The sequence below is a fragment of the Coccinella septempunctata genome, chromosome X (genome assembly GCF_907165205.1).
Source record: "Coccinella septempunctata chromosome X, icCocSept1.1, whole genome shotgun sequence".
Taxonomy (NCBI): domain Eukaryota; kingdom Metazoa; phylum Arthropoda; class Insecta; order Coleoptera; family Coccinellidae; genus Coccinella; species Coccinella septempunctata.
Window position 1 is genome coordinate 9462238 of NC_058198.1, and position 130876 is coordinate 9593113.

At 35.0% G+C, this 130876-nt stretch overlaps 4 protein-coding genes across 10 annotated transcripts; 2 read left to right on the top strand and 2 right to left on the bottom strand.

The window, feature by feature from the left end:
• The first annotated feature begins 1739 nt into the window (after nt 1–1739).
• Nucleotides 1740–60767, top strand: LOC123321602 (3-hydroxy-3-methylglutaryl-coenzyme A reductase-like). Of its 4 annotated transcripts, none has more exons than XM_044909287.1 (12): nt 1740–1984; nt 40975–41150; nt 50661–50775; nt 54611–54698; nt 54752–54942; nt 55662–55768; nt 55821–55975; nt 57436–57552; nt 58357–58601; nt 58689–59026; nt 59457–59983; nt 60053–60767. In XM_044909287.1, exons 2-12 carry the CDS (start codon nt 40983–40985, stop codon nt 60642–60644), a joined length of 2643 nt encoding a protein of 880 aa, XP_044765222.1. In that variant the 5' UTR covers nt 1740–1984; nt 40975–40982; the 3' UTR covers nt 60645–60767. The 4 variants fall into 4 exon arrangements, with proteins under 4 accessions (XP_044765222.1, XP_044765224.1, XP_044765221.1 ...); XM_044909289.1 differs by lacking the exon at nt 1740–1984 and adding an exon at nt 27611–27635; XM_044909286.1 differs by lacking the exon at nt 1740–1984 and adding an exon at nt 28348–28494.
• Nucleotides 18468–19718, top strand: LOC123321604. Its single transcript, XM_044909290.1, has one exon. The coding sequence runs from the start codon at nt 18475–18477 to the stop codon at nt 19531–19533; it is 1059 nt and encodes a 352-aa protein (XP_044765225.1). The 5' UTR covers nt 18468–18474; the 3' UTR covers nt 19534–19718.
• A 3556-nt stretch (nt 60768–64323) lies between the features above and the next one.
• Nucleotides 64324–82793, bottom strand: LOC123322135. 4 transcript variants are annotated; one of them, XM_044909981.1, is made up of 10 exons: nt 82503–82793; nt 81386–81578; nt 81132–81308; nt 80793–81031; nt 80407–80718; nt 75464–79108; nt 73416–74391; nt 69812–70957; nt 69583–69752; nt 64324–67384 (listed from the first exon to the last, which is right to left on the bottom strand). In XM_044909981.1, exons 1-10 carry the CDS (start codon nt 82584–82586, stop codon nt 66392–66394), a joined length of 7935 nt encoding a protein of 2644 aa, XP_044765916.1. In that variant the 5' UTR covers nt 82587–82793; the 3' UTR covers nt 64324–66391. The 4 variants fall into 4 exon arrangements, with proteins under 4 accessions (XP_044765916.1, XP_044765915.1, XP_044765917.1 ...); XM_044909980.1 differs by having other exon boundaries at nt 64324–67387; XM_044909982.1 differs by having other exon boundaries at nt 64324–67387; nt 82156–82793.
• Nucleotides 82794–83424: 631 nt separating this feature from the next.
• LOC123321543 (cell division cycle protein 123 homolog) lies at nt 83425–84873 on the bottom strand. The gene is made up of 7 exons (XM_044909205.1): nt 84775–84873; nt 84574–84720; nt 84428–84520; nt 84174–84375; nt 83995–84117; nt 83816–83937; nt 83425–83753 (listed from the first exon to the last, which is right to left on the bottom strand). The coding sequence occupies exons 1-7, from the start codon at nt 84778–84780 to the stop codon at nt 83652–83654; spliced, it is 795 nt and encodes a 264-aa protein (XP_044765140.1). The 5' UTR covers nt 84781–84873; the 3' UTR covers nt 83425–83651.
• Between the last annotated feature and the right edge of the window lie 46003 nt (nt 84874–130876).

The following is a 130876-nucleotide window of genomic DNA, read 5'->3' on the forward strand; positions in this document are numbered from 1 at the left end:
TAAGTGTCAACTGACAAAGACAAAGATGAGTAAGAAATTTCTAAGAGAATATCAATTTTCGTGAATTATTAAGTGAGTTGAAAAAAAATATTTTTGAATATTTTATTATGAAACCATACCAATATTCAAAATAACAAAATTTTGAAATTAGGTTTTTCTTTACTAAATATGTCATTTGATCTATATTAACCATAGCTGTTCTTGAACTTGAGGGAACAGCATTCAACGAATTGTTTTTAGAAGAGGCAGTTGTTCTGTAAAGTGTTACAAGTATACTGTCAAAACTAATTACCAAGGGGTGAAATGATAACGATAATTCTCACAATCAAATGAACAAAAAATGCATTTTGCTTTTCTCAAATCGATTAATGGTGCATCCAATCTGTTCTTAGCACAACTCGATCCACCGAACTACATACTAATAACCTCCCTTCTGTACAATCCAAGGAGATATTGTGCGAGATAAAAGTCGATGAGTGGGAGTTTTCTTTCATCAATGGGATTCGGTTGGAATTTCTGAGAAACGCAACCCCTCTGTAACCTCACTCAGGTAAACATATTTCCTTGGTAACTGAACTGTTTCGTAGATGAAATTGAATAACTTGCAGGATGGGGATGGAAAGGATATTAAGGGTAGAAAATCTGAAATGGGCACCACATATACTGAGCTCGAAAAAAATTTAATAGAATCTAGGAGAGTAGACAACGTATTTGTAAAATTCTTGGGTTGAAAAACCTACACTAAGCAATCATTTTCAGGATTTAGAGCTGTTAAAAGTCTTGAACTCGATCAGTATTTTAAATTGCGCACTTTTTGTTGTAAGAAAATGTTTCCTGATTTGATATAAGACGTCATCGATAATTTTTTTAAATGGTAGGTAATCCTAATTTTTTAGGATTATTTTTAAAGGGGTAAGAAGTTACACAAGCGTATCAAATATCCAATTCTTTTTCATTGTCATTAAAAAGATATTTAACAAACATCAACTACTTCTAAAATTAATGAATATGATTCAACTCAATGAAGGGCATGTCAAGGGGTCATCATTTTTGCCAAAGAAAAAAAATATCTAGGTGCAAGTCACAAATCACACTTATTTCTTTGAATTTTCGGAATTTTCGTAATAGGGGCTGGTGAAGTTTATGAAGTCCCTTTATTTTCCGATCATATATCAGTTCTGTTGGAATTTTCTGTCATTGGCTATTGAGTTTTATTCAGTATCTTCAGAAAAGAGTCAATCGAAACTGGATCAATTGTTCAGTGCACCTATCGATTCAGATCTATTCATATTTGTTGGTAAATACAGAAAACTCCGACCTAGTTTCATAGATACACTCACCTTATAACCAGTTGCAAGTATTTATGAATAAATATTTCTGAAATTCCGAGCTTGTATGGAATTTTCAGCTTTTGTCAGATGCACTCATATATCAGTTCAAATTGAGCCTTTGCGAGCTTAAACTTTGTTACATTTCAATACAGAAAATTGTAACAAAGGTAACAAAGACTAATAGGGTCTTAAACCACCCCCTAATATTGGCATACGTAATTTGTTTATTGTTCTGGGAATCGTGTGAGTGCTCCACCTAAGAATCGCCAGGTCGTCTGACAAATAAGTGTAAACAGTCAATGGTGAGACTAATTCTCCTGAAGATGATGGATGGGAGGTGGGTAGCTTGCTGGGGAGAAATCTTGGGGCACTCTGCCAGCGGCCTCGTACTCTCATGTCAGTTGTAGTTGCATTCGATACCTAGTCTGTATAAGCTAGGTGGGACCTTTCACGAGGTGATATTTAGCGCGTGTTTAGTGGATAGTGTTACGTAGCTAGGTACTCTTAACAGTTGTCAAATATTTATTACCCGATTAAACGCTCTTCGAAACGAAGTTAAATTAAAACCAATGTGCACGTATAAAAAAGAAGACTGAGAGACGTCCTATCATTTAGTGTTTTGATTTCTGTGACATATTAGAAGTTGAAACCAGGTAAATAAATTTTTTTCTACCCAATCTAAGATTGTTATTATCGAATAACGTAATGATGATTCGATCTAACTGATATTATGTAAAAAAAATTAAGATTATTCAGATCATGATTAATAACACTTTCGATTTCTTGCGCGCCAAATCGAGAAAGTCTATTCATATTCAACATTCCATCCTTCATTCACTATCCCAATTGGATTTTCAATAATTCGAACTGGTGATGGAAGGTCCAAGGGGTGAAATTCGATTTGAAGATGGCTCTACTGGAAATTGCCTTTTTTTACAGTTCTTCCACTTTCCACTTAATCATTATTTCTGTCCAAACTTTTGTGATGGCTCATTTGCGTGAACGCAGGTAATTGTTATCGATCTTGAACTTGAAAATAATCTGTCAGCGATCTATTTCGTCGTTAGAGAGTAAAATTGTTCAGAAGCCGCAAATTATTTCTCGTTTTTTGACTTGATTATTTGGAAAGTATAATTTGGGAACTTCTTTGGTGCTTTTTTCTATAAGAAATTGGATTGAGTGTAAGTAGAAGACGAAGAATATCCCTCAAGTTAATCAATTTCGAATAGGTTCCACTGGTGAAATTGTCAAATTTTGATATCATCATCAAAAACAATTAGTTTCATAATATATTCTGTAGAAATCGGAAAATGTTTTTATTGCGTCTCATGAAAAATTTTCTGTCATTTTTTACTCTGAAGATTAGGTGAAAAGTATGTATTTCAGCAGTAGATTTTTTCCTTCACAATTTTTTTCGATTCGGCATAGATAAAAAGATATATAGCCGTTTTAAGTTTTCATAATGAGCTCTGCCACCCCTAAAAAAACAAAATTACCTTCAGAATAACAAGCTAAATCAGTGAAACTACGCATCCATGGATCTTTTAAAAAGATTTTCAATATCAAATTACTCGAAAACAGTCCATTATACGAGAAAATATGAAGAATACTTTTATTTTCCAAAATGTTCAAATATTCACTAGTTAGAGCATTCGACTTACTTTTAAGACTTCGGCTCTTTGAATTTTTGGTATTTTTATGGTATGTAATGGTCATAATGAAGAAACTGGAAGATGTGTGTGGAAATTTGTGTTTGCAGAAGATTAATCAAATAAATGAAAAACTTTATTCTGAAAATCATGCTACAGGATAGAATAGTTTGTGAGATATAACTCAAAGTTACATTTTTATGGATTTTCAACAGCCTGTATCTCAACTGACTCGAAAAAAAAACTGTGAAGAAAAACAGTGTTTCTTTTGATCTCAGCAATCTTCGCTTGAAATATGTATGTGATTCAGTCAAAGACTGACTCTGTGTAAAAAAAATAAATGATCAATGATATTTTGGGTAGAGATTAAACTTCGAATTCGATATTGACTAACAATTTTCCTATTTCCAATCATATTCACGAAAATAATCGTCAGGAATATAAATGTTAGACGTTTAGAAATGTGAGAGAAAATTCTCAAACACAGTATTCACAATTTATTTCAAGATAAACATATTCTGAATTCTACATCTTTTTATGGAATCTTTTCCCCGAATTTTTCTCTCGTTTCCGATTCAAAATCTTACTTGTGAGATTTCGGAAATTCACAACTGGAAATAAGGACATCGAGTGCCATTATTTAAAGCATATGGAATGGTGTTTTTCTGGAAATTTCTGTAAAAATCCGATGAGTTTTCTCATCGCTAATCGGAATTATGGAAATTACGCAAAATAATCCGGAAGCGATATCTAATACGCCTCCGGGAACTTTCCTCAGGTGAATTGTGGAACCGGAACTACAATAATAATCGGACTAAAGATCCTCACGGACTAGGCGATTTCTGTATGTTTTAAATGTGAAGCGAAGTCGATTTCTGAGGTTGATTCCTTGAACTCTAGAACTAGCATGAATAGACTAGTTTGTAGATCAGCATTGAAATGCGATTTAAGGCATTACATTACAACCAATTGCTTGAAATCGAGAAAATTACACGAAATGAAAATTTTCAGATATAATACTTGGTTATGAGTTAGTTTTGATGTCATCTGAAGAATTGATTGAATGTTTCTTCACTCAAAAAAAAATTTTATCAAATATTCAAATACTTTATTCGGAGAATACAGCCAAAACATGTTTCAAATGCACCTTCATCAAGTGGGACGTTAAACCCGTTAAAATTTCGTAAGAAAAAAAATTGAGGTGATGATTAATCGTTTTTACCAGAGTTTCAAAGATAACGAGATGCTATATAAACACTAATTACACGAATATCAATGTATTCACAAATACAGCATTCTCTATTGTCGACCCAAATTTCGGTAGATAATATAGTTCAATAATAATTATCTTTTCAAAATATTGATTGCTGTCATTCAAAGCTCCATTTCGAAACTGAAACATTCTGATGCTAAGGTTCACAAACAGGGTGAAATTTTTTTCTGAAAACTCAAAGTTTCCGAAACACAAAATAAACATGGCTTTTTTCTTCATATTTCTCCACAAATAAACGAAAAATTGAGATCAAATGAAGCATAATTAACACACAAGGGTGTGAATGAATGGTTGCGATAAAATTTTAACACTTATTTCTTGTCAAAAAATAGTGTGGATCTTTCATATGATTTTTTGTTGAGCAGCCCCTGCTTAGAGATACAGTTAAGACAATGGTGTTCCCCTATAATTGCAAGGTCTAGAAATGGCCATCCCTAAAATTTGTTCCTCAAGTAACTTTTATCCTTATTCAGATTATACTGTTGAAAAATTGATTTTTGATAGGTTTATAATTGTAGTTTTTTGCAGAAAGTTTTCGAAAAAAATGTATCAATAGTTTTATAATAATAATACAATAAGCTGGAATTATCTTCGAATTTAATTTTTTTTATTGCCTTCTCGAAATAAGGTGCTGTATCTAAGCAGAGTTGGCTCAAAAAAAGATATGATAGACCCATGCAATTTTTTGAAAAGGGGTAACCCCTTGAATTATTTCGCAACTATTCATTTACACATTGTAATTATAATATTTCCATTTAGATCAGGGGTCATGAAAGGATATATTTTCACTATTCAAAAAAGTTTTTTTGAATCACACCTAGAATCAGCTCTCAGTAATTTGTTGCTCATATAGCCGTTTTAGATAAATAAAAAATAAATGGAATATTTATTTGACATCCACAGGAACCAGTTAAAGTCTTCTTATGAATTTCATTCCTGTCAAAATAATTTTACGAAAACACTAGGTTGCTTAATTCATTCAATAAAGGCAATTGGAATATAAATAAAATGAACATGCATTCCCTTATTGTTCCTGTTCTATTTTTTACAACGTAAAAACCTCGGTAAAAGCTCTGCAATGAACCCTTCAAATTATTTTGCACCTAATTCCTGCATATTGTGATTGTAAATTGTAAACCTAGTTGCAGTGTCCATTGGTGTTTCAAATTGATGAATAACTTTAATCATATTTCAAATAATAAAAAAATTTATTGCTTTTCAATTACCTACACTCATATATTGAGTGAAATATAATTAACGATTTGTCCTTCATAAATGACATGCGAATCTTCCCATTCCATTTTTCATTCAATAACAGAGATGCAATCAGGAGAGCATGGCTACGCTAACAATAAATTGGAAGAATAATAAATCTATGACTTCAACTTCAACATTACTTATTTCCTTTACAATCTTGTCTTCAAATCCCCCATTCAACACAAATAACAATAGGATAGGAATTCAAAGAACCTACATTCTTAAACGAATAATTCTTTCATTATTTCAAATGACAAAAGGACCCTAATAGATTGAATTGTATAATAAAAATTCATTTTAATAACGACACATCTCACGATTCAAGTGAAAATTGGGTAATGACGTGTTAATCCCTTTCTGTGACCTGACTTTATCTTCACAACTACAATTCTATTTGTGCTACAGTTGATAGGTATTTGATCATCTGAAAGAACTTTTCATGGGCTTGTTGGACAAAAATGTGCAAAGAAAATGTCAAGGTTCAATTAGTAGGTGAGAAGTTTGTCAGAGTGCCAGAAAAATTTCGTGGAATTATTGCAAAAGCATGCAAGTGATACCAGTATTTCGATATCTGATGAGGATTTTTATTGGTAACGAATACAGAGCCTTCACACTTAGTTTTATTATTTGTGATGAAATAAGGTGGTTATATGTCAAAGAAGAGTACATTGACTTTTAATCGTATGACGTCGATGGTCAGTGTTTTTTTCGTACATTTTTGACATTACGTAGTTGATCAGTTTTTCTTTCAATCCAGTTCACATTTGTATGGTCTGAGACTCCTCTTGACTAAGAGCTCTGAGTGATGAGTTTGGTATGTAAGGATATTGTTAGCTAAACGGTCTAATTAATTATTTTCAAGTTATACAACTCAAAACTGATTAGTCATATGCTTCTTAGCAATAATTGAATCGATGCAATAAAGGTATCTGTATTCAGAAGTAGGTAAAGCACGCACTTCCATAACCTTATACTTATCGTTCAGTGAATATTAATAGAATGTATACGTTTCGAAATTAGAGAAGCGGTATACTAATAGCTTCTTCTGGCGAAAATATTCAAGATATCCCAGCACTGAAAAAACGGTGTAACGTCAAAGAAACGGTGGCATGTCACGTATATAATACAGAATTAAAATAAGTCGTATTTTGTCTCACCGAAACGAATGAATAAAGTCAAAACCGAAGTTCAAGCGATGGTTCTCGATAGTAAAAAGGAAAAGAGCACAGCACACCTAATTCATATTCAAATATATAATGTGGTAATGAGCTGGTTGCAAAAAGATCCTCAGGGTTAGCAACTCAAAGTTTCAAAACAAAGATTACGTAATTGGAAGAAAGTTTTCATTATGAACCATTATTGATTTGAGCCGCCGATGAATGAAAACTATTGGACGTTCCCAAATGAAAATATGGAATTGACGATTATTCACGACAATATAAATTCATAAAACAATAAAACACTACCCATATCTGATTTTCATCATAAAATGAAAGCTCGATGAATTGATACAAAATATTTAAAAATATGGCAAGCTCGTACTTGAAGTCTGAAGCTTTTTATCGCTTTATTTATAATCACCTATCAGTTAATGAAAATCAGCTGAAAATAAAATTCGGAAAAAGTATTTTTCATATCGTTTTCTTGAATAAATTTATTTGTTTCATTCCTGAGCTTTTGGATCCATATCAAGGGCTGAACCTTTCATCGGAGTTCTTCATCAAATTGTAAGGCACTTAACTTACCGTATAACTCATGTAAAGCACGTCCAAAAATCATATCCAGCATCATATTTATATGAAGAACTCGCGATTATTTTTATTCATTTAATCGAATGTTGGCAATCCCCAAATATACAGTAAAAGCTTTATCACATAAACATTCTCATTGGGGGCTGTGGAATGCTTTCGAATATATCTCGATTAAATTGATCGTTTTATTGAACCCTCTTCGAATTTCTCATGTTTTTTCATTGGATTTTCATAATTCAGTACCGAATTATACAGGGCGAGGACTCCTACGAATATTTCAACAGTAGATTCTTGAGGTCAAAAGAAAAACTTTTTCCTTTTGCCATTTTTTCCGAATCAGGTCGGTTTAAAAGACAGGCTGTTGAAAAATCATAAAAAAAATGTGATTTTTAGTTCTATCTTCATCTAGTTTTATCGAATGAAATGAATTTCGTAATGTAGTTTTCTCATTAAAACCATTACGTACCATAAAAATACCAAAAACTCAAAGAACCCAACTCTTGAAACTAAGTTTTCTAATGAAGATTTGAACGTTTTGTAAAATAAAAGTATCCTTCATGTTTTCTCGTTTAGAGTAGATAAATAGATCTAGCTTTTTTCAAGCTGTCTATAGCCTCATGGCAAAATTGTTCATCACAAATGATTTGGATGTGAACATCCAAACAAATTTTTCATCAGTTTTCGTGTCATTGATATGTACTGACACTATTTTTATAGTTCTTGAATCTCCACTCAAAGGTATTTTGGGCTACTTTCGAAGCACTTTTTTTTAATGTGGATTCATTATTATTACAATCATAAGATAGCGAAACTTCGGACTAGAAGTGCTGGAAAAAAGGTTACAAATAGAGAATAACTAGAGGGTTTTCCAATCACATGTACTTACCGTCCAAATCTATCTCCTCAATTTTTTTTCAGTGGAGAATTAGAGGATTAGAGCTGAATGACGCATTATTTCAAGGGGTGTTTCAAATCTGGGCATGTAATGTACATGACTTTTACTCTCCAGTTGAAAAAATCAAATCATCAGAAAACTTACTGCATTTTTGATAATTATCTCCGAAAAGGAATGAATTTTTTCTTATAGAGCATGAAAATTTAATTATTACTATCGAGTATATCAAGTTGAGCTACGAATTTAAGTAAACACACCCTTATATTTTCAAGAAAAAACGATAGATTTCTCAATCCTTGCACTGCCTACTTTTTTGAGAGAGAAATTCTTCTACCTAGTTATATTTTTTTTCATTTCTAGCTATATCTTTTAATTTTCACATATATCCCGGAAACAGAGTCAGGAAAAAATCAACACTCTGTATATCAGAGATGATGCATATTGAGATATAAGTTTATAAGAATTTTTCAACTCAAAAGAAAGAAAGGGATATAAAAACTCATTTTGTCTGTCTTATTCAAATCCGTCCTGTATATTTAAGCTTTCATACAAAAATTTGATTCGGTAAATTGAAAGTGAAACCTGTTTCTCACCATATCGGACAAGATTGGAGAATCTGAGGAATATATTATAACGGAACAGTAAACGAAGATTGGCAAAAAATCAATTATATAATCGTTAAATAAAAATATTAGCATATTACTACGTTGTTGTAATCTTGCAAAAGTAGAATGGATATAATGTATACAGTGAGGTTCCCCACTATTATCTATTGAAAGAATGAGTATTTCAGCTTCTGGTTTCCGGAAGCTGAATGATTTCGATCAGTGGTTCTCAAACTTTTATTTTTTTTCCCTATTTCCTATTATCGAATCCTTCGATCAGAAGACTGTAAAACAGTGCTTGAAACGTAAAAATATGACATTGAATTCGTCTCATTTGTGTATTTTCTATACTTTTGTTCTGTTTTTGATCCTAAAAGAGGCCCAATAAGAGATTCGAAACGTCGCTGAAAGAATCGATGGTATATATTTCTATGGCTCATCATTTTATCTCTAGTAGTTTATAGAAAAAGTCTAGATCACCTTTTTTCTTCTTCTATTATGAATATTGTTGTAATTCATGGACCTAAATGTCTAATCATCTTCTAATAGTGTGATCGGTACTCTAAAATACCTCTCTGTTGTCAAAGGCGACATTTTTTACCTTTTTTGAGTTGCAGGAATGTATGAAATGAGTTAAATTCTCAATGACAAATTTCGACCATTTATTCGATATTTGTCATCGTGTGTTCTGTCGTTTAATAATACTTATTTTTATGAGAGCAACATTCAATATTCATTTCAATGGCTGTATCGAATTTTAACAAGGAATAGACTGAAATCCGATATTCATTGTCACATTAAAGTCAGTAGTTTTAATGTACTTTCCTCAGTTTGACAGATATATTACATTTTTATTCCTGTATTCTCATCATTACCATCATGTCGACCCTCAATCACTATTAAAAAAATTAAGGGAAAAGTTTTATTTTCAATTAATTTGAAAATTGATATTGAGTAAAAAGTATCGCAAAAAATTCATATTTTCGATACTACTATTTTGTTGAAAAATGTTCGAACAGATCGATTTTATTTTAAATTGAGTTTTCATGTAATAGTCATGAGTTTGCCATGCACCCTCTAAGAGGGTAGTTGATTTTTTCGGCAACCCTAACTTTTTGTGCCAAAAATGGCCGAGAATGATTCGGTCATTGATGGAGTTTTATCAACTTTTTTTATTATAGGGGTACAATTGTAAAACTTATTGAATTCTAACTTTTATTTCTTTCTATGTATTTTAAGATCAATTACAAACTTCAGGAGAGATTGGTGTTTTTGAAGTGTTATCGAAAACTTGCTTCTTCAGTAGGGTAGTAATTATTTATCTGAAATAAAAATCTTAATTAAAAATTGTAATTGATACTTTTTTCATTTTTCAACTTACCACTCTGCGAAAAAGGCATGTGAAGAAATTGAGGCTTCGAACTCACAAGGTTCTACCATTTCTTCCCTATAATGAAAAAAGAGTTAATAAAGAAACCAAATACATCAATCAATGAAAAATCACCCACAGCAAAGAAAGGTCTATCCATCTCTGGTACAAAAAGTTAGGGTTGTCATTTAAAAATCTAAACTACCACCTTCTAGATCCTAGAACTCCCCAAGTTCTTCATTTACACATAAAAAATTGCGTAATTCAAAATAAAATTGACAGCATACATCTATAAAATAGTAAATGCGCTTCACTTTTTACTCACTCTGTATAGATATCGTACTGAAAAACTAATTGTGCTGAGAACATATAGTAACGTTTATTGTATCAGAGATTTGAGTAATAACATATTAACTAATTAATACTCAATGATAGTTTATAATTCCAGTTTGAATAATTTCCGCAGTATGATGTTCAATATTTCATTCCTGGATTTTTTATTCGATTAAAGCAACTAGCTGGAAGCAGTAGCGTTATCAATTATTCAATTAATCAGTTTCTGGAAGCACTAATTTATGGAATTCATGCTTGATTCATCGAGTAGTCGTAGAAATTTTTCTTTTACTATTGAAAATTTTCAAGGTGACTTAATTATTAATTTCCTTTTGTAAGAGCAAACTCACAATAGAAAATGTACTGAAATTTTATAACATCCTAAAGTGTAAATTATTCAATATTTCAGATCACAATAATTTTTCTGATATGTTGTCATAATCGGCAACATATCTAGCCAAGTCTCAACGAAATTAGGTCTCCTGACTGCCGTGTGGTGTCTGGAGTATTTCAAAATTGACCAAGAAATACTTCAAGACTCGCACTCGCATTTCCTTCCACTTTAGCTGAAAATATGTGAACATTCCCGACTTTCTAAAAATAGCGGATAATCTCTCCTTGTCTCGATTCTGTTTTGGATGGACCAATATTTTAAAACACTCCAGACGAAATCAAGGGTGGAATCATTCACTGATACTATCCTGCGAATGCCACCAACATTAACCATTACGTTAATTTGGAGAGATGTGAGGAATTCGATTTTTTTTAGGAATTGTTGGAAGCACCACTTTTTCTGAGTAGAGTAAATAATATGGAACTGAATTCTGGTTTCATTTCATTAAAAGTAATTATGTATACATATACTTTTTTGTATGGTTTTTCCTAACGATGAGTTTTATTTGTTCACAATCGAATAGATCATTATATAATTACAATTTTAATGGAGGAAATCCAAAATGACGAATTGAATGAAATAGAAACAAAAACATTCAACACAGAATAAACTATTAATTTCAATCGAAAGAGGAATACTTTTTTATTCCTCGGAGAATAAAAAATTGGCTTTCTAGTAAACCTTGAAGTAATTGATTGAAATGATTTTTCTCACAGACGATATGAATGTTCTGGTCAATATATCCAGGGTGTAAATGAATAGTTGCCTAAAAAGGGGTAATTCCTCGTCACAAAATAGTCTGAATAGTTTAAATAATAAGCCTCAAAAAGAAATTAGAATATCAGAGTATAATAGTTGTTATCTGAATAATAATAGTTTGGATTTCACATATTATGCTAAACACCTAATAGCCGAAAAGCAAGATAGTAATGGGAAACTGAGGAATATACGTGAATAAAACAAATCTATAAATTCAAACCTAATTGGTCTGGAAATGAACCAGCTTAAGAATTCCGGAAATTCACTATTATTATTCAATTCACCTTCAAATAGTTCATTGAGCTAGGAATATCCAAAGGAAATGTGATCTTCACTCCATTAATTTCTTTCTCTTTCTCATGTATAGTGTCACGTGTTTTTGGATGGAAAATATAATTATTGAAATCACTCAAACGAATCTATTGATGCAAGTTACAGTTACACTGATTTACTTTATGGGAAAGTCTTTGACTCAAACAAATATTTTAACAGTAGATTTTTGAGATCAAAAGAAACGCTTTTTCCCTATACCATTTTTTGCGATTCGGATCTGATGAAAATATATAGCTCCTGGAAAAACAAAATTAACTTCAGAATAACTAGCTAAGTCTGTGACATTACACATCCGTGGATCTTTCAAACATAGTTGTATTCAGCCAAATTACCCAATTTTCCGAATATCACAGTTATTTTGAAATTTTGAAGATCAAATTACTATAGAAAACGATGCATTGTACAAGAAAATATGAAGAACAGTTTTATTTCACAAAACGTTCAAATATTCATTAGATAGCGTCCAACTTAGTTCAAGGGTTGGGTTCTTAGAATTTATGGTATTTTTATGGTATGTAATGGTCATAATGAGAAAACTGAAAGACGTGGGTGATATCTTGTGTTCGAAAAAGATCACAATAAATGAAAAAACTATATTCGGAAATTCATTTCATTCGATAAAAGATATTGCCATTTTAAGTTTTCATAATGAGCTATGACATGCCTGGGGAAACAAAATTACCTTCAGAATTACTAGCTAAATCTATGATACTACACATCTGTGGATCTTTTAAAAAGAGTCGCATTCGGTGAAAGTACTCAATTTTTTTAATTTCAGAGATATTTTTCATTTTTGAACATAAAATTACTCAAGAACTGCGCATTATACGAGAAAATATGAGGAATACTTTCAGTATTTGCCCAACTTAGTTTCAAGAGTTGAGTTCTTTGAATTTTTGGTATTTTTATGGTACGTAATGGTCATAATGAGAAAACTGGAAGACGTGGGTGATATCTTTTGTTCGAAAAAGATTATCAAATAAATGAAAAACTATTTTCCTAAATTTATTTCATTCGATAAAATTGTTTGTAAAGTAGAACTGAAAAAATATTTTTTTTATAGTTTTTCAACAGTCTGTATCTTTTAAACCGAGCCGATTCGGAAAAATTGGTAGAGAAAAAAAGTGTTTCTTTTGACCTCAAGAATCTACTGTTGGAATATTTGTACCCTGTACTTTACTAAATTAATATTTAGATTTGATCAGTATACAAATTTGTTTTAAGCAAATATTATAGGATTTTAGTTTTCGAAAGGCATCTGATCGGTTTTTTTCTGATATTCTCCTCCTGTATGTCCCTTATTTAAATTGATACACGCGTTTAGTATTTAGTTTATTAGTAAAAATCAAATATCATTTTATTGATGTATTTATAGATGCTGAAAACAAACTTTGCGTATTCTTTTCTTCATATTCCTGGCAGAAGTTCAAACTCAGTGGGTTATTAGTACGAAGAAATTGATGAAACGCTGCCTCACTCACTGGGAATCTCAGTTTTTTCAAGCAACGCCTCATGCTTCAGAATTATGCGAAGGCATCTGAACATCCGGCCGGTTGAAATGGAGTTCAATAGATGCGTGTGTGTGTCGAAATCGATCGTGAAAGTTTGAAAAATGTGGCCATATTCCATCCTCCTAACTGTAGTTTGAAGGAACCCTGGGTCATCCGTCAGAGCTGTTGTCCAGTGAAGAATTTATCGTTGTTGGAAACACGATAGTATTGTACCCAATATGATTGTGCTCTTCCGCGATATTAAATTTATGAGAATACCTAAGTTTATGACTAACATATTGTCACATTCCCTCCAAGATGAAACGCTGCTTGTTCCACGTCCAGAGACCATTACGAATCGTTGAAAATCCGCATAGCCTAGCGTGAAACAGAATGGTTGTTGTACACCCAGTGACGTTAGCAGTGGTACACCCAGAAGAAATTGATTTTTTCAATTAATGGTAGCTCAAAATGAAAAAATAACATTTGTAAGAACTCTTCCTAATGCATAATCCAAAATTAATTCAAAATCTGGCGATCCTGTAGCGTAACACACTCCTGTTCCTATCATATAACATCCACCAATTTTTATTTTGGTGTAGCAGGGGGAAAATCTGCAAGTCAGACGAACCACCCTCTTCTGAGGGGGAACAAGTGTGGGAATTCTCACTCTCCTGAGCTCGAGACCCAATAAAAACCCTTAACTGATTCTTGAATATTGGGGCATTTGCCTATAAACCGTTCATCTCTTAGTCGGTTTTCTTCTCGCACACTATCGTGCTGGGATTTATGTGTTTATCCTCTATTGGATAACACTTTATTGGATTGTTCAATAAGTTTCTGTTCTTATTTTAATCTCTATTCAATTGATCTCTTGGTCTCCTTCGGTAAATTCGCATTCTCCTTTTGTCTTCCTCTGGGTCGTAGTCCACTAGTCTCCTGAGTTCTTGATTCGGATGGTTTTTCGCTGTTTCGAATAATTTCTCTGCTCTTCTGTTCATGTTCATTATGGTTTCCCATTTTAGGTCCCTATAAATCTGTCTATTCCTGACAAACCAACGTGCATCTATTGCACATCGAAGCAGCTTGTTTTCAGTGGCCTGAATTTTTTTGAAACCCCAGGCAACTGATCTATAAGTCAGTTGAGGCCTAGCAACGGCTTCGATTATCTTCAATTTTGTCTCTTTCGACATGTGGCTTCTTCTTCCTATCAGAGGGTAGAGTCTATTCATCGCTGCTTTCGTTCTGTCGATTGCTTGTTTGATATGACTTTTCCAAGTAAGTCCTTTGTCAAGCGTTATTCCTAAATATTTGGCTTCATTTTACCAGTCGATTTCTTCGCCGTCAACTTCTAGATTCGTTGTGGGTCGCAGTCTTCTCTTCTGTAGTAATATTGCTTGGCTCTTTTGTCCATTGAGTTTGATTTTCCACTTTATGCACCAGTCATTTGTTTCGTCAATGGTTTCTTGTAGAAATCGTTCTATTACTTCTTTATATTTTGTCCATTGAGTTTGATTTTCCACTTTATGCACCAGTCATTTGTTTCGTCAATGGTTTCTTGTAGAAATCGTTCTATTACTTCTTTATATTTTGTACAGAAGTGGCCCAAGTACTGACCCTTGGGGAACTCCAGCCTCTATATCTCTTGTTGTGGAGCATTCTCCTTCCACTTTCACGTGAAATCTTCTATTTTTGAGATAATTCCGGATCAACTTGCATATTTTGATCGAATCTCCAGCACATCTCATCTTATATATTAATCCTTCATGCCCTACTCTGTCGAATGCTCTGGCGACGTCTAGTAAAACAAGACCTGTGGCTTGTTTATTTTGGAATCCCTCTGTAATGTATTCTGTGAGCCTTAATAATTGTTGCTCTGTTGAATGTTCTCTTCCGAATCCGAACCATCCACCAATATAAGGGTCCTGTAACGTTCCTCGAACAACTGAAGAACAGAAGAATCATCACTTTGAAGACTGGACCTAGTCGAAAGACCCTCCCAGTCAAAAGCAAGATTTGGCTATTATTAATTTGAGTACTGAAGGCATTTATAACGACGAGGGTGATCCTCCACCAAGATCAGCAGAAGATTTTTGATGCAGAGATGATATTCCTCCCAATGCAATTGAAAAACAAGTTATGTACCTATGATTATTTATTTTTTTCTTCAGTCATCATCAAGTCTTGGAATAAGTTTGAATGAAGGCTTTCTGATACTTCTTACATCTCACAATATTGAAATTGCGAAAAAACTATTCGGAATGATCCAACCCAGGAAAATTCCACCAGAGGATTTCTCTTTCTGTTTTTCCCTCCTTCTAAAACTTATTTCTACATTTGCCTATACCACAGAAAGGTTCTGTGCCGTTGAAAGGAGTTTGTGTCCTTTCCTGGCAAGTGTAGTTGTAGTGGTCTCTTCATCTCCTTCATGAATAATTAGTAAAACTATCCTGTATTCGTCTGTTAGATGCTGAAGGAACTCAGTTTTACCTTGATCAAGCTGAATATGATTTTGTTATAGCAAAGTACTCGCAATTTAAGGAATTTTGGATATGGATTTTTCGTACCTTACTAAGCTATTTAGAAGATGAAGAAATTTTTTCAGAATCGAGGGGTATTGAAAGTAACCTTGTGGGCTTCGTTTCGACTAAAGTGTTTCTTATGAAAGTGAGTTTGGGGTAGGGAGAAACCTGAAACCTTTATGGAAAATTTCCTCAAATATAATATGTAATAACAATGTACCACAGTGTAATATGTATGTCGTCATAGTTACCTCAGATCAGGATAGTAGACATTTGATCAAGGGATCAAGCAATATAATTGGCTATTTCGATAACACTCAGATAATTAACAGTTACCTGTTATGAAACTGAGATTTTCGCAAATTCGCTACTTTATATTAGCTCATTGCTGAGGATGTCTTTTTTCACTCGCATATAGATTCAGCTCAAATGAATTCAGTTTTGATGAAATACAGGAACTAGATTGCACTCCACTGAACATCTAGGCAATCAAACGACATTTTTATTCATTGATTGGCCTCCGTAAACCTGAAATATTTTTTATTACTCGCGAATGTTTTCGTTTCAAAATATTTTCCTAACAATGGAAGAGTCTAGTAATTGGTGTCATTGTTTTTCTAATTACCCATAAAAATTCGACTCGTATAGACCTACCTTTGATCCAATCTGAATGTCTAGTTATGATTCATCACTAATTATAAAGATCTAAAAACAGAAGTATATGGTTTTTACTAACTGGAGTTGTTAAATCACGACACATGTTTCGCTATCTCAAGAGCACAATTGTAATAGCGTATCGTGGTTTGAAAATTTTGTGAAAATCTTATTATGTTGATTTTAGTTCAATTATGGATTTCTATCAAGTATCAGCCACATCAATTAGTTCTATTATTCTATTTGTTTTCTGAATTTACTAATGTCTCAAAACTTAAATATTTCAAGGGGCCCTATTCGAAAAATTCATGATCCAAATAATTAACCATAATGAAAATTGGAGTACATGAACATATCTGTGAGAAGATTGAAGCACAGCTACATTTAAATTTAAAATTGCGTAAGCTCTATGAAGAATTCGAACTAACTTGTTCTACGATTAATGATGCATCAAAAACTCCATTAGATTACTGTTATATGAAATGTTGTTAGGTTGTTGATGATCCAACATTTCATAATATCCGTCAATCGACCAATTACAGAATTGGAGGATGAAAATGATCCAAAATTTATATGAGAACCGTTTGTGGTTTTCGAATTGATTTGACATATAAAGAAATACATTGAGAACAAAGGAATCTGAGGGGATGTACAATGTGGATTGTGGCCTTTTCGCAAAAAGGTATTTTTGTTTGTATTCCCTCCTAGATCCAGATTTTTCCGTTCTAAATGTGTTTTTTCGTATCTTATTAAACACAGGGAGTGAAAATGAAGATCTCGTGTTTCTAGAAATGGCGTTATAAATCTATATATATATATAAATATCTAGAAATGGCGATATAAATGAAGCATTCATGGAGGGAAAAGTCGTAACGGCTCTGTTTTTAGATATTGTTGGGGCTTATGACAACGTTTGTTTGGACGTATTGGAGACTGAAATGTTGAATATTGGACTGCCTGCGAGATTCACTTCATTCATCATAAATTTGTATTCTAACAGGAAAATTTTCATCAGAATAAATGGAGAACTCATAGGACCAAGAACAACCAGTGCAGGATTAACTCAGGGAGGAATACTATCTCCCTTGCTTTACATTATTCATAACCACCGAGTAGGAAAGGAAATCTCGTCTCCAACAATTAAAGTTTTAGAATTTGCAGACGATTTTTGTATTTATACCATTGATGTTGACAAGGAGAAGAATATGAATAATTTAAAAATCCCTCTGGAAAAATTTCAGAAATTTTTATATATTTCAGGACTCGAACTCTCACCAACGAAGTCTACCGTCTGTACATTCACCAAAAAAAAGATGAAAATTCCAAATTCAGTGCAAATAGGAGGTGTAACTTTTCCTTACAGGAGTTCAATTCGTTTTCTGGGAATTACTCTCGATAGCGGACTCAAATGGGTCGAACATGTAAATTATCTTTGCAACAAATCAGCGAAGATAATTCAACTTTTGCGTTACATTTGTCACAATAAATGGGGAGCAGACCAATCAACGAGTTTGACTTTTTATAGATCCTTCTTACGATCGGTGATTGACTATGGTTCTATTTTTTATGGAGACGCAAGCAAAAGTGTTCTTGAAAAACTGAACGTCCTACAACGCAAGGCCCTTAAAATATGTATGGGTTACCTACCCAGTACACCTAACATAGTGGTTTTATCAGAAACAGCAGAGTTCCCACTCCATATTCGCCGTGAATACCTTGCGGAGACCTTCATGTTGAAAAAGATCTCCTTGGGTTCATCATTGGTGGACAAAGTCCATAGTCTCTTTATTCGTACTCTAACCCACAAATATTGGATTTTTAAAAAGAACCCATTATTGGTCGACAGTTATTACAATCTGATGGACGTAAAAGATAATATTGTATCCTCTGAATCTCTCGTACAATTTTCTCTGGAATATGGTTTATTGCGTCGATTGGAAGAGATCCACATCCCTACATACGCAGAATATGCCCAAGTCGACTTCCTGTACACAATAGAGACTTATTATGAAGGGTTCCATCAGATCTTCACTGACGCCTCAAAGTCTCGGGATGGAGTGGGATGTGCATTTCATGATCCATCCACGAACATAAATAGAAAATTCAGGTTGAACAACCATCATTCAGTATTTACAGCAGAGCTTTTTTCAATATTCAAGAGTCTGGAGTATGTGGAAGAAAAATACCAAGAATTTGCTTCTGATAAAATCCTAATATTATCTGATAGCCGCAGTTGCTTATCCTCCCTCTCAATTCTTAGGCTTGATTATACCTTCACAATCATTCATAAATACATTTTGGAAACCCTAGCCAAACTGAAATCCTGGGGCCTACAAGTACATTTTCTATGGGTAAAATCACACGTGGGAATAGAGGGAAACGAGGTAGTGGATGAATTAGCTAAACAGGCTTCAAGGATGGATATAGTGGAGTGCAGGATCTATTCACCTCGAGATCTTATACCCCACATAAAGAGTACTATGTTTGCAAAATGGGAGGGAATCTACAACACTCAGACAAAGGCCAAACATTATAAATCAATCCAGCCTATACCGGTGAAACACCCTTGGTTTAATAACAAACAATTTACTCGCTCAATCAATGAAGAGGTAGAATCCAGAGATTTTGTCCGAGTGATATCAAGATTGAGAAGTGGTCATACTATATGCCCCAAATATCTGCACCAAATCAGGAAAAAGACTGACAATCTATGTGATTGTGGAGAGATTGGAGATTTGGAGCATATCATTCTCAGGTGTTCCAAAAACCGACGCAATCTTGAGACTACAATAATAAATATTTGTTCGATTCTTAAAACCAAATACCCTTTTAATCTCAGCAGCATAATGGCTACCAACAACCCAAGGGTATATTATGAAGTCTATAAATTTGTTAAGAATAGTGATCTGATTATATAGCCAGAATTTATTCAGTCCCTATATTCCCTTCCTCTGGTCCGTTGCTCAGTCTTGTAAGTGTATGAAGAAAAAATCGCTTTGATGAGCACCTCTGCGTATTGTATCCTCGTGAATCCCAAAATGTTTAAATCCTATGTATGTATAACCCTAATATTGTTAATGTCTAATCAGATGGCTGATATCGAAAGATGAGCCAAAAACACAAATTAAAAAAAAAGAAATGGCGTTATAAGTCTTACACTTTATCTCATAAGCAATTTTTTGAAACGTTACCTCATAAGTAATATAAAAACAGCATGGATAATTAGACAATGAAGTGTAGATGCAGATTTTGCACTACAACCTGAAGATCTATTATGCCCCCTATAAAAACTTTTCTTGTACAGGATGAATTGAAAATCTCCGAAAAGGTTTTCTCGACAAAGGCTCCAAAATATGACATTCAATCATTCAAATGACACCGATATTCTTTGTTAGACAATATTATTTTGAAAAAATGCTTCTAGTAGTTAGTAAATAACTTTTTACATCTATAAACGAAAATTTTTTATTCTTATTCCTTGAGTTACAGATGTTGAAATAGGAATCGTATAGAAAGTTTCAAAAGAAATTGATACAGCTCACAAAAAAACCTCAGTATTCAAAATTATGATCATATGGTCTATCGTGTAGCACCAGAAAATCATCGATAAATTGGAATAATAAAACTACATCAAACATACAACATGAAACATTCTGATTTGATGCATTAAAGCAACAATTTTCCTCTCGATAGAATGAATTTGTTCATTCCCTTGCCCATTCCTATGTAAATTTTCCGGATTCATGTTGTGTAATTTCAACAGACCCATTAATTCAACTTTCTCTTTTATCGAAAAATTCTATAATGGTCCAATAACTATTAGGTCTCGTTTTCACCTTAACCTTGGTCAGGTTCTTTGATCCTGGTGATCATCATTCCTTTGAATAACTTTTGGTAATTAATGAGATGAAAATATAAGAAAAACTTTGCCTACTATCGAAAAGAATCTGGAGATTTTGTGTATAGTATTTCAGCATACAGGGTGAGTCAACTGTGATCGATCTATAACTCTTAGAAATTTTGGGCTAGGAATAAGATTCAAACTTTGGCAGAATCGACTAAAATTATTGTTGACCATATAGTGTGGGATGAAAGTGGTTAAGCACGATGCTTTTTTAATTGGGAATACCCCATTTTATATCATATTCTGAAACTACATGAAATCCTGATTTAGAAATATTCCAATTTGTATAACTTATCTTTGTGCTTTTTTCACGTAGGCTAAATTTCATGGTTATGATAGTTTTAACTAAAGATCATATCTTGAAAACCGTTCAGGATAAATGTATTATTTTTTTTTAAATTATATAACCTTTAAAAATGTCTATAAGTCCATTATTCCAAATGGCATTCCCTGAACTTTTTGTCTGTGGGATACCATTATGAAAACATTTTAGGCTCTAAAATGTAAAACGTGCTTTGAAATTGTGTTTTCTTTCTTTTTCTACCCCTAACGTCCTTCCTAACACGCAATTAAATCTTTTCAAATGGCAAACAACATAGCAGATTGCAGACCCAAGTGCAAGTAGTCAAGTAAAGGAAATATTCATCCACAGAAATATCAACGTTAGAAGTTACATGTGTATAAGCTCGTGGAGTCCTATATTATTCCATTTAATTATAGTATAATTGAAAGACCCACTTTTCTATTAGAATAATGCTTTAGACCATTATGTTTTATGGGCCAATTTGCAGAGCATGATGTTAATTCTTGCCATGGCCAAATCCCAATCTCTCAACATTTCCTCATCGTTTATTTTCCTTCAGCTCACCGTTTCCGAAGTTTGTAAAAAAATATCCGACCCATTATGCATGCCAATGTGCATCCATAAAAAAACTACATAACCCATTTCGTTCGAAGGTCTTAATTAATATAATTGTTCATCTCCCATTTCTATGGAAATTTCCCGGATTCATGTTGCTTCAGAAGACCCATCAATACAACTTTCTCTTTTATTCAAAAATTCTGTAATGATCCGATAGCTATTACGTATCGTTATCATCTTAACCTTGGTCAGAGTCTTTGATCCTGGTGTTCATCCAGCTGTTGGAATAACATTCGAGATTTAATTCGGATGAATAAAATATGAGCTGGATGAGATTTATGAGATTCATCCGGGAACAAATCTTGATCGGCCATTTCTTTTTTAAATTTCAATATATTTTCGGGGAAATGATAAAAGTTAGTTATAATCTAGATCTGGTGAGTCATTGACTCGTACAAATATTTCAACAGTAGATTTTTTAGGTCAAGAGAAACACTTTTTTCCTATACTATTTTTTCCTATTCGGCCCTGATAAAAAGATAGAATCATTTTGAGTTTTCATAATGAGCTGTGCCACCCATGGAAAAACAAAATTACCTGCGAAATAATTAGGTAAATCTGCGACACTACATATCTGTGGATCTTTAAAAAAAAATTGCATTGGGTTAAAGTACCCAATTTTGTGAATTTCACAGATATTTTTCATTTTTTAACAAATTAAAAATTAAAACAAATTAATCAAATTACTCGAAAACAGCGCAGAAGAATACTTCAATTTTACAAAACGTTCAAATATATAGATAGCGTCCAACTTAGTTTCAGGAGTTGGGTTCTTTCTTGGGAATTTTTGGTATTTTTATGGTACGTAATGGTCATAATGAGAAAACTGGAAGGCGTGGGTGATATCTTGTGTTCGAAAAAGATTCATCAAATAAATGAAAAACTATATTCCGAAATTCATTTCATTCGATAAAACCGTTTGTAAGATAGAACGAAAAATAACATTTTTTATGATTTTTAAACATCTTTTGAAACGAGCTGATTAGGAAAAAATGGTGAAGGAAAAAAGTGCTTCTTTTGACCTCAAGAATCTACTGTTGAAATATATGTACGAGTCAAAGACACCCTGTATAATACCAATAAAAAAAATTTCTTTGAATGTGATTAAATATTTTCAACCTTAGAAAATAAAATTCATGTCATTTCCTACTACATACCAATTTCAAGAATAAATACACAATGCGATTCTCTATAAAGAGGAAAAAATCAAATGATTCTTTCTTGTTGTTAAAAAGACATCGAACAAACATCAGCTAATTTGAAAATGAAAGAATCTGATTCAAGATACGAATCAATCAAATAATTCAGGCATTTTAAACTGAGGCATCAAGGTTCAACAAGTATTTATTCATCATTTTGTCCGATTTTACTTTGTCTATTACAAAACGAAAACTAATAAATATCCTCGGTAATCTTTGCTGGAAACAATACTTCTCTCCTTTTGTTTGACAAAAACTGATAAAAAGTACTGCCTAAATTATTTCATCGAGTTGAATCAGATTACTTCATAAAGTTTTTAGGGTTTTCACTCCCAATCTCTGAAACAAAATCAATTAAAAATGAAATCAACGATTTGCTCCTGCGTAAATTCTTGCACTAATTTGTCAGGAGCAAATTAACTAGAAAAAATTGTTGCCTGACAATGAACTCAAAATAAATAACGTTGAAATAATTATAAGTTGTAACGTTTCGGAGTCTATATCAGACTCCTTCATCAGACGAAAAATCTCTTTTTGAAAATCTTCTGAATTGTGGCTTTTGTTTGACATAAATTGTCAACACACAGAAACAGAGACTGCACAGAAACGTTGATTCATTTAATTTTGAAATTACCGGATGACAGCTCCTTCTTTAGTAAATTGATCCAAATATGATCTATTCCTACCGAACAATTTGCCAAATTATTATCTTGATCTAATAGAATACACGTAGACTCTTTAATTTTTCGTTTAAAATGGTCTGGTTCCGTCATTAAAATTTTAGTGTTGTCCCAATCCATCATGTGGTCTCCCGTATTAGAACAAATGTGATCTGCGATTTGTGATCGATTAATTTCTCTATTTTTAATATTATTTTTATGTTCGCGTTTTCTTATTTCTAGAGGTCTGGACGTTTCACCTGTATAAGTTTTACCACAAATACAGGGTATGTTGTAAATACAGAGATTGGGAGTGAAAACCCTAAAAAGTTTATGAAGAGATGCAGAATCCTCCCAGAATAAATTTCAATCGATATTTGAATCAGATTACTTCATTTTCGAATTATAGATGTTTGTAAATATATTTTTCACGACCAGTTATTAGAATGAATGAATGACAAATTTAAAAAACAATTCATTTTAGGCCTGAAATATTTCTATTTTATTCTATATAAATGAAGGCCACCAATTAGGGCATCCAACAGACAGAAAACTAGAAAAAGTTCAAGGTATGCCATTAGAAAAAATTAAGGATCATTTTCGAAAAATGGCCGGACCAACTGTCGAAAAACTGAAAGAGACTTGAAGCTTCTCCTTAATTCAATGAAAAAATCATACATATATCTCGAACGGTTTTCAAGATACGCTCTCTAGATAAAAGTGATAAAACCATCGGAACCACGAAATTTTTCAGAAAAAGTAGCCTACGTCAAAAAGGCACTCAGATAAATTAAAACCAATGGGTATTTCGTGATCAGAATTTTACGTAGATTCCAGATATGATAAAAATTGAACATTCTCACTTTCTGCAGTTCGTTTTTCAATGATGCAAATATATACTTTAACCATTTCATACAGTTTCAAAAATGCTCAGTTGATATTATGAGTAGAATATAAGCGCTACTTGAATTCATAAATTAGATCGCGTTCTCGCATATTAAATTCATCTAGGACCATGGAAGTGCTATTTACGTAGACCAGTCAACAGCAAAAAATCTTCTTCAAGTACACTGGACTAGATTGAAACGATCGGGTACAGATTTATAACAATTTTGATGCAGATTTCCCAACAGATGTTTCTTCGCTAGAGGTTATACACCTGTCAACCTTAGAAGCAGTCTTGTTGAAACCTAGGCTTTGATTTTTCTTGTAATATACTTAATTTCTGGATTCGGAACCTGGGAAGTTAGATTTGATGTTTTCGGTTATTTTCAAAGATTGTCACACCGTTGCTTGAAGCATCAGTGCAACAAAATTCTGTTGAATCGACTCGAAAACCTTCAGGAGACGATAATTACTGAACTGGCCCCAATAGTTTACAGAAATTTTGCAACATTTGTCAATTTATTGAATGAAATTCACAGCGTATGATTAGAGGTAAATAATAGTGATATATTTCACAAGATTCAATGTCTCACCTATTCTTAAAAGTGAGGATATTAAGGGATACGTGTAATAAAAACGTATTAAGATACTTTGCTGGTTGTTCTGTAGCGTAATGATGCCGGAATGTCTGTCAAGGTTGATCACTTTCTCTGTGCGGACGATGACTTCTAATCGATTTTTTTTTTCGTTGCATTTCGTGTCTGATCCGGTCCGGCGTCTGAAATTTCACTTTCAGCCCGTTCATCGCCTCGAATTACCAAGGGCGTCTTAATGATACCTATATAAGTTCTATTTTAGAGAAGAGAGTTGTTTTTGAAACGGAACAAACAAAGTTTTGAAGTGAAACAGCTTGAAACATCATCTTCTGAAACTCTTCAGGGTTTCAACTCCCAATCTCTGAAACAAAATCAATTAAAAAATTGAAATAATCGATTTGCTCCTGCGTTAATTCTTGCGATAATTTGTCAGGGGCAAATCACCCTTAAAATTTCAATGCTATTCTTGTACAGCCGTTCGAATGTTATCCAAATACCTTTGCACAGAAACCTCAAAATTAGAACAGGGAATTATTATATCTTTGATCACAACGAGAAAAATTTTGAAATATTTTTATTAATTGCTAAATGGGCGCATTTCAAAGCAGTGCTACAAAATGCCAAAACACCTTTGACTTATTATTCCTGTGAAATAAAGAGGTCTCGCATTGTTTCCTTTATTTCCAATTCTTAAAATTATACTTTACCAGGAATGAAATCAGAGCTATCAATTAATGACCTAGTTTTTAGGAAAATGTAAGAGTTCGACTCTGAGTGACCCAATTTGTCAAACCATAACAATTGCAAAGATCTAGGTCGCAATCTTCTCGAAGAAATAGTCCATTGCAAAAATTCCTAAATACATTTTTTTTGGCCTTCATGCAGAGAAGATAGTTTGCTTTTGGATGTTTGACGATCAATATTTTAAATTTCCATATGACAGATTTGTATATGAATTTAAGGCACAGATCTGTTTCGCGTTGCAACTACAATAGTTGTTTCAATTGAATTTTAACATTTATACAGGGCGAGTCTTTGACTCATACAAATATTTTAACAGTAGATTATTGAGGTTAAAGTCAAAAGAAACACTTTTTTCCTTTACCATTTTTTTCCGAATCGTCTCGGTTTAAAGGGTACAGGTTGATGAAAAACCATAAAAAAATGTTATTTTCAGTTCTATCTCACAAACGGTTTTATCGAATGAAATGAATTTCGGAATATAGTTTTATAGATCTTTTTCGAACACAAGTTATCACCCACGTCTTCCAGTTTTCTCATTATGACCATTACGTACCATAAAAATACCAAAAATTTAAAGAACCAAACTCTTGAAAGTAAGTTGGTGAGTATCTAATGAATATTTGAACGTTATGTAAAAAAAGTGTTCCCCATATTTTCTCGTATGATGCTCCGTTTTCAAGTAATTTGATGTTCAAAAATTAAAAAGTATCTGTGAAATGTAAAAAATTGGGTACATTGGCTGATACAACTGTTTTTAAAAGATCCACAGATGTGTAGTGTCACAGATTAAGCTAGTTATTCTGAAGGAAATTTTGTTTATCCAAAAGTGGCACAGCTCATTATGAAAACTTAAAATGGATATATCTTTTTATCAGGGCCGAATTGGAAAAAATGGTATAGGAAAGAAGTGTTTTTTTGACCTCAAGAATCTACTGTTACAATATTTGTACGAGTCAAAGACTCACCCTGTAGAGGATATTGTATTTTTTGCTCGAGGACAGGATAGGATTAAACTTTTGCGAAGATATCGTCAAAGAGTTTTCAGTGCTGAATACGGTACAAAAAAATCTATTTAAATTCTTTTTCATTTATCATCACTAATATAACCATTTATTTTTTTTATTAGTATTGAAGTAATGTTTCACCAAATGGTGATAAGTAAGGAATCAATTTCGAAATAGGTTAATTTGGAACGGTTAACCTCTGCATATGGAAGGATGAAATGGAGGAAATTACAGCATCTACAATGCCTCTTCTATTATTATTATTCCTTCATTTTTAAAGTTTCACTAAAATTCAATTTTTCGTTCACCTCTGTATGTAAAAACAGAAAGTTCTCAAAATTCGTTCTTGTTTTTCCTATTTAACTTCGAGTACTCAAGAGTATCTTATGGTAAAAACTGAGGACTTCTTTCTAGAAAGAAAATTTCACTATAAATGGTGTGAGTGGATAGTAAGATTCTTACTTGGCAATTTATTTATTGCCTTTGCAATATAAAAACTAGGACTCCGAATAAATTTACTTTTGTTGCTAGATTCCACAGTGAAATGAATAATTTCATTCAGGAACTATAAAAAAATCTCAATTCATTAGGCTCATCAAATTATCAAGTATTCAGGGATGTGCAGCAATTAAGAGCAAATTTTTTGAACAATTGAACATTTTATTCGTGAATTGATGCATACACTGGCTTCATATTATATTGAATTCATTCGCAACTTAATCATTTTCTCCCTGCATAGTAAACTGCATAAAAATCTCGAATCATTTTCCAAAATCAGTACAAGTGCAAGCTTCCACTTGTGAATGGTCGAATTTCCAATTCGAAGAGTGACATTAATCCTTGTGACCTACACACCAATGCCAACTTAATGGTCACTAATGAGAACAATTCTTAGTTTTTGTTGTTTCTTCATGTCAATTACACGAGTTCAAGATGCATGTCAACATTGACACGGTTATCATTATAAAATTCATACATGAAAGCATAATTGATAAATGTGTGTGTTTTGTGCCGAGAGTAGTTCACTGTCAGGTTCGTGTCTTGCGAATTGAGAAATCTACCGGATATATTTAAAGTGAATAGGAATGGGGAGATGAAATTAGGAAGGTCAGTACTGTTCTTCAGCTATTCCGAGGATCCCAAAATTAAAAAAAAAAGATTGCGTCGGCAATATGAACAGCAGCGCTGAGGTTAGTGAAGTATTTTTGGTTGGATTGATAATTAAGCCAAGCTCGAGTAAATCAGTAAAATATTGACAAATGCCCAATGATGTGCCAGTCACACTATAGTAATATTATTTCTTGTGGATATACACAACTAGGACTATCTTCAATAGTTAAGAATCACCAGAAGTATACTTTTAATGTATTAGGTATTTATTATTTTCGACAGTAGTTTATCTTAACTCAAAACTTACTTTAGCAGTTTATTGCAGATATGTTTGAATTAATGAATTTCTGGAAAATAGTTGATTTTTTTTTCGAATTTTTCAAGTGATATGATTCCTTCAAAACATTTAAGGATAATTTATATTCATGGCTTGGCTTAATGCTGGGCTATTCTAATTGAAGTTAAGACTTGGAACTTTTCTAGATATGCACATATTTTCCAGAAATTGGCAGGGTATACTATATATGCTATAGAATTGTGCAATGTATAATAAAAATTATTATTGATTGAAACTATCTGTTTTCTTCTGAAATCTGAAGCACAACGTAAGCACGACACTGTTTGCTGTGTATCATTCTTGGGAAAACTCATCATGTCATGACTGTATTTAAATATTCGAAATTTGTGATTATTATTTCAGTCGCGACTTTGTGCAATAAACGAAATCAACGTTTGTTTAAGTTTTATTAATTGACTTCGGATATCGATTTAATACAAATTGAGTAGTATGTGATATCGGAAATCGTGCTCATAGTGACATTGAGGATAACAAAACGTATGAATTATTCTTTTCTCGGTGAGTACTTTGTATTCTGTATGAAGACAGCTCAAAATAACCCTATCGAATCAGCATAACATAATTTCCGACTACAAAGGGTATAGATGAATAGTTATCACTAAATTTAAGAGACGATTCCTTGTCAAAAATATTGTGGATCTTTCATATACCTATATATTACGAGGATTTATTGTGAAATTCTTAGCCTACCATACAACCAAACAAAATTTCATTGACAAAATATTTTATTACTCAACATATTCTCCTCTTAATTGGATACATTTATTACAGCGAAACTGCAACGTCTCTAGACCTTTCAAAAAAAAGTTTCTTCTTGCTCTGCAAACTAGACCTCCACAGCTTTTATCACCTCCTCGTTGGAAGAAAATTTACGAACTTTTATTTTTTTTTTCAGTTGAGGAAAGAGATGATAGTCGGATAGATCCAAATCTGGTGAATAAGAGGGGTGTTCTAGTAATTCAAACCCTACATCACGAATTTTTTGCATGGCAACATGAGATTTGTGTGCAGGGGCGTTGTCCTTCAAAAACAAAACACCTTTGAATAGCTTTCCGCGTCTTTTCTCTTCAATTTTTTTCCGTAGAGTGAACAGTCATGTCGAATATTAATCTCAGGTTATTGTTCTACCCTTATCCAAAAAAAATCAATCATGATTACTCCATGGCAATCCCAAAAAACTGAAGCAAGAACTTTTCCAGCAGATTTTTGGGCACGAAACTTCTTAGGTCTTGGAGAACCAGAGTGTCGCCATTCCATCTATTTTTACTTTGTTTCTGGATAGTAGAAATGTACCCATTCGGTTTAAGAAGTCTACATCGTTTTCAAATCGAGCACAGATCGAACGCGATGCTTCTTCCCTTGCACGCTTTTGGTCAACATTCAAACATTTGGAGATCCATTTTGCAGCAATTTTTTTCTTGTACATGATATCAGTGCCTACATCCTCGTATTTTTGGACAGCCTGTGCTTTCTCTGAAAATTTTCATTTTTTTTCGTGAAAACTAGAATTCTGACTAAAATGAAATTTATCTAGCATTCTAAGAGAGGAAGGAGGTAATCAAAACAAGGCAATCTACAAGGGGTAGAAAAAGCCACCTCTAAAATTTGTTCCGCTAGGAGCTTTTCAATCATTCATATTATACCATTGAAGAATTAATTATGATGGCTGCATTCATTTCGAACACATAAGGTATTTTGTAATGTCTTACTAAAAGTAACAATTTTTGAGAAAAGAAGTATTCATCAGTAGGTAAGTGAGTTTTCAAAAATTAACTTGTTCTTCTTGGGGTGCTGATGCCATCACACTTCGTAGGGCAGCTTTGGCCTTAGCTTCTCTGCTGCTGAGTATTGTTGCTCTGTTTGGTTCAACAGTGCTCACGTCAAAAAAATCGATATCCTACTCAACGATTCTATGAGGATTATTACTGGAACCATCAAATCTACACCTTTGCATTGGTTGTCTGTTGTTTCAAACATAGTACCTCTTCATATTTACCGACAGGTGGCAGTCTCGAAGTCTTGGTATATATTCCATTCTTTCCCAAATTAATTCCAATTTCGTTGTATACCCCAGATTATAGAAGTTCCAGATTGAAATCTCGTAAGCCTTTATGGACTAATTTCTTTATTCAAATAAGTCACAAAGAATTCTGGCAAACGTGGCACACAGAATGGAATTCGTGTAATCTCTTCAATAAAGGTTTGATTATTGATCCTTCAAAAAAGTCCCTGGATTTGATCTTCCTAGAAAAATTTGGAGTACGCTAAATCGACTAAAGACTGGCCATGGTCAGTGTAATAGCTTGCTCTTTGGATGAGAGTGTGGCGTAGAAAAACTATAGACCACGTGTTTCTGGTTTCAGATTGTATTTCAACAATCCTCCCCAATAGAGTGAACCAAATTCGGCTAGACATATTGCCCAACAGAATTCATAATCAGTTCGGTGCACTCACCTAACCAATATTCTTGCAATTTGGGTGAGGTGGGCATTCATGGGTGATGAACTCACCTGACTGAATGTTTTCTATTGTGCGTTCCACATCAAATGATCATCAACAATCGTGTTTGTTTATCTGCTGCGTTAAAATTTAAAAGGTCACATCAATACATGTGTTCGGTGATGTTATATCAATTATTAGAGTTAACGCATGCATCTCCATTCTTCGGAATATGCAGAATTATCTACGGATGATTACGGTATATTGTTGCCTAATATAGGTATGGAGGCATTTGAGTAAAACCTTGCAACCTAACTTCAGGTATTTGTGATTCAATATTCTATATCAGTCTTCCAGAGTTTCAACGCAAGCTTTGGACATTCAGAATTATTTCTTGGGCAGAATTCATGCTGTGGATGCTGTAAATAATCTCTGAATAACCCCTTCCCATGATGAAATTTAAACACAGCTGTTACAGCATCAAGAAAATATTACAATATCAACTTTGGTTATGGTAAGTAACTTAAAGTGATGGCATATTTAGTCCAAATTCCAAAGAAGTATCACATACTCTAGGGTATGTGATACTAAACACATCTAGATGTGTTTCTTTTTTGTATTACTGATTTTTAGTTGACATACACTGAAATTGTAAATTTCTCTTAAGTTATCTGAAACACCTGTTGTACATGTGTTCTTTCAGGAAGAACTTAGATGTTTCTTGTTTTTTTATCATATTCTTTTTCTACTTTATCAAGTTCTTGCCTCTGTATTAGGCTGCACATGGTGGCATAAAAACCCATGTGTTATTTGTTGCTAAACCTGTTTTTTCTCGTTCCAACTCCACTTCAATTTGAATTGACAATAATTGTCATACTGTGGCTTGTGATGAAAATAAACATTTTGAAGCGAATATTCCTGAAATAAATTGATATAATTTGTTGAGCAGTGTATATCAGTTTGTTCAAAATTTTCCAAGGATGGTCTAAGATCTTAGACAATCTTTGCGTGGGAGAATATCAATTTTTTCCAACATTTTGTAAGCATTCATAAGTGTACGATTAGGAAAATTGGCTGTTTCTTGTAATTGTCGTTATCTACCCTGTCAACCCTTGCCTGAACAATGTTAGATCATGGTGCACGTCAATAGTACAGTAAAAATGAAAGAGAATAAATACTTTGAAGAAGGCAATTCGAAACCAATTAACCAATAGGTGCAATTTGCAGCGCAAGAGAAATTCTATTTCACCTTTTTAAGTCGATAGAACAATGACTGACGACTTGGCTCCTATATTGTGGAATTTGTTATTTGGTAAAGTGCAGCATATTCAGCATTATTCATAATTGAAATACTTCTGTGTGTTCAGGAAAATTATGTAAGTAAGCGTTGAAAATAACATGATACCTATTCACTTTAAGGTCAGTGAACGTAACTAGAAATAGAGTACTTTTATATTGATACAAATTAATTTATCGCAATTTTATTCGTTATTATGGTAGTGGGAAATGCGAATACGAAATTGTGTGTCATTTCAACACCACATTGTTCGGATTACCTACTGATCAGTCTTAACAACATCGAAAATAGTTTCCTGTAATATCAATTAATTAACCACGTAATTAAAATTGAGGTTTTCACCTCAAGAATTTGTTCAACTGAGAGATAGAGGGCTGTAATCAGTAGTTTAAAAAAGAAGCCAGACATTCTTTTGTATTTTTATATTTTTTCGCCAAATAAAACATGAGAATATTTCAACAGGAGGGGAAATTTTTTCCTGCCCCAATCCGAAGAATCTTTATGTTATGGAGATAATGAAAAGGTTTCCAATCCTCAATTTTTTTCGCTTTTCACAGGATCATCACGAACGTACTATATACCACCACTTGTGGGCAACAACAAATATCTTTGTCTTATATTAGTTCTCAGGTCATACTATTCATTCATAAGCCATGAATAATTTTGTTTACTATGTTTCATTCATAAAACGAATGAAGTGGTGCGAAGTCCTTGAAATATACTCACATCACGCTGCATTAGTAGAAGTATTTTGGCAATTTTTCAAGTGGGGGGATTCAGCTACATTATGGCGGAAATATGTATAGAGCATTCATCAAGATTTGTCGTGAGCAATTGGATTCAAACAATTGATATTATGGGTTAGAAAGGAAAACAATTGATTATTATCTAAAATTTAATACTCAATAAAGTATCAAAGGCTGTACTCAGCTCAGCATTTTGTGGTTGAATTTTATATTCACTAAAGAAATTAGTAGTGACTTATAGAAATTGTTGTCTCAGATAAAAACATCTACTCAGGATGAACACTTTTTTCTTTACCATTTTTTCCGATTGGTCTAGATGAAAAAATGTGGCCATTTCAAGTTTTCATAATGAGCTATGCCACCTGTGGAGAAAAAATTCCCTCGAAATAACAATTCTATGACACTACACATCTGTGGACTTCAGAATTCAGCCAAGGTAGCCAATTTTTCGAATTATTCATAAAAATGGCTAGGCGAGTGGATATCTTTTAAAAATTGAGCGTGGAAAAAAAGTGGAAAAAATATTGTTTCGAATATGAAAAAAACCAGGAGGAATTGAGAGATTGGCTAAAAATATCTGATCAAATACAGATATAGTATATTCATAATAGCTGTTCCAACATATTTCCACCATTATCAAGTTCTTTGCTGAATGTTTCATAAAAAAAAAACTGTCGAATTGTGCAATCATGCTTCAAACATACTGATACAATCCCCAATTCTCACAAACATTCCACAGAATATTTGTAGCCACCTTCAATCTCTGTCTATATAGTGTCTCAAATTGCCAATTCAATTGTATCGAACTCTCAACAATGATTGACATTGTTTGCAAATTGAAAACGAATCATTTTCCTCGAAGTATTTTATGAGTAGATTGTATAAAGATTAAACACACAATCTTATTTTGATATTCGTCATTTAAAACAATTTTTTCTGGCGATAGCACAAGAAAGAGTATAGAGAAAACGGGGATGGGGAGGTGGATCGTATATTTCAAAGGGGTTGCATTGCTCTTCGACGTTAAAATCTATTGTGCAGTTTCAGTGGATGAACTCTCAGTATCTGGGATGGCTTCAAGGAGATTTCCTCCTTGATTTTGCAAGTTTCTCAGAATCTGCACTCGTCAGTTCCAGCTAGACCCTAGAATCTTTCTCATAAGGTGCTTTCTGAGGCCACAATGCTCTATAAATAATCCAGTGAGCGGATGTATCATATTCTTGCTGATATTCAGATACGTCTTAGATGTTGCAGTCAAAAGTTCCCAAGGAACTTTTGGTGAGTTCCAGTCCCGGAAGATTCTTCCAGAGTAAATCTCCTTCGGGTTTTTCCTTCTCCTGAAACTCTTTCTCGTAGTTACATCAGTTACAGATGATAGGGAGGTCATTGATGGAAATAACAAAGACTAAAGAGTAGTAGTCCCAAGATACTACTCTGTGGCAAGCCCAACTCGATAAGTCTCTCCAAAGACAGTTAATCATGGTTTTCATCAGAATAGGGATGGTCTTGATATCTTTCAACTTCCATTGTCTTCTACTGTGTTCCTCTAGGTCTCTGTATTTCTAATACTTTTCGATGTGCCTATCTAGTATGTCGTCCAGTTGTTATTTGAATCACCACGTCGATGAATAGTGCTCTATTTTCATCTTTATTCAGTAATATGAGGTCAGGTCTATTGTGCGTAATTTTCCAGTCTGTGAGAAACTTTAGATCCCAGTAGAGTTTGTAATGATCATTTTCCAATACATAATCTGGATGGCAATTGTAGCCAGGAACCTTTTTGGACCTTAGAAGTTGGTATTTTATAGCCAATTCTTGGTGTAAAATCTTGGCAACATCATCATGTCTATTCTTGTACTTTGTTGTACTTTGTGCCTGCCAACTTCTGGCATCCCTCGGTGATGTGCTGGTTGGTTTCATGTGTCGCACAGCCATAACGACAGCTATCGTCCTTCACTGCGGCATCCTTGGCGATATATTTCATATAGTTCCTTGTCGGAATCACATGTTCCTGGATGGCGAGGATGAAGGCCTCTGTCTCAGGAAACAACCTTCCGGAAGTCAACCAGTAGTTCGACGAAGATATGTCGACGTAATCATGATTGACCTCGTTCTGGTGCCTTCCATGCAAAGGTTTGCCAATCAGTTTCTGCCTTTTGCTTCCTGCAGAGTGTTCGACAGTTTGCAGGTTGTCCTGTTGTAGCTTCAACGGAGTAGAACTATTAGCAACACAAACTACTCGATGGAGTTCTGACGAAGCAGCCTTGTTTAGGAAACATTTTCGAAGTGCTTCAATTTCCTGGGACATGCAGTTGGACAAGTCAACAATTCCGTTCTATTGAGCTTTTGGGGTGATGTTTATTATGTTTTGTCAGCATCGTTCTTATTTTTCTCTGTAGGGCTGTTAAATCCGTGGTGGTCCAAGTGATGATACCGAATGAGTAGCTCAGTGCTGATCAAACGTAGGTATTAATCGCTTTTATCAGGTTCTTGCTGTTAAGACCAGTTCTCATTATCCTTCTCAATCTTCGGATGAACTACTCATTTAATTCTTTCTTCATCTGGGTCTGATTGATTTTTCTTGCCTGTTTTATGCCTAGATACTTGTGTGTCTCCTTCCTTTAATGCTTCAATTTCTGCACCTTCCTTGAGTTTGAACGTGCCATCTTCTATTTTCCCTCTCGTTATGTTCAGCAGTCCACATTTCAAGATGGTTCTGCAAAGTAGTTAACTAGTGACACATAAATAATCGGTAAAATGTATTTGAGCTTGAGGTAGGTGGTAAGGACGTCCTTCCTCGGAACAAACACTTCTGGGGTCGGAATATCCTTCGGAATTATCTCGATTGAAGGAGTTCGATGTTTATTCAACAGGAGATGAGGAGTTGAAAAATCCCCGTATGTGTACATTGAAGCTCGCCGAGTCTTATGAGTACATAGCTGTTTACCCGACTGCCAATTTTCACTCTTCCATCAAATATTTGTCTTCGGTATTTCTTCAACCTTGAAGGATCATAATCGGCGACAGGATCGTTACAACATTTTTAAGATGAAATTGACAATGAAAAAAAATCGATCGGGGGACGAATGTGGGTTAAGGGAACGAGTATGCGCAACATTTATTTCATAAGTGCCACTCGTATGTGGAATGAATCTGGCCGGCTGAATGCGATATTCGAGTTTCAGAAATGTCGAATCGATTTGTGGAATTCGTTTGAACAGGTGTAGCCATATTGGTCCAGAGGTGTGCGTATTACGAAACTGCACAGACAAGACGGAAACATCTTCGAATTCGTGTACTACATCGACGACTATACGATTATTATAATGATATACGGCTGTGTCATCGACCGAAATTTTGTAATTTCTTTATGCTAAATCCCAAACTGAAAGTACCATAAACAATCATATCTCAACTGTCTATTGGTTCATGATTTTCAATAATATACCTGTGCAATATGTCAAGATGAGAACATTAAGAACCTCCTGGAATGTTCACAATTCGTATTTTGAATATGAAGATTCTGGGACTACAAAAAGCACCTTTCTTCCCTCCTGAAGAAGCTATTGTGATACCGAAACACTTAGAATGGTTAAAACGTATTGTTAGTGAAAATTATGTATAGTTCAACTATGGATATTTAACAAATATCGTGTATAAACAGTAGATTCTTGAGGTTAACAGAAACACTTTTTTTCTATGCCATTTTTTCCGATTCGACCCTGATAAAAAGATATAGCCATTTCAAATTTTCATACTGAGCTGTGCCACTCTTGGAAAAACAAAATTACCTTCAGAATAACTAGCTGAATCTGTGACACTACACATCTGTGGATCTTTTAAACAGAATTGTGTTCAGTCACAGTACCCAATTCTTCAAACTTCTCAGATATTTTTTTATTTTTGAACATCAAATTACTCGCAAACATCGTATTATACGAAAAAATATGAAGAATACTTTCATTTTCAAAACGTAAACGGTTTCAAGAGGGTTCTCCGAATTTTTGGTATTTTTATGGTACTTAATGGTCATAATGAGAAAACTGGATGACGTGGGTGATATCTTGCGTTCGTAAAAGATTAATCAAATAAATGAAAAACTATATTCCGAAGTGTTTCTTTTGACCTCAAAAATCTACTGTTGAAATATATGTACGAGTCAAAGACTCACTCTATATAATAATTTTGTGTGAAATTCCAGTGCTCTGTAGCAACGATTATATTTATTTCTCGAAGATTCCATCAACTGTTTTGTTTTAAATCGTCATTTAACACGAAACCAAAACAGTTAGTTTTCATTTTTATCAAGTTTTTATGAAGTTTGTCATGTCATGCACCCTCTATGAGGAGTGCAGAGTAAATGAATTTTTCAAATGGCAACCCTTACTTACAGTCACAGAGCTGCCATTTAATCCCGTCGAATTCAACCTACCCAATCAGAATCTTGAATTCATTATAAACAAAGAGTTTTTACTTTTTGTAACTTATAATTTTGATTTTATAGAATTAGACTGTTTCTTTGTGATTACTCTGTAAAATAGTCGGTGATTAGGTATCTACCTGTTTTATTTCTTTAGCTGATTTGCTATTTTCCTTCTGTTCATGAATTTTCCTTTTGCCCTTAGTCTTCTTCCAACTCTTGATGGTTTTTTGGCATTTTGTCTATGATTGCTTCTATGATTTATCTGGTTCATAACTGACAGTGACGCAGAGTTCGAAAAGCGTGAAATATGTGATAAATAAACCAACAAATGTGATATCAAAAGTTTAGACAACAATATTCAGAATCAGAGAAAGTTTCTATACCAATAACACCATTCATATCGGTACTTCTATTTAGCAAAAGTGAAAACTATTAGTAAATGCTTTTTATCCGTTATTTTATCTCATATCCGTTTGAGTATCAAGGACCCAAAGCCATTTTTGTGTGGTTTTTAGCTTTGGGGTAGAAATTTGTACAAGACAAGGATTAACTGAAACCCTTAAGGCCTAACAAAGCTCCAGAGTATTGAAGTTCGAGCAATATTGGAAATGGGGGTGAGCATTTTTTTGTCAGTTTCTCAGGTAAAGAGGTATTTCAACGTTCTATAGAGTGGCACGTTCCGTAAAAAAAACCGGAAGTTGCTATTAGGTTTTTGCCCTGTGGAATAGATCCCTAACACATTTTTATTGCTCCAACATATCGTGAATGAGCACGAATCATCTAACACCTCAAAGTTATTGACGGCAATTCAATTATTGCGTTTTTCGTCTCAACCCTTCTGTGCGTTGTAAAAATTCTTCGAGAACCCTCACCATTTTTCTACAATTCAGTGACCTTCATCCTCGTTGATGATTTGCATGAATAGAATCCAACTCATCTTGGTAAACTCGATGAATCATTGCATTCACCGTATTTGGAGTAAACATTTACTTCCTAGAAGACAGGCTTATAGTGAAGTGTATTGTTATGGATTAGTCCATTTATATGAAAACAGGAGTCTCTTTTCAAATATTCTAATTTACAAATTCAGACGGTCTCATGCTAGGCTGGAAAACATCAATTTCCAGGAATTATTGAATGAAATATTAGTCCAAATATAGTACAAAGGATGCGTCAAAAATGCAGGTGATTCCATATCCAAAAACATCAATATTTCGTGAAGAATTTTGTGTTAATATATGCCCTAATTATATATCAGAACTTTCTCACTTTTTCTTTTAATACATTGAAAGGGCAGTAGATATTTCGATATATTAAAAGTTTCTAAACTAATAATAGAGACAGCATCCACCTACACTTTTTCAGTGGTTCAAGGGTTACCATCCCTTAAATCCACACCCAAGATTCAAAATAGCAACTGAAACCCTCATTCTTTGGAACCTTGAGGTGTTTCTTAAAGAAAAAGTACTCTTGATCTAATGTTTTGAACCCAAACATGATATCGATAAATCAACTCATTCCACAGAAAAATAATGGTGTGATAATTGGATATGTACACTTCTTCTTTTTCCTGAAGACCTTATGGATTTCCTGGGAAGCAGACTGCCAATTGTCTCTCCATCGAACACATTAAAAAACTGATTCAACACAAGTCAGTAGTTCTTTGAGTTGGATGTCTGCATTCCTCAAAGAACAGATGGATATAGACGTTCATGAAAAACCCATCGCTGAGCTAAAATTCGTTCCTACGCATACAATATTTCTCAAATTTACCGGTGAGAATTCCCAAAAGCGTCATACTGGGAATAAACCTATTATGTAGGATGTAGGAGTGCTCGTGTTTGAACTTCTTCGAAGGAAGTGACCACTTCAGGAGGAAATCGAGACAGCTACAGTCAAGTGGACGGAAATTTGACGCTTATCAGGGGCGTAGATACGGCCGTATGATGTCAAATTCAAGCTTTACCACTGATTCTCATCTAGTTTGGAATCTATTACAAAAATATTGGAAGGTATAATGACCTCATCAATTCCTTTATTAGTGAACAGATTCGTTTTGCATGTTTTCTTAGTCAGAACATTGTAGAATATCTAATAATAATGGAATGGGTCTCTGATGGTGGAAGAAAAGTGAGGTAAACTCAAATTGCGTTCTCAATCCAAAAAAGACCAATGGCACTTTATATTGAGAGTGCAGAATTGTACATTAAAATTATCAGACAAATCCAGATAGAATCCACTTCAACTAAACGACGAAAAGACTTATTTTCTTCTTTATTCTTATAATTTAGTTTTTGTTCTGGAGGTACCAAATTATTTTTGCATTTTCCTTGAGGAAAAGCTGCTTTGCTTGTTTATGTCTTGGGATATGATTACATGTAGATGTTTTCTGCTTTCTCTTTCATGTATCAACTTCTTCTCTCAACTTGAGACGATGAAAATTTTGTTCCAATTTACTTTTTCGTGAAGTTGTCTGGTTTATCATTTTCCTAAATGACTTGTTGAGCTTGTATCCACACCGAACTAAGTTTGTGGCTCTATGCTGAGGATTTTATACAGTCATTGAACTCTACAGAGTATACAGTTTGAGATTATCTTTGTCTCAAAAGCATCAGTTACCAAAGTGTCCAATACCTGGCTTTCTGTAGGCTTCTACTGTTCGATAAATTAGTTCTAGGTTTCTAGGTTGAAATATTTTCGGTTTAACCTGGTACATTCAAATTGATCCCGGGTGTTTATTCAAGCAACGGGAATCCCGCATGAATCTTAGCTCGTCAAGAATATTTGAAGCTGAAATAACATTGAACACTCATTATATATGTATACAGCATACAATTCATAAACATCCAAAATAATTTTCTTTGAATGTAATGAACCATCGACGGTTTTCTCAGAAAATTAATGGAAACAACGGTTTCCCCAAATCAACTTGCAGAAATATTAAAGACCATACACTCGGTGCGAATTTAACATTCGTTGTCTGATCATCTTGTGCGTGAAATTGCTATGCATATGCAAAATTTCTAAAATTGTCATTTGGTGAGTTCAAATACTTTTTTGTTACGAAGACATTCGTGTTACACCAATGCTTTCATGAATTTATTCTACTTTCTCTTCATGAAAAACTTGAACTATTTCATTTAATGTTAATGATACGTCAGGATATTTTGCAGAGAAAAAATTTTTAAATGATTTAAACAATAATAAATCGATATTTTTGACGGTAAAAATCCATAGAAATGAAAATATCTTGTGTTCATCCTAAGGAATCTGTGTTGTAAATTAAAATACGAAAATCATCATAAATTTACTTCTTCACTGTTTACTACCCTAAAAAGGGTAAGAAATATCCGAGTAAAAATATAGAATTTAAACCATAAATTAATATTCATTATTATTCAATATTTCCTTTGAAAATCAAACCATATAAAGTAAAAAATTCTAAAGACACTTTTTTCAATTCAAATTTCATGGATGGTACCTAGTCAAAGGGGTGAAAAATTTTATGATGGTCCCAATTTCATTAAACTTCCCTTAATTTTTAAGTTTTTTTTCTGGTGTCTATTATTTTATGCATTATTTTTCCTACTGGATCTAGAGTACAGAATTGGGTATGAATAATTCACTGGATAGTCACTCAAATCAAATAATAATAATTGTTTGCTCAGGTGTCATCAAATGAGATCATAATAATTAATAGTAGCATATTTGGGCGGTATTATTAAATAGAGGATTCCGCTGTTTCATTATCGATTCAGGAAACGTACAATGATAATAAATGAAGATCAAATGACCGATTCCACAGCGAATCAGTTTTTATGTCGTTGGTGAATTTTTGAATAATATTCATTTCTGCTTATCGTTCTTAAAAACTCACTTTTGTTTAGGAAAGTCTATAAAACTAATGTTTCGGTTTAAAAATTGCTTTTTAGCTTTTTTCTGATCGGCTTTCACTCTCAAGGTTCACGTTCAAGATATAAGAAAATTCAACTTGAAGTACTATATGCGTATATAAACAATATCACTTAGCATCTTATTGGAATTATTATCACTGAAGATCCTTTTATTTTCAGAAAATAAAATGTCTAGTCGACTTTTTCGAATGCATGGGAACTTCTGCACCTCCCATCCTTGGGAGGTGATAGTAGCAACCCTTACCATGACAGCATGCATGATGACTGTGGATTACCAGTACCAGACACCTCCACCTAAACCAACAGTGAGATCCTGTGGGGACTGTATAGAAGAGGTAAGATACAAATAATTGTTTTGAAGTGCCTTCAATAATAATTACCCTTCATTTTTCACTGAGTTTTGAGCTGGGGAGAGTTCTCATATTTGCGGCAAAAAAGTCTTCATTTGCCTCCTACTTTTGATTAATTTTTAACCAAAAATACAGGTTCAGCATTTCTCATTTCTACACAGGTAGAACTGCTTCAAATTATCTTATTGTGTATAAATACAGGGTGACAATTTGAAAACTTGCTAGGCCAATTATGTCGCGACAAGGGTGTTTTCAGAGAAAATGCCGAAACAGGTCAATTTTTATTCGGAGGGGGACATATTTTGAGCAGAATTGTAAGCCGAAATCTCCTCAACCCTAGGTGTAGGGAATAACACCTCTAAATTCTTAATAGAGAATAGGGGGTGAGATTTACCTCAATTGAAAGATCACTTGTCCCTCTACATGAATACTATGGTTTGCAAATTTTTATTGATTCCAAGGAATCAACTAACTAACTACTTCAAGAAGTAGTTACAGGAGGTGACAATTTGAAAACTTGCCAGGCCAATTATGTCTCGACAAGGATGTTTTCAAGGAAAAAGTCGAAACAGGTCAATTTTTAGAGGGAGGGGGACATATTTTGAGCAGAATTGTAAGCGGAAATCTCCTCAAAACCAAGGTGTAGGGGATATCACGTCTTAATTCTTCATAGGGAATAGAGGGTGAGCTAAACCTCAATTGGAAGACAATATGTCCCTCTACATAATACTATTGTCTTCCAATAGAGGTATAGCACACCCTCTATTCCCTATTTAGAATTTAGGAGTGACAACCAATACACCTGAGATTAAGGAGATTTTGGCTTACAATTCTGCTTGAAACATGTCCCCCTCTGAATAAAAATAATAAAATTCTTCATAGGGAATAGAGGGTGAGCTAAACCTCAATTGGAAGACCATATGTTCCTCTACTATTGTCTTCCAATTGAGATATAGCTCACTTTCTATTTCCTATCAAGGATTTAGGGTTGATAACCCCTACACCTAAAATTGAGGAGATTTTGGCTCACAACTCTGCTAGGAACATGTCCCCCTCCAAATGAGAATTGACCTGTTCCGGCATTTTCTCTGAAAACATCCTTGTCGAGACAAAATTGACCTGGCAAGTTTTCAAATTGTCAGCCCCTGTAACTACTTCAAGGACTCAATAAAAATTTGCAAACCGTAGTACTCATGTAGAGGGTCAAGTGATCTTTTAATTGAGGTATAGCTCACCCCCTATTCCTTATTGAGAATTTAGGAGTGATAGCTCCTACACCTAGGGTTGAGGAGATTTCGGCTTACAATTCTGCTCAAAATACCTCCCCCTTCGAATAGAAATTGACGTGTTCCGGCATTTTCTCTGAAATCATCCTTGTCGTGACATAATTGGACTGGCAAGTTTTCAATTTGTCACACTGAATACTGCTCAGAAACTTCAGAAAGTTTCAAACGTTGCCGATTCTTGTCCACCAATGAGAAATCAGATGTTTACTCCCATATTTGAATGGTTTTTTGAGCCCTGTTCTATAATTTCTCCAGTTTCAGGCAAGTTTTTGTCGTTCGTGTTTTTAAGAATTTTGGTTCAGTTATCGTTTTATGTTCTAACAATAAACTTTGATTTTATATCTGAAAATTTGTTTAGCAATAATGCCTAGACGTAAACTGAGTGCAACTGAAGCCAATGATACGTAAATGTAGCATTGTTCGAATTTTATGCTTGTTAATACTCAGTTTTTATGCATCAATATTGCCATCGACTTACGATTTCGTTATTGTATATGTTCATGTTAAAATTGTTGGGGACACCTCCTAGAAACATTAGTGGAAGGAATGACCTGAATTTCAAGGACTGTCCTTTTCCTTTCAATTTGTCCATAGTTTTTTAACGAAAAGGACCTCGTGTTTTCTAAATAGGTCGAAAAATCCACAATCACAGATCGGTAGTCGGTACAACTTTTCAGTGGAACTTTTTTCTGATAAGTTCTTGCAGCATATGCTGCATGACATATATAATAGGTGGATAAACCCGTTCTCAATAATTATAATTTCGGACAAGACCCATTCTCTCTCATCAGCCATTAAACGACCTTCATAAGAATGAAGAGATGCAGGCTGCATATTATGTCATCATCGTGAGAAGATGAATCTGAAGACACAAGTGGATCTTCCAGTGATAAGTTATGACGATAATTCGAACTTGAGATAGGATAATTCTCGTCAATCTTATCTTGTGGTACTTATGATTGGCAGTTCGAGGCAGTCTTATATTTCGTTATTAGATTATGTTGCATCATCTCGAAGATTGACAGGTCCATTGGTCGATAGCTACACTGGATACACTTTGACCGGATATTTTCGGCATTCTTCGAATTTATGGATAAATCTTGTCGGTCACGTTTTCATGATACTGATCACGTATAAATTTTCTCTTAACTTTTTGGGATGTAGCTAATTGCATATATTATTTTATCAGTTTTGATATCGATATTTTCAGAAACATTTACAACCTGAGGGGACAAGCAATTGAAAGTCTTTCCGACTAGAATTAGAGAATAATGAGCACTGTTAAATTAGACAGGAAAAAATACTAAAGAGAAGAAACTGTCACCAAAATCCATAGGGGGTTGATTCCCAGCACATGAGTAGTCAAGGGAAGAGTTATGATTGGTGGTCTTGATAGAAGGCAGCCTAAATTTTGGGTCGCTGGTATCTGGAGGTAAATTCATTGAGGTATTTTCTTTTTTCTTCAAACCCCGATGGGATATCACATCTCCATGGAACATACTGGCTCAAAGAATGTAGGTTATATCTGAAACCGCCCCACCCATGATTCACGTAATTTTGTAGTTTCATCATTCGACTTTGATTTCCATATGAATCGTTGTTTTAGCTAGTGTCTTCATTTCTGCCACGACCATGTGATTCCCCACACAACTTTTTAATTGGTCGGTAATAGAAAGTTGGAAATTGTCTCTGTGTTTAGTAGGAATTCCACGCTTCTTCAACACTATTTGTTGATTCTGCAATATAAACAAACGCGGTATCGAATTCTTCTAGGTTATTGAATAGCCTGTTAATTGATTCCATCCAGTTGGCTTCGGATCATATCTCACCATTCCGATAATTCCGAAGTCGTTTTATAATTTCCCAATTTTCCGTATTGAGAATTGATAGCAATTGTGAATTATTTATATAATTTCTCTCAATGAGTGTTTCAAATACAATTGGTGTTTTTTCAAAAGCCAAATTAATCTGAAGCATCAAAATTTGATATAAATTTACCAGTTGTCCTAGAATAGAAAGCAGAAAGAAGTTTTTTGTTGAATGTCCTTCTTCTTATCCATAATATATTCAAAAGTTTTTTCAAGAATGAAGATAATAACATTCTTAAAACTTTACCCACCGAAAAACACGAGCGAAAACTACTGAAAATTTTATATCCACGCGTGCAGTACCATAGTTATAAGTAGTAAGGTCATAAACACAATAATATTCTTGGTATTTCAAAATTTTTAGAAATTACTGGGAATAACATACTCTTATAAGACTAGCTTAGTAGGACTAGCTGAATATTGACTATAAAAATGTAATTCCTGGCTATCCCCAAGAAGCTACAGGGAGATTTTCGAAATTCATGAAAATACTGACACCATCATCAAAGACAAACTTATTGACCGAATTCATTGAAACTTGGGAGGTTATTGACACATGCTGAGATCGAGTCAGAGAGGTATAGATTATTTTCATTATTCCAGGGCCGGACTCATTAATCCTCATTTGAAGTGTTAAGGGTAAAAATATCACCTCGTATATCGAATTTCAAATTCAAATAATTGTTCCGCTTTTTAGAAAGAACCTCAATTAAGATTCAATACGAGGTATCACACAAAGTTTTCACATCTGCAATTATTTTTTTATGAGTTTTTGAAATAGGACAAAGTTCGAAAAATTGAATTTATTCACATAAACAGGACTGAGATCTTGTGGAAGTCATCAATTAATATTGAACGTAAGAATCTTCTTGAAAAACTCCGTGGAGGTGTAGAATATTATGTTAATTAGCTCAAATATGACGTCAGAGAATATAATTATACCAAAAAAGCGTTTTGTGGTATATTTGAGTTATTTGATTGATCCTACCACGCTTATGGAGAATTACATCCACAAAACTAAATGCGTTTATTAATGCTCCCGACTATCTAAATGATTTTTCACGAATACTTTCACTTTTCATTTTCAATTATAAGATATCTCAATCCTGTTTATGTCAATAAATTAAATTTTTTGAACTTTGTTGGATTTCAAAAATTCATAAAGGAAGAATTCCAGATGTTGTACCACTTTGAGTGGTATCAGGTTTTGAAGCTTAATTTGAATTCTTTCTAGAAAGCGAAACAATTATTTGAAATTCAAAATGCAAAGTTATGTTTTTAGCCTGAACACTTCCATCAAGGATTAATGAGTCCGCCTCTGGAATATAGGAATTATTGATATCTATCTGAATCGATATCAGGATGTGTCAATAATCTACCAAATTTAAATGAATACTGTCGATAACTTTGGGTTTGATGATGTTCTTAGTATCTCCAGGAATTTCGAAAATCTCTCTGTAGCTTTGTGGGGAGAAGCAGGAATTAATTTTTTTATAGTCAGTCCGTACTCATCTAGTCTTACTCTATCTCTGATATATACAGGGTGAGTCTTTGACTGGTACAAAAATTAGATTCTCGAGGTTAAAAGAAACACTTTTTTGTATACCATTTTTTCCAATTCGGCCCTGATAAAAAGATATAGCCATTTTAAGTTTTCATAATGTGCTGTGCCATCCCTGGAAAAATATAATGATACGAGAAAATAGAGGGAATACTTTTATTTTATAGAACGTTCAAATATTCATTAGATAACGTCCAACTTAGTTTCAAGAGTTGGGTTCTTTGAATTTTTGGTATTTTCATGGTATGTAATGGTCATAATGAGAAAACTGGACATGGTTGATTTATTGTGTTCGAAAAAGATTCATCAAATGAATGAAAAACTATATAACAAAATTCGTTTCATTCGATAAAACCGTTAGGGAGCCTGTATCTTTTTTTAAAATTTAAAAAAGTATAATGGATTTTTCATAAACTATATGAAATCGAAACTTTTCTTCATTTCAGGGCAACTTTTGTTTCAAATGGCACACCATTCAAATGTCCACTCTTGAGTTTCATTTTAACGCATTATGCTGAATTAGGTAAAAGCCTCTTCAATTCTAGGTTTGTTGGCAACGACCAACAACTTCAATAGGACCGCAAAAAAACAATTTTTACATTTTTTATCACATGCATCAAATTCTTCTTTGAATAGCTCCAAAATGGAGTTGGCAAAATGCCTTGTTGGGAAAATATATCTTTCCGAATATCGATTTCCTCGAGTTTGAACAAAATAGTTTATTTTGTTATTTTAGTATAGTCAATTTTCAAGTGAATTTTGCTGAAATTTTTGATTTGAGCTCTCATGAATATCATTCAATTTTTGCTATAAATAATCGTTTTCACAAGAAAAGCAGAGCGTTGGTTCTATTCGTTTTTTTTTGCGGAGGAATTCGAATAAGTATCATCCTGTATGCTAGAGTAAACATTGATCGGATTAAATAATGATGATGTTATATGAAAGTGAGTGAAATGAATAACAACACGAGAGATTAAACAACAGGACTGAACAATTTCTCGGCATTGACAGTGAAAGCATCGCTGTTGCACTAGAAAGGTCAGTCGCCGTACAGGGCCGGACTGCCAGTCTGAATTTGTATTCAGTCTTATAATATAACTCATTTTTCAACAAGGAGCTCGATTGTAGAACGATCAAATTTTCGATAATTCAGGATTTTCTTATTTTAAATTGATGAACGGATTGTGCTCATTTATTTGTTTATAAGAAATGCTTGTATTATTATGACAGTCCCACGAAAGAGTAAATAACAGTAGGTATGAGCAGTCAAATACCTAAATCGGAATCGAAATGAAAATTATTCTTGCCTGAGCAAACCTCAAACCTGCAAAAATAATCCTTGTTACATAACGAACTTAAATTTGGTCCTCTTCCAATGCAATAGTTTCTTCATTTGAGTATCTGCTAAAATTATTTCAAAGATTCCATGATAACTCTTTTAGATACCATTTTATTATGATGTTTACAATAGTAAAATTGAGACAGAAAAAAATTGCATTAACATTGTAATGAAGATTTCGAGTTTTATGTGTGCAGGTTTCAATCCTTCACCTTTGGATAGCTTTCCGCTTCTTTTCTCTTTAATTTCCTCCCGTAGAGTGGTCAGTATTGTCGAATAGTAATCTCCGGTTATTGTTCCACCCTTATTCGAAAAATCAATCATGATTACTCCATGACAATCCCAAAAAACTGAAGTAAGAACTTTTCCAGCATTTTTGGACACAAAACTTCTTAGGTCTTGGAGAACCAGAGTGTCGCCATTCCATCGATTGTTGCTTTGTTTCTGGATAGTAGAAATGTACCCAAGTCTCATCCATAGTAACAATTCGGTTTAAGAAGCCTACATCGTTTTTAAATCGAGCACAGATCGAAGGCGATTCTTCTACCCTTGCACGCTTTTGGTCAACATTCAAACATTCGGGGATCCATTTTGTAACAATTTTCCTCATGTCCAAATTGAAGTGGACTATATGATGAACGCTTTCGTATGAAATATTCAGTGGTTCAGATATCCGTTTTAGCCCAATTCAACGGTCTGATAAAGTCATGTCATGAACTGCATCGATATTTTCGGGAACTGACACAGAAACTGGCCTTCCCAATCGGCATCATCTTCAATGGAAAATTTCCCTCTTTTGAAGCTTGCAGTCCAATTTTTCACGGTCGTATACGAAGGACATTGATCACCAAGGGTATTGAGCATATCTTCGTAAATATGCTTACCTCTTAACCCTTTTAAATGTAGGTACTTGATGATGGCTCGATACTCCAATTTTTCGATTTTCACAATTTCAGTGGACATCTTCTTTCTTTTAATTTATTGCGTATCTCTGGTTTACTTTTTTGACCTCAAACTTCAAACTGATACTTCTAATGAGTTATTGTTCGTTGCTATGGTAACGCAATATTTTTTTCATGCATGGAACTGGTCTAGGCTAACTAGATATCAATAAATCCTCGTACATGTCTGTAAACATAATTTCAAATTTTTCTGCTCTCGTTCATTATTTGAGATAATGAATTAAATGAACTCACAATGATTTCGGAGATTCTCGAATAAAATTTTTTTGTCTTGGTCGAAATAGCCTCCAGACTACACTTCTATAACTAGACAGCTGCAAGACTCTCACTCTTCTTGTTATGTAAGACCAAGAAACGTCTCGTCTTCTCTTACTTCGCCAATGCAGTATGAAATCTAGTCTAGAGTCTGGTCTCGAGATGTAGACCACTCCGGACAAGTTTCTCTGGTACATACATCTACAGGGTATCCCAAAATGAATCGATAAGCCTGAAACATCTCACAGTTAAGAGCAAATATTGAATTAAAGTGGGCGATACTATCATTATACCTTCACCAACCTGAAGTTGCTATTGTAATAGCGAAACACGTACCGTGGTTTGAAAACTCATTATTGTGAAAACCATGTGATCTGTTCTTAGTTCAAAAATATTTTCCTTGAAAAAATTAAGGTTTTTTTCATCAAAATAACGATTTCTGCCAACGTTGGTATGTACACTACTAGAAATTTCAATCAAGTGCAAAAAGAAAGTTTTCTTTCGGATATACACTTCAATTTTTGAGAAATGTATATTGATATATTCCATGAAAAATATATTTCATGACGGAAAAACCGTGGTAGAGAAAAACGCCATGTAGAGTGGCAGAAATGGTTATTTAAAAAAAATTATATTTCCACCGGAAAAAACTTTTTGACATGTTTCATCTTCTCAAATTGACTACTTGTTCTAACAATGATTGATAATTAAAACCTTCCAGTAATGCGCTTAATTGTTTCAGTAAGTCTTTTTGACAGTAGTTGAATAAAATTATCATAATTTCCCGATAAATTATATTCATATTTTTACGACTGAGTCATTGATTGGAAGGATCTTGTTGTAGTAAACGGAACCTCGAGGTCATAATCACTACAAAAATATCCAGCCTACGTTATGTAAATGAAAATTGCGAAGTTTTTCGAAAGTTATTATCCACTTCCAATTATGTACGCATGAAAAAAACTGTCTTTGAAAGTTAACACTACTTCTTATTAATCAATCAGCAAGTATGTTGACTCACACTCAAAATAGGACTTATTGTGTCTTCGAAGAAAGGAAATAACCAATATGAAAACTATGAACTATTGTTCTACCACCAATGAATTCTCGAAAGATGAGAAAAACCTTGAAAATCAATATGAATGAGGAGAGAGAAGAGAGCTCGATTGTAATTGAAATGAAACCGGTGTAGTGTCTAATTAAAATGTGTATTGATATGTTTATGAGGTACTCTACTTGAAAATAATCACAATAGGATTAATTTTTCACGTTTGTTTGAATTAGTTAAAGCGCAAATTACAGTTAGATTTACGTGATTGATTCATCATAATTAAGCCATGGGATAATATCTTTCTCCTTGCAATTTTGTATTAATTCATTCTAAGACCGAATGGAAAAATACTGTTTTGTAATACAGCCTTGAAATTGAAAGGTAAATGGCTGTGAAATGATGGTAGAATTTCGCAATAATATGGGGTAAATGCTGAATTCTTGACGTTAGGAAATTCATAGAGAATTTAGCAAATGAAAGAAATTAACATGGGTATCAGGTAGCTGCAGGTAATTTCTTCATTAAATCGATGATTATCTGGTTTATACTATCGCTCATTGATCATTCATTGATCCCGAGATAATGGCATTGATCTGAATGAGAAGTTACATCGAATATTAATTTCTCGTTTAGTATTATTCCTCATTATCCCTTCTCCGAAAATAATTAATAGATATTTCTAAAAAAATTTCGGCGTAGTCCAAAGGATGAGATGCTGGATTACATGAATAGACCATGATAAAAATATTTCGATTCGTTCTGAGACTTTTTCTTTTATCTACCGTTGATAAACTGATGATCTTGTTATGTAAATGGATTGCTACAATTTGAATATTGAGCTAGATGTAAGCAGTAACTCATTTTCAATGTTGAAATTTGGGAATAACATACCAACAATAATAAATACAATGAGGATCATGACTGCAAAATTTTAGGGAACTGTGAAATCTGAAAATTTAACCCTTGACTTTACCTCAAGATTTTTAGTATTGATATTTCAAATTTATGCCTGTGGTAAATGGATAGAATGTGAATCTTATGAGATTACGGATTCTGAATGAAATTTGCCATGAAACCAAGTGGCCTAGGTTCAGTAGGAACCAGAGAGGATGATTTCACGAAAATATGATCGAATATGTTGTTCCATTTTTCTATTTCAGTTTTTTTTTACAGGCTGAATACCATGCAGCTGATATGATAACAATGACACTCATACGAAGTCTAGCTATACTTTTCGGCTACTACCAATTCAATCGATTGAGGAAATTGGATAACAAATATATTTTAGGTGAGTAACATTGGTTAATACTTTGGATCACAACAGTGCCGTTTGGCACTGATATTTACTATGGACATGTTCATTTGAGAGGTGATTGTTTTTGGGATATTTTTAATTCAAATTACAGAACAGGCAGTCACATTCAGTACAAAAATTAACGAAGTACATAATCTTAGTCATGTACTTCAACCAGATCATCCACAATTGATGGAAATATAAACATGACATGATTGTCTATGTCTAGTATGACATAAACTCCACATTTCTTTTGTTTTTTTTCAATTTATGCTGCAACGCTGAATAACCTGGTTTCAATTCAGTTAAAAAAATATCATTTCCTTAATCATGCACACAAAGTTATTATATCACCCATCCTCAATTGACTGTATCAGAAAAGAAATTTACAACCCTCTTTATGCAAACATAGAGTATATACAGGGTAAATCTTTGACTCGTGCAAATATTGTAACAGTAGATTCTTGAGGTCAAAATAACACTTCTTTCCTATACCTTTTTTTCCAATTCGGCCCTGATAAAAAGATATATCCATTTTAAGTGTTCATAATGAGCTGTGCCACTGGAGAAACAAAATTTCCTTCAGAAGAACTAGCTTGATCTGTGACACTACACATCTGTGGATCTTTTAAACAGACTTGTATTCAGCCAAAATACCCAATTTCTCAAATTTCAGAGATACTTTTTAATTTTTGAACATCAAATTACTCGAAGTAATGTGAATCGGACAATCAGCAAAAACACTGAACCTTATTTTGAAGGGAGTCCAATTATTGTAAGAAGGGTTGTAATTTCATCACATACATCAACCTCAGCGAGGATGAAAATCTTTGATAAGGAGATTTATTGAGTAATTATTGTTCGAGTATCTATTCTGACCTGAAACTCCAAGAAAAATCAGGCGGAAACTATGACCATCTTCAGGCAATGAAATAATTGAGAATTGCAATTCAATAAGTGTCTTCTTTCATCTTGTAAAGAAGAATGACCAAATGAAAGAATAATGCTTATTCAGTCCTTCTTTTTTTCACAAACTTGTACTCTTCAAGAAGAACTGAGTTCGTTTTATTTTTTGTCAAAATCTTCACCGGATTTTTTTGAACATTTGAGGTGAGTGCTCCCGAATATGGAAGGTTTTGATGTTATCACTTTTCGTGATTTCTTCGGAGCAAAATCAAAACAATTTTCCATTAGCCAATTCGTTCCGGATGGGCATATTTTTATGTCAGTCGATATATTGTGTGCGCTCTATCAAGGAGAGTACTTTTACGCGAATGAAACTAGTATCAATCTGGGACTTTTAATGAGTGAAAGTGACTTTGGCTCATATAAGCATCTCTTATAGCTCCGCAAGCGTAACTGTGGATAATACGTTATGTATTTCTGCAAGCTGAAAGTAAAAGGAATTTTAAACATCTTCATTCGACAAACTGGTGATCTTGATCTCCCTGTGTGTGCACGATACGCATGATGATACGGAATTGTTACTGGACATATACAGGGTGAGCCTTTGAGTCGTACAAATATTTTTACAGTAGATTCTTGAGATCAAAAGAAACACTTTTTTTCCTTACCATTTTTTCCGAATAGGCTCGGTTTAAAAGATACAGGCTGTTAAAAATCCATGAAAAATGTTATTTTCAGTCTTTCATAATCGATTTTATCAAATGAAATTGATTGCGGAATATAGTTTCTCATTTATTTGACTAATCTTTTTCGAACACAAGATATCACCCACGTCTTCCAGTTTTCTCATTGTTACCATTAGGTACCTATCATAAAAATACCAAAAATTCAAAGAACCCAACTCTTGAAACTAAGTTGGACACTATCTAATGAATATTTGAACGTTTTGTAAAATAGAAGCATTCCTCATATTGTCTCGTATAATGCGCCGTTTTAGAGTAATGAGATGCTCAAAAATTAAAATATCTGTGAAATTCCAAAAACTGGGTACTTTGACCGAATGCAATTCTTTTTAAAAGATCCACAGATATGTTATGTCACAGATTCAGCTAGTTATTCTGAAGGTAATTTTGTTTTTCTAGGGATTGCAAAGCTCATTTTGAAAACTCAAAATGGCTATATCTTTTTATCAGGGCCGGATCAGAAAAAATGGTATAGGAATAAAATGTTTCTTTTGGCCACAAGAATCTACTGTTGAAATATTCCTACGAGTCAAAGACTCACCCTGTATACTGGGGGAACATGAAATTTTCAATTTACTTTTCACATTTGTGGTTTATTGGTTCATGGCTAACGTTTCCCAAATTTATTTTTGTATCATCAGTGCTCTAGAAAAAGATGCTTAACCTAAAATTATTATAAAAACTTTTCTGAATAATTTGCCTCTAGTACTCATACCTTGTAGAATTGAGTATTATACCTTAATACTCAATCGTTATTCAGTATCATCGATGTTGTTACACTGTCACAAGAAGAATAAATAAAATCCTTGTCCAAATACCCAATATCTGATTTTTTTTTCTGAATACTCAATGCCTCTAGTACCTACGTACCTCTACACGAAGTATGTTCAACTCTAGTCTGCAGATTCCCCTTCTTAAAGCTTTTTTTTTAAGATAATTCCAAGAGTTTTTGTGAATGCGTTGTAATATTTATTGATACTGTGGAAAAACTCTTATTTGGCCCACATATCACTCAGCGTTCCTCTCAATGTGAATAAGGATATGCTCCGATATCAAACTAATGGTGAATACCAATATTCGTATAAAGGGGATAAATGATAGCTTTATTCTAATGGAATCATGTAAAACGCACACAATTACAATTAGTAATGTTATGCAAATAATAAAGTCAAGTTCATACGCAATCAATGATCCTTTATCATTCTTGGTTCATTCCGATTTTAATTACTCGTAATCAGCTTGCTCAATAAAACGATGAAAAATCCTCATGCTGCAAAAGTGAACAATTCGAATTGCGTAAAAATTATACCCCAGTCATTCTCCAATAGAAATCATAATTGCGCATTATTTTTCATTGGAAACCCTGCTTGCCACCTGTAGATGTTTGTAATTGCTGCAGTTATAGAATCGAAATGCCGAACGAATAAAATGAAAACCATTAAGCACATCATATGGTATTCATGAAAATACTGTGAGTCATTGATTGATGGTTAATTAATATGGAAGTGAAGCTTCTCCAATTATTTTCGTTTTGGGTTTCTATGAGTTTGGATTCATCTGTTCGAAAGCAACAAACATTTTCTAAACCTCGGAGATATCCTAATCTTTTTTTCCAATTTTTTTGGTCTTCAGCTACATCGTTTTATTATACCTACTCTTCGCCATCAGGTAGGTGCAGTTAAAGACTGACTTTGAAAAGAAACACCCAGTATGTCTTCGTCTTTTGTTAGGAAAGATATTTTCGATATAACTTCAATATACCTGAAACTGATTGATTTATTTAAAGCAGTCTTTGGTATGCTCGATCAATTTCTTACATGACCCTAAGACAAGTGTATACAAAAAATTGTTGGGATAATTTCATTGATACTGGGTATTGTTCTGTTTTCTATGACACGAGGTATATGTGTAAGAAAAACGAAATTTAAGAAATAACTTTGTTCTTATGTGTACATTGTCCTTATTTCAATGGCTTAGCTTAATAAAGGTAAAATTTCAAAGGGTTGTTTATTTTTCGATGAAAATTTTTTTCATCGGATAGAATTGAATATTTCTGGGGTGATTGCCTTTACGATTGATGAAGTGACCCAAAATAGAACATTAAAATTGACTGAAAAGTATAATTTTTTTGGATTTGTCTTCATCATGTGGCAGTCAGATAAAAAAATTTCAATTTTCAGGTATAACAGGACTCTTCACAGTTTTCTCTAGCTTTATATTCACCTCGGCAGCTATCAATCTACTAGGCATTGATGTTAGCGATTTGAAGTAAATATAAATTAAGAATGCAACGTCGAAAATATTGATCCGTGTGTTTTCAGGGATGCAATATTCTTCTTTCTTCTCCTTATCGATTTACCGAAAGCCGTAATGTTGGCTCGTTTAGCTTTAAATGCTTCCAACCAGGAAGAAGTTAAAACCAACATTTCGAGGGGTATGTCAGTAGTTGGTCCCAGCTTAACATTGGATGCGATTGTTGAAACTCTTGTCATTGGAGTTGGAACTCTGTCAGGTAAGTCACTCCACTTATAAGGCAGATTTGGCTAGTTTGTTGACTGATTTTTTTTTTCATCGAAGATAGTTTTTTAATCTCATCGACAAACCTCGAAATCAAGTGGTATTTTCAGCATTTCAAAGGAGTCTCATTATGATTATATTGTAATGCATGTCGTTCGAACAATTTTTTTATTTTTTATTATTCAATATTTTCTCAATACACTGCTAAAAAATTGAGGGGGCTATTCTAGAGAAAATTTACTTTTCGCACATGACTTTTCAGTATTGGTGTACATACCATGTGGAGAGGCGTATGTTTGCATAGTAAACACACACAAAATATGGTCCTCAAGGTACATAATTGATTAGATAATTAGTTAAAAAATTTCTGTAGATGTGCAGACCAACATTCTATTGAGGATGTCTGGTCTGCAATATCACAGCAATTACACCGCTTACCTCACCCACCGCAGACATTACAACAGCTCGCCAATGCGATCATTTCTCTACTATGTCGTCGCTCTAAAGCACACTTAACATTTCAGCCAGGTTATCTACTCAAATTTTGAGCAGTGTATGTGTCCCCAAAATTTTGATTCATAGTATTTTTGGGCAATTTATTCTTTCCTCCATATGATCTAGATTGTCCAGAGACGCTGCTGCATTATGCACTGTCATAAAAATCGAAATAAAACCTGATGCACGATTTGATTTTTGCACTTTACTTTTTTGTAGGTGTTCACCGCTTGGAGAGATTATCCTACTTTGCCTGCATATCAGTTTTAGTGAATTATGTTATTTTCATGACCTTTTACCCAGCTTGCCTGTCGTTAATACTGGAGGTTAGTTGTAAAATTGAAAAATTGTTTTCTCTAATTGACCGTAAATCATTAGTATTTCCAGTTATCACGCAGTACCAATTCGTATGCTAGACGAGGATCTGCGCTGATAGCCAAAATCCTCAAGGAAGAAGACCACAGGTTCAATCCTGTTGTACAGAGGGTCAAGGTTATAATGACTGCAGGTCTGATGATGGTGCATGTACACAGGTGAATATTACGCCGAACTTGATGTCAATAACGACCATGACAATAGTTTTGCAATCGTTCAAAATTAAATTTCTTCATGTGCGTGTACCACAGCTATCAGCAATTAATGATAATAGTCAGCGTGTAGTAAATAATCTAGCTTCACGAGTAAGCTACCATTTTCTATTCTCACATTGTCTTTTCACTCAGACAAAATTTTGCATATGGCACACTCAATATTTCTATATAAGATACAGTTTTAGCAGAGGTTAGTGTAACATGGTACCATACAATATTGCGTATGATACAAGAGCTTAGGGGAAAACTCCAGTGAAAAACCCTGTCTCACCATGAGTGTGGTAGATTGTAAGAGATTAAAACTGTTTACAAAATAAGCTGACATATTTCATATTGAAGGGCATCTCGCACTGCAAAAATTGATCCTTTCCTCGGAGAGAAGGCTAGGCAGTTTTCTCCAAAGTTACCAGAAAATTTTATCAAAAATAAAAAAAAACAAAGGCAGAAAAATGCAAGATAAAAAAATTAAGTTCTATATATCAGAACCTGAAATTCTCAATCCAATTCAAAAAAGTTCGATAACTGCTTTCATAGCCCTAAAACCAAATTGAAATTCATAAATTGGACAATGATTAACCAGATTGATGGTTTCTTCTGGTTCCCCGCATTCACAACCAGGGCTTTCAACTGAATTCCATCGAAAAAATATACTATTGCAACGTCCGTGACCTGTTCTTATACGATTCAGAATACACCATATTTTCCAGAGTCGGTTCAGTCCTAAAAAGAATCAGCCAGTCTAAAATTTTGAAAGGAACACTCAATAAACTAATGGGTTGATAACTACTAGGATCAGAAGAATCCTTTCCACGTTTTGAAATTCCTATAAATCTTGCCTTTCGGAACTCGTCCTGAAATTTCCCAGAATTTAGAATGTTATTATAAAAAGATAACAACCAAAACAAGGATAGTAAAGAATTAAGAATTAGAGAAAACCTCAGTAAAATTGATTCCCTTTATGTCTTCCAAGAATGATACATCTTACCAAATATAGAAAAATATTATTATATTCAGTAAAATTCAGATCCTTTGGTACATAATACAAGCGTCTCTTGTAGGTGCTTTACATTCAACGCGAATCACACTGTATATAAGTCATACTTTTTAAGCACATCATGTATCAATACCGTACTGTTGATTCATGCACTTCTCAGATCAAAACCCATTCCGGGAATTCCGGAAAATTTGAATAACAATTCGAACACCCGACTAATAATACACATTATTCAAACATCCTCAAATATGTTCTAAAAAAAGCATATTCTTGACCTTTCCGGCTTCATTCACTATTTCCCAAGATGTTCTTTAGCAGACTGTTCATTTGAACATCGTTTGCAATAACATGAATATGAGTGGATTTGGTTCATATCCGGACAGAAATTGACGATGGTGATTTTTTTCAGTCGGTGGTCTTTGAGAGATTACGAGAATCAAAACGGCGTAACCCGGACTGTTATTGAAGACCACATAGCCCTGAATGGGACAGAAGAAGCTAGTGCTGCACATGGACAAATTATGAAGTGAGTGATTTTCTATCTTAACTATCTTTGTACTCCAATTTTCAGACAGCAAGCTAGTATGTTAGTTCAACAAGAAAGTTTCTACGAAAAAAGTTATGTGGACAGGAAACAACATTGATTGTTGGTTCAAGAATAAATAGAACATTTCCGGTTCAATTTTCGGTGTGCTGAATTCGAAGAGATTCGAAATTCTTTAATGTTGACTTTTTGGACCATAAAACGCGATTGAGGAAAATTTGTTTTCTCACAAAGTTATATAAATCATTTATTTTATTTTGTTTCGAATGAATTTGTCAGGAAATCAGAATCATGGGTGGAATAATAATTATTATTATTATTTGAGCTTCGTGATCCATTGAAAACAATTAAGGAAGAAATTTTTTATATTTTGGATTTTAGTGTGTAACAATAGATAACATTAAAAAGTACTACGGTATTCTCTATTTTGTAGAAAAATTTTCTTTTAAAGTTCTCTCCTTACTTTGTTTACGTTTTTCATATTATGAAAAGTTTAGATAGGGCATTGGAAATCTGAATATACGTTCACAGTTGGCATTGCTTTGAGGCAAACTTAATTGGCATCTTTTTTTTGAAACCCAACTCGTCCAGGACATCAAATTTAGACCTACTGCGAGGAAACCATTTTTTTCTCGAGCTTGTTCTCACTCAGGAAGATGCAAAACCGTCAACAGGACAATCAATTAAAGTGTCTTTGTTTTTGGTCAATTAAAAAAAAGTGCGCTCTGGAATGCAAACACCAAAATGCTACTAGCTACTAGATACCAAAAAACTATTTATTTTCAGATGGATAGCACTTGGAGCTGATCAAATCGTCATTCTGATTCTCCTGCTGGCACTTGTTATCAAATTCGTATTCTTCGAAAATAAACAAGAACTTACCGAACAATTACTGAGCAGTGAGATGGTAGAGAGAAGGACTGAAATGCCAAAAAAAGAAAGCAGAAGACGAATTCACAGGAGCTTCCCCCTCATATCCAATAATTTCCCTTCAACTGGGCAAATATCTTCAGAAGACGATGACGATACAGGTAAAACTATCATAATTTGTACACCGAGCTTCCAAAAAAGTTTATGTATCTTGGGTACAACCTCCTTAACAACGTTTTTTCCATCAGATTCCAATATGGTGGACAAGGAAATTCAAACCGACTGTTTCCCTGAAATATCAGACGTTGAAAGCTCTTCACCTGAAGATGACAGGATGGGCGAAACGTGCCGCAGCTTGGAGGAATGCTTGAAAATATACAACGACAGCGACCTAGGTGCTGCGGCCTTAAGGGACGAAGAGGTCATTATGTTGGTGGAGAAGAAACAAATACCGGCCTATCAGTTGGAGAAAGCTGTCGAAGATGCAGAGCGAGGTGTGGGAATTAGGAGGAGGATCTTAGGGTCACAGGCTAAGGTCACCAAGGCTCTGATAAACCTTCCTTACAAAAATTACAATTACGAACAGGTGAGATTTCTATAATTCGTTGAGGGGGGTCTCTGGTATCTAGTAAACTTGACAAAGCTTTCATAAACTTAAACGCCTCAGGGGTGATCTGAATAAGCAAGGATTTTACAAGATGTATGGGGAAATATTGACTCTTTCTGATAGATATTATAAAATAGTCAAAAGTTGAGAGTATTGAATTATTTGGTGATTTCTCCTCAGGAAAACCCAATTTCCTTTCTACACGTGGGCAATAAATCATTGAATTAGATAAAAATAGCTTCAAGATGAACCAGAGGGCGAAAACAACATGCATCTTCGGAAAACTTGAATATCCTTAACTTGTGACTAGCGATTTAGTCCCTTTGTTGTTTGAATGATTGCGTTCCTTCCTCATAGATTTCCATATCGTGGTCAAATAACAATAAATGATATATGTTTATTTTTGCAGGTGATGGGAGCTTGTTGCGAAAATGTAATAGGTTACCTACCAATCCCTGTCGGCTATGCTGGACCGCTCCTTCTGGATTCTAAGGAATTCTACGTCCCAATGGCAACAACAGAAGGATGTCTCGTGGCTAGCACCAATAGGGGATGTAGAGCCCTTATGAAATGCGGAGTAACAAGTTGCATAGTGGGAGACGGTATGACGAGAGGTCCAGTTGTTAGATTTCCCTCGATCAAGAAGGCTAGCGAGGCTATGAAATGGATGCAGACACCCGATAACTTCGCCGTGATGAAGAAAAATTTCGATTCCAGCAGCAGATTCGCCAGACTGGATAAGATATTGGTAAAAATAGCCGGAAGATACTTGTTCGTCAGATTCGTAGCCAGGACTGGAGACGCAATGGGCATGAACATGATTTCTAAAGGAACTGAGATATCGCTCAAGGGTGTACAGGAAATTTTCCCCGAGATGGAGATTCTCAGCCTTTCCGGAAATTTCTGCACCGACAAAAAACCAGCAGCAGTAAACTGGTAAGTTTAACTATTCTTTCACTCCTCCCCAATGCTTGACATTTTGACCGAACGATTTTATGTTTTCAGGATCGAGGGACGTGGTAAATCGGTGGTCTGTGAGGCAGTGGTGCCCGCCAAAATTGTCTCAACGATTTTGAAAACAGACGTGCATACATTGGTCGACGTGAACAACTCGAAAAATATGATCGGTTCGGCTATGGCAGGAAGTATTGGTGGCTTCAACGCCCACGCCGCCAACATAGTAACAGCAGTTTTCATAGCTACAGGTCAAGATCCTGCACAGAACGTCAGTAGTAGCAACTGTATGACCCTCATGGAACCCTGGGGACATCATGGAGAAGACTTGTACATATCGTGCACGATGCCCTCAATAGAAATTGGTACAGTTGGTGGAGGAACAGTACTTAAAGCTCAAGGAGCATGTCTCGACATGTTGGGGGTGAAGGGTGCAAATATCGAGAATCCCGGGGAGAATGCCAGCCAACTGGCAAGAATTGTATGTGCTACAGTATTAGCCGGCGAACTTTCTTTAATGTCCGCTCTAGCTGCTGGTCATTTGGTGAAAAGTCATTTGAGGCACAATAGATCAAGAACAGTACTGCCAAACGAATTCAGTCAACAGTTGATAATACCTCCATGTAACGATAATAATGTTTAAAGTGATTCTAGAATAATTAGCTTTAATATTTAATAATTATAAGGAGGTTCAGTGAACTTCATGTTGTTAAGTTTGTTACTAATATTTGTACATATACTTCTCCAATATATATTTTTACGAAAATTTCTTCCCAAATGTCATTAATTTCCGTTATTATTACGATGATGCGAATTTTCTTCACCGGAAAATAGTTCATTGACGAGTTTTTAGCACTGACCATAACTTATCATATAAAATATCATCACCTACTGAAATTTATTTCTGAAGGGTTATTTAACTTCCCATCCTAAGCATTTCTGACAATGTTGTGAGAGTGTGAAGTGAATTCTTTGAAAAATTTTTCATGGAATTCCGTGAAGAAAGAACAAGAGAAATTTCTGAAAAAATGAATTGATTCAGTGCTATTTGATCTCCCTCACGTGTGAAAAAAATATTGGAGTAAAAACCTCCTTCATTTTTCAATAGTAAAACCCCTCATTAATCAATTCTCCTCTTATTCCCCCAATAGTGTGTAGTGCTAGTAATAATTTCACTCAATATATTAAGAAATTCCCAATTAAAGCAACTATTGGCTTAGAATTGCCGTGCGTTCAATTGTGCAACGATCGATGAATCAAGATGATTTTCATATCGAAATAATACTGATTATTTTGGGTTTGAAATGGAGAATCATAAAGAGGAAACTTAGTTAGAGTCCTTCACTGCAGTGCTTGATGGTTTAGAGTAAACAACTTTACGCTATGAGTAGTTCACTCCACTATGTGGAGAATAATTAATTCGGGAAGAGTTTTTTTTTTAATCCTAATTAGCATCAAAGTTGGAAAAATTCTGTAGGAACCTGTGCCAACCTCTTAGGGTTGAATCAATTTGCCAGGATTTCTAGGAAATAAAGAACAAAACCCTGTGAGTAATTCACTCCGGTGGTTGAAGAATAATTAACTCAGCAAAATATTTTTTGGTCATAATCAGTATCAAAATGAGATAAATACAGTAGGAGGGTAGGTGATATTCCATCCAGAAATAATTCTAGTATGAGAGCGATGTGTCGATAGGTGCGCCATCTAGGTTCCGATAGCGGAAACCCTGTGTCCGTCCTGCAGATTCCTCTTTAGTTTGGGTCATCACACTAAATAGTTGAGTAAACACCTGATAGGTGGCGGCACCCATCTCCATAATACTCACTGTCCGACTCCTCCAGCCTTTAAGTATAACACTTTTCAATGAGACCCCTGATTAGGCCCCGTGCGCGGCCATGGACGGATCTAGAAGCGGTGGTAAGTTGTTAGCGGTAAGTCCTCCAAGATGGCTACCTCGTAGCTGTATTGGGGCACGCAGACTTCGTGGTCAAGTACACCTAGTGGCTTCACCTTTGAAGTGGAACAGTCGACTACTGCGCTTACGAATGCGCACGTCTTGCTGACAGAAAAATTTTAAAATAATGAAAATAGTTTTCCGCCATATTTGTTTTGTTTGTGTCACGTGGTCGGTTTGGTTGGATTACTTTCGAACGGCCCCCGTATATTCTGAACGAAAATATTTTTTGCTTGCCCCCGTATAAATTCGGAAAAATACTTTTTGGACGACCCCCGTATGAATTAAGATCGAAATACTTTTTCGCCTGCCCCCGTATATTCCGTCCCGATTTCGACCGGTTCCGAGAGAGCGACGGCAGCGCCACATTTTCAGTTCATTTTGACCACATTTTGCGGCAAAACGCTGAACTATCGGCAAAATCGCCTACTAATTCTGACCCCGCAGGATTTCGCTGGCATTTCATGGGCATATGCATGGGAATTTTATGAAGGAAATTTTTACTCGAATGATTTTTTTTTTGCTTTCACTTCACGTAGGGCATTCCAAATAGGATTGAATCGATTTATTTCCCAGGAATTCTTTGCTTTTATCGAAATTTATGGGAATGGGATTTCCGGGCCTATGAAGGGGTAATTTTACGAGAGAAATTTTTACGAATGATTTTTTTTGCTTTTGCTTCAAGTGGGGATTTTTAGGATTCATTCACGCAGAGGATTTGAAATAGGGCGCTATCAATTACTATTTCCTCATTCTTTGTAAAAAGTAAAAATTTCGTTCATAAAAAAATTCCCATCAGAATATTTCTTTATTTCCTAGAAATCCTGGCAAATTGATTCAACCCTAAGAGTCCCCACTTGAAGTCAAAAGCAAAAAAAAATCATTCGAGTAAAAATTTCCTTCATAAAATTACCCCTTCATAGGCCACTGAATCCCGGAGAAAGAACTAGTATTTCTTGAAAAAATAAGGGTTTCCCTATTTGCAAACCCTCACGTGAAGTGAAAGCAAAAAAAAAAATTATCAGAGTAAAAATTTCCTTCATAAAATTCCCATGCATCTGCCCATGAAATGCCAGCGAAATCCTGCGGGGTCAGAATTAGTAGGCGATTTTGCCGTTAGTTCAGCGTTTTGCCGCAAAATGCGGTCAAAATGAACTGAAAATGTGGCGCTGCCGTCGCTCTCTCGGAACCGGTCGAAATCGGGACGGAATATACGGGGGCAGGCGAAAAAGTATTTCGATCTTAATTTATACGGGGGTCGTCCAAAAAGTATTTTTCCGAATTTATACGGGGGCAAGCAAAAAATATTTTCGTTCAGAATATACGGGGGCCGTTCGAAAGTAATCCAACCAAACCGACCACATGACACAATCAAAACAAATATGGCGGAAAACTAAATAGTTTTTTTAATTTTCATTATTTTAAAATTTTTCTGTCAGCAAGACGTGCGCATTCGTAAGCGCAGTAGTCGACTGTTCCACTTCAAAGGTGAAGCCACTAGGTGTACTTGACCTCGAAGTCTGCGTGCCCCAATACAGCTACGAGGTAGCCATCTTGGAGGACTTACCGCTAGCAACTTACCACCGCTCCGAGATCCGTCCATGGCCGCGCACGGGGCCTAATCAGGAATCTCATTGAAAAGTGTTATACTTAAAGGCTGGAGGAGTCGGACAGTGAGTATTATGGAGATGGGTGCCGCCACCTATCAGGTGTTTACTCAACTATTTAGTGTGATGACCCAAACTAAAGAGGAATCTGCAGGACGGACACAGGGTTTCCGCTATCGGAACCTAGATGGCGCACCTATCGACACATCGCTCTCATACTAGAATTATTTCTGGATGGAATATCACCTACCCTACTGGATTTATCTCATTTTGATACTGATTATGACCAAAAAATATTTTCCTGAGTTAATTATTCTTCAACCACCGGAGTGAATTACTCACAGGGTTTTGTTCTTTATTTCCTAGAAATCCTGGCAAATTGATTCAACCCTAAGAGGTTGGCACAGGTTCCTACAGAATTTTTCCAACTTTGATGCTAATTAGGATTAAAAAAAAAACTCTTCCCGAATTAATTATTCGTACTACTCATAGCGTAAAGTTGTTTACTCTAAACCATCAAGCACTTTTAATTAGGGATTAGCTGGCATTTCACTCCACGTGGAGGATTCCAAATAGGGTTAAATCATTTTAATTGCATCGATACTACCTACTGCCACAATCAAAGCGTTTCTAAAAGAGCGCTCTTTGCGTTCCCCATCAGAACTGTTTTCGCCGCTATGTCGTCTATCTTCCTGCAGGAAAAAGCATGAAATAATTCGCAAAATGAGAAATTAATGGAGAGTTAAAAGGAAACGACTGTAGAATGTTCAGAATTCAACAATATTCTATAAGTTAAATTCTTTATTATAAATATAGTTTAATTTAATACATTTGTCATTAACAAATAGACCTAGGAATGTTCACAAATTCTTTTGGAGTAACAAAACTAAAAATAACATTGAGTAACATAAAATAAAGAATGCACACATATTAACAAAATTCAAGAGAATAATCAGGGGACACAAAGTAATGCTCGAAAATATTATTGCAATTTCATCCAATTTTAAATGAAGGGGCCCTGAAAGACAGGTTTGGCAATTCATACTTACAGTACTTTAATTAAAACCTATTTAAATTACTTATTTACATTGACAAAACTGCACATAGAGTCGTAGCTATGTTCCTCCCTCACTTTAAAATTGATAATTTCCACTGAAAATAAATAAATATCGTTTTCAATCCATATCAAATTATAAACTTCATATTTGGTTTTATGGATCACTTATTTTATCAACACAAAGGAGTAATTTGAATTAGATGATTTCAAAAATATAACAGTCAATAATTTAATTTTTTGAATATAACACTCAAGGCGATATTCTTATTTATAATTTTTTAAACAATCATGTCCAGCTGATTCTAAAGCATGTAAAAAACTCTCAGTTCAGGCCCTAAAAGAAATTTTGAAATGGTCACTTTACCAGAATGTTTTTCGAGCATTCGTTCTGTTGTTGAATTATATATTGTTTTATTTCTACTCATCCTTTTTACTGGACTTGTGTACAATATTCCTAACTTAATTGCCATCAATGAAATCATAATTTAGTTCTTTGAATTATTCGGGAATTGAAATACTAGTTCTTAATTTTGATACAACATAAGAAAACTTCGATATTGAGAAAAATTAGTAATAATTGGAAAGGTTGAAATATGTTCCAGCCTTACTGAATAAACTCTTGAAATCACTTTTGAATCTTTCGGAAGAATGAACAAAAAGGGATGAATAATGAAAAACACTAAGAATCCACATGAAAGCATTTTCATTCCAGAAACAAAAATCTCTCTTCATAGAAACCAACAAGAAAAATTATAAAACGAATACTTCTTGAATAACAAACAATGAATCAATAAAGTTTTAGTACAAATCAGGGATATTTGGAATGTTGAGTAATTGAAATTATAAAACATACTTGTGCTCATTAGTTACTCCTTTTATTATTATACTAATTTATTATGCCGACTTTGTTCTATGAATTTTCCTCAAGTCTCGACTCTTGCATCTATTACGTATGTTGTTAACTAGTACGGTAGGCATAATTGTTGCAACAATCATTTCACTGATCCTAATTTCCTTGAAAATTCTGGCTACTAATTAATGAGGAGGATATCGAAAGAACTCATAATCGATAAAATGAAAGAATTGCTCTGAACAACACTTGGGGGACCATGAAAATCGTAGCAACCCAAAGTAATGATATGAAAATTGTAATATAATTTTATGACAATTTTGGTACTGGGTTGGCCCTATAAGCCTTACTTCAAGTGTTGTGAACTTAAGTACTGAAATCGATTAATCTGTTTAGTGAAATTTCACATATTGCAACATTAAAAATCTTTCCCCCTTAGTTCCCATAAATTTACTACAGCTATGAGAAATTGAGAAAGAAATACTGAAAATATTTTCAATGAATAATACTGAAGGTATTCATAATAGAGCAATTCGAAAGATGATGAACTAGATATTGTTTTAACCGACACGAATATGATTTCAATGAAAGCAATTCAATTACCGGCATAAATCAAATATATGCAACAATAGATAAACATTGAAAAACAAGACTTGCATCGGATCAAAATCCGAATTGCCAAAAGTTGGGGAACAACAGAGCTGACCGAGAACAATTTGAATATTTTACATTTACGAGAAAATTTACAGTAAGAGGTACTAAAAGATTAGAAATGTAGCAATTGCTATACAAGTACTTCCAATTGTCCAATTCTCCTTTTACCAACCTGAATTTGTACTATAGTGCAACCACTCGATAGCCAAGACTATTTAACAAAACAACTAACAACTTGAAACTAAATATCTTGCTATACACGTGTGCACTATCTTTTCTTGTTAAGGAAGGCCTTTTTGTGCAGAGCTGGAGTATGCGACTGGGAGGAAGGTCGTTTTCTGTTACCTTCCTGCGACCCATTGCAACACGAGCACATTTTTTTCACGCTACGTCTTGCACCCCTACCGCTAGGGGAATCCAGGTCATCCTCGTAATGTAACTCTTCGCAACTTTCTTCTTCTCTAGCTAAATCAGTTTTTGATATGGAAACGCGCACAAACTTGAACTCTTCATCTTCGTCACAACTGGAACTTTTGATCACAAACGATTTGGGGCCGTGCGAAATTTTTCCCAATTCACTACACATCGTATCCTCGGAACTGGACACCTCCTCCCCAGCCGTCCAAGTCTCCACCTGTTTGTGTCGCTCCGTTTTCTTCCTATTGCTATATTTGAATTTGTATTTGTTCGTGTGCGTTGGGTTGTCGTTGAATTCCGGTGATATAGGGGAGTTCAATGTGACATCGGACATGGAGGCGCAGTTCTGTAGAAGGGTGGTATCTTCGCAAGATGATCCTGACTCGTTACTTGTGCTGCTCTGGCCGTTCGTTATTTGTCTAGATTGTTCATACTGCAGCTCGCATTCGGTTTGATATTGCACAGAATCGAATAAAAAATCAGTTCTCAGGGAACTTGAATTGTCGTCGTCACTGAATAAGGTTATCGTTTTATCCTTCATGTCTTGATGAAGGACCTTTTTGCCGAGATCTTGAGCGGTCTGGTCGAACGAAGGTGAATGATTGGAGTCGAACAAGAGATCAGCCTCGGGGAAGAGGTCACTGGTACTGGGTTCGTCCACGCCCAAATCTTCACATTCTTCAGACAGAGATTTCTGCAAACGGAGCTCTCGATCTATAGCGGCTTGCTTACGCTGAAGACTCAACTGATGAAGTTCCTTCTCACCCCTTATATTCGTTGAAATTTTTTTTATTTTGTTGGGAAAATAAACGGGCGCTGCTTGGAAGGTTTTTGCTTCTTCCTTCTGCTGGAAAGAACACGAAGTCAGAAAACATTTCATCAAATAAAAATTAAAGCACAAGAATTTGAAAATATTGAATTGATGTGACTGATACATGATGAAAATCCACAATTCAAATAGAAACTGAATTACATGATTTTCACTAGGATGAACCAACCACCACACATGTTTCGCTATCAATATGACCTCTTCAGATGGACGACGTAACTTGGTTCTACAAACGAGGATATGAAAGAAGCAATTAACTTGTAAACTGGTGTATTCTTAAAAATAAATACTTCCAAGTTCCTGTTATTCTTTCATTGAAGCAATTAACTCTACTTTCTACTGATCTAGAGGTGGAAATTAGAGATTCTAGCCACTATAGAAGTAGTGGAAATAGGATGGATAAATATTGAATTATGTTATGATTAGGACTGTTGTAACTCTGTAAACTGAAATCATGTTCCTCTTCAAAAAGTGACTGTTTTTGGCTCTGTTTCTGTTTGTATTCCGCATAATTGAATAAATAAATAAAGGGAAATGAAGGAATGATTTTGTATATGAACTTATGTATAAAGTAAGGTTAATTAATATATTGAATATACTAAAATAAACTGCCCCACAAGAGTTAGGGATATCGCATTCAATCGTTTTTAGAAGTATGGAATCTTCGAGAAAATTGCTGTAAAATCATTTAAAACTCAATAACAACTTGAATCGATCCAATTTAATTCAGTATGAGACATTTCTTCAATCTGGTCGCCTTTTTTCTGAACTTTGGTTCTTTGCATATGCTTCATGAATCTTCTTATTTTGAAATGAGGTCAGTTTATTAACGGCTTCGATTTGAAAAGAGTTTTCTGAAAATGCCAAGACGTAAAATAACAAACGCTGAGGCTAATAGGGCTATAGGAATGCTACAGGGTGGCCCAACTCAGGTTGTTGTAGCGAAAAGGCTCCAAGTCAGCCAAAGTGTGATATCTCGACTTTGGAATAGGTTCAGGGAGAAAGGTTCCGTGTTGGAAAGAACAAGGCTTGGTGGGCGACGAAAAACACCTGCTCAGGATCGATTCATCACAGTTTCGGCGAGAAGAAACCCTACATCTACGTGTAGAATGCTACGGAATACTCTTCAATATGCAGATGTTTCCATCGAAACCATCAGACGACGTTTGAGAGAGGTGAATCTAGGTTCTAGACGTCCATTAAGAGTAGTTCTATTAACACGTGACCATAAGCGTCAAAGACTGGAATGGGCAAGGCAACATATCAATTGGAACGATTAATGGCGTAGTGTCCTTTTCACCGATGAATCCAGATATGGACGATTTTCAGATTCTCGAAGAATAAGGATATGAACAATCCCACGCATACCCCGTAATCGTCGCTATGTCCAAGAAGTCCATCCATTCCAAGGGCGTAGTGTTATGGTATGGGCCGGGATATGTTTCAACGGACGCACAGACCTACACATTTGTCCTGGGAATATGACCGCCTTACACTATAGGGAGCATGTCATTGACAATGTTGTGCCAAATTTTCACGCTGCTATTGGTGAAACTTTTCAATTTCTAGACGATAACGCTAGACCGCACCGTGCAGCCATAGTTGAGAATGCGCGCGAGGAGCTTGGTATTCCACATTTACCAATACCTCCACACTCACCAGATTTGAATTGCATAGAACATGCATGGGATATGCTCCAAAGAAGATTAGATTATCATCGATCCACCACCCCAGAATCCTTAAATGATCTGAGAGAGCTTCTGCCCCGTTTATGGAACCAAATTCCTCAAGAAATGTTCAACAACCTCGTGTGTAGTATGCAAAGAAGATGTCAAGCTGTTATTGATGCCCGTGGAGGCCATAAATTGTATTGATAGTCTTAAAATGCTTGAATTCTCTGGGAATAAAATTTCTTTCGATTTTTCTTAACCACTCTGCATACGCTGCAGACCTATAGGCTTAAATTAATTTGCAACTTGAAATCATATTAATATGAATTTTCATCACAAAGATGTCATTTTAACTATATTTTTTTGCAATTTAAGTCAGTATCCCTAACTCATGTGGAGCAGTTTCACTCCTCCCAGCAAAAATCATGTAATCCAGTTCATAGTTTATACATTCGAAAACAAAAAAACTTCCAATAACAAACGATAACAGCACGAGCTTCAACCGGTTACAAAAAATTTTGAATTCAAGTTTGAGATGCCTACCTTTTCCCCATTGTGCATAAATCCCCCTTTCAAATTCATTTCACTGTTCACTGGGGTGACTTCTGAAGGTTTCCTGTACCTCGGGGGTGTCTGGGACAACATAGGACCATTCGAACTGCATGTCGTTACTAATACAGACTGCACCCGTTTGACTGTCTTGGAAGCATCATCTGGAAAAATCGACAAAGGAAATTAGTGAACAATCCACAGACTTTAAACGTTCATTTACCTTTATTCTTATCTGGAGATATATTAAGGGTTATAATACTAGGTTGCGAATTGGTATGACCACCTTCCGAATCGTTTCTTGCATGGGAAGTCTGGGAAATGACCGGGGTAGCTATTGGTGTTGCGATTGTTGACTTCTGATAGGTGTACACCTTACTATTCGACTGAACGCCGTTATCGTCGAACTTAATACTGTTTGGAGTTTGTACATTGATGCTGCCGTCGCTCTGCTGACTCGTCTCAGTGGCATTAACGCCGTCGTTACGCGGCTGCGCGATCGCCAGTAGCAATTCAGTGTTCACCCTGTTCTCCGAATCGTCCATCTTCTTCAGAGTCAAGGGTTGGCCGAGGGTGACGGCCGTTAAATTATGCGTGTTTTGGGGGAGGATCACCTGGGATTGACCGCTTACTCCAGCTAGGTTTTGGGAAGATATGCCTGATATGGGCTGTAGCGTCGAGTATTTAACAGTTGGCACGCCCGGTTTTCGATTTTGATTCAGGAAACTCTGAAAGAGCAACATGTTGGGACCAGACCTGGCAGGGACGGTAGCCAGGATTTTACTCCCTCCAGATACCACCGCTATCTGTTGGCCGCCCTTCACCATTGACACGGGCATTATGTAATTCCCAGGCACCAGAACGGCCGTGTTTTGAAGCTTCAGCGCTTCCCCGACGCTGGAATCGGCTATGATCAGATTCCTCGTGGGTGGATTAGCGTTGGTATCGCTGGGAAGCAACGGTCTCGCCCCGGAACTGCTGTCGTTCGACTCGGTCGTCTGGTTCTGCGGCGTGTCGTCGTCCTTGACCGACAACTGGACCACGCCGCACGAGCTGTCCTCGCTGCCAATCGTCCGCTGGTCCTCCAGGTCGGATTCGGAGATGGCGCTTCCGGAAGTGCTGGGTTTCTTTGAGCTCGAGCTCTTTTTTCTCTTGGAGTTGTGGTTAGGGTTCGTGGGCGGGTTGGAACGCCTCCTCGGCGCAGGCTTGTTGTTCAGGTCGGGCGAGTTGCGCAGCTGCTCGGCGTACTCGGCCAGGATGTCGAATATGCGCTGGGTGGTGTGCTCGTCCTCTTGGGGTTTCTGTTGCGGTTTCGGTATCGGCGATGCTTTCGACGCGTGAGTTGTTGGCGTGTTTTTCAGACTTTTACCTGAGGAAGAAAACATAATTTATATGTTGAGATACAGCTGAGAGTCTACTTATTTCAGATATCTAACACATGACACTTGTGATGGTCACTAGAAACCATTATTTAATAGATGTATGAGATGTTAACGACGAAGATAGCTGAGGAACAAATATAGCGAAATCACCACTGCTGAAGCCACTCTAGGAACAAATCAAGCCGCCTTAAGGAGGGGGAGGGTAATATCTCCCATTCTATGGAGCCTTGTAGTCTATGATATGCTCCACAGGCTTACAGAGATTGATTTTGAACTTATAGGCTATGCTGACGAGAATTCGAGAGTACCACATTCCTCAAAATTATTGAGCAAATAGCTTGAACACGCGGCTTCGCTAACGCAATATTTCATAGTGAAACGCTTGCTAGAATATCATTAGGATAACTCAAGAAAGAAAACGAGCAGAAAATCAACAACGAAAAGGAATGAAAATCAATAAGCAGCATCAAAAAATTATGAAGCATGCAACGAAAACTCACACGATGAAGAAAACTGAAAACAAACTCGAATAACAGAAAGATTGGCACAACCTTCATTAAAAAAACTCACTTGTCCCTCTACATCAGTGGTTCCCAACTAGTGGTCCGTGGACCACCAGTGGTCCATAGAACTTAATTCGAAGTCCGCGAATGATTTACAGTTTTTTATTTAAAATTTAACCGCTGCTCTCAGACCAAACTGTTTAATAGATGGCGTTAGTGAATAGAATCAGTAGTATAGTCAATACTAACTTGATGAAAAATTTGAGAACGTCGCAAATATATTCATTTTTGAAGATAACCTTCGAGCTTTTATTTGCAAACTTCAATTGTGATTACTCGTAAAAATTTCCAAAAAGATGGAATCAATTAAATAATCGTCAAGACCGAACTGCTGCATCGAGCACCATAAAATTTTCAGATTTATTACTAGAAGAGTTGCTCTTTCAGAATATGTATCACATTTCCATCTACGGTTATTGTTATTGAGATAATCCACTCGTAAGGTGACTATCGAAAAATTTCCAAAAAGATCTTATCACTTAACTAATCGTCAAGACCCAGCGGCTGCATCGAGCTCCATAAAGTGTTCAGATTTATTACAGGTGGTCCCTGCTAACAAAAATAATTTAAAAGAGTTCCCCGGATAAGAAAATGTTTGGAAACCCTGCTCTACATGAATACTATGGTTTGCAAATTTTTATTGATTCCTTGAAGTAGTTACAGGAGGTAACAATTTGAAAACTTACCAGGCCAATTATGTCTCGACAAGGATGTTTTCAAAGAAAAAGCCGGAACAGGTCAATTTTTAAAGGAAAAGGGACATATTTTGAGCGAAATTGTAAGCCGAAATCTCCTCAAACCTAGGTGTAGGGGCTATCACCCCTAAATTCTTCATAGGGAATAGAGGGTGAGCTAAACCTCAATTGGAAGACAAAATGTCCCTCTACATAATACTATTGTCTTCCAATTGAGGTATAGCTCACCCTCTATTACCTATTAAGAGTTTAGGGGGTGACAACTCTTACATCTAAGATTGAGGAGATTTTGGCTTACAATTCTGCTTGAAACATGTCCCCCTCCGAATAAAACATCCTTGTCTTGGCAAGTTTTCAAATTGTCAAGGAATCAATAAAAATTTGCAAACCATAGTATTCATGTAGAGGGTCAAGTGACCTTTCAATTGAGTTATAGCTCACCCCCTATTCCCTATTGAGATAAGGGTTGAGGAGATTTCGGCTTACAACTCTGCTCAAAATATGTTCCCCTACGAATGGAAATTGATCTGTTCCGGCATTTTCTCTAAAATCATCCTTGTAGTGACATAATTGGACTGGCAAGTTTTCAAATTGTCACGCTGTATAGGGGTCCCAAGTAAATATTTGGAAATAACCCTAGATAACAGGCTTCTGTTGAATAAGTATAGTGAGATCGCTTCTAGTTGGGTGGTAAAATTTGGGCATGCAATACAAAAATTCTGCGATGGATGATTGTGAAGCAATAGTCTGGCATGCCAAGGCAAGACAGAACAGTAAGAGGAAAGATCTCGATAGAATACAAAGGCCAGCTTATGTTTACATCGCTGAGGCTATGAGAACGAGCCCAACCAGGACACTGGAGATTATCATAGATCTCACACCTCTTTATCTAGTGGGAGTCTTGCCAGTGACGAGATGACAGCATCGAGAAAACATTCACTAAGATTGGGAAAAGAAACCCTTCTCAAATCCTCACAAGAAATACCATTAAATGGTATACAGATGGTTTTAAAACCACGACAAGGACAAATAATGCTCACTATTGCTAGGCCGATGTCTGTCTTTCAGGCACAAATACTGACAATCAAAAATGTTATGAGGGAACAATAAATCTAAAGTTGCAGCGCAATGCAAACCCCCTTAAAACCCACAATCTACTCCAATATATTCAGAATTGGCCCACTTACCCTTCGAAGAACTTTTTGAAGACACTTTTGGTAACGTTGGTGTGGAAGCCGGGGTAACACAAGGGCTGGAACTTCCTTGACTGGTCACACTCAATGCAGGAGAAGCAGCCGGTTGAAGATTACAATAACTACTAACAACGACCACTGGCGACAGCTGCGTGAACTTCTGACCCTGATTAAGATATGTAACGCTGATACCTTGCGACGAATTTTCCGGTTCACTCTGTATAGGGGACTCCGCCGGCGCCGTTCCCGTGTTGCTCCTCTCCTTGATCTGCTTATAGACCATGTCGAATTCTCTAAGCTGTTCTAAGGTGGTCGAGCTGAGGTTTGCCTGAGTGTTCGTACTTGTGCGGATCACATTCGTTGGGATCTGTATGACGGGCTTCACTATCCGTGCGTTCTGCACAAGGGCCGGTCTAGTTACCGTCACCCTGTCAGCGTTCTCATTGTTACCCTCGCTCTCCCCTTGGACATCGGTAGATTTTTTACTCTGTAAGGCGGCGGTTAGAAGGGCACTCATTTTACTGTGAATAACCGTGTCCTTAACCAACGATATCTGATCAGGATTCGATGTGGCAATCCTGAAAACTTGACGTCCGGGTGGGATTAAATTGATGGTCTGACCCACCGGTACCTGACGGGTGTAAATGACGCTTCCTTGAATGGGCTGTATATTGACGGTGGGATTTTTGGCAGCCGTCGTTTTCTTATGTGTATCTACAGCGTTGGAATTGTCTCCTGTACTCGAAGCTTCCGACGATTCAGAGCTGTTAGGTTGGTAAACTGGTTTGCCGAAAGCTTGCTGGAACTTTGGCAGAGTGGCCGATTTACATATGAACTGAAGAATGGCTCCTGGGGTTGAAGTTGGTACTGTTGCGCTCTTAACGGTGGTCTGTGCATTTTTTAACGTTGTCGTTGCATTGACCACATTCGACTGCTCAGAAGATGCCTCTGATATTGATGTGTTGGTCACCTGAATAGATTACTCAATAAATATCTAGATTTTCTCAATAATATGGTGAGAAGCATGCAGGGAAGTAGCTATTGATGCATACTTTGTATTAAGAATGGATAGAACTACAATTTAAATAATTTCAGAACTTTGGTGTACTCTAAAATGCTTATACTTTTTCAAATATTGTATTTTTGTTACTGTAAACACATAATTTCTCTGAAGTTTATTACTGGAACTCAATAAACTCTACATACAGGCTGAGTCTTTGACTCGTACAAATATTTTAACCATTTTTTCCGAATCGGCTCGGTTTAATCTTTTAAACCTAGCCGATTGCCTGTATCTTTACAGGCAGTCGAAAAACCATACAAAAATGTTATTTTTAGTTCTATCTCACAAAGGGTTTTATCGAATGAAATGAATTTCAGAATATATTTTTCATTCATTTGATTAATCTTTTTCGAACACAAGATATCACCCACGTCTTCCAGTTTTCTAATTATGACCATTACGTACCATAAAAATACCAAAATTCAAAGAACCCAACTATTGAAACTAAGTTGGACGCTATCTATTGAATATATGAACGTTTTGTGAAATAAAAGTATTCATATTTTCTCCTATAATGCGCAGTTTTTGAGTAATTTGATGTTCAAAAATTAAAAAGTATCTGTGAAATTTGAAAAACTGGGTACTTTGGCTGAATACAACTATGTTTTAAATATCCACAGATGCATAGTATCATAGATTTAGCTAGTTATTCTGAAGGTAATTTTGTTTTTTCAGGAATGGCACAGCTCATTATGAAAACTTTAAATGGCTATATCTTCTTGTCAGGGCCAAATAGGAAAAAATGGTAGAGGGAAAAAGTGTTTCTTTTGACCTCAAGATTCTACTGTTAAAATATTTGTACGACTCAAAGATTCACACTGTATACATATTTCAAAAGGAAATTATGGCTATCTTTCGACAAGCAATGTATATTGACTAAGAAAAAACCTCTGTTCTCTAATTCCTAACAACAAATTAATTTTCTTTACATATGACATGCACAAACTCATTGAAATCAAGTAAATTTTTGACTGCATACCTGGTCATTGGTTTGGGCAGAACTGGTAATCATTTTCGAAACAGCCTGGTTGGAAGGCCTGATAATTTGGTGGGACACTATGTTGATCAAAGGTGTGGGCCTCGTTTTCACGCAGTTACTGCTCTGACCCGGCCTAATTACTTGCTGAGATAAGATGTTGATCAACGTAGAGGGCTGTGAGGTGGATGGTTTAACCGAACTGCTGACAGATGTCACCGTGGAAGTAACCATGGTTTCGGAGTTATCAATTTGCTCCGTCTGCGGTTTTTCTACCCTAGGTTGGCCTATCCTCTGTATATGGGGAGTGATTTGCGTACTTGTCTGAGCGTTTACAACTGGAACTGACGAGTTGGGTCGTCCGCCAGCTATCTGAACCACGTTGACCACCATGTTTGTGTTGGCAGGTCTCATTAACTCTGTATCGTGTAAACCTGGCACATTTGCCAACACAGATCTGACATAATTATTATTTATGACAGATAAACGTTCGAGAAGAACTTTCGGACTCTTCATCTGAACATCCTTCTCCACCTGTGAAGAAACTTCAACCAGCTCCGTTTTGGGATTTTCTTCACTTTCGGTTTGATTTGTTTCAATTTTATCGTCTTCCTCTTCAGCATCGTCGGTTTTCGAATAGCGCTTACATAATTCATCAGGCAATCGGTTGAGTATAACTCTAATATCTCTTATTGCGATATCTTTCTTTGGTTTAATTTTGCTATCTAAATCTAAACCAGTCTTGTCTAAAGTGTTACCAGTCTTTAATTTCCTATTCTTCTTTGAAGAACATCCTCTTTTAGATTTTTTTCCTCGTTTCGGAGGCAAGTCATTTAAATTATTATTATTATTACATTTCTTGAGATAATAATCGATATTTTTAAAAACTCCCTTAATTGTATCGTACAGTAAATTATTTCTAGATAATTCTATATAACACCTATTATACTGATCGTCTGAATCTAGTTCAACTTGACTATCAGATCCTGTATCTGGACAAGATTCATATTTTGGTTCCTTCTTCAAATAACACCTATTTTTCTTAAACTCCGCCTCCTTGAATTTGAGTTCCCTCGAACACAACTTGTTATTTTTATAATCTCGGTGGGAGGTATCTGGATCATATTCACTATTTGCATCTTTTTGGATGAACCTATTCTCTTTGTTCATGGAACGTTTCATTCTCTCATAGGAATCTATTTTATTTAAAACATTATGGAGAATTGGGTTTGTCGAAGAGAAGCAATCATACTCGGAGTCGGAATTAATCAGGGTATCAGCATAACTGTCATTCGTATCATCTATAGATATGATAGACCCATCGTCTTTGTCCAATAAAAAATTCAATTTAAGCTCCTCAATAATATTTTTCGGTTTCTCTCGCATTTTCGACTTTTTACCATAACTTTTAACATTAGAAGTATCCCGTTTAGTTTCTTCAACTTCTATTATTTGCACTTGCACATACTGACTAGGGGTTTCGACTTTTGGTTCGTCCAATTCCAAATCTTGGAACAAATTAGGAACTTCATACAATGGAGGCTCTTTACTGCATTTATCATCAGGAACATCTTGAAAATTTAACTCGGGATTTTCTAAAACCTTTTCTTCTTCAATTTTCAAATCTTTCGCCTGCAGCGTTTCTTCCAGAGCATCCCTAACCGCGATTTCATCAGTAATTTTGTCTATGTTAGGGGGTGTGTTTTGTTCCTCCGGTTCCATTCTGTCCATATTTGAAATTTGTAAATTGGCAGTCGCATCTTCCTCGATGAGTGCAGATTCTAGGCTGGGAGACTCCACCACAGGCTTGCTGGATATCGGACAGGAATGGTTTGAAGAACTGCAGGCTGTTTGTTGGTTCAGCAGTGTTTCTGAACAGTTGTTGTTGGGGTTGCCAATGGTCACCTTTGTGGTCAGCTCGTTGCTGGGACAGTTGTCTATTGCCACTTGCCCCCCAACTTCCTGCAATGTGGCAACTTGTCCGTTTTTTGAATTCGTATCGTTAACGGAGGAATCGTTGAAATTGCTGAACATCGTCTGAGTTGCCGAGCATAATTCATTGGTTATCGTTGATGTCCTACTAGCGTTAGGTTTGTTCAGAGACGAGGCGAGTTTATTCGAGTGATTGGTGTAAGTTTTCAGGTGAGGTCCGAGGTATTGATTGGCGCTGATTAAATTTGATAGATTATTTGAGTGTCCCCTCTGATTCCCATGTACGGGAGATTGTTGCGGTGAATGCAGTTTGATTGGTTCAAGATTTTGACTGGAGTGCATTGATTTAACTGGAACGATGAGCTCTTTTTGTTTTGTCGCAATTGCTGGTTCTGAATTTGTGCCCTGTTGTAACAGAGAATTCAAGGTCAAAGGTATCGGATTCCGAGTTGGATTTAACGATTCGACAGGAATACTGACTGGCTCTTTCTGCTTACTGGAACCCACAGGCTCAGGGTTTGTATTCGATTGAGGAGGATGCAGCTTAATCGGAATGAAAGGTTTGTCGAAAGCATTACCATTATTTGAGAAAGGCCAGGATGACAAATCTTTCCTCACTGGATTCGCATCCATAATACTGCCAATAGGAGATGACGAAGATGATGAAGTCGATTCTTGTCTGAACGAATTTATGCCTAGAATACTGTTAACAGGAAAATGATAAGGCGACATCGATGAAGCTGAAGAAAATGTCAATTTGGAGGAACTAGGTATGGCCGAATCCAAGGATTCGTTACGCGTGATTTTTTCAGGTACATGAGTTTCCGTGTTGGGTCTAGAACGCTTCAAGTTGGGCCTGAACATCCTCAGACTTTTCAATGTGTTCGGATCTGATTTTTTTGGACCGAAAGGTAGATGTAATTCGCTGGCACTGTCGCTACTCATACTGTAAAACCTGGAATCTTGGGAACCAGTGTCCTCGCTAGCATTACTCATTCGATCGTCATCGAATTCATTATCTAAATACTGCTCGTATCCTCGTTCTATACCTGCATACTCGTCCAACGGTTCCTTCTTGATGGTAGCAAAAATGGAATAATCAATGTCTAAAAATTTCAATTCCGTCACCACATTCTTTGTGCTTTCTGGATCATGCAAATACATCAAACACAATCGGTGTAAGTCTGGCCAGTTCAACAGCCAACTGAAAACTTGATATCTAGGACTTGATAAAAGAACCACCAAGTCATCACATAATTCACGAGTTATTCCTAGCTTTTCTTCAGTTAAGGCTTCATTCAGCGCTATGTTAGTATTCAATGGCACATTCAACTGAGGTTTACACATGAACTCGCCGCATTCATTACAAACCCAGGTTACATCGTCAGTAGGAAGAGCTGGGGGATGTAATTTACATTTCCACGCTTGGCCTGTATCTAAAACTTCGAATCCTGAAAGTTTCGCCAATTCCTCAATTTTTTTCATTCTTTCTGGGGTAGGTTGCAGACTGAAAGCCGTCATTATGCACTCTCTACTGACGTTTATATCGCTTTTCAGTACTTCGGCTAAGTTTGTGAATCCATTAGCTAGCTGCTTTGTCGTTTCGGCTATTTTCTCTTTGTCGTTATCTGTTTTCTGCCTTTCCAAATGATTCATGTCCGTAGTTAATGCTCTAATATAAAGTTCTATTATGAAGGCTTTCATTTTTGATTCAAACTGCAAAGAGAAAATGTTTGCTCAAAATATGAATTTCCTACCAAAAAAAGGGTTTTACCCCTTTCAAACGAATTTCTCATTTATTCGAGTATAAGAAGAAATATGCTGCAGATTATTGGCAGCAAACTCCATCGATAAATGAATAATGAAAAAGCAAGCAATAAAAATTTTCTACATGAGAATTATGTATTGAACAAATCAGAGGTGCAGTCATGAATTTCATCTAATGCAGTAGTGTTTATTATGAGAAATAAAAAAAACGTTATGAAAAATTATTGGCGTCTCAAATGCCAAAAATTCGAATATCAGTTGGTAATAACCCATAGAGTAAGATTTTGACTTGCAGAATTCAGGTTGGTATTGATAATCAACACTGATCCATAACTCAATTAAATATAAGTCTATGAACCAACTGAAAATAATTTTTTGTCATTGTGTTCATATTCTTGGGTCAATTGAACAAATTGCGAAAATAATTGTATTGATTCTGAATGCTGATTCATTTGCTCTAAATTTGTTTATTTCTTCATTTGAAATACTTTTCTAGATTGAATTTATTCAACTAGTTCAGTGCTCGAAACTACAGAAATTATTGAGGATCTTCTGTGGCCAGATTACAATTCAGAGCAAATTAACTAACATTAAAAATTGAAAAAAATTATGTTCCAATTTGTTCTGATGAATTAAGAACATGAACAGCAGTACAAAATTCAAATTATCTTCTGCCAGTGTATAGACTTACATATAATAGGTCATTATTTTTTCTCAACACCAACCTGAATTATGCAACACAAAATCTGTGATTGAAATCACAGAAATTATTAAATATTTATTGTGACCAGATATTTAGCATCTAGACTTTCGATGCCTACCACGATGACAATAATTCTTGAATGGATTAATGGATATTATCGAAGCAAAAACTTAATCAAAAGTAGAAAATTCAAAATATCTTCAGTCAGTATATAGACCTATGAAATTCATCTATGGTTATTCTCGATACCAATCTGAATTCTGCAAATCAAAATTTTACTAAATAGGATATTACCAACATAATTTCGGTTTTCCGAAACTGCCTTAGAAGTCAATAACTCTTAGAAGGAGTATAACAATTTTTGACATTTTACATATTTCATTGTTTGCCTTGTCAATCAAAACAATACCAACATTCAGTCTTATTACATTAACTACAGCAATTTTTTATTATTATTATTGATCATGAGTGATCAATCCACTGTGTAATTTAAAATGACATAAGACAAACAGACAAATTTGATAATAAATTCAACTGTACTCACCTGTTCTTGGAAAACTTCACAGAACACATAAATATGTGCCGCTGTCTCCGCTAACCTTATTATACTTCTCACAGAGTGAATGACGTCTTGCAGAAATGAATCAGTGTTATTTAAGTTCACATAAGCCGTCAGTAATTCCTTCAGAATACCCCTTACTTCATCTAAAGGTTTCAATATGGTGCTTGATATATAAACTTGAGAGGCAAGAATGGCTATGCGATGACAATGCTTCCAGACTTTGGAGATTTGCACCCTTTTTTTAGAGAAGCGTTTCACAAGATTCAGTCCTTCTTCTGCACTCAAACCTTTGAGCTGTAACAAAAAGAAATTTATCTCAGATCGAATTAAATTCTAATAATCAATTTATTGAATGATTTTCGACTTACCATATCCAAAAGCGAATCATTTTCTTTGAATTTGTATAATAGGGCCACATAAATGTCAAAAATGAACCAGACCTGAACCTCTGTTGCATTCAGGTTGAAACTTTCAGATTGAGAGAGCCGGTAACACTTCATGAAAGCCTTGACCAAATTCAGAGCCAAATCCTCACACTGAGATTCACAGAGTTTCTTCAAACGCACAGAAGTCAAATATGCAGTTTCCACACAGAAAAATTCAATTTCTAAAAGTGAAAGAATCATTAGTACATAAATTTATTATATAATCAGAATGAGATCACTAGATTTTAACGTTTAAACACAACAAATAAAAATGGAACTCACCTTTAGGTCCGATTTCTGCATTAGAAGTCCTGACCAGGTATTCAAGAGTGGGATCACTCCATGGGTTATTGATAACATCAACAAGTTTCTGACACCTCATAAAAAATGCATTGTTGATTTTAGTCAGTTGGTTTTGAGTAGCTTTCAATGACTTCAGAAGAGGTTCTTCATACTGATCTGAAAAACATTGGTTATTGAATTCTAATAATAGAAATTACAAAGACAAATAGCACATTGTTTAAAATAAACCCTACCTTTGAATTTCTTCCATTCCCCTGTTAAAACGATATTGAGAGTGTGGAGCTTGGCCCAGTCTATTACCTGTACTATATACTGGACCTCAGAAGCTTCAAATTTACAAAGGGATAGATTTTGCCATACTTCAACCACACTTTCTGCCTTTTTTGTGAAGGATTCATTTTTATTGTTCAAGATACATTCAAATTTCTGAAAAAAAGAAAAGTTTAGTTTTATTATTAATTTGCTTCTTCGCCAAATATTGTAATAACGAACCATTAATATTTTTTAAGCTTATTGAAGCAACAATTGCTAGCAAGATTTTAAATGGAATTAATTAATGGATACTACATACTAAAAGCTAGAGTGATTTCACCTGTTCATCTACCAATACACCATTACCACTATTCAAGCTATACTTTCCACCATGACATTCGGTAATATTTTGAAATTAGAACAGTATTAAGGTCAGCATTTGAAAAGTAATGCATATTATATAAAGCAGATAAGTTCATGCAAGGAATTTAATGATTGAAATAAACGCAAATATTTCTGAATTTACACATGAATTTCAATGAAGCTATCTTGAACGAACAACTAAACCATAATGCGAATCCATAACATATTCTCACAACAATAAAATATTTGCATGCATTTCAATTATGTGGAAGTAGGCAATTGGTAAAAGACCAATGTTTTCGACAGCAACTCCTCAGGTTTTTGTCACTCCATGAAATCACTCTGGCCCTAAAATAGAAAATATAGCAAAAATATGATAGATACGTGCTTTAAAAGGCGTAAAAATGGATTTTCCAGCGCCTACATTATTCATCTTGATGAAATTATTTAAACAAACAAGTAGTCAGGATAAATCAGAATAGAGCTGCCAGCCTTATCATATTGACATTTATCCATTTGAATCACTTGAATATGAAATATTGCTGAAGTTTCTAGCCCTCCTGAAGGAATCCAGTGAAATCCGATGATGTTTAAAAGAGTAGACGAAATCTTCTATTTTCTCAGCACTATAAGAACATGGCGGCCATGCGAAAACCAAACTAAACACTTTTTCACAATATACATGCGACAAAAAAGGAACTAATGAAATATAGGCACGAATATTGAGTTTTTCACCTTGTAGACATTTATGAAGTTTCTTTCTGGCTCATTGTTTACGTTCATACTACACACAACTTTATCATCTCCCTTCGTCGCCATATTTACACCAATAATATCTTCTTCATATGCAAACGTAGTTTGCAGTACGCATGTACACACATCGAATTATTTTAAGTGGAATATTTAAAATAATTATTAGAATTATATTCCATCAGTAGAAATTATTAATACGGTAATAACTCGTTAATAAATAGTAACATTATGAATGGAAATCTATGACTCTTTTTTCCTACAGCTTTCATTTTGTTAATTTGTTTGACGGAGCTGTCAAACTAATTTTCTTTTTCTTGGATCTTTTACTTTCCGCTGGCTGGTCGCTATCAAACGTGCGTTCAAAAAAATTCGTGTTCGCTGTCAAATAGGAAATTCAATTTTCAAGGTTGGTACTTAAGCATAATTCGGGTCCGTGACCTTCAAATTCAAATTGCGGTTTCCTTCCGAATTTGAAAAAATTCCAAGCGTTTCGAATTTTTGTGAATCTGTTGGGCATTTTTCGTAAAAGATTTTCATATAAACATCACGCTAGAAGTTAATTTCATCGAATATGAAAGCGAAAAGAAAAAGTCCGTGGTAGGCAGACTCGAAAAATATTTAAATTGCGATGCATAGGTATAGGGTGGGTCGCGTTTTTCTTGTTACTTTGTATTTTCGCGAAAAAAAAATTGGGGTAGGTGGTATTTGGAAAATATTAAGATCGCTATGCATTATATAAATACAGGGTGATCCGAGTATTATGTTTTTATGTACACCTGAAAAATATTTAGCAATTCTCCGTTATTAGAGATAAACCAAAAAAAAATTCAGATCATGATGCATTATTCGAATAAAGACCATTCGGAAAGCAAACATTAGAAAAAATTCAACAAATTATAACACATTGAAATATCATGAATTTGTATTTGTTCTGCATGAACATACAACCGGATGATTAGCATATTGATAATGTGAACAAGAACATATAGGAGTGAACAGGAAAGAATACATAACACCACCAGTTAAAAACTGTTAAGAATCTTGATGTGAAAGTACAGTGGTCAAAAGTGTAAATTTCAATCAGAATAAGTTCTATCCAGTCTTAGGTCCGTACTGTGGCAGCCCAATTTTTCACACAATGTTTGAGAATCTCAATTGTGCATTTGCCTTTGTCATAATTCCAATATCAGACTCAAGATACCTGAACACTGGTGATACTTCTTCTTTAGAATTCTACAAGAAACAAAAATTTGTTTCAATTATATTTATATAACTTTTAGGATAAGATAACATACCTTTTTAATTATCGGATGAATTTCCTTCCAACTGAATGCGAGCAGATTTGTTTTATTATTCAGGGGTGAAAAATCCACAATAATAGTTTCATCAGGCAAAACACAAATTACATCGAATATATCTATAAAATTTGAGTACACCTGTTATTCTCATATGTGATATGTTTATTTCTACTCACAGTTTGAACGCGGAAATTTATGTGCTATCTTGCTTTTGAAGAAGTTGTGAAGTTTATTCACAATTTGAGGTCCATCTTCTTTATAGTGAGCATAATAAGATGGCCAATCTCTTGGAGTAATTCCTGTGTGGAATAATAAAATAGTTAGCTGCTCTTGAGTATGAATTTATTACCTTTACCTCTCAAAATATTGTTCACTACAATACACCTAAATTCAGATGCAGGATGTATATTAAGCCATGGCCTTAGGACTATGCAGAAGGGAATACCTTTGTCAGTCTCTAAATCCCTTGTTATCCGATCTGATACGGAAAAAAAAAGAATTAAATCCTCAATGTTAGTAACTTTAAGACTATTTCCAAAACTAAACGCTTTAGCATCCTGTAATTTCCAACTGTTAAAAATAAATGATGTAATACTGCACACAACTTACTGAGGGTGATCGCCAATTATTTCTAACAAAGGCACTTTTATTCAGCTCATTTAGTCCATTCTGTATAGGCACTAAACATTCACTCGAACATTCCTGAAAAAACAACCATGAGATTAAAGAAAAACGATAATGTATCCACATCATACAACTTCCTCTGATTCTTCTCCATTGTTAGAGTTCAATAATTTATTAAGTAAATCCTTTTGTATTTCAATGATAATGCTCTTAATGGTGTCTTCTGAGAATAAATGATACCAAGAGCTGATAGAGAAGTCTTTCCAATCTTGAAATTCCTAAAAATAACATTATATAGATGCGATTCGGATGGAATTACCAGCAGAACATACCAGCATTTCGGAAGGAAATAATATTATTGGAAAAATTTGTAAATAAATACCGTATGATTTTTTGGTTTTAGGTTAGGAGATGGAGAGGTTAGAATTTTTACTCTTTAAACTTTTTGACAGCTGCAGTTCCTGTAAAAGCAGTAGTAATTAATTCAAACCCAGAGATGGCGCTTCATAATTCAAGTTCACAAACGATACGAAACGTTTATTGTTCAATCTTGTGAACTGCAGAATATCATGAAGTCAAAGTTCGATAATGTGATTTCTATTGTCATTGTATTGAACATGTATAAAAGTACTACGGAGCAGCAAAACACTATCTGGAAATTGCCCTTTTCCTTTTAGCGCATCCACCATATTGTTCTGATTCTACTAGAGAAATTTTCCTTGTTTAAGGACAATGTCTTTCAACAATGCCATTGTATATGGGATATGTTCTGCTTAGAAAATGGTATTACAACATGATTTTCACTAGGATGAGTGTTTCACCACTTCACGTGTTTCGCTATCATAATAGAGAAGGATAAGAAACTAATCCTTGCGAAAATTATGTTATTCAGTTCCTCCTCTATAATTATATATTTTTTTCGAGTATAGGCTACATCAGTTCAAAATTTTCTGACTCTTATCAACTGGAACAGTAGTGATTTATTGAATGAAAAGGACATTACATATATTGTCTGCAAAAATTCGCAGATGAAGAAACTTCTTCCTTCAACATATTCAGATACAGAAATAAAAAATATATACCCTCTTGTATATTCCAGTTTAATTATTTCTTCTTTTCACCTCATTTCAATTCACCTAACGTACCTACAACTAGATTCATGAAAGCAGATCAATTGAATATATAAAGAAATGACGATTATTTTCATGAGTATATGGAGGAATTCCCATTGAAACTTGAAAGGATATCAATCATCTCACTCGTTTCTGAAATATCAACTAGTTGTATAGCATCACCAATAAGTTCGTACATTCAATACTGAATTAGACGATGGTAGGACTAGTAGTAATATTCAATAATAAGAATACTAATTTCAATATTGTCCCTTCACGATAGGCTGTTACATATAGTTTCTTCAATCTTCAATAATATACTCTTTCGAATTACAACCTCTTGATTCAAACTTTTATAACGCCTCTTATCGTACGAATAAAGCAGTGAGTAATGTACAACTTCATTCATTGGAAGGGAAATAATGGAAATTTGCTGTTGAACATAAAAAGGTTTAGTTTTATTCATTAAATGAATTCCAGAAAGCCATCATCAGTTTCGAATTGATATGATAAAAATCCATAATTGAAGTAAAGAAACTGAATTACATGATTTTCACTGTAGTAGTGAAAAACTAAATTGCATGATTTCACTAAGACCCGTTTTTTACCACTAATGCAGGTATCCAGTTGAAATAAAATCTTTGTGAAATCATGCAATTCAGTTTATTCGGTATTATAAATTATCAATAATTTCTAGTTGCAAAATGGCGAATGCGCATTAACATTATGTGGTTTTTTTGAAACCTCAAAATTGAATGAGCGATGTAATTGAACGAGTGATATAATTGAATTTTATCATATCGATTAGATGAATCTTAATTTTTTGAATTATGTAGAGAATGAAGGTATTTGGGGAATACCCTGAAAATTATAGAAAATAAGTTGTTAATTAGGATTTTGTTCCTGTGTATATGGAATGATTAACAATCTACCAATGTGATAATAATCAATTTTCCCTGCTGCGATAGCAAAAAACGCCAGAATTTTCCATAGACTTCCCAAGCGGAATGGAAAATGGGACAAACATTCAACTTCAACTGAAATTTTGTGAATGAAATGCAACAGCTCGTTCAATACGAGATGCTCGTCATCACAGTCTCTCCCGGTATTCTCTTTCTCCCAGCGTCCTTCTCGCGGCATATTATTTTTATAGATATTACTTTCCTCCCGCAAAATCGTAAAGAGCTTCGATTCACTCGATGTGGTTTTTTTGTGGAGGATGCGAACACTGAAGCTCTTCTTCCACAGCGCCGTCCAAAAATATTTTATTGTAGATCATTTCGATCCTCTCCATTAGCAGAAATGATTAGATTTCCAGTGGGTCCTTTATTCGGACCTGATTCGGATCAAATTTCATTCAGGAATACCGTTCCATCCATTTCATTGTAACTTGTAACGAAAATGTAGGGCGCTAATACTCATTATTAACTGAATGAGCACATATTTTTATGAAGGGTCTTAAATATACTCAATAAGAAACTTTAAGAATATTTAGAAAAAATTCAGAGTATAGTTTGAGATGCATGAATTCAATGAGTTTCAACTCAAATAATTTTATCTGCCAGATACATTCGGAAATGTTAACATTGTTAACAATAACTGGGTCTGGGTCCTCATAATTGTGATGTAAAAAATTCAATTAATAATCTAGGTAATTTGTTTGAAGTCATTGTAACGTCATTCAACTTTAGAAGTTATGCATCAAGTGGCAGGTTTGCATCAAGCTGGCATGAAAATGAAACAAATCGATGTAGCCGAGCAAATGGTTGTTCCACAAAGTGTGATAAGTCGGTTATGTAGGCGTTTCAGGAGAAATGAGAGTCCTGTCGAAAGAACAGGCCCAGGACCTTGTACAACAACAGGACAATACAGATTCCAGATTGGTTCAGATCCTGTAAGGAATCATCTTCATGAGGCTAATCTTCAGTCTTGGAGGCCAATTTCTAGAAGCAATTGCGATGCAAGATAAGAATGGGCCTCCAGAACTCCGGAAGTGGGGTGCAAATTAATGGGATTTCGGATTTGTTCACGGATGAATTAAGGCTCGAACTTAATCCAGATTCTCATCGAACTATATGGAGAAGATCTGGAAATGCAGAACGTTCTGGAAACGATCAGCAAGAAACACTTATAGGGGAGGTTTTTTATGGTATGGGGGAGAATCACAACTGGTGGAAGAGCAGACTTCAACAGAGTTTAGCAATATTTGGACGATAATCTTCTATCCATTTCCGCCCCTTACTAGGAGCTGGAGAAAACTTTCATTTTTGTGACAACGCTCTTTTACGAGGAAATAGAAAGGCCATGGAATTATTTCACAGTGCCCAAATTTTGAAGTGTAATTTAAGTACACATAGGTGATAATATAGAAAATAAATGAAAAAAAAAGTTTGTGGAATGTTTTGCCAAATGTTGGTTAAAGCATTGTCGTGCTGTTGAAGTGTATGCAGTGGGGCAAGTAGGAGAGGATTGCTGTGACATTGCAGACAAGACATGATCAATACAATTAAGGTCTGGAAAGTCAGCGTGCCAGGCCTAAATATCGCCTGAGCCTTGAGTATGAGTCGGGATCCCGATAGAACGAGATATAAGTCGGGTTTTTGGTAATAATCCTAGTTCCAGTACATACAGATTCTGGCAACATATTTTGTATTGCGATTCCCTTAAAAACGGAGCTTTTTGGAATCCAGAAGTATAGAATTTCCTTTCCTCAGTCGACACTAAACAATTGATTATGAAAAATTGATTATAGGATATACAGGGTGAGTCTTTGACTCGTACAAATATTTTTAAAAGTAGACTCTTGAATTCAAAAGAAACACTTTTGTCCATTACCATTTTTTCCGAATCGGCTCGGTTTAAAAGTATAGGCTGTTGAAAAACCGTGAAGAATTTTATTTCTAGGTTTATATCACAAACACTTTTATTGAATTAAATGAATTTCGGAATATTGTTGTCATTTATTGAATGAATTTTTTCGAACACAAGAAGTGTCACCCACGTCTCCCAGTTTTCTCAGTATGTGACTATTACTTCCACAAAAATACCAAAAATTCAAAGAACCCAACTCTTGAAACTGAGCTGGACGCTATCTAATGAATATTTGTTTTGTAAAATGAAAGTATTCTTCATATATTCTCGTGTAATGCTTTCGTTTCGAGTAATTTGATGTTAAAAGATGAAAAATTATCTGTGAAATTCGAAAAACTGGGTACTTTGGCTGAATAGATAGATAGATAGATAGATAAACGTCTTTAATTCAAATTATATTCCCACATAGGAAACCTCAAAATGAAATAGTGTCCTAAATTATTACAAGAAAAAAAAAACAATCAATTTGCACCTTAATAGTCTTCGAAACAATATGGCTCTAGCTCTACTGAATATTTCTTGGTTCTAACTTTAAACTGTTTGTGATTACTGATTATTTCAAGATCATATATGATCTTGAAATAATTTACCTTATAAGGTAAATTATTGAAGATCCTAAAACACATATAGGATGAATTTTTTTCAGAAAGAGACAAACGATGATATGGAAAGTCAATATTTGCTGTTCTTGTATTATAGGTCGTATTTGTGTTATTTTTTAAGAACTCAGATTTATGTTCATACAAATACATTAGACATTCATGAAAATATAGTCCATAAACCGTTAGGAAATCTTGCTTTTTAATCTTTCCTCTGCATGAATCTCTGAAATTCATGCCCAGCAACGATCTCAGGATTCTTTTCTGATAAACAAAAATTGACTTTACTGCTGAGCTTACTCCCCAGAAAATTATTCCATATCTGATCAAAGACAAAGATTCATAGTTTGCGTAGTATATTGTCTTCTTCGTATCATGTATTTATTGATTACTCTCATAGCATAGCATACTTTATTCAACTTATTCAATAGTTCTTCTATATGTTTTGTCCATTGTGGAAACTTATCTCTTTACCAGAAATTTGGTAAATGTTGATGTTTCCACTTTGTTCTCACCCAAATCGATCATCAGATTGTCCTGTTTCAATCTGTTGGAACGAAAAACCATAATGTCCGTCTTCTTTCTATTCAAAATGAAATTGTTTCGTGATAGCCATTCTTGAATTTTTTGGTATACAACTTCGCATTTCAGTAAAACTCTGTTTGAAAGATCCACAGATGTATAGTATCACAGATAGTTATTTTGAAGGTAATAATGTTTTTCCAGGGGTGGCACAGCTCATTATGAAAACTTAAAATGGCCATATCTTTTTATCAGGGCCGAATCGGAAAAATGGTATAAAAAAAGTGTTTCTTTTGATCTCAAGAATCTACTGTTAAAATATTCGTATGAGTCAAAGACTCAGCCTGTGTTTGACTGTTTCTATCGTTTTGGGTTATTCACTCCAACGTTTAGAAGTGTATTTGCCAGTACTTTTCAGTGATTCTCTTGCTTATAAAGAAAGAAGTTATTCTGTTCGGAAAATTCTGTAAGATCCAGCATATTTGTTTTATGATATTCGGTCTTTAATTTATTAGGATTCTTAAATAGTACATTTTCATCATTTTTTCCACCAAAGTTATTCTTTGTTGTAGCGATTTCTTCTTCTATTTTATTTATTACCACTTTTTAGAATATTATCCTGCCAGAATCAACTTGAATTGGTTGAGTTTCGATAGAAATTAAGAAGAGGAGTTTATACCATTCACTTTCGTAGAAAAGATGGCAGCACTTAACGAACGTCTTTTTTCAATTTCACCAGGATACGAATTGTAGCCAATGGCCAGACATTTCGAGAAATTCCTTCATATAGAAATTAATAGAAGAGATAATTGCACATCGGAAAGTTAATAATATGAATAAATATTTGTTCTTCAATGAGAAAAATTTTTATTTTTTTTTCCATTTGACGAATAAGAAAATTTCTGACTTACCGAGATGACGAACTGATTGAATTGAATTATAATGATAACCCCATATAAATTAGTGGTTTCTGAAGTGAGATATTCTTTTTCTCTTCTTGAACTGACCACTCTAACGGTGTAGAAGCCTCTTAACATCTACGATGAAATGTGAATTGATGAAATGATAAGGAGCGTGTAGCCTGAATGCCCAACATCTACATGAACACGAGCCAGGCCAAATAATAATGCGATTATTCAGAAGTTTCTCCGATTTATTACGCAAATCGGACTTTTTTTGCTCATCAATCTACTAGCCGCATACGTTTCAAGTTATCCAATAACTCAATGATCCACTTCCGAATTCCATTCAATTTCCAGGAAAAAACCCGGTGAAATATATTTCCTCGAAACGGGAAAATAATTTCCGATTTTTCACTGCCTCGGGCCCGACCACGGATATCCGTTCAATTTTCTATTGGGATTTGGACATTCGGCAGGCCTTGTATCGGTTTTCTCATGTGTGAAGCAGAACCCCCCGAACCAAAGTAAATAAAACAAAAAGTAAGGCAGCCCGGGAGGTGAATTACCCGCGATGTGACTGGAATCGTTATTCCATCAGCGGAAAATGAAACTGGCGCTGATTTCTTTTTTATCGGAATTTCACATCGAAACACCATTAACGGATATTCTAGTCCTCAAGACATTCTCTTGATTTGGGAATTTGCATTTCGTTCTTTTTACCCTTAATGAGTTCGCAGTGTTTTCAAAGGTGAGGCTTTCTTTTGAAAGAAGGTAGAAGTCATCAAAATAAGTGATTTCACCAAAAATTTTAAACATAAAATACACAAGATTCCTGAGTTACAACCCCTAAAACAGTGGTTCCCAACTAGTGGTACGCAGAAGCCATGACTTAGAGTTTTTTATTTAAGATTTAAACGCTGCTCTCAGACCAAACTGTTTAATAGATGGCGTTAGTGAATAGAATCAGTAGTACAGTTAATACAAACTTGCTGAAAAATTTGAGAATGTCGCACATATAGTCATTTTTGAAGATAACCTTCGAGCTTTTATTTGCAAACTTCAATTGTGATTATGCGTGAAAATTTCCAAAATGATGCAATAAATTAATTAATCGTCAAGACCGAACGGCTGCATCGAGCTCCATAAAATTTTCAGATTTATTACTAGAAGAGTTGCTCTTTCAGAATATATATCACATTTCCATCTACGGTTATTTTTATTGAGAGATAATCCACTCGAAAGATGACTATCGAAAAATTTCCAAAAAGAGGAAATCAATTAAATAATCGTCAAGATTGAACGGTTGTATACAGCTTCATGAAATTTTTAGATTTATTACTAGAAGAGTTGCTCTTTCAGAATATGTATCACATTTCCATCTACGGTTATTTTTATTGAAAGATATTCTTTTCGAAAAATGACTATCGAAAAATATCTAAGAAGATGGAATCAATTAGATAATCGTCCAGACTGAACGGTTGCATCGAGCTCCATAAAATTTTCAGATTTATTACTAGAAGAGTTGCTCTTTCAGAATATGTATCACATTTCCATCTACGGATATTGTTATTGAAAGATAATCCACTCGAAAGATGACTATCGAAAAATATCTAAGAAGATGGAATCAATTAGATAATCGTCCAGATTGAACGGTTGCATGGAGCTCCATAAAATTTTCAGATTTATTACTAAAAGAGTTGCTCTTTCAGAATATGTATTACATTTCCATCTACGGTTAATGTTATTGAGAGATAATCCACTCGAAAGATGACTATCGAAAAATTTCCAAAAAGATGGAATCAATTAAATAATCGTCAAGATTGAACGGTTGTATACAGCTTCATGAAATTTTTAGATTTATCACTAGAAGAGTTGCTCTTTCAGAATATGTATCACATTTCCATCTACGGATATTGTTATTGAGAGATAATCCACTCGAAAGATGACTATCGAAAAATATCTAAGAAGATGGAATCAATTAGATAATCGTCCAGATTGAACGGTTGCATCGAGCTCCATAAAATTTTCAGATTTATTACTAGAAGAGTTGCTCTTTCAGAATATGTATCACATTTCCATCTACGGATATTGTTATTGAGAGATAATCCACTCGAAAGATGACTATCGAAAAATATCTAAGAAGATGGAATCAATTAGATAATCGTCCAGATTGAACGGTTGCATCGAGCTCCATAAAATTTTCAGATTTATTACTAGAAGAGTTGCTCTTTCAGAATATGTATTACATTTCCATCTACGGTTAATGTTATTGAGAGATAATCCACTCGAAAGATGTCTATCGAAAAATTTCCAAAAAGATGGAATCAATTAAATAATCGTCAAGATTGAACGGTTGTATACAGCTTCATGAAATTTTTAGATTTATCACTAGAAGAGTTGCTCTTTCAGAATATGTATCACATTTCCATCTACGGATATTGTTATTGAGAGATAATCCACTCGAAAGATGACTATCGAAAAATATCTAAGAAGATGGAATCAATTAGATAATCGTCCAGATTGAACGGTTGCATCGAGCTCCATAAAATTTTCAGATTTATTACTAGAAGAGTTGCTCTTTCAGAATATGTATCACATTTCTATCTACGGATATTGTTATTGAGAGATAATCCACTCGAAAGATGACTATCGAAAAATATCTAAGAAGATGGAATCAATTAGATAATCGTCCAGATTGAACGGTTGCATCCAGCTCCATAAAATTTTCAGATTTATTATTAGAAGAGTTGCTCTTTCAGAATATGTATCACATTTCCATCTACGGATATTGTTATTGAGAGATAATCCACTCGAAAGATGACTATCGAAAAATATCTAAGAAGATGGAATCAATTGATTAATCGTCCAGATTGAACGGTTGCATCGAGCTCCATAAAATTTTCAGATTTATTACTAGAAGAGTTGCTCTTTCAGAATATGTATTACATTTCCATCTACGGTTAATGTTATTGAGAGATAATCCACTCGAAAGATGTCTATCGAAAAATTTCCAAAAAGATGGAATCAATTAAATAATCGTCAAGATTGAACGGTTGTATACAGCTTCATGAAATTTTTAGATTTATCACTAAAAGAGTTGCTCTTTCAGAATATGTATCACATTTCCATCTACGGATATTGTTATTGAGAGATAATCCACTCGAAAGATGACTATCGAAAAATATCTAAGAAGATGGAATCAATTAGATAATCGTCCAGATTGAACGGTTGCATCGAGCTCCATAAAATTTTCAGATTTATTACTAGAAGAGTTGCTCTTTCAGAATATGTATTACATTTCCATCTACGGTTAATGTTATTGAGAGATAATCCACTCGAAAGATGACTATCGAAAAATTTCCAAAAAGATGGAATCAATTAAATAATCGTCAAGATTGAACGGTTGTATACAGCTTCATGAAATTTTTAGATTTATCACTAGAAGAGTTGCTCTTTCAGAATATGTATCACATTTCCATCTACGGATATTGTTATTGAGAGATAATCCACTCGAAAGATGACTATCGAAAAATATCTAAGAAGATGGAATCAATTAGATAATCGTCCAGATTGAACGGTTGCATCGAGCTCCATAAAATTTTCAGATTTATTACTAGAAGAGTTGCTCTTTCAGAATATGTATTACATTTCCATCTACGGTTAATGTTATTGATAGATAATCCACTCGAAAGATGACTATCGAAAAATTTCCAAAAAGATGGAATCAATTAAATAATCGTCAAGATTGAACGGTTGTATACAGCTTCATGAAATTTTTAGATTTATCACTAGAAGAGTTGCTCTTTCAGAATATGTATCACATTTCCATCTACGGATATTGTTATTGAGAGATAATCCACTCGAAAGATGACTATCGAAAAATATCTAAGAAGATGGAATCAATTAGATAATCGTCCAGATTGAACGGTTGCATCGAGCTCCATAAAATTTTCAGATTTATTACTAGAAGAGTTGCTCTTTCAGAATATGTATTACATTTCCATCTACGGTTAATGTTATTGAGAGATAATCCACTCGAAAGATGACTATCGAAAAATTTCCAAAAAGATGGAATCAATTAAATAATCGTCAAGATTGAACGGTTGTATACAGCTTCATGAAATTTTTAGATTTATCACTAGAAGAGTTGCTCTTTCAGAATATGTATCACATTTCCATCTACGGATATTGTTATTGAGAGATAATCTACTCGAAAGATGACTATCGAAAAATATCTAAGAAGATGGAATCAATTAGATAATCGTCCAGATTGAACGGTTGCATCGAGCTCCATAAAATTTTCAGATTTATTACTAAAGGAGTTGCTCTTTCAGAATATGTATTACATTTCCATCTACGGTTAATGTTATTGAGAGATAATCCACTCGAAAGATGACTATCGAAAAATTTCCAAAAAGATGGAATCAATTAAATAATCGTCAAGATTGAACGGTTGTATACAGCTTCATGAAATTTTTAGATTTATCACTAGAAGAGTTGCTCTTTCAGAATATGTATCACATTTCCATCTACGGTTATTTTTATTGAAAGATAATCCACTCGAAAAATGACTATCGAAAAATGACTATCGAAAAATATCTAAGAAGATGGAATCAATTAGATACTCGTCAAGATTGAACGGCTGCATCAAGCTCCATAAAATTTTCAGATTTATTACTAGAAGAGTTGCTCTTTCAGAATATGTATCACATTTCCATCTACGGTTATTGTTATTGAGAGATAATCCACTCGAAAGATGACTATCGAAAAATTTCCAAAAAGATGGAATCAATTAAAAAATCATCAAGACCGGCAGCTGCATCAAGTTCCATAAAATTTTCAGATTTATCAGAGGTGATCCCTGCTAACAAGAATAATATAAAAGAGGTCCCTGGCCAAGAAAGGGTTGGGAACCCCTGTCCTAGAAGTTCGACAGTAGAGATGTATTTTTTCAATTGAGCGCTTAAGTGTCATGAGGACCATATTTTATGTGTGTAATGCTGAAAATTTGATTCAAATGTAAAGAGTAAGTTTTCTCTTCAGTTTATGAGTAATGTTCAATTAATTTTGAGGCAAAACTGGCACATTTCAGCTGCCTACTCTTCGACTAGGCCCTTGTAAGATTATTAAGGGTATTTGCCATACCTTCGAGGAAATAGATGTACGATCGAAAGAATTAAAACTGTCTTGAATACCCTTTTTTGTTCCATATTTCCATTGTAATTTTTCAGGGAAATATTTATTTTACTGCTGTGACAAAAGAAGGAACGTCTTGTCCAGATAATGCTCTCGATTTCTACAGATTCCCATTTTTTGTTGATTATTTCGAATAATGAATTTTCCAGGAAAATTTGCGAGTATTTTTCTGGCTTCCTCTTCCTTAATGTTACGAATCAATAGGATGAAGCTTCTTTACTTCCGTTGGACATAAGCCATTCACGATAATAAGATTTAAAGTTGTATTCCTTGTTGGAGAAAATAAAGAACGAATGAAAAAATGAGAAAAAAGAATAATTCCAGAATCATGAAAACATGAACGGTTGAATAAGAATGAGAAATACATCTCGAAAATATAATAACACGAGTTGGAACTTAATAATAGAAGAATTTCCCATTTTCATGAATGAAGGTTCTGCAAGCGATTGTCAGATTGAAATTCAACCTGTAACTTATTCAATTATGGCAATACGATTTACCATCGTTTTGTCTTTTTTTTTTGTTGTCGTATTATCGACAGAATCGATTCTGCAGTAATAATGATTCGTCGGAAACGATGCTTCCCGATTTAATATAGGAAATGTGGGGCTCGGAATTCTCATAAAACATTTTCCGTATCACTAGCTTACACTTATTGCAAAATATGTTTTCGACCTCATAATGATAAATCACTAAATACTGCCTACATGTCAGATCGGTGGATCGATTCTTTCTGCATTCTTTCGCTTAACGTCCAAGGGTTCACTTATGGGGGATGGGGATGGAGTTGTTTGATAGTTGGCGTTACTGAAAAGTAGGAGACAGTTTCACTATAGCATTTAGTGCCACATAAATTTTTTTTGGTTACTTTTCATTCTTCTGCTAGGCACCTAAGGAGTACCACAAACAAGAATTTGCATTTTCAAGTACCTTTCCTTGGTATATTTATACAGGGTGGCCATTTGAAAAAGAAACGGACGAGATTACAGACGAAATAAATTTTTTCGATAGAAATGCTCGGACAGGTCGATTTCTGTTTCGAGGGGGACAACTTAAGATGTGGGTTACGGACGCATAGCGCTGCAACCCTTGCTACTACAACCCTCACCCCCAATTTTTGAATAGGGAAGATGGGGTGAGTGATACCTCATTTGAAAGGTATTTTTATACTGATTTCAGCACAGTAATTGTTTTTTCATTTTATGCATTAGTTCTCGAAATATTCTCAACTAAGTATTTGAAAATGAAGTGGTGTTTTCATGGCACTTGTAGTGTTTTTTTGTGAAAAATCGACATTTTGAGCTTCAAAACAACCATGACTGTGGCCTCCTTCCTCCAATTCACTGACATAGAAATCTTTAATCAAGATGTCGAACAAACAAAGCGTATTGCGAAGGAGCTCAATCTTACTGAAACTCAATCTAAATTATCTTCGATATAATTTGCAGTATTTCCAATTACATGCGGTAACACTTGATCGATAGAAATCTCCAAAAAGTCCAAATACGTACATATCTCTAATCAGATTACCAGGTAAGAAAATCAAATCATTAATGATGCCACAGAAATATTCCAGTCCCAATTCGTGAAACGATTTCCGACTTAATTATGAAGTGTTTTCTCAGTTGGCTTCAATAATGTTTTCATTTTGTTGATTATTGAATTCATATCTTTTTCAAAAAAATGAGAATCGATAATTTTTTATTTATTACGAACTTACCTGGTAATCTGATTAGAGATATGTACGTATTCGGACTTTTTGGAAATTTCTATCGATCAAGTGTTACCGCATGTTATTGGAAATACTGCAAATTATAGCGAAGATAATTTAGATTGAGTTTCAGCAAGATTGAGCTCCTTCGCAATACGCTTTGTTTGTTCGACATCTTGATTAAAGATTTCTATGTCAGTGGATTGGAGGAAGGAAGCCACAGTCATTATTGTTTTGAAGCTCAAAATGTCGATTTTTCACAAAAAAACACTACAAGTGCCATGAAAACACCACTTCATTTTCAAATACTTAGTTAAGAATATTTCGAGAACTAATGCATAAAATGAAAAAACAATTACTGTGCTGAAATCAGTATAAAAATAACTTTCAAATGAGGTATCACTCACCCCATCTTTCCTATTCAAAAATTGGGGGTGAGGGTTGTAGTAGCAAGGGTTGCAGCGCTATGCGTCCGTAACCTACATCTTAAGTTGTCCCCCTCGAAACAGAAATCGACCTGTCCGAGCATTTCTATCGAAAAAATTTATTTCGTCTGTAATCTCGTCTGTTTCGTTTTCAAATGGTATATTCTTTTGAATGTAAGCAATACATTTTTGGTTATCAAACAATATAGCCTATGTATGAGTTTTAGCAGAGGTTAGTGTAACGGGGTACCATACAATTTGGAGTATGATACAAGAGCTTAGGGAAAAACCTCAGTAAAAAAAACCCTGTCTCCCGTGAGTAATGTAGTAATGACAAATTTGTTTACAGAATAAGCTTTCAATACTGAAGGGCTTCTTTTCCATTGATATAAAAATTTCTTTATACTCTTTCCATTTCAAAATAATATCTGAAACAAAGAAACAAAACAGAAAACGAGGAAAAAAGTGAATTATAAAGCTTTCATCAAAACTTATTCGAAGACTTGATGATGAATGAAGAAAAAAATAAATAATCATAGGTACATAACTTGTCCTTCAATTGCACTGGGGGGAATATCATCTCTGCGTCAAAAACCTTCTGCTGATCTTGGTGGAGGATCACCCTCGTCGTTAGAAATGCCTTCAGTACTCAAACTAATAATAGCCAAATCTTGCTTTTAACTGGGAGGGTCTTTCGACCAGGTCCAGTCTTCCAAGTGATGATTCTTCTGTTATTCAGTTGTTCGAGGAACGGTACAGGACCCTTATGTTGGGGAATCATCTCCCATAGATATACCAGGGGTTATTCAGTAGAAAATTGAAAAAACGAGAAAGAAATTCAAAAAACACTTTATTGACATAACCTTTCCTTGGTGAAACAGCACAACGACTTAAACAATGTTCGAAGAATTCTAGACAATTTTATTTATTGGGAAATATATAATGATTTAATTTAGACGAGAATTTCTTCTGATAATTCTCAGGCATACCTCCATGTGCATAGGAATATTGGAAACCATGTTTTTGTAGGGTCCACGTGGGAGTGTGTGTGTGGCTTTTCATGAAAGCCATTTTTCACCCTGCGATTTTAAAATGGCGAAATCGCGAATGGCTTTTCAATTTATTGGAATCGAATACGTCACAAACGAACGTTAGATGAATAATTGACTCTTTGCCTCTTTGAACAGAAATTTGTCTACGTTCCTTCCTACGCAACTCAAACGCGGATAATTCATCTGCTTTCACAGATTGAATGGTAATTCTCCTGTGAATGATTGTATTCCTCGTTTATAGGAACATCATCTCATTGATTCAGATTTATCATTTATTTTCTTGATTCGAATTCGAGAACGGACTTTGGGGTAGCAGATGTTCCTGGTTCAGAGGCTTGTAGCGAATCTGCAATGGATTTGATTGCTTCTGCCATAATCCAGTAAATCCTGACATATCGCTCGGATGTATGCGCTCACCCAATCGGTTATTGAACATGGAAATTGCATGGACTTCTAACTATACCCGCCATTTTGTGACCGATTGACCTGAATCTAAGCGCCTTAAAACTTAATAATGAAGCTTTGCAGTCGAGCACGAAAAAATTGTAATTAAAGTTGTGTTAAAAGCACGAGAAATCCTTCCTTTACCATTTCAAACGGTCTGTGTGTTGTCAGAGCTTTACAATTTTGCACGACACCCGATGTTTCACATAAATTGTTTTTTTCACAAATTGTTGCTATCAGTGGAGGAAATGAACCGAAATAAAAATGATCAGTAGATCGAAAAAAATTGATTTATCCAACTATTCCAACCTATGATGAGAAATATTAGCATCCCTTCCTTAAAGCGTTGTCTAAAATAAAACGAAAACCAAACTTCTTTTGACAGCTTTTAAATTGGAATTTCTTCTTCATATTGATTCTTCAAAATCACAGAAACAAACATTCACTTCACCTGGAAATTTTCGAGTTCTCCTCATTTTGGCAGAAATCTAGCTAATTGAACAGTTTGATAAATATTTTTTTTATTTAGTAAGAGTGTTTGCGTTTCATTCCAATGTATTATGCCCTCATATTTATGTTGTACAGGGCGATTGTTTATATTTTACTCAATAGCTGTCTCAGTTAATATTGTTTTTCATTATTCTCACGTTTCATTGCAACTCTTGCTATCGTATTCTTCAATTTTGTTTCAGTACTATATATATATATTCTTTTGAATGTCAGCAATATATTTTTAAGTATCAAACAATAAAGCATATGTATGAGTTTTAGCAAAGGTTAGTGTAACGGGGTACCATACAATTTGGAGTATGATACAAGAGCTTAGAGAAAAACCTCAGTAAAAAATCCCTATCTCCCCGTGAGTAGTGTAGTGATGTCAAATTTGTTTACAGAATAAGCTTTTAATACTGAATGGTTCTTTTCCATCGATATAAAATTTCTTTATCCTCTTTCCCATTTCGGAATAATATCGGAAACAAAGTAACAGAGCAGAAAACGAGAAAAAAAGTGAATAATAAAGCTTTCATCAAAACTCATTCGAAGACTTGATGATGACTGAAGAAAAAAAAATTATAGGTACATAACGTGTCCTTCAATTGCACTGGGAGGAATATCATCTTTGCGTCAAAAACCTTCGGCTGATCTTGGTGGAGGATCACCCTCGTCGTTATAAATGCCTTCAGTACTCAAATTAATAATAGTCAAATCTTGCTTTTGACTGGGAGGGTCTTTCGACCAGGTCCAGTCTCCCAAGTGATGATTCTTCTGTTCTTCAGTTGTTCGAGGAACACTACAGGACCACTTATGTTGAGGAATCACCTCCCATAGATATACACTCACTTTCAAAAGTCCTGCACCCCCTAATTATTAAGGCTATCTCAAACTTTGAAAAAGAAATTATACCCTCGGGTTCAAGGATAATGGAAGGCTTTTACAGAAATAAAATGAAATCAATTTCATTTCATAGAATTATGAAGTTGAAACAACAAATACAAATTAGGAATCAAAAATTGCAAAAACAAAAATTAAATTTGAACGGAAAATTAAAAGTTAATTAATAAAAGAGCAAACTAATATGCAGTATTTGAGCCTCTGCTGCTCAGCAATGCATTCACTCGTCTAGGCATTCCAAAAATTAAATTATTGATTATTTCCTGCGGAATATTCATCCATTCCTGGGTAACAGCTACAATAAGTTCTTGTGAATTTCGTGGTGGATTATTTCGACGGAAAACGGCTCTGGAGACATGATCCCATATATGTACTATAGGATTTATGTCAGGAGACATCGCGGGCCATTCTAATCTGATAATGTTTTGGTTTTCCAGGGCTTCTTGAACACCTCTACTGCAATGTGGCCTGGCATTATCGTCCATAAAGATAAATTGAGCCACTAATTCATTACTCATGGGTATAATTACAGGATTTATGATATTTTCGAGGCAATATGCACCAGTCATCGTCCCGAATATGTGAATTAGTGGCGTTCTTCTTCCAAACATTATGCCTCCCCAAAACATTTCAGTGCCACCGCGAAAAGGAGCAACTTGAATAGCTCTCTCAGGTCTATTTCGACATCCTGGTTCCCTCCAAACTCTTAAGCGGTAGTCATCACTTACTAACCCAAACCGTGAACTCATCTGTAAATAGCACATTCCTCCATTCTTCTAAATGCCAGTTTTGATGAGCTCGCGACCACTGCAGACGAGCGGTTCGGTGACGAACTGTTAATAAACGAACTCTAAGAGGCCTTTTGGACCGCAATCCTGATGTTAAAATTCTTCTACGAATTGTAGCACATGAAATTACACGGTTGTGGGCTTTTTGGAATTCCGACCTGAGTGTTGGTACCGTCACTGACCTATTTCTACGGGCTGATTGGGCAATATACCGATCTTCTCGAATCGTGGTAACACGAGGACGACCATTTCGAGGTTCTACTCTGTAATCTGTGACTATGCACTCCACCAGTTTCCTCAAAACGCCTAATCGTTTTGCTAACCGTGCTTCGAATAATGTTCAGTCTATTGGCTATCTGATGGCGTGAGAGCCCTTCTTGACAGAGAGCAATAATTCTAGTTCTGTCAAACTCAGACAACTCGTTTCTGGGCATATTACACAGTTTTTGAACTAACCGGTACTTAAAACGAAAAACTATTGGTCCGCAGAAAGGCACACATTTGACAAAATCGATATTTAAACACAAGAAAATTTCTTGTTTCGTAATGTTATCGTTTTATTTGGTGGTCAACAAGTTTCTGTTGTTGTCAGTAACAATTTGTTGTGAATCTTGATTATTTTATCTCCACTACAGGGGGGGTGCAAAACTTTTGAAAGTGAGTGTAGATATAGGTATATAACCACATACCAGTGGTTATATACCAGTGGTTATTCAGTATGAAATTGAAAAAACGAGAAAGAAATTCAAAAAACTTCTGACTATTAGTACTGATAAAAGGGCATTTTTGAAAAGGCAATCGAATTACTTTCAAAACCAGGTGTCACTCAACCATCTTTCCACTTAAGATTTTAGGGGTTGCTGTGATCGCTCCCGGGGTTGATACAAATTGATTGGAACCAACTGTAAAAAGGGGCCAGTATAACCAAAACAAATTTCACTAATTTTTAGAGTGTTGAGATAATGTAATTTTTCAGAATATCTGAAAAATGATGAATGATCTATAGATTTCTGAAAAAAGTTATTGCCTTATATTATAGGGATCAAATTTTTAAACATACTGAAATCGAATTTTTACTTTCTTGATGTATTTTAAGGTCAACGACAAATACTTTAAGAGTCATTGATGTTTTTACAGTTTCATCGAAAAAATGGGTTTTCGTAGGATTATAATTGATTATGTGAAATAAAAATCACAATTACAAAATAAATGAACATAAAATTTAGATGTCTTTTTCTTCCTTCATGAATTTACTATCCCCACTAAAAGGCATCTTTTCTATGACCGTTCAAGAACATCAATTGATTCTTAAATGTATGTTATCGACACCAAAATACATAAAAAAAGTAAAAATTAGCATTCAATAACTCTAACCTCTTCATTTCTATGAAAAAGGGTTGATAAAAACCCCATAAATGAGCGAATCAGCCTAAAATAAACAGTCTCTCTATTTCTTGAAATGAAAATGAGCATGTTCTAGTATTTTTCTGCGAAATTTAAATGCAAAATTCATTAATTTTGAGCGTTACTTATTAGTCACTCTGTATATGTGACTTCGTATAATAAAAGAGTTCATCAAATCAGCAGCAGACTAAAATGACCCGGAAAACATACAATCGCAATTCAACTATAGTTGAATTGCCAATCAAACAAAGATCTATTTCACATTTTATAACTTTGCTTGAGTCAATCACCGATGTCAGATATGGAATAGACAATGTCGAAATTCGAATCTCCTGTTGAAACAAAAAACAAATTTTTCACCTCATACACTGACTTTGATTTTCTTCATATATCTATCCAATTTTTCCGTCTATACAAAGAAATAAAAATTGGAAGAAGAAATAGGAAGTTTGAAAGATAATTCAACGAAAACCCTGTAAGTAATGCTGCAGTTTCTTAAATTTTCGTTAACTACGCGCATTCGCCAATTTGCAACCAATTGGAACTTTCTTATCTCCTTTCACCATTTACAAAAGCCTTCTCGCAAATCGTTTCTCCAGATAAAAATAAATGACTAGGGTCAACGAAACATGGTAAGATTCAACTGCCAGCAACAAACAGCAATATTTTCATCATGACTTAAAAAAAAAGAATGAATAACTGGACATTACAAACCTCTCCAAGCACCAGTTACGTGAATACATGATTAGCAACCAGCTAGTCAATATAATTTTCTTTTGAGATGATGTACTTTTGATTGACTAACATTTGTATCATCCAGAACATTTTAGCAACACTAGAAATCATCGAAATTTATCTTTGGTAAGAAAATAAATGTTGTAGCTGTCTTTGGAGAAAACTATTATATAAGGTCAAAACCTGTGTACAATATCCAGACCAATCAAGATCTATCCTATGTGAGTTATTAGTTCCGCAGGAAGTTTAAGAATCAGTGATAAACACACGACATAAAAGGAGGTATAGGATGAGAAGTAACATCTGGAATGTGAAAATCGTAAAATTTTCTTTTCGCCCCAAATATGTTAGCATCGGATTCGTCCAACTCCCTCTCTATCTTTTTCCTTAGTAATTCCTTTTCCATTAGTCCTGACAAATGGGGCACCTAGCCGAGGAGGTAAATATTCCGTTCAGCAAAAACTTTCACATAAGAAAATCCAGAATTCGCTTTGCTGTGTATGAAAAATGAAGCGTTCGCGATATTTCGCCTGAGGGAGATGCGAAAGAAAAATGAAAGGGTTCGGAAGTTTCCGTTATTGAATTGTCGCCGAGCAAAAATGGACACGAAGTGAATTTCAAGCGGGCAAAGCTGATGTGACTTTTTCCGAAAATGGAACTCTCCAGTTGATAGCATTCGACAAAATGGAATCCACCCTTTCAGTTGGTGGCTCGGTGTGGCCAACAACAGGTGGAAAAGCACTTTGTTACACAGAATTATATGCGCATTGTGTTGAGCCCTCGTTACATACAGTTGTTTCGAATTTCACATGCACATTGCACAAATTAAGCACCGGGTGGAGGATGATTCGAAATTTTTACGGTGTTTTGTCGATTTCAAAACAGACCTCCTCATTGTTGTTATCGATTCTAGTTTCACAAGGGGTCAAAAAACTTTTCCCGGAAGTTTTTCAACTTATTCAAACTTTACTCTTTGTAGAAACTTGGAAATTTCCATGTTTACCTGAGATTTTCACGTTGGAAAATTCGGATATCATTGCGACCTTGGCTATCTGAGAATTCGGTCAACTCTCCATTTTGTTCTGATTTTTCTGTGATGAAATAAGATGTATATACATTAATTTTGTACCAGTATTTGATCAGTGTAGCTTATTCCTGACAAAATAGTCTTTCTAGACTTTCAAGTGGGAGACAAACTTTTAAGTAAAAGCATGAGCATTCCTCTCAACATGAAAGGAAAATCAGTCAAACAGGCAGAGTTCGCGAAGTTGCTTGGCATTGTGGTTTATTCCAACCTTTGTTAAAATTTGATGTTTTGTGCTCTAGACTTGTTTGCTTTACAGTCTTTGGATTGCAGATTGTTACGATGATGTGTTGTTCCATTCATAGTTACCAAATTTCTATTCTGAAGCCTGATTATTTCATACAGAAAATCTGTAGCAATAGATTTCCGCAAGCAATTATACAGAGTGGGCCATTGAAATGAAACAGCATATCTGTAGGTTGGCAGAATTTGATTTTTTATTTCAGGGGGCAACTTCCCAGATCAAATTCAAAACCGTATCGCATCTAAGAGTAGTGTAACAACCCCAACCTCTATATTTTTAATAGGGAAGATGAAATAAGATTTTCATTAAATCCATTCGTTTTTCATATATTCTGATTAGAATTTTGTACAGAATTGGTCATTTCATTAAACATGCTGTGTGAATCAATCAATCAAATTTTAACGAATTTATTTGGTTTCGAGGATGATCGTTAACAGCCATACACCAGATATCAATGTTGAGCAACCAAAACTTTGCATAAAATTAGTGCCAGCAACACGAAAACCATGTATGAGTTAAGATGAAATTCTGTATTGAGGCAGACGTTGGCAATATTTCCTAACCTTTTGCGCATTTTGAGTGGCGAAGTATTTCTCCTTTTCAAGTGAAAAAACGCTGGGAACTTGCATTTGTTGCAAAATGGCGAATGCGACAATGTCTAATTCGAGCAAGTGATTGTACGGGTCTGGATTGAATTCAGCGAAAAATCCAGGGTATTTTTTGCAGGAATACCTTCGGCTATTTTCATTCCCTACGTGGAAGAATGGATTCAAACACTTTTACCTATTGATGAAGAGGGTCTTTTTCAGTTTTTTTGCTCACTTGTTTCTAAGAGTGTTTCTAATTTTGTGCCGAAAATAGTCTCGAACGATTGGTCGGGACTCACAAATTAATAATATACAAGATCAAATTCAATCCCATCCGGCTATAGATACTCTAACTTCCAAAGAAAAAGACATAGGGTATTCAACTTGATCTAGAAATATTATGCAAAATAATTGTTTCCAAGAAATTGTAGACTTTAAGGGGGTTGGATATGTTTTATCGCATATATTGTGCGCCTCTTCAAAGCTGTTCTCACCATAGTTCTGATGAACTCCTAATGAAGTCCTGTATGGTTACAAGGAAGTAACTTGTTCTAACAAGTTTCTCGTCCAGAGCATTTTTGCGTTAGCTTGTAATGACGAGAGATTCGTCATCCAACGTTATGGAGCTTTTTATTCCTTCCCACAGAAATTGCGCTCGTTGATTTCTACTAGACCTATTCTTTGTGGTGCTTCCTGAGGTAGCAATATAAGGAATCTAGTAGTAGCATATTCTTGATATGATCCAGATACTTCTACGATCTGGAAGTGTTGAAGATTCGAAGGAACTTTTTGGAAATATCGAGTCCAGAAAGATTCCACCAGAATGTTTCCCTTTCGGTTTTTTCTTCTGCTGAAACTCCTTCTTGTAGGTATATTTTCCTATACCACAGAAAGGTTCTGGTTCAATGAAGTGCTCCTTCCTTTCATGGCAAGTGTATTGGCCTCTTGATTTTCTTTGATGTCCCAGTGATTACGAACCCAGAATAAACAAACTTAGACAGCCTAAAATCCACTATATAATTGTGAAACTATTTAGTGTTTTCTTCAAAGCTATAATATAAATTGAAGTTTCTATCAAACAAGACAGTGATAGCTCTGATTCGAACATTTAAGATCTGAAAATAATTTTAAAAAGTAGGCCTATTTCATTTAAGGCCTAAAATATTTCCATGAAAATGATTATTAACCAGTGGGGTATCCAAGAGATCAACTGGGCTCAAACTTCTTGGCAAAACCATAGGATGTTTGGACAAAAAGTCATCCACGTGGTTTACTGATGGATCAGAATTAGAAAGAAGCACCATCATTGGCGTATATGCACCTAAACTGAGGATCTATATAGCCCTGGGAAGTGAACTCTATTTTATAGACCGAGACACTGGCTGTTTACGTATGCGCACAGGAGTGTCTTAAAATGAACCTCAAAAGGGCCTGGAATCACACTGCCAGAGATCTCTGCTGACATGGGAGTGCTGTTATACCATAAAGCAACTGGCCAGAGACTACAAAGTAACTCTACTATAGTTACAAGGGCATTGTGGTGTTGAAGGAAATGAGAAAGCCGATGAACTTGCAAAAAGGCATCAACGTTAACACCTGCTGGACCTGAGCCTTTTTGTGAGCTTGGAAAATACTAATACATATAAGGCAGCGCTCCAACGATGGGAGTTGAACAACAGAATGACCCTGTGGAGAAATACTCCTGGACTTACTCAGTCAAAGAAATTCGTGATGATTTCACCGACCTACACCAGAAAACTGCTAAAGCTGTCACAAGCTGAGCTTCGGGTGATGGTGGGACTGCTGACTATGCTGACAGAGCACAAATGGGTACAAATATCATTTGTACCGTATGGGAAAGTCAGCAGATGAGATTTGTAGGCTCTGTGTATCAGAAGCAGAAACAGCTGAACACATGGTATGCAAAAAGTGTCCAGAGCTGACTGGCTAAAGAACCACTCATATGGGTAAACCGGTCCTGGATACTCACGAGGTAACAGCTAAGCCCCCTAATACGCTGTTGGTTTTATCAACACCATTGACGACCTTCTTGGGTTCCTATGAATTAGTATGGTAGAGAACAGAAGATCTACATGGTGACAGCTAGTTCTTGAAAGGCTAATCGAGCCCTGACGGCCCAGGTTCAAATAATAATAATAATAAGGTTTCCAAGAGACATAAAAGATTAGGTCATGCCATTTGAAAAATGTAGTTATTGACAGTTTTTTAGAGGTATTTTCGAAAAATCGCAATGTCTTCTGGATCCCCTGAAAGAGGAAAAAACAGAAGAAGACTTGGAAACTCTTCGGGAATTCCATTAAAAAAAATTGTGTTTATTGGTTTTCAAGATATGATCTCTCATCACTATGATATTTATTGGAAAAATGGTATTTCGTAATCAGAATTTCATGTTAGTTACGGAATATGACATGAAAATTGAGTATTCTCATTTGAAAAAGCAGGATATATTTTATGTCGCCACTTTTTACAGGCATAACTGGAAACAAGTCGTCGAATGCTAAATCTCGCTCAGTTGACTTGCTAACGAATTCAAACCCTTATATTCCAATCGTTTAAAAGAAAAACTAATTCAAAAGTTGAATCATTATGGTCTAATAATGATATCCCGGTCACAAATTACCCTAAATTAGTGCCGAAAAACCACTCCATACGTGGACCTTATACACATACAGATGATACTTCGAAATTCTTGCAATTCCTCGAGTTCGATTATTCACAAATTCGGCCCCTCTAAAAGGGCGCAGGAAAAAAGTTTCACACCGCTCCCGAAAATTCCATTCAGCTTCTAGGGGGTGCATTGGCATCACGCGAGATTGCGTGGGCGTGACAACCCCGTTCGAACGGATTTTCCTTTGCGCAGCCCTGATTACGTGGGCGTCATTCATGGAAATTTTTCAAACATAGCACAACTCAAAAGTGCACCTAATAAAACAATCTGTTGCTCCCTTGTCGTTTGCGATTACGGCGGCTCCAATCATAAATTCTTTCATTTCGTTTGATAGCGCGACAAAAAAAGTTCTGTGAATGGACGTTGATCATTCACGGGGTGAATAACGACACGTTTGAATGAAACTATGGGGGAGGGCTGATTGATGAGATGCTGAATAGTTTTAGCCGTAAGAAATACACATGAAGCAATATTTAATAATACTGGATTACTTAACATCATCCACTTATGGAAAGTGTTGATAATTTCATCAGAATTCGTCTGGGGAAAGTTTCATATAATATATACTTGCGAGAAGTTTCGAAATTCTTCCAGGTAGTCATTAACTATACTGCGCAAAAAAAATTAACGCACATTCTGAAAATCTCAATTTTAATGAAAGTTAACTCTACATTGACTTTATAACTTATTTTTGATGTGCTCTCGGGAAGGTTTTGAACGAAACAAGACACATTAAATGGAAGAAAAATTCAGGATTTCACCGAATCTTATGTGAAAGAAGAGAAATGAACAATTTTCAAAATACTGAAATGCTGATAAGTGATTTAATACTTGGTATTTCCACCCCTTGCGTTAATTACAGCTCGGCAACGACGGTTCATACTCAAAATGAGTGATCTTAAAATGTTCTGATCTAATCCTTTCCAGATTTCTCCGAGTTGGATTCCTAAGTCATTAAGAGTAGCTGGATGATTTTCTGAACTTCTCAGCCTTCTATTGAGGTTGTCCCAAACCTGCTCAATCGGATTGAGATCTGGACTTCTTGCTGGCCATTCCATTCGAGAGACTTCAACTATTCAAGGTACTCCTGAACGATGCGCACACGATGGGGACTGGCATTATCGTCCATAAAAATGAAATTTTCACCAATGTATGCGGCAAATGGCACTACATGCTTTTCAAGAATGTTCCTTATATACTTATCAGCATTCATAGCTCCATTATCAACGACCACTAGGTCTGTGCGAGCAGTCAAAGATATTCCACCCCATACCATAATCGATCCTCCCCCGAAACCAGTAGTACCTATTCAGAAAATTGCACTGAGCATATCTTTCATGTGGACGTCTGTATACAAGGGAACGTCGATCACAATGGTAGAGGCAGAATCTAGACTCATCTGTGAAGAAAACTCTTTCCCAATCGGCCTCTTCCCAATGGATATGCTCTCTCGAAAAATCCAAACGCGCCCTTCGATGGGCTGGGGTAAGAGCTGGGCCTCTTGTCGCGACACTTAAATCATATTCTCTGAGGCTATTTCTTATTTTCTGAGTGCTAATTTGCACCTTATGAGTTTGCCCAAGCTGTATTTGAAGGAGGCGAGCGGTTGCAAACCGTTGTCTTCGGACATTCATACCTGTCTCCCTGAATCGCTGCAACATCTGGACACACTTGTATGGGAAACTCCAAACCTTTCTGCAATTCTTGTGTATGTCCACTCTTCTTCTCGCAAAACTACCGCTTGGGCACATTCCTCTTGGGTCAAATTGCGTGTTTCGCGTTGCAGAGCGATCGAGTGTAGAAAATCAAACGAAAGAAAAACTATTGATCACTAGAATTGATCGAGAACAACTGATTTTAAAATGGAGCCAATACATTCAAAATCTGATAATATCATCTTTTTTTATTCCTGCTGGGAAAAAACATCTGTATTGAAGAAAACCGTTGAAAGTGGATAACATATGCATGCATAATTCTGATAAAAATAATTATCATTGAGAACACCTTCAGTTGTAGAATAAATTTGAGATTTCCATAATGTGCGTTAATTTTTTTGCGCAGTGTATTTGGATGGGTACTTTCCTAACTGCATTTCATTAGCATTCAAAGCTACCCCCTCAAATTTTTGAAGGGAATGTGGGTCGATTGACGATTAATTTCGAAACTAATTTCAATCAGTAGGGTAGCGAATTTGCCATCTCGCTTCGAATGAAATCTGTAGATATTAGTTTGTTATATTTCATTTCTATAATTTTTTAATATTAGAGTAAAAAAAGCGTTTATTCAGCTGTACATAGTTATAGTTTGGTAAGGGGTTACATTTTACTCCAACATCAGAGCTGTTCTCACCACTGCGTCATCTACAGCCGACCCTCCAGCTCTAGTTGGGGAGCTGACGATGCTGAATTGGGATTTACTCGAGCGTCGTGTAGACCTAGTGGATTTTGAAGATTAGATGGTAGAAAGAAAAAAAGGTTCTATGATGTATGCACTTTCAGCTGTGGGGAAAGCGTCTACAGGTTTTCAAAGATGTAAAAAAAATCGTCAGGTGTCAGATTAAAATACTGTGTATGGCCTACGTGTCTCTGATAATAAATTCATGTTAATCTGACAGTTTGCGTGGTGGGGCTAGCCGTACGGAAAAATTGAAAATGGTGAAAATATTTCGAGCGTGTCAGATTTTTAGAAGATATGTTGATTGGACCCAAAGGAAGCTACTTTTCAAGAGACTGACAATTCGTCACAGGGATCCTTTGAAAATGCAAGAAGAATCGTCACTTCTACTTTCTCGAGCGTGTCATATTTTCATACAGATGGTTAATGTCTGTGTTGCAGACGTGTTGACCTATTAATCTGACACTAATCAGGGGGAGTTTTCTTAATCTGACAGTTTGAATATGATAACAAGGCATTTTTCAAAATATCTCCCTTCCTGTAACTCGTTTCTGTATTCATTATGAAAGTTGTAGGTTATAAAATTCTATACAATTTTTGGCTGAAGCCGTTTTCGAGTTAAAGGGCGAGGAGCTTAGCCACACAAGCGAAAGGCCACGGTCAATGTAGAAACCTATCCTAACGTACATTCATCGCCATATATCTCAAAAACGTTCTAACGTAGAAAAACTTGCTTCGAACAAAATTTGTAGAAAATGTTATGCTCTACAAATTTTACAATGAATGCGAAAACAATTTGAACCCCATGAGAGGAGATAATTCAATAAAACAGATTTTTGTGACCTTTATGACCAATTATTATTGATTCGGCTTGCTGAAACTGTCAGATTATATTTTTTCCCTTATTCTAGATACATAAGCTTCAAAATAAGAAAAAAGCCACAGCGCTCGAAAATGTACACGTGACTTTTTTTTTGCAAGTTTGGGGCCCTCCCACACATTTTCGTCCCGCTCAAATTGTCAGATTATGAGAATATATACTTTTCAATATGTAATTAACCAAATATATCTTAATCTGACACACTCGAGTATGTACAGTGATCGTTTTTTTTTCTACTATTCTGACAGGCTGTCCTACACAATTACCCCTATACCCAGGTCTAATTTTTGGTACAGTTGCTCGGGAGGATCTAGGGTATCTCCCCTTATATTAATCTGACAGGCTCGAGTAAATCCCGAATTTCCCTCTCATTCTTACTATAATTTCCTCGTCCTCCAGATGAAAAGGAGTTTCATCTTCTTCCCCACAGAATCTACACTCTACAGGTTCTGATAAACCCATTCTCATCATATGATTTCTGAGGCGACAATGTCCTTTGAGGAAACCAGTAAGAAGGTCTAACTTATTCTCACTCAGATCCAAATACTTCTTGGATCTGGAACTTTTTGGAATGATCCATTTCTGGAAGATTCCTCCAGAGTGCTTTTCTTTTGCTTCATTCCTTCTCCAGAACCTCCTTCTCATAGGTGCATTTTACTTTACCTCAGAAAGGCTCTGGACCAGTAATAAGTGGCGTTTATGGTCTCTCTTACGAGTGTTTTGGCCTTCTCGTTTCCTTGGAAACCAAATTGACCTGGAACCCAGACTAAAGAGACCTTGTTGTTGTTGCCTGTAGGTATATCAGTTAACCTACTTTGAATTCTGTTGAGAATCGTTTCGGAAGTTATTATCATTATTTTTCCGAATAAATATACAGGGTGTGGCGTAATGAATGGATAATATTGAGCCTGGGGGTAGAAGACTCTATGGCGGTTCAGAAAAATATATTTTACGTTCAGTAAAAGTGCCTTGGTTTTCGAGATATTGGAGATTTTCGAAAATTCAAGAGAATTACACCCTACGCCACTCGTTTTGCAGGCAAGACTCCAAATGAAGGAATTTTTTCAAACTGTTTTTTGGATAGTATTCCTGGATAGATGATCTATCGAATGTAATTCATTATTTTTGAGGGGCATGAATAGTTCTTTATGAAAAAAAGAATTAACTCAAATTTTCCGTTTTGCTAATTTTTTTTCATAAGTTAAACCTTGCGCGGTGTAAAAAATAATATGGTTACCTGAGAGCCAATGCAAGAAAAAACATGCCAGTTTCATTGAGATTCCGAAATACATAGTATAACTCTCTGTATTCTCAGCATTTAATACAAAATAAATTCCTATTGCAATCAGTTGAGGCCTTGTTTAATGTAAACAGTGTTTCTAAAATTTTTATTAGCTAAAATGAGAAATGCAAGCAGAATGAAGCAATCGTCTACTGAAGCTCATGGTGGCCTCTTAGAGAATCTTTTGTGATATTTAATTCAATGAAACGACACTCATTTTAAAATTGTTGATATCTATGCAATAAAGCTATGATTCATTAGAAAGTGTAGACTATAGAGAATGTATCAGAACTCATGGTGGCCAATTTAAGCATCATTTGTGATTTGTGAAACTTTATTCAATGAAACGATATTTTACAATTGTTATTTTTTCTCGATTTCTTTTATTATTGAACCCCAACGTTGTGAAATCAATATTATCAAATTAATTTCAAGTTATGCATTAAATTTCAGCATTTTTGTAACAAGGGTCTTGACTCAATGTAATAAAAATTACCTAATTTTCAGCTTTTTTTCTTAATTACAAAAGTGCTAAAATTCACTTCGTTACTCGAAATTCGCTTAACAACTATTAACTCTATAACTATAGGGCTTAATAATGAAAGGATACGAGGGAAAAAACCCAATTTTAAAATATTGTTTAGTTGAATCGAGTTTCACAAAATGTGTTCAAATTGTGCATCAGGAGCTGTACTAGATCCTCTACAACTTCTTATGAATAATTGCTTTATTCTGCTTGCAAGTCTCATTCCAGTTGCTAAAAATTAAAGAAAAAGGCTAACGTCAAACTCTGCCTTGACTCATTGTCATAGAAATTTATTTTGTATTTAATGCTGAAAATAGAGTGAGTTATACCATTTCAGAATCTCAGTGAAACAGGCATGTTTTCTCTTGCTTTGGCACTCAGGTAACCATATTATTTTTCACACCACGCTGGGTTGAACTTAGGAAAAAAAAATAAGCAAAACGGACAATTTGAGTTAATTCTTTTATTTATGAAAAACTATTCATGCGCCTCAAAAATAATAATTTACATTCGATAGCGCATCTATCCAGGAATACTATCGAAAAAACAGTTTGAAAAAATTCCTTCATTTGGAGTCTTGCCTGCAAGAAGAGGGGCGAAGGGTGTGATTTTCTTGAATTTTCGAAAATCTCGAATATCTCGAAAACCAAGGCACTTTTACTAAACGTAAAAAATATTTTTCTGAACCGCCATAGAGTCCTCTACCTGCAGGCTCCATATTATCCATTCATTAAGCCACACCCTGTATACCCTACTTGATGTTAATTCATCATAACTCTCATGTAAAATTGAATGATTGAGATTAAATAAAACATTCGAAGGAAAAATCATGTAATGCAGTTTGATTTTCACCAGACTCTTCGTCTGGGTTTCTACCTGGAGGGGATTGAATCGGATATCGTTTCGTACTGAGTGGCGCTCTGTGTTACTAGACAGTACTCAGTAGCGCTTGCCAGTATTGAATAAGAGTCCATCCATTCCAAACGTTCTCCATCGGAGAAAAAGCTATGATGCTCTGACGAGGTCAAATGATACCGAAACCATGGTCAGCATCTGCTTTTCTTCGATGGAGCGTACTCCATTTAGGGCTCTGGTGATGGAAAATTGGCTAGTTCAATTCAGATCGTAACAGTTGGTGGTATGCATCTGAATTAATCCTTGTAATTGTATTAATTGCCTCGCTGTTTAGGCGTGATCGTTCTTGATTAATATATATTATATTTTCCGAGATCAGTTAGAAAATCACAGGGAGTAATCCATCTGAGGGGACACTTTGTACATCCCTCATTACACCAGATTGAATGAGGAGGAAAGTTTCATGGCCGGCAGAAAAAGAAGTTCCCCGAACAGCTATCCCAAACTTTATTTATATGATTCACTTGAAGTTTTACTTTCCGAAAAGTTATTCTCGTTTGCCTGTAACAATTCCGAATGGAATCCCATGTGATTTACTTCCGTTTACAGGCTGGTTCCAGGAATGAAAAGTTCCGAAATTACCTGGTTTTTCATTAATTCAATGTATTGTTCGCTTTGAATGCGCCTCGAAATTTTCACGTTCCTTTGAGTCACAATTCCGTTTTATTCGGCCTTTTGCTCGTGCGTGAATTACATTGCGGAATTGCGTGGATGTCATGGAAAATACCGAGTCACAAGTCAAATTTCATTATTCGAAACAAGCAATTAATTTCGTACGCAGCACTTCAGCCCGCAACATGGAAAACAAATTTTCAGGTTATATGGGAATCAACTGTTGTCTCTCCATTAATGTTTTTGCTTTGATGAGTGCCAATGGAACAAGCTTTTAAGCATTAGTGGTTATTGATGCCGAGTTACCGAAGATACACTCAGTGGCATCGAAAGTGTTCTTCAGTTTTCTCATATTTTTTTCCAGTTTTCTTACACATAGCAACTTCTTTCCTATCAGAAATTCTACGGAGATCAGGAAATATAACGTTGCAATTTGATTTCAGAATAACGTTGTTCAGATACGCTTAAAGTTTGAATTGATTTTGAAATTTCACGAGAATTATATGTTGATTTACATGAATAAGCTAACTTTGGCATTGAATAAATAAAACAGGAGTATCGAAATCCATTTTCGAAGCTGAGGCTTTTTTTTGACAGAAGGTAGAACTCATCAAAATAAGTCGTTTCACCAAAAATTTTCTAAAAAATATCCAAGATGGCTGAGATACAATCCCTAGACGTTCCAAAAAATTTCATTGAATTTCAAGTACGGGACTGTGGAAGGTGACTCCGGCATTGCAAAAATGAAACAAAACGTAAACATACGGCTGGATGATGAATGGTTCAGTACCAAGTTCATCGGATTAGATGCATCAGGTCCCTTATGAGAGAATCATAATTGTTGTATCGTGCAATTTAAGTTGAAAAAATGTAGAAAATCGAGGCAGTTTCTTGGAAGTGTTTATGTTAGTTATGTTGAAAAAGTGCTATGATGTTTCCCCATTTCATCCCATTTTTACGACGATTGTTGAAATGTTCGAACAAGAAGATTGTGATGCCCATTGTGAAAAAATTCGTGAATAATTTAGACGAATTTGATTGCTGAGATTTTGAAGTATTATTCTATTTTTTACACTTGTGTCCTAAGTCTCTTCTGTCAGTTGGTATCGAAGTGAGCCATTTAATAAAATCGTGTTAATTACTAAAAAATAATGAAAATAATTCGGCAATCTTAAGTTCCCATTTTCATTACCACGTAAATATCGAACGAACTAATATCATAAACGAAACCACATGGTCGAATCAGGAGATAAGTCCTTTCCCACTGCTTTACAAAAATTCAGCTAACAAACGGACTACAGGGTCGTATTAGGATCTATTTCAGTAATCGTTTTAAATTCTTTTTTCACCTTTGTCATTTTGAAAGTTTTGTATAGGTGATTTTTGGTGAAACGCTTCAATTTGACCAGTTCTACCTTCTGTTGAAAAAAAAAGCCTCACCTTCAAATACACCCTGTATATATTTCATCAGAAATTGGGCTTGGCACAGCAACAACTTGATCTTGATCATGCGCACACTCGCCACGATAAACCACGCAATCTTATACAATACGAAATGTAACACACACCGCATGCGACAAAATGCGAACTGAATTCATGTTCAAGTCGAGTCGAGCACCAGCATCTCTCGTTCAGCCCAATATAATATTCATGAAGCGGGTGGCGTGGCCTAGAATTTATCAATAAGTGTTGTGCAAACACGTAATTTAACCTTAATCTTATCGAAGAAACTTTGAGGAGACATGACACCAACACGTTTCATAATGGTTGCTAAAATAACAGGTTGTTGAAAAGTATCGAATTCAACGTTGATGTAACGTTTCTTACTTTTAATTGACTATACATTGGGCAAGCTCGATAAGGAAACGTTTTTTTTTGGAGATCACAGAAACACAGTTTATTGAATGGTTTCTTATTCAACGTTGATGTAACGTTTCTAACCTCTTATTGAATATACATTGGGAAAGCTCGATAAGGAGACGTTTCTTTTTGGAGAGTACAGTTAAACAATTAATGGTTTCTTATTCAACGATAATGTAACGTTTCTAACCTCTGATTGAATATACATTGGGAAAGCATGATAAGGAAACGTTTAGTTTTGGAGATTACAGAAACACGGTGTATTGAATGGTTTCTTTTTCAACGTTGATATAACGTTTCTTACTTTTAATTGACTATACATTAGGCAAGCTCGATAAGGAAACGTTTCTTTTTGTAGATTACAGTAACACAGTTTATTGAATGCTTTCTTATTCAACGTTGATGTAACGTTTTTAAACTCTTATTGAATATACAGTGGGAAAGCTCGATAACGAGACGTTTCTTTTTGGAGATCACAGTTACACAGTTTATGGTTTCTTATTCAACGTTAATGTAACGTTTCTAACCTCTTATTGAATATACATTGGGAAAGCATGATAAGGAAACGTTTATTTTTGGAGATTACAGTAACACAGTTTATTGAATGGTTCCTTATTCAACGTTGATGTAACGTTTCTAACCTCTTATTGAATATACATTGGGAAAGCTTGATAAGGAAACGTTTAGTTTTGGATATTACTGAAACACGGTGTATTGAATGGTTTCTTTTTCAACGTTGATATAACGTTTCTTACTTTTAATTGACTATACATTAGGCAAGCTCGATAAGGAAACGTTATTTTTTGTAGATTACAGTAACACAGTTTATTGAATGGTTTCTTATTCAACGTTGATGTAACGTTTCTAACCTCTTATTGAATATACATTGGGAAAGCTTGATAAGGAAACGTTTAGTTTTGGAGATTACAGAAACACGGTGTATTGAATGGTTTCTTTTTCAACGTTGATATAACGTTTCTTACTTTTAATTGACTATACATTAGGCAAGCTCGATAAGGAAACGTTTCTTTTTGTAGATTACAGTAACACAGTTTATTGAATGGTTTCTTATTCAACGTTGATGTAACGTTTTTAAACTCTTATTGAATATACAGTGGGAAAGCTCGATAACGAGACGTTTCTTTTTGGAGATCACAGTTAGACAGTTTATGGTTTCTTATTCAACGTTAATGTAACGTTTCTAACCTCTTATTGAATATACATTGGGAAAGCATGATAAGGAAACGTTTAGTTTTGGAGATTACAGAAACACGGTGTATTGAATGGTTTCTTTTTCAACGTTGATATAACGTTTCTTACTTTTAATTGACTATACATTAGGCAAGCTCGATAAGGAAACGTTTCTTTTTGGAGATTACAGTTACACAGTTTATGGTTTCTTATTCAACGTTAATGTACCGTTTCTAACCTCTTATTGAATATACATTGGGAAAGCATGATAAGGAAACGTTTATTTTTGGAGATCACAGTAACACAGTTTATTGAATGGTTTCTTATTCAACGTTGATGTAACGTTTCTAACCTCTTATTGAATATACATTGGGAAAGCTCGATAAGGAGACGTTTCTTTTTGGAGAGTACAGTTACACAGTTTATGGTTTCTTATTCAACGTTGATGTAACGTTTCTAACCTCTTATTGAATATACAATATGGGAAAGCATGATAAGGAAACGTTTATTTTTGGAGATTACAGTAACACAGTTTGTTGAATGGTTTCTTATTAAACGTTGATGTAACGTTTCTAACCCCTTATTGAATATAAATTCCCTAAGACATATAAACGTATAATACACGTGTGTGTCTGTTTATTGGGTCCTGGTGATTCCTTGGCCACACAGCGGATTATTTTGATTCGTTTTCGCAATTAATACAATTTTTTGTGCCAATGGGTGTCATTCCGGTGTGACAAATTGATTCCTGATCTTCAGATCTCCCATTGCCACATCTTCCAACGCGCAGAAAGAAGGAATGGCGCGAGAATTATTTTTATAATATATCATGTTGACCGAGGGTGTTCGGGAACTGAAATCTATCATCGGGGTTTTCTGTTCTGAAGATTTATTTAGTGGCAACTGCGAACCAATTGGAATGAGAAATGCCGGGAGATTTCCGTTTAATGTATCGCAATAAAAGGCAGAAAGACGCATTTAAGGGTTTCTCACGAGCGCAATTTGCATATACGAGATAGCACCAAGAACGAATTACGAACTGAATGAGAGTAATGAGACTTACTTAGATGGAAAAATATAGTGAGTGACATTGAGTCATACAGTAATAGCAGGAACATTTCGACAATTCTTGGTTTACATGTTTTATATGTTGAGATGAGTGCGTTCATTTTTCTCCTTCATTTTATAACCAAGAAATTATACAGAGTAAGTGAAAAGTAACGCGCAAAATCGGTTCTTTGGTGTATATTAATTTGTAGAAAAATGCTCGAAAAGATTAATTTTTATTTTCAACTGAGCCACTTTAATCCTCAGCTTTAGGAACTCTTTCTTGCAAGGAAGTGACATATATAGAGATTGAGGTTTCACTCAATTTTTATTGTGTTTTTTTTTTCATTTTCAACACCCAAAATAAATAAACTTTCACTTGCTGTTCTGCAGAAGAATTAAAAAAAAAATCATTATCAGCAACAAAAGGTCCATCCATTTTTGGCACAAAGAGTTAGGGTTGTCATAAAAAAAACTGAACCACCCTCCAACCCTCGTAGAGGCTACATGATGAACTCCTCAAGTACACTTGAAAAGATAGAAAATTTAGAATAAAAACCTTTTGGAGTATTCATGAGATAATATGAATTTTGTTCGTTTCTACTCATTCTGTATACTCACAGAATATCTCAAAAACTCTACACATTTTGAATGGGAAATTCTTGATAATGGAGGTTGAGTGCTTGCTGGATAATTATTTCGCCGTTTCCATCATCTTCTCGGTTTGTGTTTCCCAAATTGATGATGGAACCGGCCCAAATAATTATCCAGCAAGAACTCTACACATATATCTCGTTTTTGGTTTATTGCGACAGTCTGTTGTAATAACTTGGAAGTATAAGTTATGTACAACAAAATTAATAATTTCTCCTCTACTTGAAGTTTTGATTTCAAAATTCGAGGGTTCACAGAGTATATTGAAAATACTGAATTATGGTTGCCGATTCTTGTGAAAATCCATACTGAAACTGTTGAAGGAGGCTCACTGCTAGGATCTTCCTTGGCTTTCACCCTACTCTCAAGTATCCAATGTTCCATGTGCATCACAAAAGGATGAACAGTAAAATTATTTTGAAAATCACTTTTTTTCCCAAGGTGTTTCAGTGGGGAATATATGCCTCCCCCTATTTGATAGAAATATTTTCTCGAATATCGAATAATTATTTTATTTTCCTCTTCAAATATGAATAAGTTTCAAAGTAGTAGTTTCACCAAGATCGATGAAATTTCGAGATTAATTACTAGAAAAGCTGCTCTTTCAGAATATGTATCAAATTGAGATATACGATGATATTTTTGGTATATACGAGTGTCGAAACTTGCATACCCAGAATTATCAAAATATTTCAATCTTCAACTAGTCACAACACTCATCAGCTGATTGTATTCAATCAGCACGAAAACCGATCCATGGGAGAGCGAGAGTGGTCGAGTTGATATTTGATTGAAGGCAAAAAAAAAGAAACTAAACTCTATCAATTATTTCCTTGTGCTAACAGAGATGTAGCATTGTCAGGCGATTCAGCAATTCTTCTGCGATTCTGGCAGTTGTTTCTCCATTGTTTCATCCAATTCCATTAGATGTTGATAGTTAACATCTGAATTGATGGTTTTGTCTGCTTTCCCGAAACTACAAACACACACATACCCAAGACTTTTCTGTTGAACGTTAAACGACCCACGAGAGCAACGAACTTGAATGAATAAGTGAGGGTCCTTCACAAGCTGAGTTGATAAATTCTTGGGAAATTGCTGGGGGAGAATGGAAAAATATCGTTTTTCTTTATTTCCACCGAAATAATTCATATTTGATGAAGGGTGTTTGTGTTTTTCTACTTTCTGGTCTAGCTTCCACTAGTTTGGGTGATTTTCGATATGAAAACTCTTTAGTTATAAATTTCTAGCTGATCCTCACTGACTTGTTTTCATTCAAAATTTTTGTTTGGCCGAAATGATAAACAAATACCTCTTGACATTCCATTCTTAACTTGAAACGAAATTATCTAATTGAGTTGAATCATATTCCTTTATTCTTTATTCTTTATTTATGTAAAAAGTGGCACATTTATAAAATCGCCAATCTCACATATAGGACTTCTTTTGGAAGGTAGGCCATGAAATCCATATGTATATGCATGAATAAATCGTTTCGATGTATTCTTTTTTCAGATACCGTCTCGGATCTAGGGGAACTCTTTTAATGCACGAAAATTCCTTCACCCCCCAATTGGATTCGACAAATAAATCGGAAAAATTCTGGGAAGCATCAGTACTGAATGGGAATATTTTATGGAAGTCTACAGCCTGACCTGGCACGAGTGGGTTTTTCATTTCATGCAGTGAAGTTGTTGGAAATCCTATATTGGGCTATGCGAGCTAGGTACCGTGACATTCAAATGAATTTCTGTGGAGTTCCACCAACACTATTTTACCAATTGGTTTTTTTTCGAATAGTGAACCACTGCAGTCGAGTACGGACAAAATTATTGAGTTCTGAGGCATGTGGATTGAAAGCAATTCAGCTCAATTCATACAGTAAAAAAGTTTCATATCGAATATCGTTCGAGAATAGCATACCTCGTGTTTAATGTGTCAGATCAGATTAAATTCTGATTTCAGACATTCAGCTTAGTTGTTCTCCTTCTGAATAGTGTGAATTCCATTAGTCTGCATTTGTAGAAATTAGACTTTTTTTGACGTCATTTCATTTCTTATATTTTAACACCTTTGTAAGATTTAGGCCAGGTACTTTCACTTTCGAATAAATTTCATTCAATGTGAATAAGTATCTGTCAAATAATTTCCTATCTGAAGGATACCTTATTTCGGTGCTTTCAGATGAAATTATTTGACGAATAACAATTCTATGAAAGCACGGTATACAACTTTTCACTGATTAATGTAAAATCAGACACCGTATTGTAGAAATTGTCATAATTCCAACTAGAAAGCAAATATTTCTTGAAAATCACACAAAGAATAACCATACATCAAGAATCTAAAAAATTCAACCTATAATGACGTACCGACATTCGATCTATGTCAAAAAAATCTTATTATTAAGTTTAAATGACAGATTTATTCGATGAATAACACTATCTGAAAGTGAAAAGACTGCATTTTGACTTATCCCAAGAATATATATATATATTCTTTTGAATGTCAGCAATACATTTTTAGGTATCAAACAATAAAGCATATGTATGAGTTTTAGCAAAGGTTAGTGTAACGGGGTACCATACAATTTGGAGTATGATACAAGAGCTTAGGGAAAAACCTCAGTAAAAAAACCCTGTCTCCCCGTGAGAAGTCTAGTGATGAGAAATTTGTTCACAGAATAAGCTTTTAATACTGAAGGGCTTCCTTTCCATTGAAATAAAAATTTCTTTATCCTCTTTCCATTTCGAAATATCTGAAACAAAGAAACAGAGCAGAAAACGAGAAAAAAAGTGAATAATAAAACCTTCATCTAAACTTATTCCAAGACTTGATGATGACTGAAGAAAAAAAAATAATCATAGGTACATAACTTGTCCTTCAATTGCACTGGGAGGAATATCATCTCTACGTGAAAAATCTTCTGCTGATCTTGGTGGAGGATCACCCTCGTCGTTAGAAATGCCTTCAGTACTCAAATTATTAATAGCCAAATCTTGCTTTTGACTGGGAGGGTCTTTCGACCAGGTCCAGTCTTCCAAGTGATGATTCTTCTGTTCTTCAGTTGTTCGAGGAACGCTACAGGACCCTTATATTGGGGAATCATCTCCCATAGATATACCAGTGGTTATTCAGTAGAAAATTGAAAAAACAGGGAAGAAATAAGACTTATCTATCGAATAAATTTAGTTATTCGCAAGTGAAAGTACCGGGCCTTAAAATAAAGATTTATCTATCTATCTATCACTTTATTCGACTTCAATTCACTCCACTCCACTCTACTCTACTCCATTCTATTCTAGTCCACTCGAATAAAAAATCTTCCCAACCTTACTGTACTTAACTTTTTTTTGTAGTCCGAAGATGAATTTTGTGCGTTGCATATACTCTGTATATGATTGAACATCAACGTATAAGTTTACATGCGAAATGCACCTTTTTTATGTATAGATGAAATGGGGGTTTTTCTCAACTATATGCTCCACAAGATTCCATTGAATACCGAGATTAAAAAAATCCTGGAAATGTTTTCCACTCGAACACATTCCGTTGAAACAGTAGAAGGGGTAGTAGGGAGGAGGGTTTGTGGTAGTGAATTGCTCATTAAAACACGTATCCCTCCAAATCCCATTTATTTAAATGCGCTTTATTCTGCATGCGAGTGTATATATACGTGAGGAATACATTTAATTCTACGATATGAGCGAAAAAATCTCCCAATGTCATGATAGTTTATCCTAACTGAGAATTTCTGCAACAGGAATTTTGTTTTTATGACGTATAGGAATCTATATACAGGGTAAAAATGGATTGTTGCGAAAAAAATCAGTGAAGAAATAGTATTGGTTTTTTATATGTACCTATGCATTTTTTTTCAGCAGGTACTGCTTGACTACAACTCCTCTAAAGATGGCAGCTGAAAAGTAATTTTTCGGATTCTATGGCAGAGAGAAGACAATAAAAAATGTTTGGTTTTGTTCCCTGGTAATTGAAAGGGGTAGAAAGAGCCACCCCTTGTTCCGCAATAAACTCTTTTCCTTATTCATATGATAACAATGAGAAATGAATTTTTGATAATTTATTGCTGAAAATAACGGTTTTTGAGAAAAAATTATTTATCAACAGAGGTGTGAGTAGTATAGGCTGGAATTATCTTCCAACTTGAATTTACTTCTCTTCATAAACTTTTTAGGGTTTTCACTCCCAATCTCTGAAACAAAATCAATTAAAAATGAAATCAACGATTTGCTCCTGCGTAAATTCTTGCACTAATTTGTCAGGAGCATATTAACTAGAAAAAATTGTTGCCTGACAATGAACTCAAAATAAATAACGTTGAAATTATAATTCCGTAACGTTTCGGAGTCTATATCAGACTCCTTCATCAGACGAAAAATCTATTTTTTAGAAAATCTTCTGAGTTGTGGCTTTTGTTTGACATTAATTGTCAACACACAGAAACAGAGACTGCAAAGAAACGTTGATTCATTTAATTTTGTGATTTGGCAACATGGTAGAGATGAACTAGAGAATTTTTTTGATCATATTAACAACAAAGAACCTACAATAAAATTTACAATGGAATTAGAGCAGGATAACAAAATTTCATTCCTAGATGTTTCAATAAAAAAGTTTTAGAATTATTTTGAAACGAGCGTATACCGAAAAAAGACACATACTAATAGATATTTGAATTTTTATTCCAATCACCAAGTAAGTGTCAAAAGAGGTATCATTAAAACACTTTATGATAGAGCTAATTTAATTTCATCTACACCCGAAATTAGAAATAATGAAGTTGACTTCATTAAACATTTTCTTAGGGATAATGAATACCCGAAAAATTTTATTGAAAAAACAATATTAAATTTAGAGAGAAAAATGACTAACCAAAATCGTAATAATGATCAGGAACAACCAACAAACCGTCAAGAAAAACCAAATTTGTTGAATGTAATTCCTTATGTTAATGGCCTTTCAGAAAAAATAAGAAGAATCGGTTCGAAGTTCAACATACGAACTGTTTTTAAAACGGAAAATGATTTAAGATCTATATTAACAAAAAACTAAACCTTTGAACGAAAAACCAAAATCAAAAAATTGTATTTACAACATACCCTGTATTTGTGGTAAAACATATACAGGTGAAACGTCCAGACTTCTAGAAATAAGAAAACGCGAACATAAAAATAATATTAAAAATAGAGAAATTAATCGATCACAAATCGCAGATCACATTTGTTCTAATACGGGGGACCACATGATGGATTGGGACAACACTAAAATTTTAATGACGGAACCAGACCATTTTAAACGAAAAATTAAAGAGTCTACGTGTATTCTATTAGATCAAGATAATAATTTGGCAAATTGTTCGGTAGGAATAGATCATATTTGGATCAATTTACTAAAGAAGGAACTGTCATCCGGTAATTTCAAAATTAAATGAATCAACGTTTCTTTGCAGTCTCTGTTTCTGTGTGTTGACAATTAATGTCAAACAAAAGCCACAACTCAGAAGATTTTCTAAAAAATAGATTTTTCGTCTGATGAAGGAGTCTGATATAGACTCCGAAACGTTACAGAATTATAATTTCAACGTTATTTATTTTGAGTTCATTGTCAGGCAACAATTTTTTCTAGTTAATTTGCTCCTGACAAATTAGTGCAAGAATTTACGCAGGAGCAAATCGTTGATTTCATTTTTAATTGATTTTGTTTAAGAGATTGGGAGTGAAAACCCTAAAAAGTTTATGAAGAGATGCAGAATCCTCCCAGAATAAATTTCAATCGATATTTGAATTTACTTACTAGGTGGATATCATGCTGACATTATAGGGGAACAACCCCAAAGTTCTATTTGATTTCCTTCCATATAATGTCTGCTCAATTTCTTCTCTATCAGATCGCTGGTTCCTTAGAAAAAATTGCTCTTTAGGTGTTATCCTTAGGGGGCTGTATTTAAGCAGGGGTTGTTCAGAAAGAAATTCATATGAAAGATCACATTATTTTTTGACTTTGACAAGGTATTCTCCCATAGAATTTACGCAACTACTCATTCACCCACTATATAAAGCGACATTAGTTTGTGCGTATTAATATTTTCGATTCCTCAAAGCTGGGAGCATTGCAAGCTTTGTTACTCGCTCACTAACTTTCAGAATTCAGTAAGTTTCGTATAGTAGAGGCGTGGATACTTCCAATTCTTGGAATGGATGACGACGCCACATGGATATGAAGTTGGAGTTAACAACTTGAACTTTCTCTGAGGTGGGACGTATAATTTCATAGGTCGCGGTTTCTGTATAGCGAGAGATAACACCCATATGAATCTTTATTCAGAATGGGGCTGATCGATCGACATCTGTGCGATTCTGAGTGCAATCGACAGAGCAACCCTTCCGTAATATCTATTTTGGTGGAACCTTGAATGCGTTTGACATATCTTCTGGAGAAAACATAAATTCTTTTTCATAATAAAAACGTCACATTTGCAAAATGGCGAATGCGCCAGAAATTAAATGGGCTACGTAACGGGGCGTTATTCTTATCAGGAAATCAAGGAAAGCTATAACACCTGGAAAATTTCCAATAATTCTGGCTCAGCAACCAGATTTTTCCGAAGTATTTCCGCATTAAACGATGATTTGCAGAATTTTTCCCTATACAACTTATTGAAAGGAATTTCCTGAGAGGTGTTATCAGGAATAACGAAAAAGACTTAGGAAGTTACATTTCAGTAAAAATTGTCAGTAGTAATTAGTGGTAAAGCAGATTATAGCATTTAACACACTGACCCAGATATGAAATCAGTGAGAGGTCTGAACCTTCATTCAAATGATTATAAACGGTTTATATTCTTGGTTTTATGAATCAAACATCAATGGTGAGGGCTGACTGAGGGGAAGTCCATGAATTGAAGCATAGGGCATGAATGGTTAAGGGTCTAAGAGACTATCCGACTTATGTCGACCTTACCGAAGAATTCGACCAGAAGAGAGAAAAAGTTTATTTCATTTCACATAAGTTTTCACTCTCAGGTTTTTATGGAGAGCAAAATATTTTCTTTGAAATACACTGCGCAAAAAAATTAACGCAAATTCTGAAAATCCCAATTATAATGAAAGTCAACTCTACATTGACTTTAAAACTTATTTTTTATGTTCTCTCGGGAAAGTTTTGAACGAAACAAGACACATTAAATGGAAGAAAAATTCAGGATTTCACCGAATCTTATGTAAAACAAGAGAAATGAACAATTTTCAAATTACTGAAATGCTGATAAGTGATTTAATACTTGGTATTTCCACCCCTTGCGTTAATTACAGCTCGGCAACGACGGTTCATACTCAAAATGAGTGATCTTAAAATGTTCTGATCTAATCCTTCCCAGATTTCTCCGAGTTGGATTCCTAAGTCATTAAGAGTAGCTGGATAATTTTCTGAACTTCTCAGCCTTCTATTGAGGTTGTCCCAAACCTGCTCAATCGGATTGAGATGTGGACTTCTTGCTGGCCATTCCATTCGAGAGACTTCAACCTCTTCAAGGTACTCCTGAACGATGCGCGCACGATGGGGTCTGGCATTATCGTCCAAATGGCACTACATGCTCTTCAAGAATGTTCCTTATATACTTATCAGCATTCATAGCTCCATTATCAACGACAACTAGGTCTGTGCGAGCAGTCAAATATATTCCACCCCATACCATAATCGATCCTCCCCCGAAACCAGTAGTATTCAGGAAATTGCACTGAGCATATCTTTCATGTGGACGTCTGTATACAAGGGAACGTCGATCACAATGGTAGAGGCAGAATCTAGACTCATCTGTGAAGAGAACACTTTCCCAATCGGCCTCTTCCCAATGGATATGCTCTCTCGCAAAATCCAAACGCGCCCTTCGATGGGCTGGGGTAAGAGCTGGGCCTCTTGCCGCGACACGAGGCCTTAAATCATATTCTCTGAGGCGATTTCTTATTGTCTGAGTCACTGAGTGCTAATTCGCACCTCATGAGTTTGCTCGAGCTGAATTTGAAGGAGGCGAGCGGTTGCAAACCGTTGTCCCAACGAAGAAACTCTCAAGTAACGTTCTTGAATGACAGTTGTTACCCGTGGTCTACCCTGTCTTGGTCTTCGGACATTCATACCTGTCTCCCTGAATCGCTGCAACATTCTGGACACACTTGTATGGGAAACTCCAAACCTTTCTGCAATTCTTGTGTATGTCCACCCTTCTTCTCGCAAAACTACCGCTTGGGCACATTCCTCTTGGGTCAAATTGCGTGTTTCGCGTTGCATAGCGATCGAGTGTAGAAAATCAAACGAAAGAAAAACTATTGATCACTAGAATTGATCGAGAACAACTGATTTTAGAATGGAGCCAATACATCCAAAATCTGATAATATCATCTTTTTTTATTCCTGTTGGGAAAAAAACATCTGTATTGAAGAAACCCGTTGAAAGTGGATAACATATGCATGCATAATTCTGATGAAAATAATTATCATTGAGAACACCTTCAGTTGTAGAATAAATTTGAGATTTCCGTAATGTATTTGACATTTTATAGGAAACCAAAAGTTTGTAGATAATTTTGAGGAGGGCAGAGGTAGACAAAATTTCATGAATGTTTATTTTTTCAAATTTCGTTTGTGTGGAACTTGGAGAATTTGTAGCATTGCCTCCAAAAAGGGGCATTCTTTGGAGTGAACATGTAATAACATTTGTGTATCTATCTTGCCACTAATGCCTCTCTTATCGAAACAATCTTTGCTAAGTATTCGAAACTGAACAGAAACAAAAAAACTTGTTTCATCAACTATTTGAAAAATGTTTCAGACAAAAAATTAATGGTATATCTCATGATTCTTTCCTGGCAAAAACGAGTGATCAATTCCAAACACATCAACTGACAACTGGTACCACAAATCAACAGTCTGACTTTTCCTTAATCGAAATTAAGTCAGAAAATGTGTTATTGAGTGTTCTGAATATGATTCCCCATAGAAAAAATAAACTGCGCGTCAAAAGTTGAGGAGATTGGTGTTTTTGTATCATCTAAATATTCTTTTTTACTTACATAAACTTATAAGATCATTAATACGTCAAGTTTGATCACCTTTGTCCATGATTGGAGCATATGGATCCCATCGAATGAATGAAACATTTTGGTGAAAAAGAATCTTTTAAAGATTTTTCATAGAATTTTTGATATGAAAATTGTTATTTCACGTGAGAAAAATCCAGAAAACACTAAAATCTTTTTGAATTTAGTCCGAATTCACCAAATTCATTCCATTTCTATGCAAGGCAGTCTCAATGAATTCGCCGCTGAAACCACCCTGGGAAAATTATTTAATTTGAAATTTCATTCTCAAGAACTTGCGTTGAATTAATTCAAGTGCTGAAATTTTATATGCCCGCGAATTTATGATACTCACTTCCTTTCTTTTACGTTCTTGGGAAAATGTATAATGGTCCCGAAATTTATATCAAACGTACCTCCAGATCTGAATTCCCAAAACAATTGTTCGCTGGGATTTAATTTCGGGGTTTTATGAAGATTTAGCCGCGCTGGCACGTGGACAAGATGGGGAAATTTCATGTGGATGGACATCCACTTTCTGAAAGGTTATTTTGAATGAAATACTTCGGTGCGCAACATGGCTGTTTCACTTATTTCAATTAAGTTAGGCAATTTGTTCCGTTGAGGATATGGGTTTAGGTAGGTAAATGTATCCGCTTGATTCTGGAATGAATATACCGGGTGTTCTGTAAAATTGTGAGGGCGGTTTTAGGAAGAACAGAAATTGTTCTGATCGGGTAATGAGACTGACTTTTATTGGGGTTTCAAGAGATGTGGAAAGTTTGATGTATTGCAAATTGAAAAATACTCTAATGAGAAGATAAAATTCAATATTTCCCTCGTTTTTCTTTTTTTGCTATCAGATCATTCCTACTTCGTCAGCCATTATCGAGATGTTATAAATGGGGGTGGAAAAAGCATAATTTTCAGCATTTTCAATATTTGAGAATTTCAGCTTATTCTTTAGATAAACTCTTAATCATTACACTTTTGCGGGTAGACAGAGAGTTTCTTCTGAGGTTTTTATCTCTCTTTTCCTGAATCATTAGAAGGTTTAAAAATTTCGGACTGATTCTTCGAATTGCTTTCACTCCACTCTAGAATGACTATTTCAGATAGGGTTTTCACTCTCACCAGTCTCTGTACAAAATTAATTAAAAAATTGAAATAATCGATTCGCCCCTGCGTAAATTCTTGCACTAATTTTTCAGGAGCAAATCAGATGATTTTGTTTCAGAGACTGCGTGGAAACCTGAAGAATTTCCTGGTTTGAATTTTAATCGATCAATTTCAAATAGGTATTGGCATCTGAATCTGGCATTTTCTGACCAGCAGTATTAATATTTCCTCTACAAATGAAATAGTCTTCATCATCCGTAGTTTACACATTTTTTCATATATATCATCAATCATCATATATCAAAGTAACCCTTTCTAGAGCCAGGTACTCACAAAGTTTCAATATAATTAATATTGTTATTTACATTTTAATTTCGATATTATTCAATAACAGGTAAAATAAGGAAATTAGGAGAGCGCTTTTCCAATTATTACCGAAGTGGAAAATAGTAGGAAAATTAAAACAGATCTATTCATACAGGAAAATGGGTTTCCCTCGAATCATCCGGTCATTCAGGATTTAATTTAAAAATGAATAGGACCTGAAATGAGATCGGATTTATGAATTGAACGATGAACAGGTGAAGTTGTGGGTATTTTTATTTCTGTTTGGAACAAGCTGATTAGGTTGATTTCCCTTCCGAATAATTCACACAATTCCCACTCTTTCATCTTAATTTTGATAGATATTATGCAATAAAATTAAATCAACAAAATATTCAATCGTCAAATTTTTTTATAATTCGTATCAACATAAATGTTCGTGAAGTTTTCGTTGAAATAAGCTGTAGAATGAAACAAAAAAAGAACTATCTAATAAGAAGTTTTTTTTCATACTACAATTTATTAACTGAGTATTTATTGAACATTTTTCCACACATCATGCAGCTCCATTCTATCCAATGATTATCTCATTTGAAAAAAGATGTTCTATTTATCGAAACAGTAATGAACTTGTTACATTTTTGTAGGTTGAATATTTTTCAATGTTATTTTCAATCTAGTACAGCTAAATGTTGGTTAATCAAACTTCAATGAGTTCATCTTCAAGTACGTTTTTTGTTGAGGGCCCGTCGTATTTATGTACAATAGAAGATGTAGTACT

Coding starts and splice junctions, on each gene's coding strand:
- LOC123322135 (XM_044909980.1), bottom strand. CDS start 82,586: ATGGCGACGAAGGGAGATGATAAAGTTGTGTGTAGTATGAACGTAAAC. Junction 74,392..75,463: donor CTGCCCAAACCAATGACCAG/GTATGCAGTCAA, acceptor TAATCTATTCAG/GTGACCAACACATCAATATC. Junction 67,388..69,582: donor TTATGCACAATGGGGAAAAG/GTAGGCATCTCA, acceptor TGTTCTTTCCAG/CAGAAGGAAGAAGCAAAAAC.
- LOC123321602 (XM_044909286.1), top strand. Junction 41,151..50,660: donor GTGGGGACTGTATAGAAGAG/GTAAGATACAAA, acceptor TTTTTTTTACAG/GCTGAATACCATGCAGCTGA. Junction 50,776..54,610: donor GGATAACAAATATATTTTAG/GTGAGTAACATT, acceptor TTCAATTTTCAG/GTATAACAGGACTCTTCACA.
- LOC123321604 (XM_044909290.1), top strand. CDS start 18,475: ATGGACGTAAAAGATAATATTGTATCCTCTGAATCTCTCGTACAATTT.
- LOC123321543 (XM_044909205.1), bottom strand. Junction 84,118..84,173: donor AGTGAACAATATTTTGAGAG/GTAAAGGTAATA, acceptor TATTCCACACAG/GAATTACTCCAAGAGATTGG. Junction 83,754..83,815: donor TTCATCCGATAATTAAAAAG/GTATGTTATCTT, acceptor TGTTTCTTGTAG/AATTCTAAAGAAGAAGTATC.